The sequence below is a fragment of the Protopterus annectens genome, chromosome 7.part0 (assembly GCF_019279795.1).
Source record: "Protopterus annectens isolate FY-2018-M chromosome 7.part0, PAN1.0, whole genome shotgun sequence".
In the NCBI taxonomy this organism is placed as follows: domain Eukaryota; kingdom Metazoa; phylum Chordata; order Ceratodontiformes; family Protopteridae; genus Protopterus; species Protopterus annectens.
This window is the reverse complement of record NC_056739.1, coordinates 343527488-343671666: the sequence shown is the minus strand read 5'-3', so window position 1 is coordinate 343671666 and position 144179 is coordinate 343527488. Positions and strand designations below refer to the sequence as shown.

At 42.6% G+C, this 144179-nt stretch overlaps 1 protein-coding gene across 1 annotated transcript; it reads right to left on the bottom strand.

Annotated features, from left to right (window-relative positions):
* Positions 1-56930: 56930 nt before the first annotated feature.
* LOC122806455 (endonuclease domain-containing 1 protein-like) lies at positions 56931-143456 on the bottom strand. The gene is made up of 2 exons (XM_044076914.1): positions 143095-143456; positions 56931-57721 (listed from the first exon to the last, which is right to left on the bottom strand). Exons 1-2 carry the CDS (start codon positions 143392-143394, stop codon positions 57206-57208), a joined length of 816 nt encoding a protein of 271 aa, XP_043932849.1. The 5' UTR covers positions 143395-143456; the 3' UTR covers positions 56931-57205.
* Positions 143457-144179: the final 723 nt, after the last annotated feature.

Sequence of the window (144179 nt, the reverse complement as noted above, 5' to 3'; positions counted from 1 at the left end):
TGGCTGTGTGCTACCCATCCTCTTTGAGGCCCTCGGCCCACACATGCGCCACTGTGTCATGTTAGCCTTACTATGGGCTATGTCCCCAATGGATGCCATATGGCATCTGTGGTCCCACTATGCCAGGGTAGTGCTCCTATGGACTGTCAACAGCCACACCCTATACGCTTGACAAGTGTTGTCTGCAAAGCTGTGTGGAGGTCCATACAGGTGGTCATGGTTACAGATAGCGGTGTACAGCCAATACCGGAACATACCCACAACTACATAGTCAAGGGCGGATCCTGCCTCCCGAACCTGCTCGTCCAGTCTGGAGTGTTCACCAAGGCCATTGATGGGGATATGTGGGTTTGCACACAGTACCATGACCTGGTGGGAGCGCTCAGAGCACACTACACATGGGACCCATGTAAAGGCTCGCCAGCATACATGTGGGGACATATGTCACCCGATGCTTCTCACACAGGTTGGAGGTCACACCACACAGGGTTGGTGCTGAAGGTGCTTTGTCACACTCATATCTGGACCCAGTGGAGGCCCACAGGGCTCACTCCTGTGCACCCTGCCATATGGCATCCGACCTTCCAATGTGCATGCAATCATAGGGGATTGTAGCAGACAAGGTATGCAGATGACTACGCACCGCCGACATACCCAGCACCCCATGTTACACGAACATCCACCTAGGGCGCCATAGACATGGCTGACTGGTGCCAGAGCCATGGCCTGCTACCAAATGCCAGAGAAGGTGCAGCCCTACCCAGTGTGAAGAACATGTTCGTCCCAATGTCACATGTAGGTGGTACGCCATTAAAGATGGTGGACATGTTCAGGGTAATGGCTACCACACCTGTTGGCAACCTCTGTCAACACACACAATGGCAATGTGGGTGTGAAGACATTCCATTGTGGCCTCCTGGTCTGGATGGAATGGCAACCACATCAGGGGTGTTCATTGTACCCCTGTACACATCACACACCAGTGCAATGACTGCGCATAATGGCACATGTGGCCTGTAGCTAACCTGACGCCTGCAGCACTCGGAAGGACCGCAAACGTTCCACAAGACGGGGATGACGGTGCTAGGACATGTGTCACAAGGTGCACGGCCAAGGGGACACCGGCTGTGGATCTGCACAGCACAGCTGCTCCATGGTGATCTGTGCCTGACATACACGGCCATGTCTGACCTGGGTGACATGGGCACATTCCACCTCCCAGGCCCCATGCGAACACGGGCACAGAAGCGACTGTCAGACACCTCAACCCAAAGATGAGTGGGACGTGCTGGGGGAACAGGGTAACGGCCAGACACACACTACAACACGGGGAGGAGTGCCAGGCCATGTGAAGGAAAGGCCCTGACTGCCTTTGTCCAGGACTGCTACTGACGTGTGGATGTGTGACTATAGTTATGCGCCAGTCAACCTCTGTGTGTCACTGCTAGACCAGGGACTGGGGACTGATGGATATGGCATCCCCATCCTGAGGGTGTTAGATGCCACACACAGTCATGCTAGGTCCACACATGTCGTAGGGCACATATCCTGTCACGCTCATGTGTGCCTGTGTACCTATGTAGGGTCCATGCCAGATGTGGGTAACTGTGCTATGCTGATTTTGCCAGACATGCCTGTGGGTACCCCACCACTACACGTGGGGAACTAATTACAGTGCTCCCAGTAGGCACGCAAGTACACCATCAGTATCATACGGGTTAACTGCACCGACATGGTGCTACACATGTAACCACCACACATACTGTGTACACATATCAATGAATGCTGCACCTGTCCTGCATGGTATGTCTGCTGCATGATGTCCGCACAACACACATCACATACACACCTGTCACCAGCCAAACAGACACAGCACAACCTACACAGCACGCACTATGCGGACACAGGTATCACATACACCTCTCACTATCGTGTCCACCCTGTGCATAATAAAATGTCAGCTTAACCGCATTGATGGTGTGGCTCACAGTTATGCGGCAGAGACTTAATCATTTGCACAGGGTGATATAAAAGCACAGGCATGGGCTGTACCAATGGATGACATCATGTGTGTGTGTAAGGGCCAGTGCATTGCGTGGGCATGACTATGTAGATTGCATGTGGGTGTGGTGGAGCCCTACAGTTGTGTCTGCTGTGTGTGGGTGTGTGTGTACACAGTTCAGTCATCTGTGATGCCTACACGGGTATGCTTGGCAGCCCCTGACTGTACAGTGCAGGTGTTACGGCTCACTGTGTCTGCCGGCGGCGGCGACCCGCGCCTGCCTGGGGTCGCACGGGCACGACCGGGTGGAGGTACAGATTGTCCACTCTCCGATGTCACATGTCCGCTGGAAACGTGCCCACGACGGGGCCGTCCAGGGCCACGCCCACGTGGCCTGCTCTGTCCTGGTGTGGATGGTGTGGTAGCAGCTGCAGTGCTACTGCTACCATCACCGTCTGTGTGGGCATGGAGGTGGCACGCACACGCTGACCTGCAGCAGGTGGTGTTGCTGGCACACGCCCACGTGCCCTATGCCTCACCCCTACCTGGTGTTCCTGCACGGACTGCGCACGCCAAGGATGGCCAAGCCTCGTCGATGAGACCAGCCATATCGCCTAATCTCCTATCCAGAACATCGGCAAGATGCTGTTGTGCATTCGCCAATGCCTGGATGCTGTCATTTAGGGTACGGATTGCGGACCTCTGCAGCCTCTGCCCTCCTGGTTCTGCCGCTCGCACGTGCCTGCGCCGCCATTACAGTCTGGAACATGCGCCTGGTTATACCAGCTGCTGCACCCTGGACGGCAGGTGTATGTCTAGCGGTGCTCCCCACGGGCAGCACCTGCCACATGCCTGCGTGGCACTGCACCAGTCCTTACACTGGCAACATCGTGTACCCACACCTTCTGCAGCCACCACACATTCCTGCTCGGGACAACAGACGCTGACTGACCGTCATCTATGGGCAACGGTGTTGGGGTATGTGTCGCATCTGAACCGTGTGCAGGGATGAAAGGGACGATGTGTGATGTTCTCCAGTGGCACAGTCTCTGCCTGTGACGACCCTGCCTGTGCCTCATGCACATGCTCATCACCACTAGTATCTGTGGGGACACTAGCATCAGATTGACCGCAGGAGGGGAACGCACCTACAGCACCTGTCAATACAAAGACATACCATCGGTTACAATACAGACACACACACACACACACACACACACACACACACACACACACACACACACACACACACACACACACACACACACACACACACACACACACACACACACACACACACACAGCATGCATGTGATTATGCAGGTGGCATGCAGCATTCACACAACACAGACCAGTGAATGCAGACCAGACATTCATAGTGGCAGTATGTACACTGCCCTGGTGGGGACAGTACAACAGGCAGGTGTCATTTAGTAGGCATGCAGTACACACATTCATGGTAGTTTGCATGCATCAGCGTGATACACCGTGTGGCCGCGGGCAAGTTGGGAGTACACATGGCTGCCAACAGTATGTAATGTACACCGCAAACATGTGCGGTATCATGTGGACGGCACTGAAGATGGTGTCCCACCGCATGCACCACATCATGATGGCTGTCATGGTGCAGTGTTATGTGTACAGTGTACAGATACAATGTATGTGTAACAGTGATGTCTGTGTAGGTACGTTTGCTGTGAGCTGTGTGCATAGCTGTACGGTGTGTGGTGCGGGCTCTGTGCCACTGCACAGTAGCAGGACACAGCTATGTGTCTGTGCGATGCGTGACCTGGACGCATTACATTGCCATGTCTGTAAGCCAGTTCAGCTGCTCAGCAGCACATATATGGTGGACATTGGAGGCACCTGTAGTAGCTGTGGAGAGGAATTTCATGTCACTGGTGTACTACATCAGATGTCCAGGGGGTCCACTACATTGATGAACCCACTATGTGTGTACAGGGTGCAATGGTGAGTACCCACTGTGGATGTGCTGTGTGGCAACATGCCTGTAGGTATCAACCATGGCCTTGTCTGTCTGACTCATTGACAATTGTGTGTGGTAGACATTGTGCACACGGCCCTGTGGTGGCCCATGTGACATACACCCATACTAGTGTGACGGTCACATTCTCACGGATATGCTGACAGTGTGTATGTCTGCTATGTTGTGCACAGGTCATATCATGGTGTGACAATGCTGCAGCCAGACATCCACGGCATGGGACATGGCATGCGCCATGTCACAACGCAGCACCCGATGCAGGGCATGGGTCACATTGGTAACACCTGTGCTCTGGCCAGATCACAGCTCACTCTGTGGTACTGTGTCCATACTGCACTGGCATACCAATGCATACTACACATGCAGCCATTGTGTAACACCTACACCATTGTATGCATAGCTGAATGCACGTAACACACCAATTGGTTGTGTGGTGTCATACCACTCACGGTAACGGGTGTATCTACTGTACATGGGTGGTGTGTATGTCGGGTGGTGCGAGCTGTATACCGTGACGGGGCACACACAGGTGAGCATGTCATGCCTAGACACATGGGGAATATCAATACAGCAGAACATGCGCTTGACTGGCAACAGACTTACCTGCAACAGACCCTTGTCCTGCGACACGCCAGACGCACCTGTAAAGGCATTACACAAAGGTATACACATTAGCCATTACTATCTCCACGGTCAGCACTGTGCATGACACATCATGCATGTGTGTGGTTGCATGTGCTATGCACATGTCTGCTAACACAACATAGCATACAATGGTTTGCATCTTGTGTGGCCATATACCTGGCATGTATTGCTATATCATGTGTTGTACTATGACACCCACACCCACGACGCCTATCATACAAACATGCAACACTGACTTACCATGCAGCTCCAGGCTCATAGCTCGGGAGACACCCACCTCCACGATGGACGCAAGTGGTTCTGCGTGTTGTTCCGCGGGTGTCCCCAGACTGGCCAGGAGCTCCTCCGTAGCTGTGAGTGGGGCTGTGTTGGTGGCCCACCACCCGTCCCACGCTGTTGCCTGGCGATTGCAGCGCACGCTGTCTTGCATGCCGGATCAGGTCTGTGCAGTGCCTGCGGATTTGTTGGTAGCTGCGGTTGGTTCCGCCCACGCTGTTCACCCTCCTGCACAACTCCTCCCACATCTCCTGCCGTTCTTGTGCCTGCTGTGGCACATGGCTAAACAGGGCGCTGTAGTTACCTGGAGGTATGGTATGATGACCTCCTCCTCCTGTCGGCTAAATGGTGGAAGCCATGAACGTGGCATTATCTGGAAGACATAATGATGGTGGCAGGTCACATTCACACTGCTGTGCTGGCATACTGTTGGAAATACATTGCTATGACATGTACGACATCTGCACAGTGATCTGTGAAGGGCATCGTGGCGGTGACACAGCCGATGTTGTGGCTTCACACCATTGAGCACTGGGTGTCACATCATATCTGTGTGCCACCCCATCACACTGTGCACGCACCATGTAGATGTTAGCCTGCCATGGACATGTGTACCTGGCTGCACCTATGTCCATATCAGTTGGCATATGTCCCCATGTGACGCCTGTGCTACTGTTCACGTGTACGCTGTGTATATGTCAGTACACATCACGGCTGTGGCCGTTGTGAACCACAGCAGCGGCACTGTACACATACACATGGACACCTGCACATGCATGTGTTGTGCCATGTACTTCCACACAGCACTGTACCGGTGCTGGACAACTTGCCCCAGCTCACCTGTGTTACGTATGTGATAGACATGGAGCAATGTGTAACCATGACACATTGGCAGGAAAGGCCATGCATAGCATGTACACGCACACATTGTGCAGAGCATCACACAGCACCTGTAACATGACAGGGTGCATCGCCACCACATTACTACTGTGTATGGTTGATAGTGAGAGTGCCTTTTGTCCATTGCACCATGTGGGACTGTGATAGCTCATGCAGCCTTGCTGGTCATCTCTGCATGATATGGCAGGGTATGCCACATACATGGCAATGGGTGTGACCCACTCAGGGGCTGACGGTATTGGCAGGGTGGCTGTCCATTGCTTTTGTCATAGCTGTGTGAATATGGACATTCCACATGTTTATCACCATGGTGTGGACACTGTCCTCCAGCGAGGTATGCTGGACGCTGCTTGTTGAGGGTGTGTGTGGTGCATGCAGGTATCACACATCCATGCATACACTGTAGCCCTGGCAGGTGCTATGTGCTGGGATGTTGATCGACACAGTGCTGTATGTGTACACACACCGCTATCCCATGCACATGGATATCTGCCTGAACTGATGTGGGTAACACATATGTGTACATACATTGCCCGCTGCCACCCACATGTCTGCTGCTGCACTACACACCGCCATCCCTCCCTGTGTGAATGTGGTGTTGGCCTCAGCAGAGGTATCCATGTATGGGGACATGGATGTTCACATAGCAGGCCCACTGATGGTATCGTCGATCTGACCATACACATATGATGCACCCCTCACACATACGACCCATTCATATTGTTGTTCACAATGGTGACACGGCTATATTGCTATGCCGGAGCCATTCACAGACATACATACACAGAGGCATGCACGCCCATCTGTGTCATTGGTCGGACTATTGGTGTGGTTTGGCACCTAACGTGTTTGACTGCAGGTGGCGCAGACCTACTGTGCACATGTCTACATGGTAGGCCTGTTCTACGGTAGGCATCTGTGATGTGCTGTGCACATCTCATACCTGCACATTTGCTTGTTGTCCATCGGTCCACAGGCCAGTGGTGGGACATACAGGGATGTTGCTGAACATATGTACATGCGACCCTGTACAACTGTGACGCTAGCCTCTCAGATGCTCATGTGTCGTGGACGTGAACACCGCACACACACATGTGGTTGTGGGCCGCCGTCCATACCCATCTCCACCTGTGGGTTGCTATCATCCCACACACTCCTTGTACTGTATGTTCAGGCTATGCAGCTATGTGGGGCTTGTGTGCATACAATACGATACTATGTGCCTTTGCACCCATCACAGACATTGTCACACAGGTACAGCCGCAGCCATACACATCGCAGATTGTTGTCAGCATGTCACATGTGGTACACACCTAACACATCTCCTGGTGGACATGGTAATCTGTATGGGCATGTCCAGTAGTGACATACCACGGCTACCCCTACATGACGGCTATGCAGGACATGTCTGTGTACATCTACTGTGACATATACACAAGCAATGCCCCTACCTACATCACATGGTACTACCTGTGGAGTATGTGTGTCTGCATCCATGCTATGGCCATAGATGACAATTGTACATCTATATGTGCAACATACCTCAGTGGGGGTTGTCATGAGCACATGTTCCATGTGTCAATGCATTGTTTGTGTCTGTTGGGCAGTCATTGTTGTGCATGGTTTACATGGCTGACATAGTGTACTGTGTCTGATTCCAGGTACTTCATTGGGCTACCAGCATTGTACATTTCTACAGCACATCCCAGCCATCATGTAGCCAGCTTAGATGACAGTGGGAGGTGTTCCGCCATGTGCACATATGTCACACGGCACAAGGGTGACTGACACACATTGTCGGGACTGGGTTCTGACTGCTGTGGATGTGTGTACCGGTGTTGACAACCATGACTGCACCAGATGGTGTCTTCTGGATGTGTGACATTCACAACAAACACCCACATTCACATAGCAGCACATCGTCCACGACAATTGACATTCCTGCCTGAACACTGTGTACGGTATGTTTGTATGACCACTGCATATATCACTGGTGGCCACCAGCATGGCTGCCTACAACAGCAGTGTGTATCCTGTGCAAACATGCGCTACACCAGTCACACCACACCTGTGCCAGCTGGCCCTGTAGTGGGTGACAGTGCAGTTCCATTCATCATGTAACAGTATACATCGCCACCAGTATGTTGCAGACATGTGAACGGCTGTGCTACTCAACATATGCACACATGAGACATCACCTGGTACACCGTGTCTGCCTTGCCACCTGCTATTGTGACCACCCTGTGATGACATTGTACGGCCCACATGGACGTGGACATGTGATGGCTCAATGGTGAATTAACCGCCCAGGTGTGTGTCTAGCCAGGTGTCCAGTAGCCACTGGTCTGCATGCAGGGATAGTCTACATTGGCCTACTCTGTCACTGGGACTGTTGACTATGGTCATACTGTTGTTATGCAGGCATGTGCTGTTTGTCCAGTCTGATAGTCGTGTTGAACCACACTACCGCGGCACACATGACGGTGGACATCTGGCTAAGGTGTGCAGCCCACATGTACATCTTCTCATGCTATGCTGCCTGTGCAGCGGTGTCACATGTCTGCCTCTGGCAGGGCTGTCACAGGTAGGCACAGCATGCAGTGATGTGTGACAATGCTTACACCCTCCACTGTGTTGTACACTAGCACTGCACACACAGTACAGCACACATGTCATTTATCTACGGTGCCTGGGACCTGCCTCCATGCCCTACACGGCACACCTGCCAGTCCAGATTGTACACAGATCATACCTCCCAGTCACATACCTGACTGCAACACACACAGGTGGGTGGTTCCCACACCACACCGTGATTTACACACATACTGTATTTTCCCATGACACATTGCATCATAGGTAGTCCATGTTCAGATACCCATGTTTGTGGCCACTACACACATTGTGACACGCGACAGTGCAGACACTGTACACCACAGGTTACATGCCAGTCGGGTTGGCATGCTGTACATTGCACCTGGGACAGTTGCTACTGCTATGTATTGCCAGCAACACGACCTTCCCTAGTATGGACCCCCACGCACACACATGCTTGGCCATGCAGCACGATAGCTGGGTGACACATTACACGACACATACCATACCTACACTACCCTCAGCATGCACCAAACCTCCATGTGTCTGTATGCTAGGCCTACACACCTCCCTCTGTTTGCTGAACATCCATGCTTACCATCCCTGCTAGCCACACCCTAAGCACACAACCATAGCAGCATGCATGGTACATACACACTACAGCCGGTATTACTGACATCCACTGACAGAGGTAGTTGAGGGCATGGCACCCCGTCCGATGGACAGTCTATGTGCCTATGCCAACAGTGATCACAGTGCACTTCTGCTACATTTACACACTGGTAGGGACCATGCTATTCCACACTGAGACATGGTGGTGCTGGCATTTTCACAGACGCCACAGTGGTATTCCTGTTCCATGCACACGTGCTGTATGGGCACATGTGCAGGCTGTTGCACGGTAGTTTTGTTCACCTGTGTGTTGTGTGTCACTTGACAGTCATGGTGTGTCCTGCTGGTGCATGACATACTCCACAGCTAGCTACCTACACATGACTGCCAGACATTGCAGTGTGGGCCCTCACGCAGTGTGGTGGTATGTCTCTGCTGTTTGACTACATCCACATTCAATGCAGCATACCACGGTCATGCAGGCATTGACGACACAGATGTTGCTGGCATCCTGCCTGCCAATGGGGTACCTACCAACAATACACACTCTCACTCACTACAGGGTTCCAATCCTGGCTGACCTTGTTTTAACCCTGTGGACACATACCTAGTACTGGCATGCACATGTTATGTCTGGGAACACAGTCCCAATGTCACCTCCAACCGCCGAAGTTGTTGTATCCCGCCAACCTGGCTGTTACATGTCTCTGCAGCAGCACACGCCAGTGACTGCTAGCCCATTCATGTACGCCGTGCACCCTGACCACCACACTACCACATCTATCACACTACACATGGATGGTACTGCATTGCACGTATGGGGCTGCATCTCTACACCCATGACTGGGCCATTCAGTATGGCACTGGGCCACATCTTGACATACATGCTTCACACACTCAATGACTACCTGCATGCCTTTCCTGGCACCCTTGTTGGGCTTCTGTGCGCCACAGCACACCACATCCCATGCTGGCCACCTGTCATATTATTGCATGGGTGGTTGGGGTGGTACAGAGGGTATCACATCAGACATGATCCGCCTTTGCCCTTCAGCACCATTCCACTTTATGCTATTGACAGTGTACACATCCAGCATCACATCGCACTTATGTATCGGCATGTTACGCCATGTGCCTTCTGTACAGTTCACACAGTGGTGCAGGCATATCATGCTGACTACAACATTTCAGGGACGTGTGGCATTGCACGCTCCTCAGACATGTGGCCCCTCCTGCTCAGTATTTGCATACGCACACTACCTGCTGTCACACAGTACTGTACATGCCTACATGTACCACTTCTACATACCTGGCAGCATTCTAGCTCATCCTGTTTATGTTGCTGACACCCATACAGGTGTCAGTGTGGCAGATATATCATGTAGATATCATTGCATCAGTTACATCACACATAGTGCATACACATCACCTTTGCATACTGACAGTCATGCGGTGTGTATCACATGGATACTGTCCCTATACAGGCATATCACGTTGTACATGGTTGATGTACACACACATGGCCCACATGGTGCTGTGGTTGCCATATTACACCATAGCGTGGGTACACATGTGCAGGACTACACATTTCTGGACCGTATGTCTAGCTGATACCTTGGGTGCCCTTGTACCTGTGCCATACACACATGTACACGCAGGCCGTGTTACAATGACACGTGTGGTGTACCTTACACAATGGATACAACGTTACATGTCTCAGTATAGTCATGCTGTGCTCTCTACCCAGCTCAGACAGTTGACATATGCAAATGACAGTCATGTAACACATCTGTGCTCACCTGCATGCCACTAACACAGGGGTGTAATGTACTCTGCCATGGGCCATGTTCTCCACAGTACTGATGCATGTAGTACTCCTACATGGCGCTTGCTGTGGGCAGGGGAGGAGCAGTCCTGCATGTGTGCACACATGCCACATTGCTCAGCCCGGCGCCTGTGTGACATCCACAGACTGACACACACCATGCTGTGGGACATAGGTCCTGTGCACATCCCACAGGGGCACACTGTGTCACTAGTCGTGATAGCTGCCTTGCTGGTGGGTGACACACACCCATGGTACCACCACAGCAGACGATTGTATAGACATGACAGTTGACATCCAGTTCTGCCGTTCAGTGGACACTACCATGGGGGGGGTGTCAGTACTGTGTACATTGCACATGTGTTTACACACGGCCCTGCTGGACATCATTGTGGCACACATTGCACCTGCTATGGAACGCTTTGGACATGGTCACTTGCTGTTACCTCCATTTCGGGTACCTATTCTGCTACTACATTGTCCCATATGTTCAGGCCATACATATCTTGTGTATGTATATAACATTAGCCCATCGCCCATCATGCATGCTATGCCTGTGATACTGTCTATGATTTGTGAACATATCCATCATGCCAGCTTTGCATTACACATAATTGACATAGTCGCCTACCGCGTGATAGGTGCACGTCGTGCGCACATTCCGTATGACATCGACGGTATATGCCCATGCACATGTGTGCTGTGACACTATACATAAATGTCCTATCCCCTGCTGTGGCACTTCAGTGTTGGATATCCACCGCCAGCATCGGCGTGGGTGGTGGCATTGTTCTGTGTTTGCAACCCCTATGGCAGACCTGGGGTAGGGTTACCACCTGTGCCTCTTTGCAAGGGACAGTCCTTGGGCAGTTGTGTCCTGACAAATGTATCACAAATGGCAAATGTCCTGAGATTGTGGGACATCACTATATCCCATTCTTATGTAAGAGTTGCATAACATACTTATTTATGTATGTACATTCCTAACTGTTACAAGACACACAATAAGCAACTGAACTGCTACAAGACTACACATTTCTTTATGCAAAAGAGTGGAGTTCTAACCTTTGTACTGACCATGGGTATGTGTCCACCTGTAACATCTGAAGTGTGTCCCGACGATTTCCACTTTGGCCTTTTGAAAGGGTGGCGTCGCCCCTGGGGTTATCGCTGGTGTTTACATGTTGTCCCACTGCTGTGCACACGCTGTCCACAGTTGTTGGTATGCTGCGCTTTAGCATTACATATCCAACCTTCGCCTCTCTGCCTGATGGACAGGTATCTTTACCTACACACACCGCTCACATACTGTACAGATTCGCTATACGATCGTGCGTTACACACCAGTACATGTCGGGTTCGACATACCTTTCCGCCTTTTGTTTTGAGTTCGCCTCATTCCCTTTTTCTCTACTTTGTCTGCGCTCGTATGAACATACGGTTTGAATATCCAGGAGTCTTCCTTATATTCGCCGCCGCCTGATGCATGTGGGTTAATCAGGCCAATAGCTGTTCCTCGGTGTGTACTTATGCGCATATCAGCGGTGATCCCCTTCCTTCGCTCGTTCGCTGGCCGGCACTAGGCCATGGTTCTTTCCTCGTGGCCGCTGGTTATTTGCAATACCTTCGTGAGGATGGTATGTATTGTATCATGTTTGTGTGACTGCATCCGCTATGTGTGTTGTCGGGCACATTTCGCTGTGGTGTTAGCCGTGGATTGTGTGTGTTGGGTATGGTATTGTGTTCGACATGTGGGTCCCCGTGTCCTGGCGGCGTCTGTCGATGGCGTTGTGCATTCAAATGTGTTACATGGCTGTTATTTTCCTGTACATAGCGAATGCATGGATGCATGAGCCGCTGCTAGTGTTTCCCAGGAGCTTGTTGTGGGTATGCCGCTGTCATTCACTGCCTGTATGTGTTTGCTACGGTTTTAGCTGTTATCCCTTTGATATGTGCAATGGGGTATATCTGCGGATGTGGGTGACGGGTACGGGTGTGAGTCTTGCATTTATACATACCAGATATGCTTGTGTGTGTGCTCCATCCGTGCTTGGGGAGCCGCGGTTACCTGTGTGTTGTTCCGGGAATGTTTGTTTTGTTGATGTCGCCTGCTGTCGGTATCGCCTGCATGTGTGCTTCCTGCACGTATTCCTCCTTCACATCGGGTTATATATCTGCGGATGTTCGTCCGCGCTCACCATCCATTGGCATTTTGTCGCTGATAGTTACGGTGATTGTGGTCCTATACTTGGGGCTGACTGTATGCTACCGGTAGCCTCCTATTCGTGTGCCGCTTGTTTACGCCACGGTCGTGGAACACACCGCCGTATTTACCGGACCGTGAGTGTTCACGATCGTGCCGGATGGCACATTCGTATTTTCGCCGCATATGCCTGATGCTGTGTAACGCTGTCGACGGACCGTGGAGTGTACGCTATGGTCACCATACCTACGGTCGTGGTTTGTACATGCGCCCTTTGCATCTCCTGTTTGCTATGGCCCTGTGGTACACTTTGGGACATTTGCGCTTTGCATCATTTTACGTCGCCACGTGCATAGCCACTGAGGAGATGTCGGTACTACTTTGTGGGTACTGCTGTACATACGCCTATGGTTCCTGTACTGTATGCCTACGCCTGTTATTACACCGCTGTGACATGTCACCTTCATACACAGTTTACACTGGCACACACATTACACACACACAGCGGAACACACGACAACCTCACCTCACACATACACATATTGCCGCCATGGCTGTCAACCTTCTATTTCCGGAGTGGGGAACACACACAGTAGTAATGTGAAACACATGGGCATAATGTGGAACACATAGTAATGGCATAGTGACAACTTCAGCTAAGTAGGTCATAGGTTGATTATGATATGCTGATTTACTTACAGTGAAGAACCTTACTAACTTACTATGTGTACATTCTATTTACCAGGATGTCATTTATATACATTCCTAACAATGGTTGTTTGAGAGACATTTTCAATGTGGAACTTGGAGGAACCGCGAGGAACATGCACTGTTTTACACCCCAGATGAGGTATCGTTCTCATAATGTCGTACACTTCACTGGTATGCTTTCCGCCGCACCGACGGTTGAACACAATACCTACGTTATCGCCGGTGGCGGCATGTATCTCCGCACTCATGTCCTATGGATATGACATGCACATATGTAGGGCTGCCACCTTTTCAAATGGCCAAGGTGGGACATTTTTAGTAGGTACGCTAGGTTTTGCATGCCAACACATACCCATGGCCAGTACAAAGGACAGCGATTCACTTTTTGACGGAATACAAATCTGTAGCATTACAGTTGCTTATTCTGTTTATTATCATATTTAGATGTTTCTTCTACAAAATAACTGTTTTCTGCAACTAATAAAGTAATTATGGGAAATGGTTTTGTCCTACAATCTCAGGACATTTGCCATTTTGTCATTGTTTTTGCAGGACACAACTGCTCCAAAGGTGGACTGTCCTCACAACGTGGGACAGGTGGCACCCTACACATATCCCGCTACTGTACCGTGGACCGGTGACCATCCCGACACGCTGATATGTATTGCTGCAGGTCAACGTTTCCATGGCTGGCGCTACCTGCCCTCCCCACCCTCCAGGCTTACCGGGTTGTCGGTCACTATGTTTAATATGTGGTGATTTCGCCCTACTTATCTGTGACCTTGCATCCCTGGGTTCCATATTACCCTGTTGTCCTTTCTATCTGTGTATGCGCATATATTTCTACATGTGTACTGATATGTATTTCCAGATTCGTGTATGCACATGCGTACATGTGTGGTCGACTTGCGGCGATAGTGGCAGCATATGGCTACGCCTGTGCTGTTGAACCGGGCGGCGCTGAGGTGTTGGCGTTCCATGCTCTGCTGACTATTGGGTGTGCAGTGTTTGGCCGGTGCTCTTTGTTGGAGTCACACATACGCCCGCACATACGGTACACACACGGGCGGACATGTTTGTGTGGCGCCCATTTTACTGTGTGTGCAGGTCAGGAGGTGTCAGTCCATGGGGCCTACATGAAATACAATTATTAACTTTTTCTGACATCGGACTGGAGCAAGAAAAAAGTTTCCCCAATGGGGTACTTAGCTTTGAAAAGAAGAAGGTCTTCGGATTGAAGCACCAAAAATAACAGAGACAGCAGACCGGCACTTGCGAACTGCTTTCACCGCACGGCAAGAAAGACTGGAGAACATGGCGTCAGCTGGGAGCTTTATACCCCTGTCACTCTGAGGTTGGGGAGGATGAGTTCACAGCCGACGCCGCACCCAGACTTTGGTATTCTGGACGACCGAGGGCTGCCTGCCGGCAGAAAGAACCCTACAGTGATGACTGCAACAGTGAAACACGATGAACATCTGAACAGTCTCTAGGTAGACATATATATATATATATATATATATATATATATATATATATATATATATATATATATATATATATATATACATTTATATATATATATATATATATATATATATATATATATATAAACACAACTATGATATCGATAACAGAAATCTGAATAATTCCTTTTGTAAGCACAAATTGTTTTGTACAGACTGCAAAAAGTTCATATTTGAAGTGTTGGAAAAGTTTAACTGGAACCCTGGAATGGACCTTGGGAATTGGTAATTGAATTTAAAGAATTAATTTGGCAAGTACCCTTAAGTTTCATGCTATGAAATTATAAGAATTTTATATTAATGTATTTGTGACTTAGAAATTAAATCTTTATATTTTTAATTATGTGTTACACACACACACACACACACACACACACACACACACACACATATATATTTATATGGATCTACCTGATAATATCAAAAGCCAACATCCTCAAAGATGGATTCATTGAGATGACATCTACAAAAATCCACTTCATCGACAGACCAGATGAACAAATTCCTTCCCAAGGTAAGTACTTAATCACCCAAACACACACAAAACCAACACCAGAACACTCAAAACCCACTCAGGTTGGGGGCTGTAACCCCACTCCTTCCCAATTAAATATACTAACTCTGAGATTGCATTACAGTTTGGGAAAGTGCAAAGTTCACCTTCAAGGCCAATAGTTTACTTACTCTGGGAAGGATGTTGTTCATCCGGTGTTGATAAAGTGGGTTTTCGTGGATGTCGTCTCGATGAATCCATCTTTGACTATGTCAGCTTTCCATATTATCAGGTAGACCCATATATAGATAGATGGATAGATAGTCAGATAGATATTTATTACAAATGTATATTTCATTTCGATACATTTTTAAGGGTGTATTTATATAATGAAAATTTTAATGAATTGCTACTGAATGCAGCATAAGATGGAAACTGGTGAACTGTAGCTTTAATAATTTTAATTGATTAAGTGTACCATTCTAGCTGGAGATTTAAATAATGTGGGCAGTTTTAATGTTATTAGTTTCTGATGAAGAACATTTACATTTACAAGGATGAAAGAGCTCAACCTTTTGAATAAAGTTTATGGATTTATAGTTGCACATCCTGTGATATTTAGGGACAACTTACTTGCTATTTTATATCATTTTTACTGTGTTATATGTGAGTGTGTGTGTGTGTGTGTGTGTGTATACACATATATGTTTTTTTTTTTTGATCAGGCAACTATGACTTTTAATGGTTTATTTCATCTAGTAAATTAAATACAATTTCACTGTTTCTGTTTAAAGGGGGTTGTTTTACTGAAGTGTTAGCACTCTTTTGCTCCTGTGAAAATAATTAACTGAGGAAGGCAAATAAAAGATGGTCGCATAATGAAATTTTAGGCATCAAATGACAAAATGCATGATTTCATTTAATTTATGGAAAGGGTTATTGATAAGGTTATGTTAAGACTGTATTACAACAAATGGATATCATCCATATAAAATGCACCCTAATATGAATTTATGTTTATCGTTTCTGTACATATACTATAAATTTTATATGTATATACTTGAAGAAAACTTTTAGATTTTCTGCAATATCAACTTTTATTTATTTATTTTAGAAGTAGGAAAGCATATGTAAACATGATATGGTAGTCAATTTATCTGCCAGCTTTCATTCTCTGCCATTTGTCTGGTTAGGAAATTGTGAGATGTGTATCTACATAGACTATAGAGAATACTTGTCTGTTGGGAACAGTTCAGCAGCTTCCAGATCTTGCTCTTGAAATAATGCCATAATAAATGGAGCTTGCTGATTGTCCTTGAAATCCAGACAAAAATAATCTTGCTATATTATGTTTTTCATGAATTGAAAATTAGAAAAAAAGTTTATTATAGTGATGTTCTTACTTATGAACTCCACTGTCATAAGTTAGCAAAGCTCATTGAAGTAATTGTAGAATTGTATGAGAAAGATGCTAACGGTTTTAAAAGCTACAAGTTTCAAGTGACTTATAGCAGTGAACTGCATCTCACAAAATCAATAGCATTAAAGGTAGTTTGTACTTCATCTCTCAATTGTTTGCCATATTTCCCTTAAAATTTTGCTTTGTCCATTTTAGAGCAGATAATTTTATAACAAATTCATGTATCATTGAGTACTATCATATATTTTAATTGTGGTCTTCTTTTTCTTTTGAAATTCTTATTAATAAAGAGCCTCTGAAATATACAAGCTAAGTGGATACTCACCTCTGTGATGCAGAAGGATATAACCCTGACTGTGACCCAGGTGACCATCCAGTACTTACTCAGGCCTGAGGATGGCAACCAGGGAGGTAGGCTCATCCAGTACTTACTCAGGCCTGAGGATGGCAACCAGGGAGGTGGGCTTTAGTGTCATATGTCATCCTTCTAGCTATACATTTAGAGCTGCTAGACTTGTTTTCTTTAAGCTAATGATATATCAGAGCTGTTATAACTCAGCATGAGTTACATCAAGTCATGATAAGATCTTTTATCTTAAGCATTTGTTAATGCCTCAAAATGAAGACAAAAAAATCACTTCTGAAGATTTGCTCTGAAAGAGAATTTCTTGAATCCATATCCTGAACATATAATGAGTTTAGTTATATTTAGACACTCAATAATAATCCCATGAGTAACAACCAGTTTCATCTTTCACATCAGTTGATTCCACTTGCCCTGAGTCCCTTGAGCCTGCTCTAATAAAAAATAACTTTTTTGAGCAAAAATTTAAATGCTGTAGTTTTTATTGTTTTTCTTAGTTGAAGAAATGTATAATACAAGGGATAGCATGTTTATGTTAAATGTCTATATAACTGATATCACCCTTTTCAAATGAAAATCATTGTAATATGGTGGGAAACATTTCACAAAGTTAGGGTTTCAGATATGTGACTAGAAACTTCCTAATTCCAGAGTAAAAGGAGATTAGTTGTAATGTATTCCCTGTTTACAGCTTTCAAATATTAATAACCACAAAAACCCATGGTACTCAACAAAATGACAAATTCAGCTCCGACAACACGTAACTTTAATGAAAATTCATAACATAAAACATACGTTACACACTTTCATTCCACTTCACATTAGCTTAGAGCTGCGAGAACTTCATTGGAACAACATCCTACTCAATCCAACACAATATATATCTTGGATTAAGTCATATGGCCTTTTAATTCAAAAGGTTATGTCATTAATTAACCATGCAAAATCACCAAATACTTAAAATAAAAAAAAAAAACAGTACTGTTAAAATTATTATAAATCTGTTGTAGCAGTGAATATGCTGCTTAATCAGACATTGTTAAAACAAAGCTGTTATGTGCACTGCTTGTTAAAACACAATTTTTTAAGCATAATAGTATTTAAGTTTTAAAATTGAATTAATTGATCACTTTTCATTAACACTTGGGGTACATTAGGCATTTCATCTTAATTGTCATGCCAACTCTCTTCTATAAAAATGTTCCTTCATGAACATTCCCCCTAGGATCTTTCACTTTTTCAAAGACAAGAAAAGTAAATTTATGACTATTATTGCTTAATATGTGTTTATTTAATGCATTGGTCAATTTCCTTTTCCTAATACCAAGCAAGTGCTCATATACTCCTCATTTCAATTTCCTCAAAGTTTTTCCAACATAGAAGGCTTGGCGAGATTCAAAACTACCATTACAATTCACAACCTATTAATTCAAACTGTCATGTTATTAATTAACCACGTAACATCACCAAATACTTAAAATTATACAAAACAATGCTGTTAAAATCATTATAAATCTGTTGTAGCAATGAATATTCTGCTTAACCAAACATTTTTAAAAACAAAGCGGTTGCTAGCACTGCTTGGTATCCAGGAGACTTTTTGTTAAAAATAAAAGATAAAGTATGGAATAAAAGAAATATGGAGAATATGCCCGACTTTTAAAGAATGAAGATGCCACCTTGTCCAATACTCCCAAATATTCATTAATACATGTTGATAATAATAATAAATTATTTGTAATTACTTATAATTTGGATAGTAGAGCCTTGGTGAGTAGTGCATGTAAAACTGGAATTTATTCAGGGTACATGGAAGCATTGTAGAAAAAGTGGGTGAAAAATCCCATTTTGTGTGCAAAAAGGATAGGTCATTTAAAAACCGATTAGAATTCAATAAGAGTTACTTAAAACGTTTGTGGCCGACTAATAGTATTTTAAGTTACAACAGACCAGGAATGTTTAAATGTGGGAATTATGCACAATGCCCCAATTTAAGCAGAACAGAATAGTTTGTTGTAAAAGGGACAGATTATCCAATAAATGGGCATTTCACATGCTACTCAAAGCAAATGGTTTATTTGGCAAGTTGTGAATCTTGCCAAGCCTTCTATGTTAGAAAAACTTTGAGAAAGTTGAAAGAAAGAGTATATGAGCACTGGCTTGATAACAGGAAAGGGAAATTGACTAATGCATCAAGTAAACACATATTAAGCAATAATAGTCATAATAGAAGAATATAGCCGCACCCAACAGAACAAATGCTTCCTGACTGAAAAAGTTCAATATATAATGAATTCCTATAATCGTAACCAGGAAGCAACCATGTAACCACAATTTTTCCAGCTTCAGAAAGATAGTAAGCAGCAGAAACGTACTCGGATATTTTGTATGAAATCCGACAGTTTATTTCATAGACAACAGGTAAGCACTTTCAGTATAGCTTCTTCAGACCGTTAAAGTTTAAAATCTTTCATTACATTTATATACTAGTCACATGCTAAAAAATCAATTAACTCATTTGGCATCTTAAAGCTAAACATTCAGTTTGTTGCAAAGCATTTCCACAGATCTAGGAACAATTCCTAATCTACCATTCTATTTAATTATTTCTCTTAATGTCTTGTGCCTGAATCATTATTACTAATGCTACTTTTAAAATAAGTGCTGCACATACTTTCTGTTGCTAATCGTTTTTGTATATACACCAGTCTGTATATATTGTTACAGCCATAACAGTTTCCTAATAACGGATAGCTCTTATACGTAACTAAATTCGTTTTCTAAACATTTTTACTTACCTATATTCTCATTAATAGATACTTGTCTATACTTTACCATTTAATATCATTGTTTAAGAATACAAATAAAAAAAAAATATATATATATATATATATATATATATATATATATATGTATTATATATATAAAAAAGTGTGTATATGATTAAATTCATGTTCCTTCCCTTATCGTACTTTAAAAAAATTTTTGAACACGTTTATAGTACAAATTGCATACATTTCTGGCCATAAGTTATATCAAAGCTTAATACTTTTTTCTATTAATCTCTTAAAATAGATTCCTCCACAGGCTAAGAAACATAATAAAACAGGCTTTGTAGAAATTCATGGATGCAGTATGTAATAAAATGTCATGTTCTTGGTACTTTTTACTTGGCTATCAAACGCCTAGATCTCAGTACTGGTCTTAATGAGGCTCTCTCGTTTAAGCCTCTGCCTCGATCTGCTCTCATCTTCATGATCCAGTTAAGTTCCCTTCTCTCAGTGCTGTTCCTTATATCACCTTCCCTCATCATGGGTATGATACTATCAATAACCCTAAAACTAAAATATGTTCCTCTCCTCTTGCCATAATATGTTTGGCTAGAGCATTCGTATTGTGTCCTATTCTGATTGCATAAATGTGCTCTCTAATTCTGGTCCGAAAAGTCCTGTTGGTTTTCCCGACATAGAATGAGAGGCATTTTTGACAGACTGCCGGATATACTACATGAATACTACTACAGTGTGCGTTCACATGAAACTTATAGGTCTGACCTGTATCTGGATGTATAAATTCATTGTCTTCTTCAATATATGTACAGAAATTACATTTTTCACATCGACTGGTGCCTGCATATTCATTTTGGCCTGTATTACGATTAGCAATGGAAAGTATGTACAGCACTTATTTTAAAAGTTGCATCAGTAATAATGATTCAGGCACTAGACATTAAGAGAAATAACTAAACAGAATGGTAGATTAGGAATTGTTCCTAGATCTGTGGAAATGCCTTGCAACAAACTGAATGATTAGCTTTAAGATGCCAAATTAGTTAATTGTTTTTTAGCCTGTGACTAGTATATAAATGTAATGAAAGATTTTAAACTTTAACAGTGTGAAGAAGCTATAGTGAAAGCGCTTACCTGGTGCCTATGAAATAAACTGTCAGATTTTATACAAAATATCAAGAGTACATTTCTGCTGCTTGCTAACTTTCTGAAGCTGAAAAAATTGTGGTTACATGGTTGCTTCCTGGTTACGATTATAGGAATTCATGATATATTTAACTTTTTCAGTCAGGAAGCATTTGTTCTGTTGGGTGCAGCTATATTCTTCTATTACACAAGTACTTTTACATTCGCATTCCACGGAGACATGGCTGAAGGTACAGAGAATATTGAACTAGATTATAGACCAGTCGGGTCTACTAGACTGTAAGAATTGGTTTCCATTGGCGTTGGTATCAGCGGTCCAAATGGACAAGAACAAGGTATGGAAACAACTGAAAAAAGATTGAGTACTGTGTATAAAAGTGGCGAAGGCCTGAAGAATAAGTTTGCAATGTGTATAAGAAATGATGATAATCCACTATTGCTATACGAAACTGGTAGCAGTGGGGTTAGTAATTCAATGACGATGGAGGTGTTAGAATCAATGCGAACAGCTGTAGATAAACTAGAAATATATTTTCTCAAGCTGAAATGTTTATCTACCCAGCGGCAACACTTCGAAGTATATCTCAGGTGGGGCATAATACCTAGAGGGTTACAGGTACTGAAAATGCCTACATATGGCAAGCAATACCTGGAATTGCTCACGAAGTGGCAGAAGATTAATATCGAGGTGAGCATGAATTATTTACAGCTATTATTAGAATTCTTTAGGACAATAGAAGAAGAACTAATTGAAGCTGTAACAGATCAACAAGAGACACTGTATTCTAATTACCCTAGTGAGTTCATTGACAATGCCCTGTCCAATATGCTAGATGGAATCTTAGCTTATGAGAGACGCTTGTTACAGCAAAAATGTAACAAGATAGATAGAGATACACAAGATTTCCATCTAGGTCATGTCTTCACTTGGCCGAGGCCAAATCAGACCTCAGGCCAAATGTCACCTGTTGCAAGAAGTGCAACAGCAGCTCGTGTGTCATCTAATGATGAAATAATTACAACTAGCACCAACAGAAATAGTAACAGAAAGAATCGTAAAGATAATGATACCAGCAATAATCCAGCTGCAAGTATTGAACCCAATGTCAGCAGAATCAATATACCTGAAGTTAACAAAATACAAAAAGAAAAAGAAAAGACAGTATTTAATGAGAACGTACAGGTGGAACCCTCTACTAGTAACTTAGAAAATACTCCACATTTACCAGTGGTACGTCCTAAGAACAATTCCACAGGGGTAACAAATACAGCCAACAATAAACAAAACAACGCTATGGTTTTTCAACAATTCCCCCTTCCCACAGCCAAAGAGAAGGGGGCCAGGAGAGATTGTTCTATGAGTCGAGGGCGACAAAAGCGCAAACTCTCCAGGGACAGAGAGCCCAATCAAACATTAAAAAGGATGTGGAATCAAACGAAGACTGTTTAGTATGGAACATTTCGGAGAGGGTATTAGACCAAGATGAAATCAATGTATTAAACAAGGGCCTGAACTTTATTCCTACCACTTATAATCAACTCATAGATGTATTGACTGTTATTAAAGTTTTCAACAGAAATGTAATGTTAAGATACCAATTTGGAAATGGTGAAAATGAATATAAGCAAGTCTTCAAAAAAACCTAGTGAATTCACACCACCCAACCATCCTTTGGTAGAAGCGTTTTACAACTTGGTGGAAGAAGATGTATATAGATTATATGGAGATCTAAATACCAAAAATAATCACAGAAAAAATAATAAAGGTAATTTGAACATTCGAGAAAGGAAAGCTTTACAGAGGTTAAAACAGGATAATACAGTGGTATTTAGGCCAGCAGATAAGGGAGGGCCCTTAGTAGTAATGGATACGACAAAATATCATGAGACCATGAAAAATATGTTAAGTAATGAAGCAATATGTGCTATTATAGATAGAACAGATGTAGAAAAGATCAATCTAAACATAATTAATACCATAATTGATTTAGTAAGTAGTAATATTATCAATGCAGAATTAGCAAGCTTCCTGGAAGTGGAACATCCAATGATCCCAGCCATACAGGGTATACCTAAGATCCACAAGGATGGAATTAACCCCCCTATGAGACCAATTGTTTCTGGCAGAGGATGGTGTACGGAGCCCTTTTCGCTGTATGTAGAAAGCCAATTATAGATAAAAATAGGAATATACTTAAGGATACTAAGCAATTCCTGTTGGACTTATATGGATTTTTTAAAGATAAAGATATGAAGCCTGATATGATCTTGGTAACCGTAGATGTGCAGTCCCTGTTCACCATCATTCCTAATGCTATGGGCATCAATTATATTAAAAAATACTTACTTAAACATAGTGAATATACAGAACAGAAGATAGATTTATTGTGCATGTTCTTGGAAATTATATTGGAAAATAATGTTTTTGTGTATGGTGATGATATGTATATCCAACGTGAAGGCGTAGCTATGGGCACGTCTTGTGCCAATAGCTACGCCAACATGTTTTTGGCTATGTGGGAAGAAGAAGCTTTGTTCCCTAATGCTAGGTATCAAAAGAGCATTCCCTTCTATCGACGTTTTGTCAATGACATTTTTTTCCTTTGAGAGGGTGACTTATTGGATTTACAGAGATATCTGGAATATATTAATACAATGACAACATATCTCAGGTTTACATCTGACTACTCAGACACTAGGATTGAATTTCTAGATGTATATGTTGAGAGAATTATGGACAAACATGTCAACAGAGGAGTATACAGGAAGAAATGTTATAGAAATACCCTTTTACATCGACAAAGTATGCAGCCACCATACATATTTAATAACATCATTAAGGGTCAAAGTATTAGGATATCTCAGCTTAATGCTACAGAAGAGGGATATCAGCAGGAGATGGAAACGTTTAAGAGTAGACTACTCAAACGTGGATACAGAGAGTCAGAGGTGAAAGTAGGAAAGAAGGACATGCAGTTGGTAAGACAAAGTACAGGTGCCCCTTACTATTCAGCACAAGAATATATTCCTGCACAATGCAAGGGCACTGCACCTTATGTAAAAATACCAATGTACTATACCAGTGATAATATAAACATCAGGAATCTGATAGAAAATCACTGGTGCATCCTGACGGTGGACCCACAACAAAGAGATATAGTAGGGGATATACCCAGACATCAGTATAAGAACAAGTTTAACATTAAGAGACTATTATGTCATCCAGTCATTAATACAGGCCAAAATGAAAATACAGGCACCAGTCAATGTGGACAATATAATTTCTGTACATATATTGAAGAAGGCAATGAATTTATACATCCAGATACAGGTCAGACCTATAAGTTTCATGTGAATGCAGACTGTAGTAGTATTCATGTAGTATATCTGGTAGTCTGTCAAAAATACCTCTCATTCTATGTCGGGAAAACCAACAGGACTTTCCGGACCAGAATTAGAGAGCACCTTTATGTGATCAGAATAGGACACAATACGAATGCTCTAGCCAAACATATTATGGCAAGAGGAGAGGAACATATTTTTAGTTTTAGGGTTATTGATAGTATCACACCCATAATGAGGGAAGGTGATATAAGGAACAGCACTGAGAGAAGGGAAATTAACTGAATCATGAAGATGAGAGCAGATCGAGGCAGAGGCTTAAACGAGAGAGCCTCATTAAGACCAGTACTGAGATCTAGGCATTTGATAGCCAAGTAAAAAGTACCAAGAACATGACATTTTATTACATACTGCATCCATGAATTTGTACAGAGCCTGTTTTATTATGTATCTTAGCCTGTGGAGGAATCTATTTTAAGAGATTAATAGAAAAAGTATTAAGCTTTGATATAACTTATGGCCAGAAATGTATGCAATTTGTTCTATAAATGTGTTCAAAAAATTTTTTTTAAGTACGATAAGGGAAGGAACATTAATTTGTTCATATACACACTTTATATATATATATATATATATATATATATATATATATATATATATATATATATATATACATATATATATATATATTTATATGTATTCTTAAACAATGATATTAAATGGTAAAGTATAGACAAGTATCTATTAATGAGAATATAGGCAAGTAAAAATGTTTAGAAAATGAATTTAGTTATGTATAAGAGCTATCCGTTATTAGGAAACTGTTATGGCTGTAAAAATGTATACAGACTGGAGTATATACAAACCGATTAGCAACAGAAAGTATGTACAGCACTTATTTTAAAAGTAGCATCAGTAATAAAGATTCACGCACAAGACGTTAAGAGAAATAACTAAATAAAATGGCAGATTAGGAATTGTTCCTAGATCTGTGGAAATGCTTTGCAACAAACTGAATGGTTAGCTTTAAGATGTCAAATTAGTTAATTGTTTTTTAGCATGTGACTAGTATATAAATGTAATGAAAGATTTTAAACTTTAACGGTCTGAAGAAGCTATAGTAAAAGCGCTTACCTGGTGCCTATGAAATAAACTGTCGGATTTTATACAAAATATCAGAGTACGTTTCTGCTGCTTACTAACTTTCTGATGCTGGAAAAATTGTGGTTACATGGTTGCTTCCTGGTTACAATTATAGGAATTCATTATATAATAATAGTCATAAATTTACCTTTGTGGTCATTGACCAAGTAGTGAAAGATCCTAGGGGACTATTCATGAAGGAACAGTTGGATAGAAGAGAGTTGGCATGGCAATTAAGATTAAACACATTATGTACCACAGGTCTTAATGAAACTTGTTCAATTAATTTATTTTTAAAACTTAAACACGCCCCGGGATTCATAAAGCTCGGTGCAAGGCCGGCATAAGGCTTGTGCCAGCCATGCGGCGTAGATATGGAGTAGTCGTACCATATGCATAGTAATGAAGGAGCGCATCTGCCACAGCCACATGCATAGGAAACGTGTGCGAGTGCATGGGGCATATCAAAGTTGCGCAGGGAGGCGTGTCAATGTCAGCTGTCGATGAGCAACCTAAACTGCTGAATATTATATTCCACCTGCAATACTAATCGCACCTATCAGTGTCCGTGGAGACTGAAACGTATACAAAGCATGCAAGATAGTCCCTGCGAACAGAAAACGAAGAAGCAAATACAAATGCACGGTAGGGAATAATGCGTCCCTACCCTTGAACAAATGACATGAAAAATGTGTGCCTGTAGTCCAATGTAGTGTTGATAGCTAAACCATGTGGAAGTAAAACGTATCATATGTTAGGGCGCCGCCAGGAGTTACATCCAGCCCAATGTAGAGGGTCACCAGCTGACCCATAATGTGAGGGAGGGTACATAGCTGTGCAGATGTGTCCATAACAAAATACATGAGGAGAAATGTAGATATATGTAGTGACCATATGTCCGAATCAATCCCACAAGGGATGTAATAGTCACATACAAAAGGTATGTCCGTATTCCACATACCAAATGTGATAGGAAATAGAATACGCATGTAAACGAAACAGAAGGAGCATAGAAACAGCTACAACAATAAGGACACATATAGGCTGAAAGGAACAGTATGATCCATACCGTCGACTAAGAATACCACCTGTCCCACTTTGTGAGTGACAGTCCCTCTGTGGGCAGATGTGTCCTGACACAAACTTGTAAACATGGCAAATGTCCATAGATTATAGGACATAATTATCCCTCAGATGTCATGTAATAGTTGCATTAAACAGTTTCTCTCTTTACGTATATTACATAAATGTCATAAGAAACAGAATAAGCCACCGAAATGCTACAAGACTAAGCTGAGATATAGGCAAGAATTCTAAGTTCTATCTGACGAACTGACTGTGGGTATGTGTCGGCCTGTAAAATGTGCTGTGTTCACCGCAAATGTCACACTGTGGCCAAATTAAAAGGTGGAAACACTACTGTGGACTGTGGGGAGGCATTGTCCACATCAGTCGGATATGTGGAAGGAATGGTATGGACATAGGAAAAGGTGCCATCCTACCAATGAGTACAACAGGTTTGCAAAACCCGGAAGTCAGCGGTAGAAGCCGAACTTGTATGTGACACAGTCGAACGGGTATTACCCGGGTATACCAACCAAGTAATGAAAGTGAATTATGGGCATGTACGTACGTGCAGGAGATATAGCATGTGGAAAACAAACATGGCAGGGTAGTCCACACAACCATAAATGTAGCTGACACGTGTAGGGTAGTCAATGTGCTACTCTGGCCGTATCATGGGCCAACAACCAAAGTAGTGATCTATCGGGTGTGATGAATTTGCGTGCGAGGGTGGATGGGTAATGGTAAAATCCGCAAAGGCGATACTGTGTCATATGCAGAAAAGGTGAACCGGAGGTGTACAAGGGGGCAGCGGGTGAAGTGGACAGAAACACAAACACATGGAGAAACAGCTGTAGGACAGGCAGACAGGCCATAGTGTAGAACACAAACACACAAACATATGAATATGGAAGTGTGCGATACAAATGTATAGATATGTCACCGTCACATACCCACAGAGTGGTCCTGATGGAACTGGCCATAACAAATGCAACACACCTGGATGCATAATGGCCTACCTAGCATACCATCCACATCACAGAACCCACCCCCGTTCCAGAACATCCACCAAATCCAGCCGTACTTGGCCTATTGGTTTGTTGCAGACACAGCTACACATATTGACCCCTACGCATATGTAGTAGGTATTGTCACCCTAGGCAGCTTCAGGATTGCAAACCATGTATCCCCTGCATGTAAAATCCCCTGCACATTTTCATAAACCCAAAGGAATCTTCAATATTGGTCTCGTTTTGGTCTTGTCCAATTTTTGGGATGTCCCTCACGGGATAACTAACCTGTGTAAATAGTAGAATGGGTATGATGACATGATGTCCAAACCTGTAGATATCTGGACACATGTTAGAACATGAAGTAGAGGTCCATGACACTGTCCAGACCTAAGTGGTCATGCATAACCTACTACCCAGGATAAAACACCTTCCCGTGATGCACGTGTTCCGACATGAATAGGTGGGAGAATATATTGCACACATTCGCATAGTGGCAAATGGTATAAGGGTGAGGAAGACACTGACGCTAACAGGATAACCCTGATCAAGTGTGAGGGATACTGACTGTGTGCAGGCATGACTGGCCATACCTGTCAATCTGTGTGAGCTAGATATCTGGACAGAGCCGTGAATACAAGTGAGACAAAGGTCCAAAAGCAGATAGAATTTGCAAAGATAGCTCTTAGAATTCATTCATTTATTCTCAGTTTGAGTACCCGGGAAGTCCACTGGGCCAAGAAGTGCCCATTTTCAGTGGAAACCCGGGGAGAAAAGCTCCATAAGCAATACAAGGAAATAAAGGTTACATAATGTTAAAGGTAAAATACAACAGTCAGGAAATACACATACATAAAATGTGCATAATAAGACAGTGCAAATTCAGATTTTTCTAGTGGTAATACAGATATTTACAATATTCACATACTTGGAGTCAAGTGAGTGTCAGCTAAGTCTGGTTAAGCTTGAGGGTAGAGAGGAGCAGGAGTATGGAGAGCTCAGAGGAGAGAGATCCTTAGAATTTATATCAGGTGAAAGCAGGAACCTATCCATTTTGATGGATAAACATAAAAATATTATAGAATAACAGTTTGCACAATGGCATTAATGTCCAGAGTATGAAGTCTGAAACTCAACTGTCTGCCAGCATGTTCCGACTTCTGTCTTTAATGCTGAGCTACTGCTGTACCAGAACACAACAGCGTATTACAAAGGTCCATACCATACCACACAACTGTCCAGATATTTGCAGAATGACCAGAGTGTTGCCTCATATTGTTGTTGTGTGCCTCTGACAATCTGCATCTGTCTGGTAAATAGCTGAGGATTGACGTCATTAAATAATGATAATTATTTTGAGTTTAAGACTCCACATCCTGCAGAAAAGTCATGCAAATGCAAAACCTAGTATTCTATCAATGTTCTACATATTTACAGTAAAAACCCTTCACATTTGTGTAATGTACAACTGCATACCTGTAGTCACAGTATGTCCAAGATAATCCCTGTATGAAAGAATACAGGTAATAGTCAAATGTGAATGGGAAAACCCCTCACTGTGGAGTATGGACTGTAACAACCCCACCCATAATATGTATTGCCAACAGAATACACTACTGACAGGTGCCCAAACACCTGTGTCTATAAATACAGGTAAAAAGTTCATAATAGGGAGAAACTCCCTGTCCATATACTTCGTCTGACATTTGAACTTGGCCAGAGAAGTTCCGTTCACCAGGTGGACAAGCCTAAACCCAGATCACTACAAGAACACCCTGACAATCAAAGACCTTTATGTGCCATGACTATATGCCTTGGTGTTCTGCATATCCTTGGAGTGATTAACAATGCAGCTGGGGTCCACAGCAGTAGGCAATAGGGAATGTGTAATATGTAGTACCATGTTTTTCCCAGCAGGAGAATGGATGCCTGTGTTGTAAGTGAAGCGGTGAGGCGTATGTTGATGTAACTAAGTACTATGGGTATGCATATCAATGAGGTAGAACAGCAACAGAATAGTGTTTCCGGCATCCGGCCAACGTGAATGCAGTCCCGGTTGATCTACGACCACTGCACATATAACTTTAAAGTGTAATGAATGCGTTTGTGCTGTACACACATTTAAATATGTAAAGGTGAACGTGTGTTTCGCATCAGTCTGTAAACCGGACTACAGATATGTAAGTGTTAAGATCAGAGGTATTAAAGGCCACATAAGCACAAATATCTATTAAACATATGTAATCCACAATATGGGTATGCAAGTGCGCCTGCGCGTGTGTAATCCGCTCACAGCATAGCAAATGAATGCTGTTTCCTCCACGTTATATATACATGGCTCAAACCTGTTAACCCCATAAAGTATGAAACTGGACAAAGCCATGCAAACTACTGGTACAAATAGGGACATTCCCCATATATGTGCCAGAACAAACATAGAAAGTGGATAGAATAACAGGTGTGTCAGTAGCATGGATTCTCTGAAAGGTATGAAGTCGTAACCTGAACTGCTTGTCATTATTTTCCAACGTCAGTCTTTAATGAAATGCCACTAAATTGCCAGATAGACACAAGGTTTTGAAAAACAGACCGAAGATAACAGGCAAACAGCTGTACATTCTGTGACAATCTGTAAAGTTGAAAGGTATGATATGGATATAGATATATGTGTATACACATAATCCACAGACGTAAACCAAAGCAAATTATGAAATGAGGAATGTACATGTATATATGTATACACAACAAACATATGTCCCTGTAGATATAACACATGTACATAAATAGGCCATGGTATAGCTATAATGGATAGACAGACAGACATGCATGAAAGGGGAATAAACCACTGCTTTCATAACCATTGTCCAGAAAGTACCAGTGTGACAGGCCTCCAAGTTCTACACTTTAAACATGAATATAGGTGTCCATTGCAGGACCCCAAAAATTGATCCCATATGAAGCGCAAACCATCACTGATGCAAAGGAAGTCACAGCAGCAACTATGATATAGCTGTACATGCAACAGTAGCAGGTGCAAGGGTAATAACACATGTGTCGATAGAATGTATGACGTACGACCCGATATCCGGAGAGTGGGGAGTGCTGAGAAGCATCTTCACACTTCATTATCGCTCACATTAAACATGTCTAATGGGTATTGTGGAGGGGTGTCAGGTATGGGAATCATGGGTATGCAGAAATGGGCCTAGGTGTTGGTTGGCACAGATTTATTAGGTCCGCCCCATGGGAGTGATAAATATACCTATGTGGGTATAGCACACGCCTATATTCTCCAAAAAGGTTCAACCCATCTACTGGATATTGTGTAAACCATTGGGGGAAGATGTAGGGACCTATATCAGTGTCATGTAGGCAATTATCATGGAAGGACATGCGTACGACCAAGATGCTAACCATACTTGCCAAACTGTCAGAATAAGACAGCTGGACTAAGGCATAGTACATGAAATACAAATAGGGACTATATTAAATATACCCTAGACAAAGTCAGAACGTTGATAGAATAATGGCATAGTCAGGAATATGAATGTTATGAGGGTTAGTAATCATGAAATAGAAATGTCAGTCATTATTATCTAACTGCACAGTCCGTAATGCCTAGTTAGTAATTTACCAGAAAGACACATTATTATGACAAGTGTAACAAGATCATAGGTCAAACATCGGGGCGTTTACCCATAGTGTGTACAGGTGAGAGGTATGAAGGTAACCTGTCCTAAATAAATGTACAGAACTAGTGATACTAGGTGTACAGGTGAGAAGACGGACGTCAGGACAAATGACAAAACATGTACAAGTCAAAAGCATGTACTTCGACAAATATGAATGACAACGTATGCCCTGTGAAAGTCAATGTGGAAGGTTAATAGACTCAAAAGAAATGTGTCCCTCAGGGTGTCAGGCAGTGTCACCGATACAGTGTCCAGTCCCCCATACTCATACGTGTGCTCAGCCACTGACGGATACCGCAAATACCGGCATACACATAAAGTACATGATAGAATAATTAGTGTGGATAAGCACCTGTTGGCCTTTGTGAGGAATACAACCCTCTGGGTGGGTGTGTCCTGCAATAGAAATGTAATGGCATCTGGCCTGTGATGCCGCCATACATTGTGTGTATTGGTGTAAAAAATGGATAACCTGTATCAAAAACATACCTCACAACTGTACAGATTTACGCAGAATGTGCAGAGTTCTGCCTCATATGTTTGGTGTGTTCCTCTTAAAATCTGTACCTTTCTGGCAAATACCTGAGAACTGAAGTCATTAAATAATGACAAACATTTGGATTTAAGACTCCAAATCCTTCAGAAAAGTCATACTAATGCAAAACCTATTATTCTATCAACTATCAGCGTTTGTAAGAGCAATATGTAAAATCTGCCCCTGATTGTCCCCCCATCATGTTAGGCATTGTCCAGATTTTTGTACTAGGAGGTTGAGAAGTATGATCAGAAACAGATACATGTCTGCAGAAACAGCATTATCGACTGCAACATAACTTGGAAGGTATGAAATGCGCTGCAGTAGGAAGTTCAGTATTGGGCGCAGGGATGTGCCGACATGTCAAATGACACAGCAGTCTACATGAAGTACCTATAGGGCTGTCACCTGTACAAATGACAGCAGCGGGGCATACCCACAGCCATGCACACACCACAAATAGACATAGCACACAGCAAAGCCTAGGCCATCATACACAAAGCCTCCAGAGTGTACGAGTAGAGTGAAAGTACAGCAAGAAAAGATGTCTGCAAAGCTTTTCAGCAAACTCCTGTAGGGGCGTGTAAGACTGCCCGTAACACGAACGTTGCACGGACAATGTTGGTATTTGCAACATACCGTATTTGTATGCGAAAGCTATGCGAATATGTGATACATGAAACAGTCATCTGTCCGTGCAAGAGCACAGTTATGTGTAGAAATGTACCCGGATGTTAGGTGACTAACATTCTGCACATTGCTAAACGGAGCAGTGACAGTTGCACATATGGTATGAATACAGTCGAAGAAGCATGCCAATGTCCAAATCTAAGGCCAGTGAATATCAATAAAACTGTAGGTGTCCTCCCCCGATCTCCGGTGTGGAAGTGTAGCGCAGCGACACAACAACGCCCTGCACCTCATAACAAGTCAAATATGTATAATATACATAGAAAATGTAGGTTTAGTTAGATGTTAGTACGCCATGCAGATGAATGGCAAGCTGGAGACAACATGGCTACTGCGTACTGGTTGTCATGTGTGGAAGCGCTCTGTCAGAGATGTAACGAAGCATTTGTAGGCAATCTGATGCAAGTGAGGCTGAGGATAGTGAATCACAACATGTCATGCCATATGGGCCAAGCCTCTACAGTGTAGTGTGGGATAAGGGGACTAGTAGAGTATAAGATGGGTGACAACATGAGTGTGTATGTATAAAACAGTAATCATACCGGAGCAGTGTCACAAGTGTGCTGTCAGTACTCAGTGGAAGAGGCATGTCATGAGCTATCCTAGGAAAGTCAGGTGACAGACGGTGTACGCCATAGATACCAGCGATGTTACCCGCAAACCTGCCCACAGTGTGTCCACGCCTGTGGGTGCCAGTAAGCTCGAGTAAGCATGCATGCACGCGTGTCAGCCCGTGTGCGTGTGTTGAAGAATGAGTAAGCTAGTGTACAAATGGTGAAGCCCGTGTAATGTTGTGTATGCCAGTGTATGTGCTTGTAAGCATGTATACATGTGTACTACACACATCACACACGTACTGCACACTCAGACACACATGCTGCCAATACTACACACACCACTGAAATGGCACATGGATGGAGAATACATCGTCAGAATTTACTGTGCTGTAAACCATGCTACATTGATGGTCACAGCTGCAATGCATCAAGCCTGCCGATATACACCTGGAAGTATCACAGTTTGCGTGAACAGCAGTCTGCGCATCAGCACCAGGTTAGTCCAAACCTGCATCAATGTTACACATCACAGGTGGTGGCACAGGTGACATCATATGCACAGGGTGTGGTGTTACATTTCCAGAGCTGTCATTGAGCCATCCAATGTACATGTAGGTGTCTGTGTGTGTGTGTGTGTGTGTGTGTGTGTGTGTGTGTGTGTGTGTGTGTGTGTGTGTGTGAGATGGTCAACAGTTATTGCATGGCCCAATGGTGAAGCAATGGGTTTGTGCATGTGATAGCCCTAGCTGTTGGTGGTACGTGTGTGTGTCTGCATATACACAAGTACAGCAGGTGTCAGCCATATACAGGAGGTTGTGGGACAGTCACAGACTGTACCTGCCAGGCTGTAGAGATCACCATTATTGGCCATGGACACCCCTCCATGCATCCAACACTAACCCAGTTCTGCACCTGTCACTGTATACACATACAGTCCTGGAAACTGTACCACAACCTGTGGATAAACGTGAGTCAGTAATGTTAACCTGAGTTGCATAGAATTGTCAGTTATGACATATGGATATGAGCCATACTCCCCCTGCAAAGTGATAACCACGATGTGCATAGACCATGCAAAGGTGCTGTACTAACATTGTTTCCAATGCCCCTTGCAATACCCAGCAACACACTAACCGGTCACTATACAAGTATAACCCACCATCACTACAGCACACAGTATGTGCACTATCACAGAGCCACAGCAGATGTACATACATCCAAGGTGATCATGTACAGATAATGCAGCACATTCAAGAGTGATAATGTCAACATATATATCTATTTTATATATATATATATATATATATATATATATATATATATATATATATATATATCTATATATATATATATATATATATATATATATATATATATATATATATAGATAGATAGATGCAGACAGATACAGACATACACACAAACAACACATGTGGCAGGGTTGGGAGCAAAACACAAACGTAGCCATTGTACCACACAACAGCATTACTCAGTTACAGAATGTACAACCGTGATTAGTAGATCACAACATTCACACAGGCATACGTCTAGCCTGCAGACAGCAGCATCAAAGGCAAAGACGCCGCACGGATGTTATGGTGAGTGAATACTGTAAAAGCAATATACTGTTGTCATGCAGCTGGAAACACACAACACTTGGCAGGGCTGGGAGTTGAACATACACTTAACTACCCTATCACACTACAACATAACGCATTTACAGAACGCGCTACCAAGATTACTAAACACAGCAGTCCTAGAGCCATTCTTCTAGGTGCGTGTCATCATCCGCAAAGGCAAAGACATCAGCAGGACATATCTGTGATGTGAGGCATCTAAAACCATGACTTGAGTCCCCAGGCAGACGGGAGCATGCACACACACACTTGGCAGAGCTGGGGGTCAAACATACACCTACCTACCCTATCACACTACAGCATAACGCATTTACAGAATGCGTTACTGAGATTACTAAACACAGCAGTTCCAGAGCCATTCTTCTAGGTGCGTGTCATCATCCGCAAAGGCAAAGACATCAGCAGGACATATCTGTGGTGTGAGGCATCTAAAAGCATGACTTGAGTCCCCAGGTGGATGGCAGCATGCACACATGCACAAACACACACACACACACTTGGCAGGGCTGGGAGACGAACATACACCTAACTACCCTATCACACTACAGCATGACACATTTACAGAATGCACTACAGAGATTACTAAACACTGCAGTCCCAGAGGCATACTCCTAGGCGCGTGTCATCATCTGCAAAGGCAAAGATGTGGGTAGGAATTATCTGTGGTGTGAGGTGTCTAAACGCGTGACTGAGTCCCCAGGCAGAAGGGAGCATGCGCACACACACACACACACACACACACACACACACACACACACACACACACACACACACACACACACACACTTGGCAGGGCTGGGAGTCGAACATACACATAACTACTCTATCACACTACAGCATGACACATTTACGGAATGCACTACCGAGATTACTAAACACTGCAGTCCCAGAGGCATACTTCTAGGCACGTGTCATCATCCACAAAGGCAAAGACGTCGGTAGAAATTATCTGTGGTGTGAGGCGTCTAAAAGCATGACTGTGTCCCCAGGTGGACAGGAGCATGTGCACACACACACACACACACACACACACACACACACACACACACACACACACACACACACACACACACACTTGACAGGGCTGGAAGTCGAACATACACCTAACTACCCTATCACACTACAGAATGACGCATTTACAGAACGCGCTACCGAGATTACTAAACAAAGCAGTCCCAGAGGCATAATTCTAGGCATGTGTCATCATCCGCAAAGCCAAGGATGCTGACAGGGATTGTGTAGAGAGTGATCAGTCTGAAAGCATACAGACATATTACTGTCCCACGGTCGACATAGACAAGCACACGGCAGTGGTGTGATTGGGGCAACTAAAGATTTACGGAGCACTACAACAACAATACATAGATATGGGAGGTGCCACAGACAGTACACCCTTCAAGATAGTCGACCAGTGTGTACCCGGTAGGCATCCATCATGACGTTGAAAATGGACATCTGTTGCCTGGATGACCACCATGGCTATACAGGATGTCAACAGCCATGCCCATGCACAGAGGGACATCGACAAAAAGTGTCACTGGCCATGGCCACATGCCTAGTATTACACGTCTGTTTGGACTGTACTGTGTGTCTATCTACACAAACCGCATACTGGGCATGCTCACACACTTAGCAGTTGCAAAGGGCCGTCTTGCATGCAGACGGAGTCTCAACACACAAGGGCTCAGTTTGGACTGTCCTATGTGTTCATCTACACAACAGCGTACTGGGCATGCTCACACACTTAGCAGTTGCAAAGGGCCTTCTTGCATGCAGACGGAGTCTCAACATGCAAGGGCTCAGTTTGGACTGTCCTGTGTGTCCATCTACACAACAGTGTACTAGGCATGCTCACACACTTAGCAGTTGCAAAGGGCCGTCTTACATGCAGACAGAGTCTCAACATGCAAGGGCTCAGTTTGGACTGTCCTGTGTGTCCATCTACACAACAGCGTATTGAGCATTCTCACACACTTAGCAGTTGCAAATGGCCGTCTTGCATGCAGATGAAGTCTAGACATGAAAGGGCACAGTAAGGTATAACTGTCACCACGCACAGGGTGGTCACACACAGGCAGTGACCAGTACACACGTCTTGCATGCAGATGGAGTCTAAACGCAGAAGGGCACAGTAAGGTATAACTGTCCCCACACACAGGGTGGTCACACACATGCAGTGACCAGTACACACTCAACTGCCATCACAGCTGTCACAGGTGCAGATCACAGATGTACACACCACAGTCTACACTGTAGCCCTCAAGACATCACCATGTTGTTGGTGCAGCAATACACAGCCATACATTACCACAACACCGTGTGACACATGACCAGTGGGCTGTATAGAGGTCTACACCAACTGTGCAGAGTACACATGTACCAACAGGGTTCCAACAAGTGTTATGCATTGCAATGATCCCACTATACATGACCAGGTCAGCTCAAGACATGCCATGGGCCCCGGGTCTTACACAGCTGTGACAGATGAGTGTTGCTGTACACCATTGAACACATGTCTGGATATGTCATACTTGTGATTGCAGTGGATGTGTGCATGGACCGCACACACAACACATATGTACATAGCATAGCCTTTGCTGTACCCCGTGCAGAACAGTGGCCTAAGAAATTATATGCACGCAAATGGAAGGTGGGTCCATGTCTGTTGAATACTCACAGTACAGGAGGTAGCAATGTTGACCGTGGACACATACCCTTGTAATGGACGCCCATGACACCCGTGATATCATACCACAGTCCATGTGTTATGTATGTTAACACACATGTCCACCAATAGCAATGCATACAAACATGGCTACAGGAGACACATGTACAATCTGTACTGTACATGCAGCAAATATGCATGTGCAGTGGCCGATGTCTGTAACACAGCTGTGCCTAACTACAACATGCAGTCGCAATGCAGCCCCATCATTGACACCTGTATATGGTGACATACAGACAGTATGGTTGGTTGTACAGCACGTATGGAGGGATGTGTGTACATAAAGTGGTGATCCACCTGTGTAGATGTATGTGTGCTTGGGATGGCTCACAAGTGTTTCACACGCCATCCTACCATGCCATGTGCAAACAGTGCGCTATGTCACTGTTACTTGACGGTGATGACATAACGCATACACAGCGGTCAGGTGTTACCAACTGTATGTCACATGACACCTGTAACAACTATAGCCTCCCATGTGCATATAGCAGCACAATTGCCAGACATAGCATTGGTACACATAATACGGACAATACCGCTGCATGTCTATCAAATGTCTCATCATTTTGCAGGTGTATCATTCCCAGCACTGCCTTGTGTGTCCGATTGTGTGACCACATATGCCACATATCGTGGGTATACGTCCCAGTTGTTACACATCCCTGTACACCGTTGTAGAGATCTGTACATACTGCAGTGTGGAAAGCATGACATCAGCAGGTGTGGTGCATCACACACATCGGCTATCCATATACACATTTCTGGTCACCACAGTGTGTGTGTGTCTGTATGTATGTATGCATGGCTGTCTGGTGCTTGGTGTGAGGGTGTATGCTACCATACAGTGAGCACAAGATCACTAACCCCTCATGGTGACTAACCCCTCATGGTGATGCAGTCTACTACCCTACCCTGTTGATGCCATCGATCCCAGATGTACTGGCTACCTGTCCGTGTTCTTTCTCTGAGTCACGTCGTGTGGGTGCAAAGTACTGCGAGAGTGATGACCACATAGGCAAGGGTCCTCACCTCAACACTATGGGGTGTGCGTTATAGTGGTGTACACCCCGTGAATGTGGCCATGTTCCTGTAATGTGACAGGCTATTACTGCTACACAGTGTGGCCTCATGCTATCAAATGGTGTCTAACGTCATCATTGGCCAGACCACTGTGTCCAACCCCTGCACCATGTCAACATACCTGTAATGTTTCCTAGTATGTATGTCACATCTCTGTCCACTGCAGCCTGTTCAACTGACCACAGGCTGCAGTTGCAGTATATGTGCGGACATCTGTGTCAAGTTAGACTTTCCAACAGTCAGGTTGAGGGTACGTTTAGAATGCTGATATTGCCATACGTGCCTGTGAGTACTCCACAGTTACACATGGGGGACTGCAAAAACCGCTACCTGTAGGCAGATGCCAGTACACCATAGGAGGGAACCAGGGCAGCATTACCAACATGCTGTTACTGTTGTAACCGAGACACATACTGTGAACATATCGCAATGCATGCTGCACCAGGACTACATGGTATGACTGGTGCATGTCGACAGTACACAACCGATGTCACATACACATCTCTTAGTATTCACACACAACCACTGCAACATGCACATCCCTCACTATGCATACACAAGTAATGTGAGATACACCTCACACTATTCTGTTCACCTTGTGCATCAGACCATTTGAGCACATCCCTGCACCGATGGTGTGGATGACAAGGATGCGGCACAGGCTTCATCATATGCACATGGTGATACTGTTTGCCAGGGGCATAGGCTGCACCAATGGATGACATCATGTGTGTGGGTAAGGGCCGGTGATTTGATTGGACATTTCTGTTCCGTATGCATGTGGGTGTTGTGGAGCCCTACAGTTGTGTTTGCTGTGTGCGTGTATGTGTGCACACAGTTCTGTCATTTGTGAGACCTACACAAGGGTATTATCGACAGCTCCAGGTTGTACAGACCAGGTTGTACAGCTCACTGTGACCGGCCACGGCCACACGTCATGTGTCTGCCTGGGGTTCCATGGGTACTACCAGGCAGAAGTACAGAATGGCTACTGTCTTACGACACATGGCCACTGGAACCGTGTCCCCTCCGGGAACGTCCAGGGCCACGGCCATGTGGCCTGCTGTGTCCTGGTGTGGACAGCGCAGCACCAGCTGCACTGCTACTGCTACCAGCACTATGGGAGTGGCCATGTGAGGTGGCACGCTCACGTTGACCTGCACTAGGTGGTGTAGCTGGCCTACGTCCATGTGGCCTACGCCTCACCCCTACCAGATGTTTCAGCACAGACAGCTCACGCTCATGGATTGCCATGCCACAGTCAAGGATTCTGACCATGTCACCCAATCGCCTGTACAAAACATCAGCAAACTGCTGTTGAGCACCTGCCATTGCCTGGATGTTGTTGTTTAGGGTATAGATAAGCAGCCCTCTGTAGCCTCTGCCCTTCTCTGTTTTGCCATTTGGCATGTGCCTGTGCCGCCATTACAGTCTGGAACATGCGTCTGGTGATTCCAGCTGCTGCGCTTTGTCCTGTAGGTGCATGTCTGCCAGAGGTCCTCCTACGAGCAGCACCAGCCACATGCCTGTGTGGCACATCTGCAGTCAGTAGACTGCCACCATGGTGTGGAGACACACCTTCTGTAGCCACCACACGTTCCTGTTCAATGCTAACAGACGCTGACTGTCCTTCCTCTATGGTCACTGGTGATGCGGTATGTGTTGGCAGCTGAACTGTGTGCAGGGAAGAGGGGGACATAGCTGGGATGGCAACTGTTGGCACAGATTCAGCCCCTGACATTCCTGCCTGTACCTCATGCATAAGTTCATCACTGCTAGCATCTGTGGGGACACTATCAGATGGACCGCAGGAGTGTAATGCACCTACATCACCTGTAAATACAAAGAAAGACTCTAAATTACAATAGACATACACACACACACACACACACACACACACACACACACACACACGCACACACTGACACACCATGAATGTAATATGTCAGATGGCATGCAGCATGCATGTGATACAGCTGACAGCATGCAGCCCAGACATCAATAGTGTTTGTAAGCATACCCCCTGGAATGCACACCACAGCAGGCAGGTGTCATATCATTATCCATGCAATCCACAAGTTCATGGTAGTATGCATGCATCCCCGTGATACACCATGTTGACCAGATCAGGATAACAGTACACATGGCTGACGTCACCTTGACATGTAATCTGCTGACGTGTGCATTAACATGCATGCATGCCTGACACAATGGTGTCCTGACACATGTACAGTGTCGTACTGGGTATCACATTGCGGTGTTGCCCATATGCCCTACAGATAGATTGCATGTTGAGCAAATGTGCATGGGCATAGTAGGGGACCATGAGCCATCTACATTGCTGTACAGTGTGAAGTACAGACACTGTGCCATTGCATGGCATCTTGAGGCGTCTATATTGCTAAACAGTGCATATGTGCACATTGCATATCCAGAACTGCATGCATACCCATGACATACCTGTGGATTGTGACCCATGATGCTGAGGTGTATACACAGCAAACCATGCTGTGTCATGTGATAGGTTAGTGGAGGACATACAGATGACACCCCTGCACGATGACTACAGAGTGTTAGCTGCCTGACAACCATGTCCACACATAGCAGACCTGTCACGTCACCATCACACATAATATTGATGTACCACCCACATAAGGTGCACAGCTAACAGTGATGTCCTACGGCAGCAAGGGAAACGTACAGTATCTGTGGCCTGGTGTCACTGTCGGTGGAATCTGTAAAGTTGACTACTACCATGCTATGACACAGACATCATGTTCAACATATCTTATGAGGTAGACGTCACTGACACCTCCACTAGCTGTGCACAGGAATTTAAGTTGTGCAGTGTACCACATCACCTGTACAATCCGTCTAGTATGGCTGTAATTGGACCATGTGTGAACAAAGTGGAACAGCGTGTACCCTCATCCCATCTACTGTGTGACTACGTGTCTCCGGCCATCCCCCATGGCCATGTGTGCACATGTGTAGGTCATGTATGTGATGGCTGTCTATCATACATGTCTGTGTTTTCCCATATGACATACACCCATAAATGTTGGATATATCACCATCCACATGGCTATGGAGACAACAGGTGTATGTGTGGTATGGGTTATGGGAAAGCGTGACAATATTGCAACCAAAACGCTACGTGTCTGAGACATGTCGGATGGAACATCACAATGTGTGAACCCATTGCAGGGGCATATAACACAATGGAGACGCCTGTGGTCTGCCCATATCACTGCTCACTGTGCGGTACTGTTTTGTGTACCACCCATTTTGTTCAATGTATAGTACATATGCCTCCATTGTAGAATACCTCCACTGTTGCATGCACAGCTGGACACACATGTAGCAATGACAAATACTGTAGTTTCATGTCTGTGTGTCATTTCATTTGTATATATTGCACATGGGTGGCCTGTGTGGATGATGGGTGATGCAACCTGTATATCCATCTATTAACTGGCCACATGGTGAATAGATCTATGCTTTGACATGCCTGATACCGATGACAGTCTCACCTGTAAAGGACTCTTATGTGTGCGGCATGCCAGAGGTACCTGTATAGGGTGACAGCAGTATGAACATTATCCATGACTGTATGACAGCCACAAAGTGCACAGTGCAAGTTAACACATTCGCCTGTACAATAGCATATAGTAAGCACATGTGTGCATACCATACCTCTAAACCTCATAGAACAAGAAATGTGGGCCAAGCCTATTATGATGGGGGACAAATAGGGACAACTGTGACATATTGCTCTTACAAACTTAGAAATTTGCTAGACTAATATGTTTGCATGCACATGGTTTTACACGGAATGTGCAGTCATAAACACAAATGTATGTCATCATTTAATGACTCCATTCCTCGGCTATTTGCCAGAAAGGGACAGATATTAAGGGGAACACACCGACAATATGAGGCACACATCTGGACATCCTGCAACTATGTGTACAGTTCAGAGGTATGGTGCATACACAGAGTAGAATAATGTAGCATGCAGCATGTGTGTCCACATACCTTGCATATGTTGTTACATTGCATGCTGTACACTGACACATGCACGTACATGGGATATACTGGCCATATGTTCAGTACTGACTTACCAGGCAACTCCAGGCTCATTGGTTGGGAGACACCTACCTCCATGATGTCAGCTAGTGTGTGTGGGAGCTGTTCCGAGGGTGTCCCCAGACTGGCCAGTAGCTCTTCTGTGTGTGTGAGTGGAGGCTGGGTTGGTGGCCCATCACCTGTTCCACCTTGTTCCCTGGTGATTGCAGTGGCACACTGTTTTGCATGATGTACCAAGTCTGTGCAGTGTCTGCGCACCTGCTGGTAAGTGCAGTTGTGGCCACCCACTTCGTTGACCTTCCTGCGAAGATCCTGCCACAGGTCATCCTGCCGCTGTGCGTGCTGTGGCACATGGCTAAATAACACCTATAAGTTCTCATGGAGGTACGGGATTAGGACATCATCCTCCTGTCAGCTGTATGCTGGTAGGCGTGTACAAGGTATTATCTGTAAGACATGATGAGGGCGACAGGTCACATCTACAGACATATACAGTGATATTGCTGCACATACATTTCTAGTACATCTGCACAGTTATCTTTGCAAATCAACATGACAGTAACATGACTGGCATGTATGTGTCACACACATGTAACACCCATTATGCACTGGATATCGTCTCCATATATGTGTGGCACCTCATTAGTGTTCCTACTGCATGTGACATCTGTCTTCATGTGGGCATGTCTGTTTGCCTGCACTGGTGTTCGTATCTATCTGCACATGCCTGGATGTATCCACGGTAATGCTGTCGACCTTGATGCTGTGTATATGTCACATATCAACACAGACACAGCCTTAATGGACTTGGGCAGTGACAATGCACCAAGTACGCATGGAAACCTGTACATGCATCTGTTTTGCCATAGACATCTACACTGCACTGTACAGCTGTTCAACATCCTTCCACGGATTGCCTGTGTTGCACATGTGATAGACATGGGACAATGGCTAGTCGGACGTCATTTGCAGGTAAGGTTATCGGCTATAGCATGTACGGGCTGGGTTTACTAGCTGTATCTGACACCCATTATGCCACTGCGAGGGGCATCAGTGACACATTACTGATCCAGATAGTTGATACTACATCTACCATACGGCCATCACACCATGTATGACAGGGATGGTGTGTGCAGCTATGTGGACAGGGCTGCATGGTATGGTGGGAGTATGTCACAGATATGGCACAGGGATCTGTCCAGCATGTGGCCATCCTAGTCGTAGGATGGTGGCTGTCCATGATGTATGTCTTTCAGATCAGGCTATGGACATGTAGCATGTCCAACAGCATAGTGTGGCATATGTCTGTATGCAAGGTGGATAGCATGCTGCATACTGGAGGTGAGTATTGTGGAGGCTGGTATTGGCCATCCACGCATGGGCCCTACCCCTGGAGGGTGATATGTGTTCCAATATTGGTCACACGGGTGCTGTGTATGCCTGTCCAATGATCTCCGTGCTCATGGATACCACTCTGTCATGTCATGGGTACCTCGGATGACTACCTAAAGGGCCAGTGTGACATCTCCAGCTCAGGGAGGTGTACTGCACAACACCATCCCTAACACAGTGTCCATAATGTTGACCACAGCCTAGGTGTTACTTAATGGGTACAGGGGTATTCCCCTAGTGGTGTCATTGCTGATATCATCCACCAGAATGTGCACATATGTCACACACCTCACACTCACAGCCCATTCTGTATGTTGTTCACAACACTGTGACAACTATTGGCCATAGGTCATGGCCCTTCACATCCTCACATACACAGATGGCTGACATTTGTCTGTGTGGTATGGGCTACAATATGGGTGGGGTACAACACATTCACTCTGGTTTACTGTAGTTGACACCGTGCGATATGCACATATCACTGTAGCACCTTTAGTAGTTGTGAGTCTGTCAACAGGCCACTAGGAGAACACTCCTGTGACATGCAAAGGCATATGTAGTCAAACATCCATACTGTCTTGTACATCTGTTCTGCTAACATCTACATTGATAACGGTTTGTGGACTTGGAGACAATACCTGGTGGTGTTCTGATGCGGTGCAGCATTCATGACTGTCGTTAGCACTTGTGGTTTGATATTATCCAACACCCTATCTGTATTGTATGGGCATGCTCGGCACTTGTTCAGAGCTTCTTGGCACGTTATGAGCTACTGCTTAGTTTAGCACCTATTTAACACCAGTCCTCACAGGTACACTGTCTGTCCATACATTTCCAGCTTGCTTACAGTACAACAGCTGTCATACACACATCACTCACATATCTCATGAGACATAGTGGTTTATACGGCGTGTCCACCTGGCACATACCACTTATATACAGGCATGTCCAACTGGCACGTACCAGTGCTATTGCCTGTCACTATGATGACTATGCTGTACATGTGGCAATAGAGCTATTCTCATGTACACAGTCAATGCACACCTCCCAACATACAACAGTACAGCCTGTGGGGGTGCACATATGCCGCCCTGCTGGGGGTTATACTGTCACCAACCCTGACTGCACCTGACAGTCATGTGGGGATGTGCAACATTCGCAACACAACCCACTCACATAGTTCCACACGATCCCCACCAAAGGCCTCACATATGGAGGCACCTTGTACAGTACCCCTCCATACTCTGTGTGGGCACCAACAGCAGCCCACATCGCCAAACACAACCACAACAACCTATAGCCCACAGACAAGTGTGCCCATCACATATGGCCAATAGGGTGTCGTAACATACATAACACACATGCAATAGCCCACCAGTGCTGTAGCCCTGATGGTGTGGTCCGAGCCCTGGGGAGCATTTTGTGGTCATCCGGACCTGTTACCACTGTACAATGAGCGACTGTGTCACTCCCAATAGTTGTCCATGCATCTGCCGTCATTCCACAGATGTCTGGTATACGTCCACTTTGACAGACCTGCTCAAACAACATGATGCTGTGGCACAGTTGACCTGCACCTGTCAGCCGTGGGAGTATGGATAACATGTTGGACTCTTGCTGCTTTTACACTGCCTGTCTTGCACAATGTCCAATAACAGTCACCACCAGAATGGGAACTGGCTAGCAAAACATGTGGTCATGTAACACAATGCTTGACATCATCCTCTGTGACGCACGCAGGCAAGGCACACCTGATACTGCACCAAGTCAATACCTCTGCAGTGACTGGGACCTGCCTCTTTATTCCACTATGTTGTACACACATCCCGGCTGGTTACTTACCACAATGCATCACAGGTGCTCCATGTGCAAATAACTGTGTCCGGAACTGCTATGCACAGTATTACCAGCTGTGGATTCAACATACCCCACGGTTACCAGACCTCATTTCATGGTGTACTGGACAGTTGGGCTCATACTACTGCTACTGATGTGAGACTGACAGTAACCCACACTTAACTGTGATAGCTGCACATGTGCTGACACATTAGGCATACTCTGTCCGTGAGTCATAACGTCTGCTTGGCTGGTTCAACCCATACACACCATCTCCAAGACCAACAGTATCCTTGACATGGACACTACCAACATGTGACTGCTGTTCCACACCTGGGGTTATCCTCTCATTGGTGGAATCTGAACATATGCTACTCACCCTTGTTAACCACATACCAGCACCACACACTTCATGGCATACACAGTAGATGAGTACTACAACACCTACTACAGATGTTTGACAGTGGTAGTTGATGTCATGACACATGTGCAGGTTGTCAATGCACATACAAATGCTGAGACATACACCAATGCACTTCATTAGCACGTACACGAAAATATGGATCACACTATTCCACACAGAGCCATGATGGTACACACCAGATAACAGGCGCCACTCTAGGGGTGCGGTTCCATGGACATACTTTACAACAACAGGCGGGGGCTGTTGCACAGTGGTGTACATTCCCATGGGTGGGGTACCTCACTGGTCAGCCTCGGTAGAGCCACGGGATCCCTCATCACATACTCCATAACTAGCAACGTACACATTACTGTGACACATTCGAGATGTACCACCAGGCATTATGGTGGTATGTCAGTAGTCGTATGCAATACCCACATCTGCTCAAACATACAACTGTCACTTTGGAACATGACAGTAACAGGTGATGTTGACCATATTCAGTAATAGCCTTGTACCAGACATTGTGGCCCCTGACTGGCACACAGCGAGTGTTACACTCCACACAGCTGGTGCCACAATGCACGACTGGGACTATTGCCTACACACCTCACTGGACTGTTCTGCATGGCTATAGGGCACATCATCATGGACATCATTTGCTGAGCCTTTGTTGTGCTCCAGTCCTTTGATGCCAGCTGGGTTGGTCTTGTTGGGGCCACAGCATGCCCCTACACCTGTTGAACACCTTTCATACAGTCGCCAGAGTAGTTGATGATGACACAGGGGTCCACACAGCCTACATTGTCCTCTCACTGCCTTTCAGCACCATTCTCCATTCTGGTATTGACAACATACACATCCACCTGCACATCAACACATATGTCTCAGGATGTTATGCAAAGTGGCTAATGGACGGGACACACACACTGAGGGTGGCATACCATATCACATACTGCATTCCAGTTACACTTGGCATACCACAGTCCTCAGTCATAGGGCCCTCATATCTGGTATATGCTTCCCTGAGGTACAGGCTACCAGTGAGGGAACATCCCTGCCTAGCTTTACAGACCACTGCATACCAAGTGTCGTTGTTAATCCACCAGCTGATACAGATCCCATCCATATGGGCGTCACTGTGATGGATACCCGATATGAGCATCATGGCCTCAACCTGCATGACATTTGGTATGATTACCTTTCCAGTACACCATCCACCCACTGGTTATCACATAAGTGTTAGTCCCCTACATACATGTCGCATTGTACGTGATCGTAGTACACATGTATGTCGCACACACTCCTGTGATTACCACATTGCCACTGTGGCGTGGATATTCTTCTACATGTCCACACTTGTCTGTACTGGGTGTGTAGCTGGTACATAGGCACCCATTGTACCTCTGAACACCAGACTTATACACACATCCATGGGTACAACACCCCACTTAGGGTGTACCTTACACAACAGCTACAGCTTTACATAACTCAACATTACAACGCCATGACGTTTATTGAGCTACGACGGTTACAGTTCACGGCTGCTGTTCAGACACCACGTCTGTACACATTTGCGGGCTACATAATCAGGGGTGACCTCTGCTGCAAACACAGGGCCCATGTCTGCAAATATGTTAATGGATATACTCCGCATACGCGACATAAACAATAGCCACTGTGAGCAGGATGCTCACGGATATGTGCACCCATGCGACAGTGTGTGGGATGTGCTTGGGGGTTGCATTCCCAGACCGGACACTCACCATGCTTTGGGAGAAGATTCCTATGTACATCACGCATGGACAGTCAGTAGCAGTGCTCATGTGATACCTCACTTGGTGGATGGTGGACACATGTACGCCAGGGATCACTGCAGTGGCTGTACTGTGCAGAGATGCAGGCTATACATGGCTCTTCTGTTCACAGGACACTACCCTAGATAGGTGCCACTGGTGTGCACACTGTGGTTGTTGTTACACATACACTTGCCAGACTGCATGGTACCCCACTATGAACCTGTGGAGCTGTTACATGCCCTTTGTGCATGGTTACTGGAATAGCCCTTCCATTTAGATTAGCTGTCATGCTATTACAATGTCCCGTGACTACAGGCCATATGTATCCTGTTATTGTACACACCAATCATGTTCTTGTTTGTCTGTCACATCTCTTCTGCTATTCTAGTATGGGAGTAATGTTTGCGTCCTTTACAAATACACAGAGTGGATTACATTCTTTCTTTCATCATAACTGTTTATGCCTAAATTAATTACATACTACTCACATCACTATACGATACCTTTGGTATGCATCATATGCCTGTTCTCCTGTGTAGCATATCTGACATATCAATCTACTATTCTATACATTACACATATGTTACATGGTATCCCATAATTCAAAGCATACTTGCACAGCAGGACCACCTTAGACATGTCATTGACGTTATATGCCCATACACATGCGGACTGTTACAGTATATGCACATATACTATCCCCTGCTATGGCCCGTACTTGTTGGACATACCCTGCCACTGCCGGCAGGTTGTATGACAGTGTTCTGTTTAAAGCCGTCATGTTGCATCCCTTGTGGTGTCTATGCTGTTTACCTTGTGGTCCACTGCTGGACGCACAACTTCTACAAGCATTAGTACGATCAGCAAGACATCACTACATAAATACCATTTCCCACTTTACGCATAGCGGACACTTTTAATTACTGCAAACCAGGCTATGCATACACTGACATAACTTAATACAGAACATACTATACATACAAGTAGTGTTGTACATACCTTGATATCGTTACGGTATTTCATCTTTATCTCTCTGTTCTGTATCACTCTTTGAACTTTTTTCGTATGAGCATACATTTGCATATCTGGCAAGTCATCCTTATATACGTCGATACCTGCAACATGTGGTTTACTGCCGCCAATTATTGTTCCGTTGTGACTAATTATGTGCACTTCAGCTGTGCAGCTACTTCATTCTCCAATTACGCGGCAACAGTGGGGTATAATTGAATTCTCCACTTGGGTGTTGGCCATTTGCCCTGCCTTCGGGGAGACGGCCTGTATTGTGTTTTGTTGTGTGAAATTGCAACTGCTATGTGTAGAGCCAAGTGTATTTCGGAGTCATGTCCCCCGTGGATTGTGTGTGATGGCTTGAGTATGTGGTTCTACCTGTGACTGTACCTGTCATCCCACCGGTCTGATAACGGACTATTGCAAACACCTGTAACATCGACGTTTGTTCCGTTATACGACGGATACAATTTTGCATGGCGCCTTTAAATGTGTCTCTCACAAGGTATGTTAACAGTTCAGCAGATGTAATTGACTAACTGGATGTTTGTGCTGTGATTACGGTCTGTATTGCTATTGTTTCCAGTGTAGGGGATGTAGGCGGGTGTACTTAGCATATATGGTTTGTGGGGCTTGCATTTCTATGTAGTCCATATATATGTGTGTAGGCCCCTTCCCTAATTACAGTGCTATCACTTACTAGACTTCTGTTACGGGAATTTACTTTGGGCCATTGTTAATTGGTTTCTATATGGTATGTAGATGAAGTTGATACTTCCATACCTCCGGATATAAGGCGATATGTGCAGGGAGATTTCTAAATGACTGCTATCCTGTGTATGTGTGTCCCAGATATTTGCAGTCATTGCAGTGGTGTTGGTGTCAGACCCTCTGTGGCATGGCTTGCCACCTTTTCATATGGCCACAGTTGGACACTTTCGGGTCACACAGTGTTTACAGGCTGACATATAGCCACGGTCAGTACACAGGATAGCACATGATTTTATCCTCATTACATACCAATTGTTCTTGGACCTTGCCTACTTATCAGTTTGCATGTAACATTTCTGTTGCTTACATACAGGCATGAGTATTTCCTGTGACTATTGCATAATATTTGGGACATACTAATGTCCTCAACTCTCAGACAATTGCCCTTTGTAATGTTTCATGTCAGGACACACATGCCCAGGGAGGGGGTGTCCCTCCCAATGTGGGACAGGTGTTTACCACATGCCTACGACTAGCTATACCCGCACCTACCGTTATCATCTACCTACAAGTTGCCACCTACAGACACACAATGCGGACACACACACACACATTACAGTCACACGGAAACACACATGGCACCCTCAACACACACACATACACAGGCTACATCACTCACAACCACAGTTGTACACGGTACCTACGTGGTCCGCACCGCCAGCAGCAGTGACTACATGTCCGTATTATCGTCATATTGCTCGCAGTTCTACTGTTCCAGTACTGTGCTCTTTCTGTCTTTCAGCCTCCTGGTTATGCGTGTCTGTGTGTGACACATTCCATAGGTGGCAGTATCCTATTTATTTGTACCTCAAAGGTGTTCTGAATGTCGTTGACCTATCTATATATTTGCAGATGTCAGTGACTCCTTATATATCGCCATATATCACACTATCGCCCTTTCTATCGGTTTTATATATTTGTAGATATATATATATATATATATATATATATATATACACATGCATATCTCAGACAGGGGTGGGGACAGGCACACTACGCCTTTCATTGTGTGATTGTCAGTGTATACTGTGTTTCCTGGGATCCGCACGTTTGTGTCTGTACCTGTCACATTACACACCTGCCATGGGTTAAGATTATCTCCTGTCCCACTTTGCGAGGGACAGTCCCTCTTTGTGCAGATGGGTCCTGCGACATATTTGTGAACATAGCAACTGTCCTGTGTCTGTGGGACAAACATATTCCCTATAGTTTATGTAATGTTTACATAAAACACTTATTCTGTATTTGACCCACCTACATGTTACAGGACACGGAACACGTACCTGTGACCATTACTAGAATTAGCTTGTTATCAATGCAAAACACAAACATTCTGGTTTTCGTACTGGCCGGGTGTATGCGTCGACCTGCAAACATCTGGCGTATGTCCCACATGGTCATTTGCAATGTGGCAACTCTGCCATATGTACATCTTGGCTAGCAATAGTGTTGGGTGATTGTATACATGCTTGCCTGTTCCACTCCTGGCAGTGGTCGTTTTACCCTTCAGAGCAGGTGCTATTTGTTCAGGGGTGACTAATGCTGGTTTCACCTGTTCTGTACATCATTGACCATGATCTGTGCAGTGGTAGGTGAAGCTTAGCCCTGTTTCGAGCATATCCGTATAGTCTTAATTAAACATCGCTTACCAGCTGTGAGAAACTCTTATTCCCGCTAACGTGTGCTACATATATTCTGATGACCTGCATCTGGAATGCATTACTCGTGCCATTGGGATTACGTTACATCCCTTGTGGGATGTGGGACCGGGAACATGCACGAAAGTCACTGCATGTACCACTTGGACATCTGGGGGTTGTACATGTATTATGTCATTTTGTATGTGAAGTACACTACAGCAGTTACTCCACACTACACTCACATGGATTACTCCAATAGTTTACACATTTATGGGTCCAGTTAATGGTATGTCCATGTGATGTTTACTGAATGTACTCTGGCATTGGGTATGTATATCACAATTAGCTATACCCCCTACTGTGCTACACCTTCATATGTCCATGGATACAGCATGCTGGGTTGACAAATGCCTGTCATGGGTACATCCCCTGCCTTGACACAACATCCCTGATTACATTTTGTGGAGCCCCTCGGTAATGCAGCGGGGAATCCATGCTGAGTGTGTGTAGGACAGTGCTTACACACATGTGATCCTGCATTTGCCTCTACTCCAATAAGCGACAGTTGCTTACTCGATGTTGTGGCGACGGGAGTCACTGTTTGCCCCGTTTGGTGTTTTGCCTCTGACAATCGGGCATGTACTTGCCGATGTACCTGGGAACCTATACACACAGCACCAACAGATGCTGATAAGCGCATCTACTGTTCAGGTGTTGACATTTCCGTGTTCCAATGGCGGCTGCGTGTACAATGTTTGAGGGCTGCCTATGTAGGATTCCACAGTGGGCCACCTATACTTCACAATTTACAGGTGGTCATGTTTGTGTGCCATCCATTGTACTGTGTGTGCAGGTGGAGAGGGGTGTCAGTCCATGGGAGCCTACACTGTCAAGGTATGTGCTGTGCATTCCCTCTTTGCCAAGGTGTAGGCATATTGAGCACACCTCCGTCTGCCTACTGGGGCTGGCACAGTGTGTCTGTGGTCTGGATCCCTCTGTGCCTGTGTTGGCCTCAGCAATTGCAGTGGGCTGTGAGGCCCTCCCCCATTTTGACCCTGCTGCAGCTGTTTCCGCAGGATCATATTATGTAGCATGGCACATACTATGAAGATGTGGGCACACGTGCCTGGAGAGTATTGCAAGGCTCCACCAAATGTGTCCAAGCACCAGAACCGTGATTTCAGCATCCCAAATACATGCTCTATGATGATTTTGGTTTGTACGTGTGCCTCATTATGGCGTTCTTGCATTGGTGTGTGTGCATTTCTGATGGGGGTCATCATCCACAGCTCCAGTGCATAGCCAGCATCCCCTACAAGGTGGCCTCGTGGGATGTCCCCCCTGACAAATACCTGATACAGCTGTAAGGCATGCCAGATATGGGAGTCGTAGTAGCTTCCAGGGCTGCCAGCATACACATCCATGATAATGCCCTGGGTATTGCACATGACATGGCAGTTGATGGAGTGGAATCCCTTGTGGATTATGTAGCATCTACCATACTCACCGGGTGGTGACTTGATTTGTATGTGCATGCAGTCTATCACACCCAGTACCTCCGGGTAGTTTGCCACATGGTGGAAGCAACGCATATTGCTGGCTAACTCCTCCTGAGTTCGGGGGAAGTATATATGCTCATTGGCATGTGGTAACATGGAATCCAGGAACTGGTGTAGTACCCTGGATGCCGATGCCTGTGAGATCCCCATTATATCTCCAGTTGGCCTTTGAAATGTACCTGTGGCTAGTATTTGCAAGCTTACACATACCTTCATGTCCACTGGGATGGGCTCCCCTCTGTTGTTTCTGGTTCTCAGGCGTGGCCGGCACAGGTCTACTATTTGCTGTAGAATGTCCCTGTCCACCCTGTAACGCTCTACTATCTCCAGATCATGTAGCCCCTGGTAGGTTACCCTTGGTCTGAACACTCTTCTCCTCCTCCGAGGCCTACGGTGGTTGTCTGCATCATCCTCCACAACACCGCCAGTCTGTAACACATGCTGATGAATCACAGCTATGGCAGCTCCCAACATGTACATTTTAAAAGTTCCCCATCTGTTTACACCTATGGTGCAGTATTTGGGAATACACAGGTGTGTGTTGGGTGCTTTCACACTTTATACTGTTTTGCTGTGAACACTGATGATGTCATAGGGTGTGTATGTACGATCGTGGCTACAGGGTATCTTCTGTGTTTTATTACCGGAACCACTATTGTGCTGCCTTTGGTGTTGCATTACATTTGGCTGCCGTGAATTACCTCCTGCCCTTCCGTTTACATTTGTGTACGTTACACCTACCATTTGCTGGCATGCATCCAGTAGCCTGCTTTCATTTGTACTTTCCTAGACCTGGCTTATCTTGCGTAATGTGTTCTATTGCCGGTCTACTGTGGGTTTGTTTTGCTCTGCTATGACAGTTCTCCTGTCTTTGCATTCCAAGTCCTCCCCTCTTTTCTTTGCAGTCCTCTGCCTCCCCTATCCTATTTTGCAGGTTTCTGCATGCAGGCTTGTCTTCTGGCGTCGATTGTCCGCCGTAAGTTGATTGGTGTTAAGTGCTCATTAGTACGCCAATTACCCTGCTTCCGCATTTCCTTCTTTTCTTCCCCTGACCTTCCTGTTTATGCTATTGTTCGCGGCGCATGCATCTGCTTGCCGGGTTTCGGGCACGTTTTCATCCCCGTACACATGCGCTTTCGAGCACCATGTGTGCTCTCAGCTAAACAGTTCTATACCTTCCTCCCCACCCCTGTCCTGCAGCTTTGCTTAGCAATGGTCAGGCCAGATTTGCATAGCTCAAATGTGCTTACTGATACGGTGGCACACCCCTCTGCTGATGTCATGTATCACCGCTGATACACTCCTCGGTGTTATAGCGCTGTGCCGTCTGGTACATCCTTACTCCGGTGGGACATTTGCGATTCAGTATTACCTGCCTCATTTGCATGGCATTGACTACTAATTCATAGTTACAGCACCGAACACTGTCACGGGACCTTGGCAACCCTTGCGCCTTGCTTGTGGTGTACCACACCTACCATTGCTAATTATGTTGAAATCCTGATTTGTCTCACATTGCGATTTTCTGCCATTTGTATATATGTCCTTTGTATTCCTGTTGGCGTACACATGCCCTGCGGTTGTACTGTGCGTTACTGTGGACATTACATTAAATGTTGTTTTTTAGGTGTTGTGCATCTTTTCTTGTGCCATTGGCTGTGTATTTGGTCATTGGCATATGTTAACTTTGTAATGCATGCGTCTGGTCCACTTCCATAACTCCGATGTTCTGTTTGGGAAAATGTAAACCGTGTTTTTTGGTTTACATTTCCATGGGCTTGCGCTACACCTGCACCACTTTGTGAACCGCTGTATGCCTTCATTAGCATGGTGTGACACTCCGCATGGGATGATTTGCATACCTATGCCGAGGGCTGCGTAGTTCTGGCGTACGTCGGCAGTGCACATGGAATTGGTTCTTACATGAATCGCTCGGCAGACATATTTGGCATTATACCGCCTACGCTATGTCTGCGCCTGGTGTAAGCTTCATGAATCCAGGGGACTATTATGCTTAAAAATTGTGTGTTTTAACAAGCAGTGCAAAGAACAGCTTTGTTTTTAACAATGTTTTGCTAAGAAGAATAGTCATTGCTACAACAGATTTATAATGATTTTAACATTTTTTTTTATAACTTTAAGTATTTTGTGATTCTGCATGGTTAATTAATCACATGACATTTTGAACTAATAGGTCATATGACTTAATCCAAGATGTATATTGTGTGGGATTGAGTAGGATGTTGTTCTGATAAAGTTGCAGCAGTTCTAAGCTATGTTAAGTGGAACAAAAGTACTTAATGTATGTTTTGTGTTATGAATTTTCATTGAAGTTACGTTTTATTGGAGCTGAATTGATTGTTTTGTTGAGTACCATGGGTTTTTGTGGTTGTTTGTTTTGTTATTCCTGTTGGAGCTTCAGATTTCCGAGTGATCTTTCAACTATTACCCAGAATTACATAAATGCAGACAGTGCACAGCATGCAGCTATGGTGTTTGTGTGTGTGTGTGTGTGTGTGTGTGTGTGGGAGTACAGGTTTTGCACTGTGTACAAACTTCCTTTTATTATTATTATTGAAAATGGGAATAAATACCATTATTGTTTATATTTTTCTAAAGTACTTTAGTCAATAATGAGTCTTCTTACCAATTCCATGACTATTTCTTGCTGTTTCTTTCACATATTTATTCAGTTTATAGGTAATCTGATCGCTTAGTCTATTTGTGACTTTTTTCAGGTACTCTTGTTATATCAGAATTTTTTCCACTCCTTCTTCTAATAGTGCATGGTATTAATACTCAAAATGTAACAGCACTCAACTTTTATGGGTCTCTATTACCTTACCGAAAAGCCGTAATATCAAACGGCTTTTCATCGAACCGGAAAAGTTGAAAGTTGAAAATAGCAAAAATGTGAATGAGCAAATTCTTTCCCTGGGAAAGAAACCACTTGGCCATCCTTGTGAGTCTGCCCTTTTCCCCACTGTAGTGTGATCACGGACTTGGTATATTTAGTTAGGGGGTGGGGGGGGTGAAGTCCCCAACTTTATGTTTAGATTAGTGTGTAGGTGGTTGTAGAGCTATCAATTTCTTTTCCAGGGAAAGAATTTGCTCATTTACGTTTTCGCTGTTTTCAGATTTAAACTTTTCTAGTTGTACGAAAAGCCATTCGATAATAAGGTAATTTGAGCCACTTTTATTACAAAAACACTGTCTGCAATTTGCTTTGTAACCTCTTACACTCCTTGACAAGAAAATCTGCACTATCTACACATAACATATATACTTCCATATTACTTAATTATCACGGTGAAATTACAGTTACAGAAGACAATGCAGTTATGACCATTTCAGTTTAGGGCTACAGAGTTGCTAAATTTGTTTCTGCTGCCAGTATCTGTTTGTGAGTCGTTCATTCAAAAGCCAAAAACATTGGATACAAGAAGAATAAATCATGCTGTTTTTATTTAGGTATTTCTTCATCATTTGCCTGTTATATAATGTCCACTTAGCTTCAGTGATGTTTTGCATAATTGTCAGAATAAGAAACAAAAAGTACACTATTCTTGCTTTAAAAGCATTGCACTTATTCCATTGCCATTTCATTTCTCCTTACACATTTCAAGCAATTCAGAATACATTTGAAAATTATGTAAATATCTAAGAATACACCTCAAAGCATTTCATAATTAGCAATGGTAATTTATTTTCTTCCTATGTTCAACACTTAGCTGGGAAAAGTTTTACACCTCTTCCAGTGTAAGATTTTATTCTATTTTCAAGGTCAGAAACAGAAATGTCATTAACTTGATTTGCATTATTTGCAGCGATCACTGCCCAACTTCTTGTGCGTGTCTTTTCTACACAGCAGATTGCACTCCAGATGTCAGATGGCACATTCACTCTGTTGTTAATGTTTGAATTTCCTGGGATTACTCCTACAACGACATATACTTTTGTGCAGGAAGTCGTTTTTCCTGTCAGTCCTTCTTCATACTCTCTCCATTTACCCTGGTTCAGAGTGTTTAATTGTGGCACAATGTTGGTCAGGGTGAATGTCGCAGTCTTGCTGTCCTGATTGGAATGATGACTGCATGGGTTAAGATGCCCTCTGTCATACATTGCAGAAGTGGGAACATAATCCCCATTAACAGCTTGACTTTCCTGAAGCTTTATTTTGTCAATAGTTGATGACCTCTCTTCTTCCATGCTTTTGGAAATCTTTGGATCTACAAGCTATAGAAAGTAATTGTTAACTGTAATTAGTTGAATAATAATCTAAGGATGTACTTAAAATATTAGTTTGACTATGTAATATAATTCTGAAGTCAGACTAATTTAAATTCAAGCTTCTAATTTGCTTCTGGTTAACATACTACTTCACAGAAAATAAAATAAGGCATATCAGTTTTGTTGTTTTTTTGCTTTGGTTCAGGACAGTCCTCCTTTCTCTATCAGGTACACATATACCAAACAAATATAACAGTAAAATAGCAAACTTGAAAACAAAAATAAGAAAATAAATAGACAATCTCAGTACTTAAAAAAAAAAATAAACCGCATATATATCAAGCGTAAAATTTAAAATAAAAGAAACGTGTATGCTTAGCTTGGATCAATAGTTTTCATATAAAGGTAACAACAACCAGCATAATATAGCAGAAAAGTATATACTCAGTACCCTAAAGAATGGGTCCCCTTCAAAACATCTAAAACCCATAACATCTAATTTCATAACATTGAGACCAGAACATCTAAACCCCAAAACATCTAAAACCCATAACATCGAATTACATAACATCTAACAGTACAAATCACATGAAAATAACATCCCCTCCACATATAATGACATATAATGACACCAAACTACCAAACATAATGTTTACTACATTTCTGCAGGGGGGCTTGATACAGTGGGGTTAGGAAATTAACTTTTTCCCACTGTAGTTCGATGTTGAAGTTGGTATATTTAATTTACTGGGGGGGTGAGGGGGGATCCCCCACATGGGGGGGTGCAGGGGTGCTTGACTCCCTGATGAAACGTAGTAGAAAGCGTGTTTGGTAGTTTGGTGTTGTTATATGTGGATGGGGATGTTATTTTCCTGTGATTTGTAGTGTTAGATGTTATGAAATTCGATGTTATGGGTTTTAGATGTTCTGTTCTCAATGTTATGAAATTAGATGTTATGGGTTTTAGATGTTTCAAAGTTGATACACACACACACACACACATATATATATATATATATATATATATATATATATATATATATATATATATATATACATAAATATATATATATATATATATATATATATATATATATTTTTTTTTTCTTCAGTTGTTAACACTGCTCTGGAGTTATTAGCATTCCCCTAGTTTGTGGAGCTGAGGTGCAATTTTGTCAGGAAAAATAATGAATGTTTGCAGCAAACTTAGTTCTTGATGTGCATGATATTTATATATGGCATATCAGATATTAAGTGATCCCGCTGTAAACCGACAGCTAATAAAGTTCTTGCAATAGCTGTGGAACAAGAACAGATTTTAAAAGTGCAACTTAGGAGCATATGGGACAGCTGGTGGGGGTACAGTCAAAGCATACTTCTAAAGACCTTGTCTGGATTCAGAGTTAAACCAAGTGTGTTTACAACTCAATAGGCATTTCAAAATGCTGCAAAAGAAACAAACAGATGAAATAATGGAAGAAAAAGAAGCTAAAACTTGATGCAGATGTGTTTATTTTTCAGGAGGCAACCTACAGTACATCCGGAGTGGAAATATTATTTGCCAGGGAAACTCTATAGAGCCAGCAAAATTTTTTATAGTCATTGTCTCAGAAAACAATGGCATGAAGGATAATAGAAAAGCATAAGGAGCCGTATAGTCTTTCTGAAGATAATGACTATAATACCTGCGGCAGCTACCTTACTGAGATAGCAGAAACACTTTCAGGTGGTTGAACTGAGCTAATTTTTAAAATTGCTTAAAGGAAAAAAAATCAGATACCCAAGGAATACTCAGCAGGCATTAAATAACACAGAGCAAGAAGGAGAACTGAACAACATTTGCCAGATATGTTTTAGTTTGCAAACGTTCTTTCTAGACCAAATATAACATTTTGAAAACTGCTTAATCTGTTAGGGTTAAAAATTAAATGTGTGGAAGACCTTTCATAAATATTAATATTTTTACCAGAAAGATTACATCCCCATTAGTAATCATAAAAAAATCTCTCCCATCTCACCATGATAATAGCAGTTTGGCAAAGGGTAGAGCTTCAGAATTCATTTCCTGGTTCAAAATGAGAATTTAGCAAACAGCTGGCTGGAGGACAATGCAGGCCTAGTGTAAAAAAAACAAAAAAAAAAAACAAAAAAAAGATAGAGCACCAAACAAAATACCAACGTGAGGAAGGCATGTCAAGAACAGAAAAAAAAAAGAATTTCAATTCAGATTTGGAGCAGGAGAACTGGAGTTATATAAGGGAATTACGGAACGTTCCTATTAGTTTAGTAAAGGTTTGAAATGTCGAATGCCGCTTTATCGACAGCTGATTGTCGAAAAGGCCAAATCCTGAAGACACAGAACAGAGATTTTTTTCCTAGGGAAAAAAGCACTGGGCCATTTTTGGGACCTTGCCGTTTCCTCCACTGTGGTGCGATCTCGGAGTTGGTAAATTTAAGTAGGGTTTTTTTTTTTTGTGGACCAGCGATTTTTTTCCCTAGGAAAAAATATGCTGGTCCATTTGTTTGGGATTTGGGTGTTTCAACATTTAGGTGTTGATAAAGGGGCATTCGAATTTTTGAACGTTCATTTATTTAATAGGGAAGCGTACAGAAGAGGATGCAATATGGTTTAGTAGAAATACAATAAGGAATTTTCTCTTTAGAAAAACAAACAACACAGAAAGAATAGACAGCTTTGAGAAGAGGTACTGACACAATAGACAAAGAGGTCAGGATTAAGAGCACCCCACCAGCTAGGCATTGAATGAGATTTTCTCAGATTTGTCTCATGATGTGTGTCTATGGCTATGCAGTGTCTTAGGATGGCATAGCAAGGAACATCAAGATTCGGCAACATTTTAGTCAAACTGATAACTTTTACTATGTACAAAATGGTGGTTCAACAGAAACACTGTTAGCACCTTTACTTGTATTGTGTATAAATTGCTGTTAATACTTCAGTTATCTTAAGTTCAAACTTCCTCAAAGGCTTGCATATAGATCATTATGAAACACATCCAGTTTTAAAATTTCAATCCTGTCCAATAGTGTCAAAGTGACAATTGACATCTCTATGGATGGAGGTGTATTATACAATCAACACTTTGGAATGATCCTGTCCCTACATATTATTACATCTGCAGTTTTGATCAATGTGATTGTTTCTGAAGCATTTTTAATAAAGCATTGTTAGCAAAATATATCACTGTGAAAGTTGTATGGCTACTTATCTGTCCCTTTCTGTACAGACTCAAGTTTAATATTGATTCAGATGTCGAATTTGTCTTTCACTTCAGGAAACACATTGCACATAAACTAGGACCAGAAAGAAAACTAGTACCTGGTGAAAGAAAACTAGTAAACATACTATTGCATTGTATTCATAGTCACACCACAAGTGTATACTGGGCATGCAGTTCTGTGAAAAACTTCCTTCTGTGTCCGAGAGTTAGAAAATTGTACAGACCTTTAATGGCAGATGAGTACACAAAGAAACTTAAATGAGAAATGTGGACAAAAAATGTGTCTCAGCAATGCAGCTGAGGTTTTCTATATGATTTTTGTGATTTAGAGTCTCATGTTTGCTATGCAAGAGCATGTCATGCACGTTTGTTATATAAAGTGAATTTGTGCCTTTTTCTGAGAATTTGCAATCTGCAGATTCTCAGTTTTGCTGCTTGTGTTACAGTAGCCCGCTTTGAGCTGCTAGTTTCTCTTATGCCTTAATCCAGTCCACTGAATGGTGTTTGCCAGTCTTAGAGGAGCATATGCAGACAAAGAATAACTCATTTATCTTTGCAGAGCAGATATGCACACCAATCACCAAAATACAAAAGAACAATAAAAACAGCTTAGCCACAGGAACCACAGGGACCACAGGATCTATACAACATTTGCTTTATTCTGGTACCTTGGCCTTTCGCCTTCTGGGAATAGATTACTTAGTAACATCCAGTCCAATTTATACACCGAGTGCTTCATCAATTAACCAATTACATACAATTAATCAAACAATTAAATGATTTAATATAAAATTACAATAAACTTTATTTTAACATATTAAAAAAACTTTTTAACACAACATTCTACAAAACGTTCATGAATAATTATTTATAAATTATTATAAGGTTAAGTTACTATCCAAATTCATTCCCTTTGGAAATAATGTCCTATCATTTATAATCATCCTACATTCTAACCTGTTACATTCTCTTTTGAAACTACCTCCACTACTTAAAACTGGCTGTGCTAAAAAGGGTCTATATTAGAACATCGAAGTTTCAAAACTTCGAATGTTCTAATATTGAACCCTATTTAGCGAAAGTTGAAAATATCAAAGCAGCAGAAAACAAAGTTTTTTTCCTAGGGAAAGAATTTGGTTGTTCGTTTCTGTTGCTTCGGTATTTTCAGCGCTGTGGTGGAAAATTACGGGTCAGGTTCAGATAAGTGTGCGATTGAGTGTGGGTTAGGGTAGTTAGGGTTAGGGTGTGGGTTAGGTATGTGTGCGATTGTGTGGACGTGAGGGTTAGGGCAGGTTAGGTGAGTTAGGGTTAGGGCGCGGGTTAGGTATGTGTGCAATTGTGTGGACATGATGGTTAGGGCTGGTTAGATGAGTTAGGTTTAGGGCGCGGGTCTGGTAAGTGTGCGAGTGTGTGGATTTGAGGGTTAGGGCGGGGTAGGTGAGTTAGGGTTAGGGCATGGGTGAGGTGAGTGTGCGATAGTGACGGACCTTAGGGTTAGGGTTAGGGTTAAGGTAAGTGGATAGTTAGTGGTGTGTGTATAGTTTTGTGTAGGGTTAGGTGTAAGATTTTAGGTATGTATGTGGATTGCTGTTTGTTTGGTGTGCTTGTGTTGTGAGTATGTGTTTTGGAACAGCAAATTTTTTCCCTAGGAAAAAATTTGCTGTTCTGTATGTTCGATGTTTTTAGCTTTTGCTGAATAGGGTTCGATATTAGAACATCGAAGCTTTGAAACTTCGATGTTCTAATATAGACCCTGCTAAAATACTAAAAAATAAACTACTTGCCAATCCCCTATGTGCAGAGATAAAATGACTAGTTACTGGACTATTCATATTTTGTCTTCTAATATCCCCCAAATGCACCATTATCATGACTTTAACCTTCCTCTTTGTTCAATATACCAGCTCATTTTAGCACAACGACATCCAATAATGTATACAACTCTGAAGGAATTGCAATTAAAGGGTTCCCTGGCTCTGTAGTTTCTACCATTGATTTTGTCACCATCCAAATTCTTAACCCTACTACATGGTGAGCAATTTCCGCAAGCTTGTGTCTCTACTCTGTCACAAAGTCCAATTTTTATGCTATCCCCTCTCAACAGTTCTTTCAAATTGTTATACCTACCATATCAGAAAATGAATTGTTTAGGAAATAAATTAACATATTATCACATACCACATACCAACATTCTCTAATTATTCTTTTCAAAATGCTAAAAAGAGGAAAAAATCTAGTCACAAAAAACAATTTACCTTCCTCATCTTTACACCTTACTCTTTTTGCTTATTTTATATCAAACAATCCCTCTGATCTCCTATTCTGTCTAAAACTTTACTTCTCACACAGCCAGTTTATTCTGAACCTCATCCAAATAAGCATCACTCAACATGATATCTGATGTATTTTGATAAATCGTCATAAATTCCCCAAAAGGCAAAGATTTAATTAAATGTGGGGGTGTATACTATTTGCATGGTTCCTGTGGCTAAGCTGTGGCTAAGCTGTTTTTTATTGTTCTTTCTAGAGCAGATTCAGATGGACAGGGAGATCATGAGGGTTTTGGTGAAGTCATACAGCCCACAGATGGCATGGCCTTACTTTTCTTATGGATACTGAAGCATACGTAGCTCTCACTGTATTTACAACTGGGATATTTTAAAGGCAGAATGAGGACACTTTGGGTATCTCACAGGCTTCTGCATGGAGGATACTGCAGCATATCCTCAATATACTCATAGTCATGTTGATGAAAATATCAATTTCCAAATGTCTCCACAGGACCAAGCCAGTGCCATGTTTATACTATGTTTATCTTCTATGTAATGACATGCTTTCCTGAGGGGTTTGGTGTGATGTATGGCACCCACATGGCTATTATGTCCCATCTGGATCAGTGTGTGAGATGAACCAAACTAGGAAGGATTCCCATTCTACCAGCTGGCAGGTAGTGTTTAATGCACATGACTTTATCACTGATATATCAGCACAGCATCCTGAGTGCAGTCATGATTTTTACACATGGCACAAAAGTTCACTGTAACTCCCTCTTCCTGTGTGGTACTATTCCTCATGATCCCTAGCTGGTAAGAACATAGTAAATATGTTTGTCCCTTATAACTGCATGAGTTTATAGTGACATGGGATGTGAGGAATATAACTAAGATGTAAGGAAGAACCATCCTATTCTCATATGACTCACTCTTTTATGTTTCAAGGTGATGCAGGACACCCACTTAAATGTTGGCTAATAATGCAAATATATAATCCTCAGAGAGCTGTATAGGAACACTTTAACACTACTCTCTCCCAAGCATGAATAGTCATTGAGTGAGAGTTTGGCCTGCTCAGAACACATTTTCATTGCCTGAATGAGCTGGGGGGGGGGGGCTTCAGTATGACTCTGCTACTGCATGCAGAGTGTTCACAGTTTGCTGTATTCTCTGTAACATAATATTGTGACAGTCTAGTGCACAACTGCCATAACCAGTGACTTATGGTAGCACAACAACTCCCTCTGTGACTTATTTTAGCACAGCAGCTGCCTCTGTGACTTAATGATAATGCAGTAGCTCCATTACTATAGGCCATAACATCCTCTATGTGATGGTGTGAAGTTACAATGGCAATACTTGGTGAATGTAGTGTTATCTGGTGGCTGTGCTGAATAGTCCATGCTCAGCTTCCACTGTTTATCAGACATTTCACCCCATGTCATACATAAATATATTATTCATGCTGTCAAAGCAATCATCATTTACTCTGTGTTTAGTGGTCAGTGGGACAAGTATTACCTAAACCAGCAGGGTGGAGTGGAAAACAGCAGCATGGGATATGAAGTACTTGTACTGATACATGCTAAAGAACTGAGTTGTGATAATCAAAATACATCCACTTGGTAATGCACATTTCAGTGCTACTGCTGTCACATTTTTTTCTTATATAGTAACAGTCATTTCATTTATTTTTTTTAATTGTTGGGAGTTTTTCCAGCCTACAGTTAAATGCAATTGTTGTCACTTCCAATATAGTTCAGCTGGGTGCATACTTTACTTCCTTCTGCCATATCTTTTTGTTACTGGTTGAGGCATGTATTACAGTAATTGTCAAATATGAAATGTGTCATAAATAGTCTCCCCTAGTGATAGTGTTGGTGATGGTTTGACAGATGGTGAGCATGTGGCAGCATGTAAGTTTGAGGTGGAAAAGCTAAAATAATGAGATCTAGATGGAGGGGAAGCTCTTATCATTGCTCAAACAGTTCTGTGGTACCCAGACCTTGACTTCGATGTCCTAACCTGTGATGTGGAAGTGCAATGAGAATTATATGTCTTCTTCTTTGAGGAATCCTCATGAAAGTCTGCAATACTTTCTTGTTACACACATGGTATCTGGCGTACTTGTTTAACAAACATGCGGACACTCCCTCTGCTACATCTAGCACTTTCAACAATGTGTGTCTGGTAAGTCTTAACTGATGTGTTGATGAAGGTTGACATGGAAGCCATGTCAGAAAACATGCTCTGCATGATGATCATCATGGCTTTGTCCCACCATTCCCATGTATTTTTCAATTTCCTCATGTAAATCCTGTAGCAGTCTATCCCTCTCTGTATGACTCTCAGTGGCATTAGCCTGGACCTGAACTATGTCACAGCACATTTGTTACTGTGCAGACAAGGCATTGTATGTCTCTAGAGTCAGCTGTGTGCATTATGAAGCATAGCAAGGTGCATGTATCCACATTCCTTGAAAGGACCAGATGCCCTCATTTTCTGCACCATAGTCATTCTATCATAGGAACAGCAGGTATACCTAATTAAGTGTAAAGATTTAGACAGTGGAAGGCCCACTACCCAAGATACTTCATGGAATAGCATTCTGCCAAGCCTTGTACCTACTGTGAAACACCATATCCTTAACTGTCTTTCTGAACTGTTCTAAGGAATGACTCCTTTCTCCTACAGCATTTATGTCTGCCAGAACTTAATTCCACACCTTAGCTCATTCTGCCTTTCTTGGACTCCCATTTTCAAGGAGATATTTTCCATATATTTTAATAGCATCCATAAGGATATGTTTTTCAGCAGTGAAATTATCTCTCTTGCCACTTGATCCCTTAGGTTGTAACCTCATTTCCTTAGAAACAGCAAGTTTGGGAAGTACAGCTGAAACCCTTCCCTTACTGGTTAGAAGCATACTGGTCAATGTCCTGTAATCTATACTATGATATCAAGCAATGCAGGAAGCTAATGATGCAGCTGGTAGTGGCCATGTTTCACCATTTCCTAGGTGTGTCAATTGTTATTTTTTAAAGAATGTCTTGGCCTTGGAGAGACATAAGAAAGTATATGATTGCACTGCAGGTCTGTAAAAGTGTGTGGTAGAGGAGGAGGAATGTCTGTCTCAGTTGATTATTGATGGTTTAGTTGATAAAATGTAATACAAATGTATGTAGCATTGTACTGAGCATTGCCATTGTTAGGTACCAGAGGCTTTATTATATAACTGCATTGTTTTGAAAGTATAGTGTATTCAAAATGGGTATTTTACCCAGTAATGCCAGTTCAGTAGCTGCATTAGTGTACTGAGTACACTACATTATAGAGTACAACACCCCTTTTGGAATGTACCTCACAAGACATCTGCAGCAGCTGGAAAGGCCACAGAAGTACCTCACAAAGAGGATTACTGGCCTCAAACAAATGCCCTACACTGACCATCTCAAAAAACACCAGCTTTACTCCATAGCATATCGCCTACTCCGAGGTGATCTCTGCCTAACATATAAAGCTATGTCAAACCCAATGCTGTTGGACATGCTACACCTAAAGAAATCCCAATCCCTCCAAGCTACATACTCTAGGGACCTAAACCTTATCACCACAATAAACAGGACTTGCTGGAGGGATAGATTCATGTCCCAGAGACTTCCTATACTCTGAAACAGGCTACCCATCCATGTCAAGCAAAGTTCTTCATTAACACTCTTCAAGAAAAATCTTGATGAGTGGGTGGGAAATAGAAAATACACCCCGGGGATCACTTCTGTGTCTCTGATCGACAGTGGCATAGGAAAATAACTTTCTTGGGTGGTGTAAGCCAGGGAACCTTGTTGGCTAGGCTTATGTAAGCCCTTGGGCCGATAGCCTAGTACCTACCTATGAACCTATGAGTAAATCTGTGTCTCCTTGTGTAGGGACTGTCTTGGATTAAGTAGTGACTGAGCTAAGTGAGAATTAGACTAACTGCTGTAGGTCCAGGCAGTGATGTGACAAAGTAATAATGTGCCCTGTTATGTCTCCCCTTCTGGTACCTCTCAATAAAAACATAAAAGTTCTTTCTTACTTTTAAACTGTAGCAAACTGCTTGCTGTATTTGTAGTAAGCAGTTGCTACATTTTAGATCACACACTGCTACAGTCCTTACTTTTGACTGTAGGGAAGAGTGATCAGGACCGCCTGATTGAGCCCCTTAATACTTTGCACCTGACATGGCCCTCCATTGTCCCACTCTATCTATGGCAGTGTGTCTTGGGTATCTTTGAACATTTGAAATTCAGATTTCACTTGTGCTCCATTGGTTCTATTGTTTTCTTGTTTAATTCTTAGTGCACAGAGCTATGTTAAATGCAGCACTGTGGTAGTTGTACTTCATAGCTCATAGTGCACACAAGTAAATTCTCTCTCCTTCATACTACTGAAGGTATACCTTCTTCATCTCCTGTGATTTAATACACTACTTCTGGTCTGGCTAAACAGTTTGTGCTGACTTGTGCTGAAAGGCCTTATTTTCTTCTTAGCTGTGTGGACAAAAACAGACCATGTAGCAGTTTTACTATTCTTACCAGCCCTGCAATGAATACATTATCCTATACAACAAACATCACCTGATGTAGTACTTCCCCCAGTCCCTCTTTAAATCTTCATAGACTGTATGACACAACAGCACTGGCCATCATATATTGATAACAACCCTGACCTCTTACTAATTCCAGACATACAGCCCGTGGAATCCTAAGGCAGTGTAAGAACAGCCCCATGCTCAATAAATCCAATCTAAACTGGAGGATTTCCTCTCCTGGTCAGGTGCAAGCACTGAGCAAAACACTGCCTTACCCCCACCCCAAACTATGCAATATTCACAGAATGGCAGCACAAAACTATCTTCTTGCAATGTCTTGATCCCTCCATAGTTACACATACAAATGCTCCAGTCCCCTTGTTGAGCAAAGACAGAGGGCCGGATTCACAAAACCTCCGTGTAAGACTTAATATGTCTTACTCGGATGCTGCAGTTGAACGGGATGTCGTCAGCGTGCCATGAATATTCATGAGGGCACACTGACTCATCCATAACTCTTACACGGACTGAGTAGGCAAGCAGGGGGCGTGTCTGACTGCCAAGCAGTCTAAAAGTCCACGCCCCTGCAAGGTTTTAAAAAGCATAATGTCAACAGACAAGAGCGAGTCCGCTGAAATGTACTTGCACTCAACACCACACTCCCTGACACTGTAAACCCCCATCAGAGTTATAAAACGGAAAATATTATTTTTTTTTAAATCCACGATATAGCTGCCCGTATTTGCGCTTGTTTGCGTGGGTGTGCCCATTGCTTAACCACAGTTAGCAATTGTGACATTGAAGAGCATATAAGAACAACTTATGCAAATTAATCCAAATAGCGTAATGGTACAGCGTATGTACAAAGAGAAGGCATTCATTGCTCGAGTCCCACCACTCCCCTTCTTATTTACATTTTAAATCAGTATTTGAAATAATATCAGACAAATATGATTAAAAGTTTATTAAAAGCAGTGACATGGCCAATGTATCAGCGAACAAAATATATATTTTGAAAAGACCCAGATATATAACAGCCTGCCGTTAAGCAACGTTTTACACAGCTAAACAGAGTTGCCCATAGTTTAATAGCGCTTCACCCAGCTAAACAGAGTTGCCCATAGTGTAATAGCGCTTTACCCAGCGCAATAAAGTTGCCCAACGTTTAAAAGCGCTTTACCCAGCGCAATGTGTTTGCGCGGACATGCGCGCAGTGCCAACCAGGGCACCGTAGGGCACAGGGGAGCAACGTAGAGCTAAGTTGCTTAAAAGCAGCCACACCCCCTAGCCTGTCTAGACAGTATTAAAATAATAGAATGACAAGGTTTGAACCCAGGACCCTTTGCATCATAATCAAAGTACAGAACCACTAAGCCATGACAACATAGGCGAAACAGCCACTATTAACATTCATAAACTTGGGAATGGTAGTTTAACCATTACTAAGCAGGTCTGCAGTCAGCCGAGAATTTTACAAAATGGCCAATCACAAAAAAGTGCGGGAAATGCAGCATATTTAAGCCCCACAGGTGGGAATACACGCCATAACTGATTGTAGCTCTCATTTGTGGTCAGAATGTCTGGTGTTGGACAGGGAGCATGCTTCCGAGTGCAGAGATGGGGCACCAAGGAGTCCAAATACATGGTTTGGCTCCTAGTCCACCATCACGAGGCAAGACTCCTGTAGGGCCAGTTGCAAGGGATGGAGTACAAGGCAGAGGCTTGGAACCAGTTAGCTTGTGACCTCACCAGTGCCACAGGCGTTCCCCAGACTTGTGAGCAGGTACGTCACCACCATGCGGACCTGAAGAACGAAAGGAGGACTGCCTGAACCAGTGGATACAGGAGCCCCATGGGATGTGGGATGCCCCACAACTGAGTATGTAGCCATGGAATGCAGTATGTAAGGATTTAAAATAGAGTATGTATAACAGATAGGAATGTCTCAATATCCCTTCATTTACTTTACAGCTGCAGGTGACCGTGTTACGAATCAGCAGGCCTATGCTGATAGGCTGCTAAGGCTGCACCGCCAGGCAGGTTAGTAATTATTCTGCATGTATTGTTATATAAAATATGAGAGAGAGCATGAAAGAAAGTGTTGTAGTCCAATAATACAGCCATAAAATGAACTGAATAAGTCCTCTGCATGTACTGTCAGATAAAAACGTTAGAGAGGCAGAAAAAGAGTGTAGTAACCCATTAAGAAAGGTAACAAATGTGTGGAATAATATCTCTGCAGGCACTGTCATATAAAATAATATGTGAATGAAAAAAGAGTGTGCTAACCTATTAATAAAGGTATAATATGTCATGAACATGTCTGCCATATATACCGTTAAAACAAATAAAGGAGTGAGCCTGTGGAAAAGTGTGTAATGTCATTAATAAAGGTCTAAAACCCAGAGTGTGTCTATTTCACTTAGTATGAAATGTTGTTGTACCCTTGCATTATACAAATAGTAATGTGTTAGAAAGTGCTGGCAACCCAGAGTTGTGCAGTCCCATCTAAAGTGGGTGATGGAAGTGCTAGTAGCTGTGAAGTAAATATACAGTCCTCAACAGTCAGTTACTGGCTGGCATGCATACGTAATTCTGGCACATGAGTAGCATGCTAATATGTTCCCCAGACATGTAAGTGTGCTTCAATAAATGCAGGGTTCTGTACAATTAGAAGTAAAAATGTCATGTGAAAACATCCAGATATGTTGATAAAGAAATATAAATGCAACCATGAAATATGTAGCAGTAACATATGCATCCTGGACAGTTAGTATGTGAGATATAGGTCAAGTATAGATTGAACTAGCCAAACCCACTACACAACCTAATGCATGGTGGCAAGTGTAATAATACATGTAGGAAATATACACCTGCAGTCACTAGGAATGTAGTGTAGAGTAAAAGTGTTTATAATATGTTAATGGAGTTTTTTCTACACCCTACTGTTTGTGCATAAACCATGCAACTCTGCACCTCAATGGGTATGTGTAATCTTAAATATTTGTTGGGATATATGTCCTATTGTTCCATAAATATTTGCACTCATGTTGATGCATGTGCCCTGTTCAAACACCACGTTCATGGTGGCCTGTTGCTACCAATCATTCCTGCATGCGGTTGGAATAACCACTGTTGTTCAATATATGCATGTGTTATATTTGCTGTTCAACTGTTGGAACTGTTATGTGTTGGGTTAATGGGGATATTACTGCATGCTGTTACAACTAATCTGGAATGCTGTTGTTTATGTTGTAATGAAACACACCGAATCACAGAACGTATGGGAAGGCCGGTCCCAGCAGACCCACCTGTCCCTCCTCAATTGGCAAGTGCACCTGGAACCAGTGGCTCTGGTGCCCAGCCCGGACTCCCCTCCTCCATTGATCCTGTGCCACCTTTGGGTGGAAGTGCTGCAGGGGATGGGGCTCGTCCCCCCCCCGTGCAAGCGTGGGCGGGGAAGGGCCACCCATCACCCTTTGAAGGGTCCAGGCTGTGGTGCATAGGGAGATCCAGCGTTCAGTCGCTGATCCCCCATGCCAGCTTGAGGTGAGAATGGCACATCTCACGGGTGAGCCTACCCGTCCTACTCAGCCCCCGGCACAGCCACCCCCAGAGCTGTGAAGGTGCAGTGGTGACTGCCTATGGGTAGGGATCTCAGTTCCACTGTTACCATCTGTGGGCTCATGGGCTTGCAATTTCCAAACAACCTTCCCCGTCAATTGTGTTCACCCACCCCATGTGTCAAATTCCGCCCCTGTATGCGTCTTGTTTGTCTTGTCTGTTTACCTCCCTAACCTACCTCCCCAAATATACCTATTTCCCCTACCTCACTTACCACTCTCACCTGAAAAAAAAGGGGGGGGCAATCTGTACCCGAAAAAAATTATGCCCCATACATAGCTTCCCATTTTGCACACATGTCCATAGGACATGTACACTGATAATTCTAATTGGCAGTGCAACAAACTATGTTGTCCTCACCCCTCTCTCAGGGGTGGAAGGTCTCAAAACTCACTCCATATTTTCAACATATGCACAGCTGTTACTGTTAAAGAAATGGGCAGCTATGGACCTTCCCTACACCCTTCCTGCATATCCCGAGCTTGTTTTCCTACTGTCTGTCCCTCTCTGTGCCCCCTTTTTCACCACTTTCCTATCTCCCCATTTTATTTTCTTTAAAAGAAATTAGCGCGGGGGCGAGAGTAAGCACTTTTAAGCAGTAGTTAGCGAGGGTGCGTGAGTTTGAGCTTGTGTGCACTTAGCTAAGCATCGCTAAGCATCACGCAAACCCACGCAAACCCACTTACAACTGCTTAAAAGTGCCTTAGTCACTCTGTATGACAAGGCCCTTGTACTGCTCAGCAGCAAAATAAAATATCCTTGTCAGTCTCTAACCCGGGACCTTGGACTCACCAGTCTGCATGAAGTACCACTAGACCACAGCAGCTATACAGTACCTTAGTGCTGAAAGCAATTTATCATGCATTACCATGAGTGAATGTAAAGGGAAAATAGGAATGGCATAACACAAATCTTCTTCTGTGGGCCTTAACCAGCAGGTGTTGTTGAATTGCATGACATGACTGTAAAAAGAGAATCAGCCATGCTAGTAGGGAATAAGGTTACAGTAGCAGCTTACAAACCCCACACACTAACAGTAGGCAGAAAGGTGTTGAATCTCACTTAATAACAAATGTCAATAAGTGAGTGTAGACACTGCTTGCACGTCAAAAAAAGTGTAGTAATAGAAATGCTCTGACTCACCCAAAGTCTGAACTGCAAAATGTCTGAACTATATGACAGGTGTATCCCAGTTATATGTACCTTTACCTCAGGCTGTTCAAATATATACGTAAGGGTATCTGAGGCCTGGAAGAGTCAGAAACACACAGGCGTATCAGCTTGTCTGCTGTTACACACTCTGCAAATAGCTGTAGAATAAATCCCACAAGTATGCCCTTATGTAGCAGTACAACACAGAAATAGCAAAGGATGTAGCCATGAACTGCTAGCAACCACCTGTGACAATGCCATTGTTCAGGTGCTGAAAAGACTGCTGTGGTGCACAGTCAAAGAATACTAGGCTAACCTCTGTCTACAATCTGGATATGTCCACAGGTGGGAGCTACTCAGACAGACTACAAGCCTTCATAGACTTACAAGTACACAGCAACTCTGCATGTTCAGTAAGATAAACATCACACGATAATAAATAATGCACACTGCAGTTCTGCACCCCTACCCAAAGGCACTATATACCCGTGTAGTCAGGCACAACCAAGGATGTAGGTAGGCATACACAGTACAGAAATATGTCCAGTCGTCCTTAGCAGACTGTCAAAACAAACCACAAACTGTTCAGATGTGAGTAATGTACTAATGACAGTATAGCAGTTCACAAACAGTGCATGTGCCTGATATTCACAATTGGTAGTACAACATACTTAGATGTCCTCACCCCTCCCTCAGGGGTGGAAGGTTTCAAATATCCCTCCTAATGTATTGCATATGCACAGCTGTTGCTGGTAAAGAAATGAGCAGCTATGGACCTTCTCCACACCCATCGTGTACATCCCAAGCTAGTTTCCCTACTGTCTTCCCCTCTTTGAGCACCCTTTATCACCACATTCCTATCACCCCATTTACTTTTCTGTCAAAGACATGAGTGCGGGGGTTAGCAGGAGTGAGCACTTGTAAACAGTAGTAAGCGGGTTTGCACTAGTGTGCGCATGTGTGCGCCTAGCTTAGCATTGCTAAGATATGATAAGCTACGCCAAGCTTAGCTTACTCTTGCTAACATAAAATGAGCTAAGCTAAGCTTAGCTTAGTATTGCTAAAATACAATAAGCTCAGCTAAGCGTAGCTAAGCATCGCTAAGCGCCGAGCAAACACACGCCAACCCGCTTACAACTGCTTAAAAGAGCCTTAGGCACTCTGTATGACAAGGCCCTTGTATTGCTCAGCAGCAAAATAAATTACCCTTGTCAGTCTCAAACCCCATACCTTGGGCTCACCAGTCTGCATGATGTACCACTACACCACAGCAGATATACAATAACTTGGTGCTGAAAGAAATATAACATGCATTACAAGGTGTGAATGTAAAGGGAAAATAGGAAAGCCATAGGAATACATTGCAATAACTACTGTTGCATGCCAGTTAATTCCCTAATTCCAAATGAAAGTACATACTCACATGTATCCAGTGTTAGCATTAGGAGGTGTGAGTAAACTTACACATTGAGAAGAGTGTACTGGAAGAAGCAACAGTCAGGTTTCAGTACAACATGCATTTCACTGGCTACAACCCAGCTTCAGATATGAGACATATACCAACCTTCTGACTGACACAACAGTGTCCACAGCAAACAAGCATGGTCCCCACCTTGCAAAACTGAAAGGCCTACACCTACCTAACCTATCATTTTATAGCAGTGTCCTGAAATCACAGTGAGAACTGCAATTACCACACAGCAGGCTGCATGCAATTACTAAATGGTGGGCACCAATTGGTGCAGAGGCCATCACATGCACATGTGCAGATACCAACAAAAGAGGCCTGTACTTGCTGTCCACACATGCAATAATATCATTGCAGCAACTGGAGAGAGCGAGCAAGAGAGAGAGACAGACAGACAGACAGACAAACAAACAGAGGCAGTTGGAGACACCAACCCAATAAATAACAACAAACAGAGGCAGTTGGAGACACCAACCAACCAAAAAAAAAAAAAAAAAAAAAAAAAAAAACAGAGGCAGTGGAAGACACCAACCTAAAAAAAATAAATAAAACATCAACAGGTACAACAGACTGAGGTGAGAAATACAAAGGTAAGGTATGTAACACTGATGTATTTGCTGGCATCCGAATGATGTGTCTGAAGGGTACTCTACATATTGTGAACACTCCTTATGTGGTAGCAGTCCATATCTATATGTATATGCAGATGTGCATAGGGCAAGGGACATACTGCAACTGTTAGTGAAGGCTGGACATATATATGCATTTGAAAGTTGTTATGTGCACATATCTATGTAGGTTGTAGTGTGTGGCATTGAAAACAGCAAGCAGTGCAGGTATATGTCATGTGGTGGTTAAATGCTGTGGGACTGAGTTACAACCAGTGAGGTCTGCTATGGCTATACGGCCTGAGGACAGCGAAATGCATTCTGCACAATACTGTGCAATATTATTACATAATTGTATGTCTCACAACTGTTCCATAATTGATATTCCCACCATGAAAGGTGGGCAGTATATGTGCATATATGTGCATGTATATGTACAGCAGTGGATGGTTACAAGTATGTGTGTGTGTATATATATATATATATATATATATATATATATATATATATATATATATATATATATATATATATATATATATATATATATATATATATATATATATATATATACACACACACATATATATATATATATATATATATAGATCTATATATATATATATATATATATAGATATATATATATGTATATATATATATAGATATATATATATATATATATAGATATATGTATATATTTAGATATATACATATATAGATATATATAGATATATAGATATGTAGATATATATATGTATACATATATAGATATATACATATATAGATATATATAGAGTGATATATAAATATATTTGCATATATATATATATATATATATATATATATATATATATATGTGTGTGTGTGTGTGTATATAGATAGTGAGAGAGGGAGACACAGGGTCAGACGTATTGCAACAGGTGCCTGGTGACCAAAGCAAGGACTGAATACCAGTGTTGATACTGCAGTGCCATACCCCATTCCAAAATACTTTACCCACTAACTGCCAGATAGGTGGTTGCCTGACTAACACTGAAGGTGTCAGAAGGGAACATGGGACAAAGGTGGACAGTAGCCTCCCCTTTGATATTCACAGTGCCACACTAGTCTTGTAATCTGTCTACGTGGTACGTGTCATCACAAATGATTTGTCATGTACGGAAATATAGGTCTGTGTTCCCCTGTACTCATCACAATGCCCCATGTGGTATGTACCTCACATGACAACTACAGCAAGTGGAAAGGCCACAGACATACCTCACAAAGGGTAATACTGCCTTGAAACACATACCCTATGCAGACTGACTCACATAACCACAGCTACAGTGCGTTGCATACCGGCCACCCAGAGATTACCTCTGCCGAACATACAGAGGTATGCCACACCCATAGCAGTCAGACAACCACCATATCAACACATCACAATCCCACCAGACTACATGGCCTAGGTCCCTAATCCCCACAACCTCACTAAACAGCACATGCTGGAGGGATAGGCACCTATTGGCAAATATGCCATACTCTGGAGTAAACCACCCAGCATGAACAAACAAGGCTTCTCAGTAGCAGATGTCATACATACCCCTGATGATTGTCTGGGGGATAGGTAACACGCCCTGGGAATCACCTCTGTGTATCCGGTTGACAGGAGGAAGTGAAATCTGATTACATGTGTGTCAAAGGCCAGGGTAGCGTATGGCTAGCCTGCTGTAGGCCCCAGGGCCAATAGCGTATTACTTATGACACAATGCACACAGACATGTACACAGTGCAATACCTGCTATATGAGGTTGAATGAGTGTGACAGTGAATGTGTGCAAGGTCTGTAAGTGTGTGATAGCTTAGTGTGAGGTTGTTTCTGTCCTGGTCGTTTGTGTCCTAGGTGTGAGGCCAGTGTAAGATGTGTCAGTTATTGGGATGCAGACATAGTAAGATGGTATATGTTGTGATGTAGTTCCTTGTGTACGACTGTGGTGTCCCATCATAGGCTGAAGCAATACATGTATGCTCAGTAAGTGGTACTGCTGGTGAATCCAGCCGACATTTGAACCGTTGTACCACCTGAAGCTGTATGACTAAACAGCACAGTATGGTGTATGTTCACATTCCCTGGTAACACTGTCTTGTGTGTTTCCTGTTGTCTGCACAGATTACATACCTCAGGCATAGGTATCTGTAAGTAGGGGCACACAGTACTGTAAGGTACACAGGAAATGCTCATCTGTGTCAGCATACATTTGTGTGTTGTATGAATGTCTGATGTGTGTGTAATGTTGCCTGTACCATGTCCGCAATCACATGTGTGATGCAGGGTTTGCGTGTGTACCTAGCAACATGTATACTCTGTTACAACAGTATGCCAGCTATATTAACAACCGTGCACATATGTTAGGTAGGAGTATGGCATCAACGACTAGGGTGGGTTACTGGTTATACTGTAACTGTACTTCACATTCATTGCAATGGATGACATATTTCTGCATGCATTAGCTTGGTATGTACCCCCCTGGCAAGGCTGTGCATTGGATCCCAAATAGTGTATCGTGTACTGGTGTATACTGGTGTGTTATATGGAGTGTGGCAGGCACTGTCAGCCAGTTGTGGGCTGAGCACTGAATGTGTGTATTCTCTGACAGATGAACAGATGCTATATATGGCAGTTAACTGATATCTGTACTGTATAATGTTAAGTGTGCCACATGACTTGCTCACACATATCGTTTACTTGTCTTCCAGGCTTATGGCTCATCACAGGAACCCCTCCTACACAGCCACGGAGGAACAGGAAATCCACCACAGCCTGGTTCAGCACTATACCCTGCTGTTTTCCAGGGCCAGCCAGCACCAGCAGGAGCATACTGCACTGTGGCAAGAACTTGTTCATCGGGTAAATGACATAGGCATGCATAACCGGACATATGAGCAGGTACGCCATCACTGCAGTGATTTAATTAGACATGTCCAGCGGGGTGCGTCTGATATCCACAGACAACAGCTTGCCACAGGTGGTGGGGGTGGCCATACATCCGCCCCTCACCAGAGAGGAGGAACTGCTGCTAAGTGTGGTGGCTCCTGGCCTACAGCAGGAACAACATCACACATGTGTCATCATGGAGGCCAGAGCCACCCAGCATGGTGACATGGAGAATGCAGGTAACATGCCCTAGCTGTAGACTACTGTTACCTGTATTGTTAGATTATGCATATGTGAGATGTGTACTGTGTTTAGCAGTTGTGCTGCCTATTGTGTGCAATACTGATAATTTGAATAGTAGCTGTACACCTATACCTGTTGTTCTACTGTAGTTTAGCATACTCACACACTCACAGTAGCAATGTCACAGTTGTAACCACTGACAAACTGTCATATTCTTGCAGGTCCCTCTGGTGTGACAGCAGGGCAGACGATACATGCTGGTGAGTGTGTTAACACTTTAAACTTGGTATTGAACTGTGCATGTCATAGGTGAGGTGTAGGCCATGTACACATAACACACCTATGCATAATGCATGCTGTGCATGTTTGCTGTGAGACGTGAAACATCAGTAAAGTCAGTAGCTGCCTCAATCACATGCAATACACAGAGCATCAGATACAAATGTGGCAATACTGTACTGCACAATGGAAAGGCATAGTTGACACACATGTACACAACATAACATGTTTGTCATACGCAGTACACCTCAACATGCTACACATAGTGTAACTGGACACCCACTGCCAAGTCACACTTCAGTATCCCACATGTCATCCACACACCACACATGATATACCTGAGGGGTAGGGGCCTAGCATGGGGCTGTGCAACACTCTTCAACACATAACACAGTCATGTTAGGCAATGCTCCCTACTGGGCACCTCACACACCCTTGTGCAATGTGGCTGTGTAATTGTGAACTTAGCCACAGCACTGCAGTTCAGGTGCAGCATGCTAGGTGGTGGTCTAGCACACTTTAGTGGCCTTGAGTGACAACATGATGCATGATGATGATGGCTAATGGTACTACACCCCATACTGTTACAATGGCCATGTCCAGGCTTGGTATCCCATCACGTATACATGCACTACTCATCCCGTGTGTGTACACAGCATGCATGTGCTACACCTGTGTCCACAATTATCTGCTACAGACGCAGACACTGCAATCAGACATGGAAATCCATGTGACACACAGATAACACATGTAGCCATGGTATGCATACCTTTGTGTGATGGTGCACAGGACATTGCAGAGCTTATAATACTTGCACAGAAATGTCGTGTCCTTGTACATATTGTGTTCCAGGGTGTAGGCAATCACTGAACATGTACACACATGCACCACAGCCATGTACACTGTCATTAACTATGGCTGTCTACACTCACACTGCATGGACTTGATCAACACTTATTCTGCATGCTGACACTTGTGCGTGACTGTTTGCCTTGTGAAACTGTCACCCACCTTCAACCCGTATTGAGTATGATTTGGATTCCTGTTGTGTGTGTGTATCTGCTGTAGTGAGGAGTGCGCATGTGGTTCCTGTGTTCCTGTGTGCATGTGTTCCTGTGTTCCTGTGTGCCTGTGTTCATGTGTGCATGTGTGCATGTGTGCATGTGCAGACCGTAACGTGTGTTTCCTGTCTTCCTCTCACAGGTGCTGAGGTAGGGCTTGGCGAAAGCAGCAGGCGACCTGAAGCCTCTGCCATGGATAGTGGTGATGATGACACATGTATTTTGGCACAGGGAGATTTGACAGGGTATGTCGTTGGTCCGCCAATCAACAGTAAACAGTGTTCAACCCCATCTATGCGCACACTCATACTGCCATTACATCCCTCACCACCGATGGCCATAGGGGAGGGACAGCATACAGTTGGCATTGACCAGGAGAGTGTGGTACCCATGGCACTTGCATCCCCTCACAGCGGCCATAGCCGTAGACCCGGAATGGTACCACATAGGCTGAGGTCCAGGGGTTCTCCGGGGAGCACCACTGGACGTATTGCCCCTGGCAGGCATGCCCTCACAGGTCTTACAATGTCCACTATGTTCCGGGCTGTAATGCAGGCTCAGGCACGTATGGAATGGTACACCAGGCAGGGACTTAGGGCGCAGAGGGCACATAACACCGCTGTCAATAACAGCATCCTTGACCTTGCCGGTGCCATCCGGACATACACCAAGGTCATTGATAGACGTTGGGGGGAGACAATAGATGCCCTCCACAACAAGTCTTCCTCGAGCCAGGACCATGCGGGACAGTTGCGACGTCGACGCGGACGCATGCCAGCAACAGCTGGCAGTGGTCTCAGATGGCCCACAGCTCACAGACACTCCCATAGTGGCAGTACCAGCCCCAGCATTGCTGGGGCTGGCCTGTCCATTGTCTGTCCCAGTAGACCATGTGCACGTGGCTCTGGCCAGTCCCAGCAGGGACACGGGTCCAGTCGCCATACCTCTGCCTCTGATGACAGTACCCAGTCAAGGTTGGTACCCAATACTGTCCGTAGCACCCCTGCCAGGCACAGGTACTGTGTCCGTGGCCGGAGACAATGATCTGTACAGCCAAGCAGGTACAGTCTGTGGCTGTCCCACAAACCACCTTATATAGCAGCCATATGGTGGAGCTGTGTGCATGCAGACACACAAACATTACGCAAACAACTAGGGCTCACACATACATAAACACATTACATCAACATTGGCCCATGCTGTACTGTTGTCCCACACACACACACACACACACACACACACACACACACACACACACACAGACACGTTGATTGGATGGGTCAATGTCAGGCTCTGGCAAACAACAAAACGCCCTGTGCATATGATGATACCTGTGCCACCTCCTGTCATCTGCATTATCGATGGAGGGACAGGCTAACATGGTGCTGATGCACAGGGTGACACTATAGCAGTGTAGCAATAATAGCAAGTTGTCAACAAGGAAGTGTAACTACATCCTTGTAGGTATATCTGAGCAGACATTATGCATCAAAGCTCTGATTGTCAATGTAGCATTGTTTACACCACTGTTAGGTCTGAGTATGTATTATCCACCCATGTGCCACTTGGCTGATATGTGATGTGTTGCCAGCACATGTTAGTGAGTGGACAGTACGTGTGTGATGTGTGCAGTACAGATTAGCAAGTGTACATCTGTGAACATGGTGGGTGTGCACTGTCTGGATGTACATGCATAGTGGACACATGGGACGTGTGGCATACCCTGTTGTACACATTATTAACATCTCAATGCATCTTTCAATGGCCAGTATGCATTCTACTATAGTTATGTACTAACATGGGTAGACATGTGTATGACATTGGTTGACACTATGCTGTGGGTGATACCATTAATATCAGTCAATGATTTGCAGTCTGGTAGTATACACAACCTCAACTGCATGACTATAAGCAATCACTGGATGATGTCCTGACAAATGACACACAGTAGTAGGGAACCCAGTATCAATTGGCTCCTCCCAGTGCTACACTATAACACTAACCAGTGGTGATGACCGCCACCCATTACTGTGACCACACCTGTGTGTCATATAGCCCCCTTAGGTACATGCAGACACACTAGGGATGTGTCCATCCAAATCTGGGAACGCATGAATTGGCCTACAATGCATTCCCTGGATGGGACACATATCCTACACAAGGGTATCATACAGACAGATACCTGTTGTGTGATGCATGCTGTATAGCAGTAAGCCGACTATGGCATAGTCATCCTCATGTACTAAACATATGATCCCATCAGTATCACACCGGTGGTAGCCCTCAACATGTATGTCGGGTACCATTGTGTACATACAGACCCATATTATGTCATGTGTCCCTTGGTATCCACATATCCATAGGTATTGTGGAGTCCCAAGGTATATCACAGACATTAGAGGTCTGAATGCATATCCACAAGGCAGTCATACACCTATAAAGACTATCCATTCTTGGCAGACTTTGTTGTGTATGACCATGTCTGACATATACCCCAGGCATATACCCTCACTCACACTACTCTTAAGTAACTGTCATGGGTGTGTGTGCCACAGATGACCTTGGCCACAGCACACGACAGTGGATGGCCGTGTCATATACATACATATGTGACCTACGATCTGAATAGCAGTGGCACAACCTGTCAATGGAAACAAATGTATTCATGTAGTATGCAGGCTTCACACCTGTGTACTGATTGAGGGGACATGTATACATATATATTTGCCACGCAGATACCTGATGTCTGCAATGCACTTACTGTTGTCATCATACTATGTCATACCATAGTAAACGCAAAACCCACACTGTGTTGACCAACAGTGACACACACACACAGTCAGCATTTGCAGGATGCAAACCCCTACCTAACTATGTTATGATACTAGGGAGAGACACATTAACACGGCGCGCTATTTGCTGTACTGGCTGGTTCCCCTTCTCCTGCAATATTTGTAGGATGGTGACATCATCAGATATTCGAAAGAGGAATGTACCTCTTTTAGTGTGTTTTCACAGTCTCCAAAAAGTACACTCCTTTAAAAGACAATTGCACACAACCCCCCCACACACACTCACACTCACTGTTTGTATGATTCAAACCCCTACCTAGCTATGTTATGATACTAGAGAGTGATGCATTAACACGGCGTGCTATTTGCTTTACTGGCTGGTTTCCCTTCTCCTGCAGTATTTGTAGGATGGTGACATCATCAGACTTTCCAAAGAGGAATGTACTGCTTTTAGTGTGTTTTCACAGTCTCCAAAAAGGGCACTCCTTTCAAAGACAATTGCACACATACATACTCACACACACACACACACTGTTTGCAGGATTCAAACCCCTACCTAACTATGTTATGATACTGGAAAGAGACGCATTAACATGGCATGCTATTTGCTTTACTGGCTGGTTTCCCTTCTCCTGCTGTATTTATAGGATGGTGACATCAGACTGGACATGGTGATGTGTGTACACTTTGTTTTATGCCATTTGATTAAACCATATTGGAATAAAATAAATTATTTTCTGAAAATGGTATTCAATGATAAATTCCAGATTTCCAAATCTATTATTTTGTTTAATGCACCTGTATCCGACTGTGTGCCAAGAACAAAGTATGTAATCTTATGGACTCTCCTAGCTATTGCAAGGAAGAACATTACATCAAACTGGAAATCCAAAGCTTCTCCAACTTTTAAGCAATTCATGAATATGGTGTCAGCAGTATCACAATTGGAAATGAACACTATTAAAGAAAGAACTGAAAGAACTACATCATTATACGTAGCATGGCAAAAAGTAACTGAAATACTGGAGAATAATGACTGCAGCAGATTATAATCAGGAAACAATTGTATAGAAAGTCAATTATATGTCAACAATAGACACCCTTGTAAATACTTTATTTTGGTTTTAATGTTTGATATCTGTTTAGAGGTTTTAGCCTACCTTTTTAAATAATTTGTAAATACTTCATTGTCATAAATAACTTGCATTCATGTTTTCTTGTTTTTGGAAATGAATAAAAATATAAAAAAAAAAAAGACTTGGAACAGACAACACAACTAGGGGGGGTATCCTTATACATCACAGATACACACACCTCCGGGTTAGTGGCACTGCACAAAGCATCACAGACCATACATATACAGCTACCATTGTGCAATACTGCCTTTCAGTTTGTTGCCTGCTACAGAACACACTCCCCAAACTCAGGAACCACACTCAGCTTTCGTGGGAACTATGGAGAATATGAAGGTCTCCACAAACACCATTATATTGTGTGACTTCATATACACAAATATTGACTGGGGATACTACTCAAGCCTTGACAACCTCACCCAACAGTCACTACAATTTGCGTACTCATATGCTTTGGTACAACCAGTCAGCACAGCCACAAGGGGGAATACATATTGGACCTGCTCATCACCAACATGGGGACTCTATGTTCCACACCAGTGATATACCCCTCATTGGTAAGGTCAGAACATACATGTATCTCACAGGACATACATATACCCTCCACACACTCATCCTGGGTAATCTTGGTGAACTTCTCATGAGCCAACATCTCACTTCACCAAAACAGGGTGGTATCCTTCAGGGATCCTGAGACAGTGGCATATGCGGCTCACACTGCTGCATCCTTTACATACACATTCTATGGACATCTAGTGGACTGCATGGATTGTGCTATCCCAAATAACAACAGCACCCACTACTACAATGCCAGGGGACCTGTCTGGTAGACCCCAGCCATAAATAAGCTGTACAACGTCAGGAGGATGCTACTACATGATAGAGCACAATCTCAGACTGGGAAGGCATCTGTGATCTGTACTAGCAGACAGCTAAAATCACTCATGGACTTTTCTAAGGCCCGCTTCTACCAGACAATTGCAACTGACATGTAGGACTATCACACAGCCTTTTTCAGTTATGTCAGGAACCTGGGTGGACACTCACTGATATGCTCTGGGTTACTGCCTACTGACTAAACCTACCCTGAACCCACTGGCATTGCCTACATCCTGGCAAACAGGTTCAGTGCAGATATCTCCCACCCATCCCCCCTAAGGAGCAACTATCCATCCCAACAGAGTATAACCTCCCTGACATCACACAGTAACAGGTGAGTGCTTCCCTCCCCACAGCATACATCACAGTATCAATGTGACCAGATGGTGTCCCAGCCTGCATCATACACGAGCATCATGACAAACGCAACCCTCACATTACATCACTGTTCAATATCGGAGTTACCGCAGGATATGTACCCAAGGAATGGCATACTGCGACAGTGGTCCCGCTCCACAGAGTTAGTGCCACAATGGACCACAGACAATATTGCCCTATAAGCCTATGTAGACTGTTCTGCAAAGCTATGGAGCATATTGTCATAGGACTCCTACACATAGACATCGGGAACCTACAGACACTGTGTCCTACACATTTCAGCATTGTTGTGGGCAGATCTTGCCTCTTGAACCTGTTTGTATTCTTTGAATGGCTAACAGGTCCATCAACATAGGGACGGCTGTCCATGCAGCCTACCTGAACCTTGCAAAAACCTTCATCACATTAACCCAGTGGGACATTATGCATAGGCTCACCAGCGTCAATATGGACACATGTCTCACACAATGGATTGATACCTAGATCAGGGATAGCACCCACATGTTCAGAATTGCAGGTGCCATGTCTGACTATACACCAGTTACACATGGTATCCCACACGGCTTGGTCCTGGGATCTCTCTTGTTCAGTATATATTTGTTTTACGTACAGGCTACCACAGGGGGAATATTGCTGAACATGTTTGCACTTGACTGCAAACTGGGTGCCATGATCAACTCTCCAGCTGCCACATGCATACTCAAATCAGGGTCTCACAGAGATGGATGACTGGTGCCTGAGCCATGGCCTACAGCTAAATGCCATTAGTTGCATAGTCATCCCCTTTGGGAGTAACAACATGCCCACACATTACCAAATAGGTAGTACTCCATTACATACGGTAGGAGTTTAGGAGTTTGGGGACATGACTTGTTCATACTGTTGCCTTTAATATTCACGTTGCCAAGGTGGTTGGACACTCCTTCTATGTGGGCCACCTTATCCCATATGGTTTCACATCTAGATCGAGTGAGGTCATTGTGCCCCTATACTCATCACATCCATGCTTGGTTACAATGTCACATTTGGCGTGTACCTTACCTGACACCTGCAGCAACTGTACTGGCCACGGAAGGTCCTCACCAAGCAGATCTAGGGACTCACACAGATGCCCTGCATAGTTCAGATGCAGTAACTCCAGCTCTACTCAGTCGCTTACCACCTACTCAGATATGATGTGTGCCTGTTGTTTACAGATATACCCAAACCAGACTTACTGAACATGCTCCACCTCAGGATATCCAACTCTATTGGAGCTACACACTCCAGGGACGTATACCTCAGCACAGATGTTAATAGGACATTGTGGAGGGACAGATTCTTATCCCAGAGGCTCCACTCACTACAGAATGTAATCCCAGTTTCACATAGGCAGAGCCACCCACTGACCACCTACTGGAGACATCTTGACGACTGTATTGGTGATTGTATATTTACCCCTGGAATATCTTCTGTGTCCCTGCTAGACAGAAGCACACTAGCCTAAACGTACATGGGCTATCTTGTGTGACCTACTATTCACACACACAGTGTAGTAAACTGACAGGGTTGCGGATGTCAAACACACTCTGGCTAGGCTTGTACATGCCCTAGGGCAGATAGCCTAGTATCGACCTCTGAACCTATGCTAATGTTCATGATGCACAATGTTTATTGTTGTTACTGTTTGTAGGTCTTTATCACCTTTGGTTTACCAGTTTCCATGAACAACTTTGGTATCTGCAGAACATATCTGATTATGACAGGGTTCCACTATATTATAGATGTGTCTGTTGTCATATAACTGTGTGCACAGGGCGGATTGCTGTATAGTGACAGGTTTCTGGGTTAACACATGCAACTGCCAGATATTAGTGGACCACTGCTGTACTCAGACATAGCCTAAGTGTGTGAGCATGCCCAGTTCTGCCATTCCATGTTTTGTTGCCTGACATTTGTCTCATTTATTCAAGTGTGTGAGCATGCCCAGTGTGACCCTTCAGTATGTTGCTATCTGAGGTCCACTACATTTGCTGATGTGTGCGAACATGACCAATATTAACATTTATACTGTGTGTGTCGGAAGTCAGGTTCTGTTCTGACTGCAGGACTCACCTTTGTGCCATAACTCAACAAGGATTATGCTGTGCCTGCAGGGTTTCTATGGAATACTTTGCTTAGACTTATCAACATTCTGTCATACAGGTGGACCACTGCAATACTGTCATGGTTTAGTGGTTCAGTACTTTGGCTGTAGTGCACAGTATCCTGGGTTCGAGGCCCATCACTGCTTTATATTTTCATACTGAGCAGACCAGACTGCTTAAGGGCCTGTTAAGCAAATATGAGCATGTTGGCTTTTGTTCAGCTATACCCTACTTAGACCAGGCTTGTCTGACATTGCTCAGTATTCACCAACGTTGCTGGACATTGGCCAATATTACTGAACATTGACCACAGTTGTGCTAGTTGGTGTGTGCAATTTTTTTCGCATATACTACATGGTGGTAATTGCTGTTTAGCACTGCTTTATATTGCTTAACACATGGCATTCATGCCTTAGGTGGTGCTGCAGGGCTGCATATGTCAGATGCACATACTACACTCCCTGCACATGTTTGGTAGCAGGTAGTGTCAACTTAGACATCCCTTTTACTTTATGTGCGAGTCAGAGAGAGGTATCATTTCCAGAGTTCCTACTGAGCCAGTGTATGTGCTAAGGGTTGCCTCTTTGCCAAGGCCAAAGCATGCTGGGCATGCCTCCTTCTGCCTACTGGGGCAGGCTCAGGTTGTTCCTCCGAGTCACGCTCTGCCTGTGATGGCCTTGGCAATGGTGGGGGGCTGTTTGGCCCAGGCCTATGCTGTTCCTGCTGCAGCTGTTTTCGCAGGATCATGTTAAGTAGCATAGCACATACCATGATAATTTGGGTACATGTAGTTGGTGAGTACTGCAAGGCTCCACCAGATGTGTCCAGACACCAGAACCATGACTTGAGCAGCCCAAACACACGCTCTATTACATTACGTGTTTGTACGTGTGCCTCATTATGGCATTCCTGTTCAGGTGTGTGTGCATTTCTGATGGGTTTCATCAGCCATGGCTCCAATGCGTAGCCAGCATCCTCCACTAGGTGACCATGTGGGATGTCTCCATTGGCAAATGTCTGGTACAGCTGCATCAGATGCCAGATATGGGAATCATGGTGGCTTCCAGGGCAGCCTGCACACATTCAGTATTATGCCCTGGGCATCACACATGACCCGGCAGTTGATGGAGGGGAAGCCCTTGTGGTTGAAGTAGACCCTACTCCGCTCGCCAGCTGGTGCTTTGATGCATATGTGCGTGCAGTCTATTGCACCCACTACGTCAGGTTATTCTGCTATTTGCTGGAAGAGACGCATATTGCTGGCCAATACCTCACGGGAATTATGGAAATATACATGATCACCGACATGTGCTGACATGGCATCCAGGAACTGGTGTAGTACACTGGATGCTGATGCCTGTGATATCCCCATCATATCACCAGTTGGTCTCTGGGAGGTACCTGTTGCTAATATTCTTAGTCCAACACATACCTTGGTTTCCACTGGGGTGGGTTCCCCTCTGTTGGTTCTGTGTGCAAGGCGTGGCCTGCACAGCTCAACAATTTGCTGCAGGAGGTCTCTGTCCACTCTATAGCGCTCCACTATCTCCAGCTCATGTAGCCCCTGGTAGGTTACCCTGAGCCTATATACTCTTCTCCGTCTCCTCACTGTGGGTTGTCCAGCAGCATTCCCATTGTCACCACCCTCAGCATGTTGCATATGTCGCCTTATAACAGCAATGGCAGCCGCTAACATTTGTTTGTCTCAGTAAAGTTTTTCAGTTTTCACTTCTGTTAGCTTACTGCAGTGTCTGTTGTGAGAAAGATAATGGACTGTTGTTGGCAGAGTTTTAAGTGCTAGGCTGGGCTAGTGTACTGCCTGTGTAATTGCCTGATTCTGATTGTTTTCACCTGCTAGCTCTGCTAGTACTCCCTGGTAGCTTCCTACTATCTGATGTGCTTCCTTTTTCCTTTCTGTTTCCTGAGGGGGGAGTGCCGCGCACTCAAGCGCAAACACGTGCACAGCAGCTCACACGCACGCATACATGCTTACACGGACTAAAACTTGCTTATTCGGGTTAAAACGTGCACACACCAGCGCAAACGCACTTACAACTCTTTAAACAGCCTTATACATGCTTACTCTGGCTTAAACACGCGCACTCACGCTTACACACGCGCACTCTGTCTTACTCGGGTTTACAGGTGCGCACACGCGCGCATGCATGCTCAGCAAGAAACTTTGGTGTTATCCACAGCATACACCTTCCATTTCTTGGCTTTCCCTAGCCTACCTGTTGACACACCTCTTTCCATGATGTCTAAATGACAGCGGACACATGCCACTCTGCTCCAATGAGCTTCACTTCTTTCATACATACCCCCCCCATTATGTCACCTATCTTCTACTCTGTTACTCCCCATATCCTACTCCTACACTCCACTGACTGTACTCATTTGCTATGTAAACTAGCGATTCACTTACATAGAATTGCCTACTAATGCTTGGTTACATGTCTTAAACTGAGCTTCCTCCCTTAGCAACCTCTACTCGGTGGCCATGTTGTCTTCAGCCTGCCATTCCCTTGCATTGTACATTAACAATTTCAATAAAATACACATTTGTGGGTTTTAATTTTTAGTATTCTGGGTTTTATTTGCGTGGCGCTGCGCTACGCTTAAACATCGGAAATCGGCGAAAAAAAAATTATTTTTATTTTAATTTTGCATCAGGGAACATTTCCAATGGCCGTATATTTGGCCATTGGCATGCTTCCTGCACTGGATGTGACCTTTATTTGGAGTTGTTATGGCTCCATTTTGCTATTTGCAGAACGGTACTCAGTTGTCAACTGAGTACATTTCTGCAAATAACACTGCTCTTACTCAGACAGGTTCGGGTTTCCTGAATCGCAAATCTACCTCATTTGCATGCCTTTCACCTGCAATTGAGGTGATTTGCATATCCCGGCCCTGTCCGTGTAAGAGCCATTTTAGGAGCTCTCTTACACGCCCCTACAGACTGTTCCCAGATCGCTCGTTGGACATGATGGCTGCATGGAGTCTTACTCTACTCTTAGACTCCGTGCAAGCCATCGTGAATCTGACCCAGAGTGACAGTTAGCTGCCTGTTAGGAGACAAGATCCACAATGTCACTATGATCTCACAAGTTCCTTCACCCCAAGTATACATACAATCTGGTCATTGTGTCCATGGATGTGAGTGACTTGAGACCAGTCTCCTTGGATCATAGGAAGAAGGACATGATGGAGCTCTCTGAATATGTATCTGAAATTGGTACGAAACTAGTCTTGAGTAGTATCCAGTCATCACCAAAAACGATGCATCAATGCAAACCAAAGATAGTCAACTTTAACTACTGGCTTAGCTACTGGTGCATTTGAGGTGGATTCAATATATATCAGTCTGGGGGAAGATTTCTGACAATCTCATCTACTTCACTAGAGATGGTCTACATCTCTCCCTTCATGAATTCTGTATATTGGCAAAATCCCTTTCTTACCTCATAGTGCCATTTTTAAGTAAGTTCATTCTCCCAGCAAACCATAATCAAAATCATATGAAGGTAGCATTGCTTAATGCTACAAGCCTTAACAAAAAGTTGCACTGATTACAAACATTTCTAACCCTTGCAAATATAAAGACATGCATATTTACTAAAAATATGGTTTCAAGGCAGTAAACATACCACCACAGTGACGTTTTTTCTGAACCTACCACTTTTTTAGACCCCCCCCCCATGAATTTGGCAATGTGGCTGGATGGGGTTTGTCTGTGCTCCTAAAAAACATTACACCTCCTGACTCTTAATGCAGAATAGTAGCCTTGAACACTTTTAAATAATTCTCATGTTAAAAAAAAAAAAAAAAAAAAAAAGCAATACCACATTGTAGGCAACTTAACCTACTCCCTACATGACAATGACAGTTTATGAGGCAACATACTCATAGCCCTCCATATTGAAACCAGAACTATCATCTTGGGAGACTAACTATGCTACTATTAAATGGGAAACCAACACCACCACAAGTAAGTATACTCAAAGACTCATGGACTTCATTAATGCCATCTCCTTTGAAGATCCAGTCGGAATCCCAATGATGGACTCAAAGCACTGAACCTGTTCTCATCAGTATACCTCCATATGCTCAACAGACATAGCTACCAAATCACTGATCAAATAAGACCCCATTTGCAGTAACTCTTACTTTAGTGTCCGACCTGAGATACCAAGGTTAGAGACTACTCCAAGGCAAAACCACTCCGGCTAATCAATGACCTGATAAAATTCAAACATCCTCCTCACTTTGAAGACCTCACCTCACAGTGTACCATATCCAACGACTATGTACACCTCAAAGCTTGCATTGAGGCTTTGATCTCCCACTTCTCACAAATACAGTGCCAAAGTCAAAAAGAAATGTATTTGGTGGAACCATATTTTAAATAAACTGAGCAATATTAGAAATGTTCTCATAGCCCATAGAAGGAAATTTACCAATTCATCAGCAGGAGAGGAACTCAAAAAGATCAACAAAGAATGTAAACAAAATCAAATCCTCCAAAAGCAACAAAAATGGAAATTGCCATCCATACTAAAGCCTTCTTTAGCAGTGTTGAGAGCCTTATAAGTAATTTTCAGCAATGGTTTGACAATACAAAATAACACTACCTACTACTTACTCATCCTCTGAAGACATAGCCAACATATTTGTGGACAAATTCAGCTCAGATGATACTACCTAACTCCACCGAACTTTCCAAAGCACATTAGCATACTTATGCCACCTTCCACCATCTTCTCTGAGCAATCTGAACAAGTCCCGACAGTTCACTTCACCGCTAAGAACACTGGATCCATAGGACTGAATAATATTTCAGTCTGCCCTCTTGTGAGTAGCAAACATTGCTTGGCATACCAATTACTAATTTTATTCTATCTTAGCCTCTTTACTTAGTTCATGCCAGAGGTATTGAGAGCTTCCATTTCACAAAGGGAACACACTACTGATCAAGAGAACTGTAGACTCATAATATTAACCAGTTTTAAGTATAAGACAATGGAGTGTATCATTATGGAAATTATTAACAAGGACATAGACAGTCTTCAAATCCTGGCTCTAAATCAGTTTGGGTTTGTTATAGGCAGCTTCTACCTACTAAATGCATGTACTTTATTGAACAAGCCACTGAGGCATTAGACTTAGATGAATCAGTCTTCAGTCTATATCTGGACTTGGTCAAGACTTTTGATACTATTCCACATGGTATCTGCCATTATTAGTAAGCTAACTCAATTAAAAGTAAAGCCATATGTTATCCACTGGTTAGCAAACTGGTTCACTGACAGAATCCAGTATATTAGTGATGGAGGCATAGTCTCATCAAAAAGAGTAGTTACCAGTGATGAATTCCAGGGATTGGTCCTGGAACCACTCCTTTTTGGTACCTTGGTATGTACTTCTCTGATGTTAAGGCTGATAGTAAAGGCCAGTGGCTGATGAAGTTTGCCAACGATTGCAAAACTGAACGTGTCATAAATTCCCCAAGTGATCTCCAAATTGTCCAGGAAGGCTTAATACACCACAAATAAACAGACACACACACACACACACACACACACACACACACACACACACACACACACACACACACACACAGGGCTTAATGCACAACACAACACACACAATAAAAAGTGACGCTTGGACCACTGATAAAGGAACCAGAAAGCAGCTCAACATCATGTGAGCTTTCAAAGGCAGCAGGAAGAAGGCCGTGCTAAGGGACTGTCCTTTACATCTTTGGAAGGCAACTTTACATCTACAGACTGGGAAGAAGAAGAGGCTTTTTCTAATCTTCCTGCAGCGCAAAACCCAGAACAATTACAATGGACTTTTCATTCAGGTGAGGGGAGAACCAACAATTATAAAAAACAGCAAAGAAATGACTTTTATAATGGTCAGAGGGGGGAAGCCAGCGTTAAACACAATAAACGGGGAAAATGGTACTGATAGTGTTGCTGCTGTCTCTGGTTTTACTACTGAATATGTAATACATTTATCTGGTTATGAACTGACAGTGGCAGAAAAGGAAGTGTTAAACTGTGGTATTAAATTTGTTCCTACAGTACTGCCACGTTTGTATTTGCTGAAAGGAGATGTGTTTAGATTAGCTAGAAAAATGTACTTACAATTATATTTTTCTAAAAAATGTTTCTACTAATAATTCTGAGAGTGTAGAAATAGATGAAGATGTTAAGTAATGAAAGTTTTTATTTATGCGCATTGGATTTAGCTGCTAATGCATATTGTTTATTTAATACTTCATGCACAGAATATAAAAGTGATTTCATTCCACCTTTTAATAAGGTAGTACAACAATTTGTATTTATGTTGAAGTATGGTATTGAAAGGGGAATATATTCAATTCTTTAAGAATGCACATGAAATTGACTATAATTTAACAAAGAACAAATGGCAAGCATTGGTGTCACTGAGTAATAGATGTGATATAGTCTTTAAGCCTTCAGATAAGGGCAATAAACTTGTGATAATGAACATCAGTATTTGAAAATGTGTTATCAGCACTTAGATGATTCACAAGTTTACATGAATGTTGATATTAGTAAGCACCTGTGTGCTATGAGGGAGTTTGATGAATTGGTACAGAAGGGCTTTAGACTAGGTTATTTTTCAAAAGAAGATAGAGATAGGAAATTTCATATTAGTTCTTGTGACATGGCTTACTTCTATTGTCTCCCTGAAATTCATAAGAATATAGAAAATCCCCCGGGATGGCCCATAATATCAGCTTGTAATTATTGTACACACAATGTGGGGGTCTTTTTACATAGCTATCTGGTCACTTATGTGACTAAACTGGAGTCCTATGTGAGAGACACTTTTCATTTTTTAGATAGAATTTCAAATATTACATGGATAAAAAGTATGTACTGGATCACAGTAGATGTAGTAAGTTTGTATAGGAATATACAACATAAATTTGGCTTAGAAGCCCTTGCATACTTCTTGGGCTATAGTCCAGGTTCAGTATATATTATAGATTTAATTTATTTCTGCTTGACCAATAATTATTTTGAATTTAATGGTAAATTATATCAGCAGTTATTAGGTATGGCAATGTGAGCTCCTTTCCCCCCCCCTCTATGTCAATTTAGTTATGGTTTACGTTGAGCTTCAACGTATTTATATTTCTGATTTTTTTAGAAAACATGTAGTTGGATATTTACGATTTATTGGTGATTTCTTTTTTTTTATGTCAATGAGGTTATGACCATGTGGGAGAATTTATTAATTATTTACAGCAAAATAGGTTGAATTTATGATTTCATGATCTAAAAGTAGGACACAAAGTAACCTTTTTAGATGTTATGCTGGAAGTCTTGGAAGGACATCCAATACATACCAGAGTACATAGGAAATTTATGGATGCCAACAAATATTTAAATGGCCATAGTTGCCATTCGAGTCATACTATTGCAGCTTTGCCATATGGGGTATTCCTAAGAATGAGAAGATTGTGTAATGTAAAATCTGAATTCATTCAAGAGATGGAAAACAGTAAGATATACTGGAGAAAAAAAGGGAATCTATTCCAACCAAAAAAAAAAAAAGAATACCTATCCTGTACCACCTGCTCTCTTTCACTTTTCTTCCATCTTCCCAATGTTTCCCATTGTCTTACTTATAAAAACCCAAACATGTTGTCCATAACAGGACACCTTCACAGTAAATTAAACAATGTAGAGGTTGCTCTGTGCCACTAGGCAGTGGTGCTGAGCCACAGTTTGTGAAGGTTCAGACTGTGGATTCCTATGATAGTAATGAATCATGGAGCTCACTGCCAACAGCTGAAAACAAACAAAGTCATTCAGGAAATTATGAACATGTGCAACAGTCCAACACGTGTATATTTTCAATATTCTTGTACCACTCTCTGCTAAATTTACAGACTTTCAGCTTTGCACAGTTTATGTGTCAATTCTCTGCAGGCTTCAGAAGTTTGCTAATTTTTATTTAGTGCATTGCATGTCATTATATTTGTAGATTTCTTACATTCTTTTCTCCAATGTGTTCAGAGTAGGACTAGGAATACCACAATAAATAGATAAAACAACATGACCATTTTCAAGAGTAGTCTCACTTGATTGTTTTGGCTCAACAGCACATGGTCTGTCACCATGGATGACAGGATTCAAATGCCCACCCTTGTCTCAATTATTCAGCTGAGGTATCATTTTCAAAGATACTAGAGCAGTTCCTCCAGACAGTAACCTGGTTATTCTTCACTCAAACTCACATCATTGTTTTTTGGAACATTGCTTTGAGATTGAAACTCATCAGGAACAAATTGTCTAGGCCTCTGATTCATCTATCTGTGTTACCATCATCAGTTTGCACGTTGTAGGAACTCATTTCCTTGCCTTTTGTGCAGCAACACCTGATGTGTTCCCCCTTTTCTGCCTGTCTTGTCTTTCTTTTTAATTACCATGGATGGATGACTTCCCAAAGGATACTATTATGCATTTCTTGGCATTTAGTTTTAGTCCATGGCTCTGACACATTGTTTGTCTGTGTCAGTCCTTCCCGGAGAACATTTGTGTCAGTGTGAGATTCAATGACAACTCCTAATTTGCAATCATCTGCAAATTTAGTCAGCCAGATACCACAACACTGTCCTTGACTTTTGAGAAGTAAATGCCAAAAAGGAGCATTCCAAGGACTGATCCCTGAGGGAGTCCATTTGTGATTGGCCTCTTTGTAGAGGTGGACTCCCCAATTCTAACTTCTTGGGTCCTGTCTGTGAGCAAGTTGGCTATCCACCTGGTGACATATGGGTTTGTACATAACCTTTTGAGTTTGTCAAAAATGCCCTAGTGGAGTATTGTGTCAAATGCCTTGGCTAGGTCAAGATAGGCATTGTGAATGATTTTGCCCTCATCCATTGCTTTGGTGACCTACTCAAAGAAGTCCACCAGGTGGATTAGGCATGATCTGCCCTTGACGGAACCAGACTGGGTTGTATCCAGTGTCTGGAGGTTAACTATTTCTCTATTGATCATCTCCATGATAATTCTCTATATGGCTTTGCATATAAGACCAGTGAGATTTATGGGTCTGTAGATGGCCCACCTTTGTGCAGAGGGATGACTGTTGCCTTTCTCCATTCATAAGACATGAAGCCTGTTTAGAGGCTACAGTTAAATAGTAATTCCACATGCCCTAATAGGTCATGTTTCATGCTATTTAGAAGGCATCCTGGGATATTGTCTGGGCCCATTGATGCAATGTCCTTGGTCTTAGAAAGAGCATTAAGGATCTGTTCCCTAGTGATAGAAGGGGAAGTTATATTTAATGATATTTCCTGAGAGAAGGTTGAGCTAGAGAAAGGAGTAAAGTTGTAGCTGAATTTATCGGCCAGAAGGTTTGCTATATCTTCTAACTCAGTATAGGTGGCTCCATTTACAATGAGCTCTGCACACAGTTGTGTATAGTCTTTGAGGTTGTGGACATAGCTAAAGAATGCTTCTTGGTTGTCCATGGCCTGGGAGGCCAAACTTACCTCAAATTTTGCTTTGGTAGACTTTATTTGTCCTCTGAGTTGTTTGTTTAGTTTGATGAGAGTGCTTTTATCCTGATTGGTGCTGCACCTCCTAATTTTTGCCATGATTTTCTTTCTCCTGTTATACATCCAATTGATTTTGTGATTCCACCACGGTGGCTTGTTTTTTGAGTTAGTTCTGTACTTATTCCTGGTGGATACAGCTGCTTCTATGCAGTTATTAACATGCTTGTACAGGGTTTCTGTGAATAGTTCTGCATAGGCAGAAGTGTTCTCAGGGTTTATGGGGCTTAAAATTTTGCCAGGTTTTCACTTAATAGCAGGAGGTTAGCTGTAGAAAAGTTCCTGAATATTCCCAGTTTAGCTGAAGGTCCAGGTTTTATTTTTACTTCAAAGTTGCCTATTTTGTACTCTGACATTACCAGGGAAGGCATTACAGTAGGGGGTGTGCAACAGTCTCCCATATTAGTGAGGACCAGATTCAGTATGGTTGCACCCCTGATTGGTGTATTGACTATCTGGTCCAGAGAGTTTGTGTTTACAAAATCGAGGAATCTCTATGCATGCAAGTTTGGTGTCATATAGGATTCCCAGTTTGCAGATTTAACTGAGATAAGCTAATCATTTACAGCTTATTATAGTGAAGTGTTTTTCTCCTTTACTGGGGGAAGGGTATTGGTTCATAGCACTGGCCCAGGCCACTAATTAAATCAGCTACACTTTTGCAGGAGACATCATAGTGACATCAGTTCCACTGTCAACCTTTTGAATCTCAATCGTCTTAGTTTTATTTTCAGATGCAACATCCTTAATTATCCTTATTTTACAAATGAAAACAAAGTGGCCCTGTCTTTTATTTTTCTTATACCTGCTCCTATATAGAGTGCACTTCTCTGATTCAGGACGGTAATTGTCACACACTATGCATTTGTTAGGCTTGTACTCAATCTGCTTATGTTGCATTTGCTTGCTTTGAGTAGACTTACACCTCTTTTTAAACTTGCCACACTCTGTGCATTTTACCTGACACCCATAGTTTGCCTATTTAAATTAGAATTTTGATTTTAACCAATTCCACCACTCAGGAGATGTGTATCTATTTTCTAAAGTTACATTCTCTTCAGATAGTACCTTGTGTGACACTTCTACACTGGCCATTTCAATTATAATTATATGTATAATTTGCAAGGTGTTATGACATTAAACCTAAGAGTTTCAAGTTAGTACAATTGCCTCACAAAAGCTTCAATGCACTCACCCTTACCTTGAGCATATCTATACAGGCATATCTTTTCATGTTTTACATTTCATTTTAGCACAAACTGTTCACTGAGACTACCAGTTTCTGACTCATATTCAACGATACTCTGGTCCTTTGTGAATGAAACAGAACTGTGCATGGCCACCACTTCATGACCCAGTGCATATAATAAAGTATTTAATAAAGTATTTACCTCAATCTCATCTTATTCTTTGTCTAATTTGGCTGCCACTCTGAATACTGTAAACCCCTGTCAGCCAAGAACAAGGATTTTGATAAGTCAGATGGCTCTGGTGGATTAACATTAGTCATTTTGCTTTGAATAATTAATTTCTTCCAAATAAAGAATTACATTTTGTTTAAATGACTACTTTGCAAAATGAAACAGCTTAGAGTTGTTACAGCAAATGACTCTGAAGTTGACATATTAATTCTGCTTATATGGCATTATTTTTGCAAGTGATAATAGCATTTTTCAGTCCTTTGAGAGAATACAGGCACTGTCACTATGTCATGATGTTTTGCTGTAGTCATACAATAGTTCACAAAGATAGAGCAAGGAACATCAAGATATAGAAGGGTTTTAGTCAAACAGGTAACGTTTATTATGTACAACGTGGCAGCTCAACAAAAGCACTGTTAACACTTCAGTCAACTAGAATTTACACTTTTGCAAAGGCTTACAGCAATGAATTATGGGATACATGCACTCTAGACCATCAAGATGCATAACAAAGTTCAATTGTTCTTCTATCAGGTAACCATATGAAAATGAGTCCTGCAACTAAATTATCTCACAGTGTCACTATCAGTGAATCTCTCAAGAATAGTAAATGCTACAAATGTCAAACTCTGAATGCTACTTCCTTGGGTGATATGCAACAAGATACACTAAAATCTTCAAAGGATGGTAGATTAAAGAAAGAAAGAACCAAAATGACCCTAATACATAGTTGAGAAAATGGTTACTAGTTAGCTAGTAAAATTAGTTATATGAATCTCTTCTGCACTTTAAGAGGTGCTGGTAGTCACTCTACTAAGTTTTAGATTAGTAGCATAGTAAAAATACAGGCTAGGCACTGTGGGAGGGGAAGCCCCAAGATTACTATGCAGGTGCTTAAGAGGGGAAAGTTGGACTTTTAGTGACAAACTATTAGGGAGTAAAATGTAGTAGGGTTACTAATGGTATCTTTCTTTAAGGTCTTTATTTATTTTTATGTTTACCTAGAACAACATATCCTTCTTTGTTTCATAACAGTAACTCACCTTTGACCCCTCCACAAAAGAACATTTTCTAGTGTGTATTTCATAGGTTGCTTTCCCTCATTTCAGCTACCTCACCGTTTTCTCTCTTTTTTTTCCTTTTTCTGTTTTTGTTTTAATTGGCAAGTGTTTGCATGATGCATCACTTAGTGCAAACATGGGAAATGGAGAAAAATGAATGACAGGTTTGGCTGTACTTATCTGGCTGGAATGAAGCACAGCAGTGCACAAACTGGCTCACCCAGTAAGCAGACAGGACCCAGACAGCCAAAAATAGAAACTGGATGCATTCAGTTACTACTGTTGGGCATTGCGCAAACCTGGTAAGTTACGTTGCTCTGTGGTTAACAGCAAGGCCTCAAGAATGATTAGTAAAATAGGGAATGTCATGTAGCTAATCCTGTGGCAGTAGGTGTAAGTGTAGGCTGGAGTGTAGATGGTCCTGGGTTCTAGTACAGAGTGTGCAACCTTTGTTTTACTGATGTGGCATTGCATTTTATAGCAGTGAACTGCAACATAGACAAGTGTTTTCTCAACCTTCTTTTGGCAACAGGTATAAGTATAGGACTGTGATAGACATGGTCCTGGATTTGAATGCAGCATATTTTATACACTTTTACTGTTGTTTCACTTCCCATTATAGTCACTCTTACTTATTACACTTGACATAGTGGAGCTGATATTACTTATATGTATGAAGGCTGAGGTACTAGGGTTTTGTTAGTTGTGTCAATTATGTATTTATTTATCTATGTACTGGCACATTCATTAGCAAATGTATGACTGTGGGTATACTTTATACTGTATCCCTGTATGTATATTTCTACTATCTAGACTGCCATGGCCTTCACATTTGTCTAACACACATACACCACTGTCTGTACATCTATTAACCTTGAAATTGCTTTGCTTGCCACTGCTGCTCTCTGTTTAACATTGCACAAATGAGGTGTTCAGGGGTGCACACTGCTGAGCACCATATTTTTATGATGATAAGCATAGCACAACATTTTGAAACAGTGTGAGCACTCCCAGTAAATACGATGACTGGAACTGGTGATACACCATGAATCTCCATTGCTCTTGATCTATGATGGACATGGCAGGTGTTTGTATAGAGGGAGTCAGATTTAGGGCACAAAAATGGGGTGTCCAGCCATCCAAAATTTTTATTGGACTCCTAGTTAAAGACCACAGTGGTAGGCTATTGCAAGGGGACTATTCTGGCTCCCAGTATAAGTCGAAAGCTTGGGATAATTTGGCCCAGGCTCTATCCAGTAGCACCGGTATCCTGCACACTGGTGACCAATGTAGGCATCACTATAATGACCTATGGCTGAGGAAGAGGGATACCCTTGATGCTTGGATGGACGAATTTCATACTGTGGAAATCCCACACACGTGCAAAGTACAGAGAGCACTTATAAGACTTAAAAGCTGAATATAGGCAAGACTGGTATTCATAATGGTATACTGTTCTGTTTTTCCACATCTGCCATGGAGAGGGATGTCAATGTTAGAACCCAGAGGGCAAGATTGTTGAGGATGAGGGGAGCATGTGGTATGTAGCATAGTGTTATTGTAGTACTAAAAGTTAAAGATAGCTTTTTTGGTATTTTATAGAGTTGTATCAAATTGAACATGCATATCTCAACTGTGAAAGTGAATATGCATGCATTTGTCTGTAGCACAAACCAAGAGTACAATATTAAACTTTAATAAGAGCTTGTGGGTTTAAACACCACACATCCTAACTATAAAATACTGTTAATTCTTCAATGATGTGTGCTTAAAGGTTTAAAGTAAAAGCTCTATACCAGTGGCACACATGCCCTGCTGTAAACTGTAATCTGTATAATTAGAACACTCGTATGTGCAATATATGCACTTGTCAAGGAGTACTTGTTGCAATCTGTAGTGTACTGTGAATCTGTTAGAAGCTGGTAGCTTTAAAAGTAAAAGTTAGAAGCTGGTAGCTTTAAAAGTAAAAGTTATCTGTTAGGTGGTGGTAGTCTTAAGAGTAAAGGTTAAGATAACAGAGTCAAATAATTGCATTAAAGCACTGAATATGACACATATGAATCGGATGTCTTTTTTTTCTCTCAGTCCAACCCTTATCCATCTTTTTATTTTATTTTTATTTTTTTTTATTTTTTGTTTTATTTTATTACATGTTGTCAAAATGTGTCTATGTCATCCATGTGTACCACATCACAAAGTGCTCACAGTACAGCAGGGTAGGCCTGCCCCACAGGATCTGGCTGCCCCCACTCCACTGGCTCTGGCACCATTACCTAGCATATCTGGGAGCCAACCTGGTAGCACCACCTCTACTGCCCCTGAACTACCTCTCCCTTCAGGTAGTCCTGCCCTGGAGGGTAGTCTAGTAGTTACATCTGGGAGCAGTGGCAGAGGTGGTGAGTTTATCACCCACACCAGGTTGCCAGGGATGGTGCATAGGGTTGTGGACTACACTGTTGGTACACACCTACACCAGCTGGAGAGGCTGCTCTCCTTCATTTTACATAGTACCAGGAAGTGGAGAAGGAGACATCAAGTGCTCCAGCCAGTGGTAAAGTGAGATGACAGTGATGACAATCCGTGGGTAAGGACTTGATTCTCACTGTCACACAGCTTGATAGCCATGGGTTCTGGATGCTCCAACCTTCTCCCCAACTATGGTGTCCACCAACCTCTTATGTCCATCACCATCCCCATGTTTTGTCTTGTTTGTCTTATCTGCCTGCAATTACTTCCTCACCTACCCAACTTAACAGACACAGACATACCTACCATCCCTTCCCCAACATTCATCTCTCTCTCTCTTTCTCTCTCTCAAATAAAAAATAAAAAATGGGCACCTGTACCACAAAAAAATCATCCCATATATACCTCTCCATTTTGCACGTGTCTTCTTAACACACTTGATTTTGTCCAATTGGCTATACAACATGATTGTTTTGTGGTTAACCCTCTCTCTTGAGGTGACAATCCAAATCCAGTTAATATTCTGCAAATATCAGTTTTTACTGTTCAAGAAATGGATAGTTATGGTTATTTGCTACCTCTCCTGTGAATTCCTGTTTTGCTTTTCATTTGTTCTCCCTCCTGCTTGCTTCTCATTTCAAAACTGTCCTATCTTTCCGTTTCTTTTCATTAATGCATTATTGCGTGATGGCGCCAGTGTGCAGCAATAGTAATATGAAAGTAGTTGACGGCATTAGATGCAGTTGTATTCCAACCCATTACCATCTGGCCCCAACAAGGAATGGATCACTACATTAACACATGCTGCCACAGATTCAGTAAAGTAGAAGATGTATTTCAGAAACTCAGTACTGTCTGACTTCAGCAATGCTGCTTGCATTTGCACACTCATGAAATTCCATGTGGGAACAGTGTGCAAACATGTGTATCTTGCATGCATATTTTTGGTAACCCTGCCAAGCCCACTGCTCGCTGCACTATGGAAATGTATATATTATGCAGTATTACTGCTGTTTGCTGTCCATTTCCTTTATATGACATGAAATTACTTGTGGAAACTAAATACCCTATCTAATTATATGGAACATATTTAAAATACATCCATGTATTGGCACCCCCCCCAAGCGCTACATCCCTGGGGTCTCAGTACTTTTTCCACACCTATATCAACCACAGTAAAAAATGTAATTTAAAATGTATGCTATGTAATGTGCATAAATCTGGTAACATGCAGAACTAGTATTACTGACCCATATGCCTAAAAAGCCTTATCTACAAGGTTAGTGCAGAAATCAGTATGGACCATAGCCATAGGGACACAGGTAACCTTCAATACACTTGACCCTACCCATTTTAGTTTTTTTCAAGGGTAGATCTTGCTTATTGACCCTTATGGACTTCTTGGATATTGATCCCAAAGACCTGACTGAGGTATAACAGGACATACCACCTATGTTGAGTTATCCAAGGCCTTTGACACTATCTCCTATTAATGTCTCGTAGTGAAGATTTCCCATCTGGGAATTAGGCCATACAGTACTAGATGGATAGCTGACTGGCTCAACAATAGAACACACACTCTCAAAGTTGGGGACTGCACCTTCACCACTAGCTCACTCACCAGTGGAATACCACAAGGATCTGTGCTGGGACTTTAACTGTTTGGAAAACACTTCCATGAAGCACAGGCAACAATAGATGGCCTGTAGTTTACCAAGATTGCAGATGACTATTAACTGGATGCACTCATATAGAGTCCCCAATGATGGTAACATATTACAGTAGGGACTGGCACAGACTAATGATTGGTACCAAACTCACCGACTGAACCTTAAAGCATACAATGACTCATTTTCCCCTTTGTCAGTGAAGTATCCCTGCTAATTATGATATACATAGCACCCCCTAAGCTCAAACATAGTGCTGAGAGACTTGAGAATGCATGTTGATAGCAATCTACACTTTCATCACTATGTGCACGTAGTGGTGACACACACAATCTGCATTGTGCACATCATACATATGGACATCACATCCAAGACCAGGGTTGTCATACCTCTGCTGTACTCCACGCTTATCACACCAATAATGGAATGCAATGCTCACATCTGTCTGTATCTCACTAGAGACCTGCAGCAACTGGAGAGAACACAGGGTTGTGCTTGTAAGAATCCCAGGCCTCTAAACATGACATACATGGAAAGACTGACATACCTGTCACTGTACTTGGTATCATGCAGGCTGCTGAGAAGTGACCTATGGCTGCCCTGCACAGCAGTCTCAGACCCTGCTCTCCTAGAAATGATGGATATCTGCAATTCAAATGGGACAAGAATAATTTTCCCCAAGGTTGTCAACCTAGCCGGTGACATAAACAGAACATGACGGGGAGACACGTGTATTCCACAATGATTCACACTCCTCTGTAATATGCTGCCACTGCACGTGATGCACTGCTCCTGCTCAATGACCCTGTTCAAGCACAGCCTTGACTACTGGTTGGATGACTATAAAGTCACATCTGGGCTGGCACCTATGTCCCTCATGGACAGGGCTAGTTGGTGCTGCTCACAAACTCACTCTGCTAAAAACAACCATCCAAATATGCTCAATAAAGGTACTTGTGTTTTTTCACAGCTAAGCTTCTGAACACCCTAGTGCTATTAGGCTAATAGACTCATATGAACTTATGAAACTATGTGCCTGTGCAGGCCTTTCCACCTGTTGTTCCCCACATGGCCTACTGATGTCATATACACTCTTGTATAAATCAGACTTGTGCCACGGTGCTTGCATAATGTACTGTGTTCTGTTGTCGGTGGACATAGGTAGGGGTTCTGTTCTCACTGCAGTCGAGTGTGTGTGTGTGTGTGTGTGTGTGTGTGTGTGTGTGTGTGTGTGTGTGTGTGTGTGTGTGTATAGACAGCAGAGCAGACTTCTGCATACTACAGTTACTTCTCCATTGCCATGAATTGCCAGTATTTTGATACTTGCTCATGCTTACACATCCATTTCATTCAGGCCTCCCAACCTCTTGTCTCCCATGTGGCCTGCTAATGTCATCTACTATAAGTTCACCTGTACTCCTGTATAAACCAAACTGTGCCATGGCACTTGCATTAAGTACCGAGTTCTGTTGTGTGTACTTAGATAGATAGGAGTTATATTCTCACTGCAGCCAACTGGGGTGTGTGTGTGTGTTTGTGTGTGTGAGCTGTTGCTTGACATTACAGAGATCATTTTATACCAGCATGTGGGACACAGTTATCTTTCCCTCACAGACACTGCTAGTGTTATCCGCTATATCACAAATGCAGTTCAAACAGTGAAGGGCCAAGCACAGATCCCTGGGATTTGCAAAAGGTGATAGCCCTATTGGTACAGGGTGATTCACCATTTTTTTACATGATGTGTTCTGTCAGTCAGCCAGTTGATTACCCATCAACTGACATAAGGTTTAACCCCCACCTTGGGAGTTTTCTCAATGATAACTGCAAGTGTAATTGTGTCAAAACCCTAAGCCAGATCACAATAGGCAGTATGCACTGTCTTACCTTCATCCAGGCCTATCACATGGAATCATTGGGCTGTAACAATATCATAGATCACCTATGGCATGAATCAGCACAAAAACCTTCCTAATACAGTTGAATACACAGTTTGACACAGCCTCTACATGGCCTATATTCCAATACAAGGGAGTACATCACTATGCATCCACATGAGTTGAGGGGACAGCACCTGATGCATGTATAGAGACATACTGACTCTCCTCAACTGTGAGCTAGACCAACATGTCATTATGGACCTCTTTTACATGTACACTAGTAATATTCCAGGTGTGTGCAACAGACCTGTGTGAGTTGTTAATGCTACAGCAGGTGCATTAAAGCTGATAGATATCCTCAAGGAGGTCATTGAGTGCATGTATGATGACAATAGTATCATCTTGTGAAACTTGCACAGGTGAAGGCATTCAGCACAAATCCACACTGAGGTATTCAATCAACACTGTCATATGTGGCCATAAACAGCTATACAACCAAATAGGTAGAACAGTGTATGACATATGTGGCATCTCACTATGTTGAAATGTATGACCTGACATATATCTCAGGTCCAGTGATCAGGTCAGTACATCATGTGTGTCTGCTAGGCCATTTCCTGACCATTAGTTAAGTGATGGACATCATAGATGACATAAACATGCTGTGTCCAAACAACTACCTGAAGGACTACAGCTTGTGGGCAGTCATTGACTCCAATTGTCATATTTACAGACAGTATCAACACATACCAGAGACTACTGCCACAGCCAATGCCAATAGCTGCATTGACGAGATACATGGGATTTCCTGAATCAGGAAACAGACACACCACACAAGTATACTGTGGACATCATACCCTATAATCAGACCAATAGGTATGTGACCTGTTTCCTGGGATAGATTGTAAGTGGTACATACATCAGCATGTGGTCACAGTGCTTACTACTCCCTTAATGGTAACACAAGTACTGGGTATGTGAAGGATATGCACATCAGAGGCCATAACAACTTCTTGGTTCCCAGCCTTCATCATGCCAATAACTGTGTACAATGCACCCTTCTTCATGCACCTCCCTACACATCTTCCAGTGATATGTAACTGAACTGTAACACCTTTGTCACAGTGACCTGTCACACAGCTTATTGTCCATACCTAGGTATTCTTCCTGTGGAATATACATGTCTGTCTGATGGTGCGCGACACCAATGAAGTTGTTACACCAGATGCATGTGTGCTACCTGTTTTACTTATGTACATACATAGCTGTTTGACAGCATTAATGGCATGTATATCACTTGTGATAGTATGGATTGTGCTCTCTCTCTCTCTCTCTCTTTATATATATATATATATATATATATATATATATATATATATATATATATACACCATGCACACAAGGCAGCTAACCTGTATTGCTAATTCACGTGCAGGTATAGTACAGCAGTTTCCCTCCTAACACCTCTTGCAGACATTACAGTGCCAGGACAATGTGCATGCTTGCCTTCATAGAGTGTGGATGCATCATAATAGTTGTCAAGTGTGAGTGCGCAGATTTATCTCTTATCACTCCACATCACATATGTTATGTCAGAGGCATGATATTATTGGTGATATTATTCTAATACTGTCCATGATTGTGGTTGGTTCTTATCATGTTTATCATGATACTTTACCTGTGGCAACCTTGCAGAAGACCTCTGATGAGAGTACAATTCATATTTAGGAATATCAGTTTGTACAGCTTCCCACTATGCACCCTACCCCAATTGTATGTCAGATCAATGACCGATATCCTCTGCATTATTCATGCCAAGATGCTTATCTCGCACACATATCCTGCCCATTGTTATGCCACCTTGTGCGACAGCCACAAATAGCATTTTCACTTCACAGTCTGTACTGTAACATATAGATATGTACTTGGTGTTGCTACAACCATCTTCCATTGACATGCCTTCCTCTGCTGTACATGAGTGAGATTCACCTGTACTGTTTCATTCCTACAATTCATCTGTGTGTCCCTAATCAATACACACACTTCCACTGAGTGATCATTTTACATAGCAGTCCCATGTCCTGTAACAGGTCATTAACACAGCTTCAGTGCAGAATGCCAACAATGGAATATCACAGTACTCTGCACTGTAGGTACATTGTCCTGTACCATGTTTGGACCATATACTTCACATTCATACCTCTCAGCTGTCCAGATATTCCCAGGATGTCCAGATGTTTTTCTTATCAAAAATGTGGCTTTCTGTCATATCACTGGTGTGCTCTCTGGACTGATGTGACTCAATAGTACATACATTTGAGTGCATACTTCTCAACTGTCCTGATCTGTGCAGAATGTCCAATTTTGGTCACATATTTGTGATCTTTTCCTCATAACATTTTTTCTTGTCAAATCATTGGCATATCATTGCAAAATACAGTCAGAAACTGATATTAACATTTGAGTTTCAAACTTTATGCTCTTCAGAAAGTTCATGCCAATGTACAACCTATTTATGCTATCAACTTCCTAAGTTTGGAAGTGCAGTATTACATTTTTTCCCCTTTTTCTGGACCATTATTCCCCCATTTTTATGGCTTTATGCACATTTCTCGCTCTAAGAGGTTGAGAGTGTTACATTCTAACTAGGGCTGTACCGTTTAGTCAAGTCATGAGGTAAACTAAGCACTAAACAAAATAGTTAAATAGCAAGTCAAGTTTTGCAAACTGTTCTGTGCTGTGTTCTGCTGTCTGTGTACTATGATGAGGGCTAAATGTACGAAATTGTTATTGTACTTACATTTAACTCACCACAAAACCAAAAAACAAACATAAACTAAAAAAACACAATGCAGCCATGACCAAATAGCGGTCAAAGCTTTTTACTGATGTTACCAAATAGCAGTAACACTTTTTACTGATGTACATTTAACTCAGGAATACTGCATTAGCTCTCAAAAACACCAATCATTCCATGTTGTCAGCATTAAGACAGTTTCTTGTTTCACTGAAGTTATCACCAGCCATACTAAAAAGACGTTCACTTGGCATGCTTGTAGGTGGTGCATAAAGGTAGCACTTAGCCATATGACACAATGTTGGAAATCTGGATGTGTTCATTTTCTACCATTTCAGTGGGTCAGCATCTCTCAGAACACAGGACTCTGTCAGAGAATTGCTCAGTTATGTTTCTATGGAGACAGACTTATCACTGTTCAGAGCCCGAACTGGCTGCAACTGACCTCAAGATTACCAAAAGTCTTCTGCTGCTGTTTTTGTCTTTTTTGTTGGTGGTTGTTCATTCACTTCAGTCACTTCAGAAAAAACTTTGGATGGCTGATTTGCAGGCTGAACTGATGTTGGCTGACACAGTAACACTGCAATGACAATGTCTGTTTTGGCTTTTACCTGCTGCACAGGTGTCAAGAAATGCAGCCTGAAGCTTGGATCCAAGCCGGCCAAAACTGCGTAAATGCCATTTTTATACAAGTCGGAAAATCTCCTTGTTAAGGATGTTATCAGATCACTGACTGTCTTTTTGATTCATTATTAGCTACATCTTTCTGCAGATACAAGACAGCCTGAACAGCTGGAAGGATCATTGAAAAACAGGAACTGTTGCAGCTTATTTCATGCATTAGTTGTTCAAATGGCTGAAGAATTGCAACAATTCTTGCTGTTAAAGCACACTGGTTTGTCATCAGGGACAGTGCCTTGCTGTATTTGTCATCACATTCAGCAATGTACATAGACACAGCTCTCTTCTGCTCCAACAACTGATCCAACATCTAATACGTTGAATTCCACCTGGTGACAACGTCCTGATGAAGCTGATATTTTGGTACGCCAAGTTCTTCTTGGATGGTGTGAATGTGTGAGGTAGCACTTGAAGAGTTTTGAAAATGTCCCACAATTTTTCATGACAGTGTTATAAAGTCAGCAACAGATGAGTGTGTCAGAATTGCATCATTCAGGGCCAGCTGCAGAGTGTGGGCAAAACAACTGACACTGGGCAAATTCACATCCTGTAACACTTTGACCACATTGGCACCTCCATCACGTAAGACCAAGTGGATGAATTCTTTCTCAATATTCCTGCAATTCATCATGTCAAGTAGAGCATCAGCTAGTCAAGACCCAGTGTGCAGTCCATCAAATTTTTGACAATGAAGGATGGCAGATCTGCATGCAAATGTGTCATCACTCCAATGTCCAGTTAAGCTCATGAAATATTCTGTTTTTGTCTGTGCCATCCATGTGTCTGTGGTTAGGTAGAGAAATCATGCTTCTCTGATAGCAGTCTGAACATGGCCCCACACTGTGTTGTACATTTCTGGTATGATTTTTTTCATTGAATTATTTGTGGCTTGGCAGTATGTATCTAGGCTCAAGTACACCAATCAATTCGTTAAAGTCTCTATCATCATCAATCGAGTATGGCTGGATGTCAGTGGCAATTATTTTTGTGATGGCACGATGTATTTTGTTCACCTCAGGAATATGAACGGACCATGTTTTTTTTCATGCCAATCATGTCACTCATTGTTTGCTGAACCTTGACAGCCAGCTGAGCGTCAGGTGTCCCACTTGCTGTTGCTGCTTTCTTCTTGTTAATAGCTTCTTTCTATTCCTCAGGGTGCTTTTACGGCAAATGATTATTTAGTGGAGATGTAAATGACTTTGCTGATCCACCTCTGTGAAAGATGAATGCTTTGCACAACTGGCACATGGCTTTTGTTTTGTCATCACATATCTTGCAATAATTCCAAATTGAACTTCGCTCATCCATCACTGAACTACACAAATGTAATCTTCACTTAAGTTACAGCTATGATATGATCACACAAAAATAGGCTACAAAGTAACACAATGTCAATAATATGCTGATGACTGTCCTGTACATCATTAAGCTCACTGGCACAACCACAGCCTAGCATGCACAGCCATAAGAGATCTAACATGATGCCAGCCACCTCCCTTCAATGCATTCCACCACAGCTTTTTTTTTTCACAGCATCCCATTGATTCCATGTTAAGGTAGGTAAAATCTTACCACTGCAACTATGTTACGTATGGCCCACAAGTTGACATGGACCATGCTGCCACTACAGCTACAGGCTGGTTGCACCAATGAGCTTACTCATGTACAGGACTGTAGATACGGAGATATGGACAATTGACCACTATTTGTATTCGGTCTGAGCATACTATTCAGCCATATACGAATAGACTATTCGGCCTGCTATTCGGAACCAAAGCAAATATGAAGCGAATATTCAATACAGCCCTAATTCTAAAATATTCCTACGTGACACCTACTATGTCAAATATGTCACTATTACTGGTTATTTGCTCCCTCATTAAGTTGGTCTTTGTGGAGATGTGTTGCACTAACAGAGTGCCACCTATCTGTGAAGCCCTGGTGATCATTATGGCATTCTGTGAAAATCCGCAGACCATGGGTGCTCTCCTTTACATGGAACTAATATCTGCATTCGATTACAAGGTTTTGCAGCTAGTAACACTGTTGTGAGTCATTCAGCCTAGCTTAGGTGCACCGTACCTCATTAATATGCATTGTGCACTACTGTGTGCTGCGCACTTTTGCGCTAACATGTAAAATCCCTGTAGGCTCTGTGCGAAGACTACACAGAGTTTACTGAATCCAGGAGAGAGACAGTGAATATGTGGCCAGGATGTGTTTGCCTATCAAAGGGAAATAAGATCCAGTGCTGAATGAGGATAAAGGACAGTAATTGTTGGAAAATGTAAGTTAAATGTTAGAAAAGAAGCCTTAGAGGCCAGGCTTGCCATTAATCAATTAAACACACTGTCAATCAATCAATTTATTTATTTATTTTAAAGTGCAACTGTCAAAGTTTCAGTCATAGCTAGTGATTGTCGGAGTGAAGAACATGAACATGATAGGCAGTTGATTTTTACTTCATGAGTAAAAAAAGCCAATCAGCAGATGATACATAATTACTTCCTCTGATACTACTAAAATAAAAAAAAAGGAGTTACATATGTATGCATTTAACTCAGTATCTACATAGATAAACTACACCAAACTAAGGGACCTGCAAAGATGAACTTATATTTTCTGCCTTCTAATGAAATTGTGATGACCACTGGAGAAGTTGCGGTTCATTCTAGATTATGCATTCTGCTTAGGAGCGGATTTGTCCACCATCTGTTTGTGCAGATTGCAAACCATGCAAAACAAGCTGAGATTTAGCCTGATCTGCATTCCGCCTTCCCAGGGATCCTATTGTCTTACCCTTGCACAATGAGTACTGGTTCAGATACTTACTGCCTGATCCAAACTGGTTGATTTTATTCTCTTCTTGCATAGGTTTCTGTGTAGCAAGGGAGGTGAGTGTTTCTGTAAGACTGCTATGCACTGTTTTGGGGACTGTCTAATTTCTCTGACTGCTGTGCAGCTATGAAGTTGAGGTAGATAGATAGATAGATAGATAGATAGATAGATAGATAGATAGATAGATAGATAGATAGATAGATAGATGGTGATTGTTTAATTCAGGTGTGGGTGGTGCCAACTTTATTGACATTCCAGTGGGGCTGTCATTTAAGTGTGGCTGAGGCATTTTTAAATGGTAGTCTAATTCTGTGAACAGTAAAAAGTTTAAGATGGTTAATTAGTGAAAGACTTTCCATTGGGCGTAGGTTTATATATATATACATATATATATATATATATATATATATATATATATATATATATATATATATATAGATATATATATATATATACATGGGTCTACCTTCATTAATAAAAAGTACACCTCTTCAATTTGAAACAGTCGACCTTACTTCCTTACTTAAGGGAAACTGCAGTTTAATGAAACCGCACTTTTGTGACTTACACATAACAGAATACCTGTTGGCTGAGCCGGGATCTTTTAAGGAAACAACCAAAAGTAAAAAAAAAAAAAATCACCAAAACAAATAGTAACAATTCACTTTTGCCGGAGGCAAGCCCCCCAGCACTCCCCACCCCCCGCAAATTATATATATACTAACTCTGAGATTGCACTACAATGGGGAAGAGTGTACATTTCCTTATCCTCACTGTACAAGATCCCAGCTCGGCCAACAGGTATTCGGTTATGTGCAATTTGCGAAAGTGCAGTTTCATTAAACTGCAGTTTCATTTAACTAAGTTCAGCTTTTTCAGTTTTTTCAGTTTTGAAAAGGTATAGTTTTGATTAACAAAAGTAGATCCATATATATATATATATATATATATATATATATATATATATATATATATATATATATATATATATATATATATATATATATATATATATATATATATATATATATATATATATATATATATACAGCGAGAGAGACATGGGCCATACAACCACTTTATATAATGCACATAATCCACATGGTAAAACAGTCTAAAGTGTATCCAGAGTCATAACTAGGGCAGTTAGAAAAAGGTGGCTGCCCTAGGGGAACAAGGTTTTAAGGGGCATGATTGTCACTTGCCGTTGTGGTGTGAGCATGTGACTGGCATTCTTTAAGAACATGTAGATGATTCTGCAGCTTCTTAAGTGAATGCATTTAATAGCTTAATTTCTTAGCAACTGTATCAAGAAGCTTTTTGTTACTGGTAAGAATTTTTGAGTTTTTTTTTTCTTTTTTCTTTCTTCTTCAATTTTTGCAAGATTTTTTTTGGTTCTTAACTTTGAAATATTTCTTTTTGGTCTTCAACTTTGGGTGAGGGGCACCAGTCTGATGACTGCCCAGTGTGTCAGATGCTGCAGCTATGTCTCTGATTGTATCTGTTTACACTTATGTTCATGATAAGGATATAAATAAGCAGATATTTATATGTGTGTTTGCACGCACGTGTGTGTGTGTGTGTGTGTGTGTGTGTGTGTGTGTGTGTGTGTGTGTGTGTGTGTGTGTGTGTGTGTGTGTGTGTGTGTGTGTGTTTGTGTGTGTGTGTGTGTGTGTGATGTTATTTATTTATGTATTTATTTTTGATTTATTGATATATTCATTCATTCATTCATTCATTTAGTTAACTTGTTAACTGGACATGTGGTCTTACTGATACTGAACCCATTTCAAGCACTACCTGTACTCCTTGGCAGAGAATTAGCAATTATAATGGAAGAAAAACTGTAGGAAGCCGATTATATCACCATAATAAAGTTACAATTCCTATATAGTTAATCAATATAAATAGGGAACAGAATGTAATACTATTGCAATATTGTCAAGTTGCACAGTCAGCTGCTCAAGTCATAATGAAGAGAACAGTTCTGAATCTGTAAACCTGTGACACATGCTGTCAAACAAAACTGGCAATGCTACTCAGCATCTGAAACAGGCTTACTGTCTTTTTTAAATAAGGTGGTTATGATGCCCCACCACTGGACCAGTAATCAAGGACCCTCAATCCCCACCACTGGCAAATGTACACTGAGATGATGACAGGTAGACACAATGCTCCGGATTTACGATGGCTTGCACGAGTAGAGTAAGACTCCATGAAGCCATCATGTCTGACGAGCGATCCAGGAACAGCCTCTAGGGGCATGTAAAAGAGCTCCTTAAATGTCTCCTACACGGAGAGGGTTGAGATATGCAAATTACCTCACTTGCAGCTGAAAGGCATGCAAATGAGGTAAATTTGCAATCCAGGAAGCACAAACCTGTCCGAGTAGGAGACGTGTTAGCTGCAGAAATGTACTCAGTTGACAACCGAGTACCATTCTGCAAATAGCAGAATGGAGCCTTGTCAGCTCCAAATAAAGGTTGCATATGGTTGAGGAAGCATGCCGATGGCCAAACATACGGCCACTGGAAAGTTTCCCAGATGCAAAATTAAAATAAAAATATTTTTTTTCGGCGATTTCCAATGTTTAAGCGTAGCGCAGTGCAAACGGGGTGCGCTATAAAAATCATAAAAATAAGACAATAAAAGTCACAAACGTGGAATTTATGAAAATTGTTAAATGACAATGTAAGTGAATAGCAGGCTGAAGACAACATGGCCACCGAGTAGGGGTTGCTAAGGGGAGAAGCCCAGTCTAAGACATGTAACCAAGCATTAGTAGGCACTCCTATGTAAATGAGTGTTAGGATAGTGAATCGCATTTTTACATAGCAAATGAGCACAGAGTGTAGGAGTAGAATATGGGGAGGAGCAGAGTAGGAGATAGGTGACATAACAAGGGGAGTATTATGAAAGTTGTGAAGCTCATTGGAGCACAGTGGCATGTGTTAGCTGTCAGGTAGACATCATGGAAAGAGGTGTGTCAACAGGTAGGCCAGGGAAAGCCAAGAAATGGAAGGTGTATACTGTGGATAACACCAAAGTTTCTTGCTGAGCGGTTATGCATGTGTGCGTGCCTGTAAACTAGAGTAAGACAGAGTGCGCACGTGGAAATGTGAGTGCGCGTGTTTAAGCTGGAGTAAGCATGTTTAAGGCTGTTGGAAGACCTGTAAGCATGCTTGTGTTGGTGTGCACGCGTTTTAACCCGAATAAGCAAGTTTTAGTCCGTCTAAGCATGTGTGCGCGCGTGTAAACTGCTTTGAGCGTGTTTCTGCTTGTATGAGCGTCGCTCCCCCGAGGAAACAGAAAGGAAAAAGGAAGCACAACAAATAGTAGGAAGCTACCAGGGAATACTAGTAGAGCTGGCATGTGCAAACAATCAGAATCAGGCAATTACACAGGCAGAACACTAGCCCAGCCCAGCACTTAAAACTCTGCAAACAACAGTGCAGTTTGTTTCTCTCAAGAGACACTGCAACACTGGAGTAAGCTACTAAAAGTGAAAACTGAAAAAGCTACACTCAGACAAAAAATGCCAGGGACTGCCATTGCTGTTATAAGGCAACATATGCAACATGCTGAGGGTGGTGACAATGCAAATGCTGCCTGACAACCCACAGTGAGGACACGGAGAAGAGTGTACAGGCCCAGGGTCACCTACCAGGGGTTACATGAGCTGAAGATAGTGGAGCACTATAGAGTGGACAGAGACCTCCTGCAGCAAATTGTTGAGCTGTGCAGGCCATGCCTCACACACAGAACCAACAGAGGGGAACCCATCCCAGTGGAAACCAAGGTATGTGTTGGCCTAAGAATACTAGTAACAGGTACCTTTCAGAGACCAACTGGTGATATGATGGGACATCACAGGCATCAGCATCCAGGGTACTACACCAGTTCCTGGTTGCCATGTCAGCACATGTTGGTGATCATGTATATTTCCCCAATTCCCGTGAGGTATTGGCCAGCAATATGCATCTCTTCCAGCAAATAGCAGAATATCCTGAGGTAGTGGGTGCAATAGACTGCACGCATATATGCATCAAAGCACCAGCCGGTGAGCGGGGTAGGACCTACATTAACCGCAAGGGCTTCCCCTCCATCAACTGCCAGGTCATGTGTGATGCCCAGGGCATAATAATGAATGCATGTGCTGGCTGCCCTGGAAGCTAACATGATTCCCATATCTGGCATCTGACGCAGCTGTTCCAGACACTTGCCAATGGGGACATCTCGCATGGTCACTTAGTGGGGGATGTTGGTTATGCACTGGAGCCATGGCTGATGACACCCATCAGAAACGCACACACACCTGAACAGGAATGCCATAATGAGGCACACGCACAAACACGAAATGTAATTGAGCATGTGTTTGGGTTGCTCAAGTCACAGTTCCAGTGCCTGGACACATCTGGTGGAGTCTTGCAATACTCACCAACTACATGTACCCAAACTGTCATAATATTTGCTACGCTACATAATATGATTCTGCGAAAACAGCTGCAGCAGGACCAGCATAGGCCTGGGCCAAACAGCCCCCCACCAGTGCCAACGCCATCACAGGCAGAGCGTGACTTGGAGGAGGAACAACCTGAGCCTGCCCCAGTAGGCAGAAGGAGGCGTGCCCAGTATGCCTTGGCCTTGGCAAAGAGGCAACACATAGCACATACACTGGCTCAGTAGGAACCCTGGAAATGATACCTCTCTCTGACTTGCACATATAGTAAAAGGGATGCCTAACCTGACACTACCTGTTTCCAAACATGTATAGGGAGTGCAGTATGTGCATCTGACATAGGCAGCCCTGCAGCACCACCTGAGGCATGATTGTCATGTGTTAAGCAATGTAAGGTAGTGCTAAACAGCATTTACTACCATGTAGTATATGCAAACTTGATGACCTTGAGTATCATCCTACCCTCACCAAACATGAGGCCACAATATGAAGACAAGAGGATCAATTACAACAATTGGCTTAAGTATTGGTGTCAGTGAAAAGGGATACAATGCCTGTCAGTCTGGAATGACATGCTTGACAAGACATGATGCTTCACTAGGGATGGATTTCACCTATCACCTGTGGCCTTTTGGATATTGCCAAAGGCTCTTGTCACCCCCATAGTGCCTTTTTAGGTAAGGCTCAAAACACAAACCCACCTCCATAGGTATCACAAGGGATAAGAAACTATAAGTAATGCTACTCAATGCCATAAATCTAAACTGCAAGATGCACGTATTCCAAACTCTCTTCAGCATGGAGAATGTTGATATCTGTGCAGTAACAGAAACCTGGTTTAAGGCTCCAAAGAGCACCCTAGCATTAACAGGTTACACCTCATGCCATGCTTTACAGCCGCAAAACATGGAACAAACTACAAAAGGAGGGTGAGTATCAATATTTTTCAAAGATACCCACAATCCTGGGTTGGTGGCACAGTATGAAGTGTCAGAGACTATCCATGTGCAACTAACAGTGGCTAAAACCACCTTCCAGTTCATAGCCTGCTACAGACCACCCTCCTAAACCCAGGAACCACACTTGGCTGACTGGAGAACACATGAAAATATGAAGGTCTCCTCAAACACCATTATATTGGGTGACTTCAACTACCCAAACATAGACTGGGAGCATTACCCTAGCCCCAACACCCTAGCCCAAAGGTTCCCAGAATTTATAAACCAAAATGCTATGGAACAACTTGCTACCACTCCCACAACAGGGGAAAACATACTGGACCTGATCATCACCAACATGGGGACTCTATGCCCAAGACCAGAAGTGTATCCCTCACTGGTAAGATCAGACCAGGGAGTAATCTCACTGGATATTCACATCCCGACCCCAGCCCATGGCCAGAAAAACACAGTGAAAATTTCTCACTAAAGCAAATGTCACACTCCTCAAAACTGAGGTGGAATCCTTCACAGCCCCTGTGCCTGTGGAAAATATGGCCCAGTCCTCATAACCCTTTATAAACGCATTCTATGAACACCTTCAGGAATGCATGTATCATGCAATCCCAAATAAAACCAAGACCCAATCCTCCAAAGCCAGGCATCCTGTCTGGTGGACCCTAGCCATAAACAAACCATACAATACAAGGAGGAAGCTACTATATGATAGATCAAAATCCCAAAAAGGGAAGGCATCTCTTATCAATATTAATGAAAAACTACGGCCACACATAAGCTCGTCTAAGGCCATCTTTGAGATAAAAATTGTACAGGACACCAAGGATAATCACAAGGCATTCTTTACTTATGGGAGAAACCTGTGTGGGAATCCCCAGATATGCTCAGAAGTAGTCCAAAATGACAAACAATACACCAAACCCACAGACATTGCCAACATCTGAGCTGACGGGTTCAGTGCAAACTTCTCCCCCCCTCCCCACCAAAAGGGCAAATATCTATCCCAGCAGAGTGCTGGCCCCCTGACATCACAGATTCTCAGGTAACAGCCAGCCTCTCCAAAGCAAAACACACAGCATCAATGGGACCAGACGGTGTCCTGGGCTGTGTCCAACATAAACCCCAGGAAAAATTGAACACAAACATAAAACCACTGTTCAATCTCAGCCTTACCACAGGATATGTACCCAAAGAGCAGTGTACAGCAACAGTGGTCTCTCTCCACAAAGGTGGTGCCTCAATGGATACTGCAAACTATCGCCCCAGAAGACTGATTAGCTTGGTCTGCAAAGCTATGGAAAGGATCATCATGGACCTCAGAAATAAACATATTGGGGACCTACAAACACTGGATCTTACCCAGTTTGGCTTTGTTAAGGGCAGAGCCTGCCTCTTAAACCTGGTTGAGTCATTTGAAACAGTCACCAAGGCCATTGACGAGGGGAAGGTGGTCCACACAGCCTACCTGGACCTCACAAAAGCCTTCCATACAGTACCCCACTTGGTCATCATAGATAAGATCACCAGCTTCAATATAAACCCCTATGTCACTAGATGGGTTGCAAACTGGCTCAAGGACAGAACCCACATGGTCAGAAATGCTGGAGCTATGTCAGACCCCAAACCAGCTACAAGTGGCATCCCACAAGGCTCAGTCCTGGGACCTCCCTTGTTTGGTATATATTTCTCAGAGGTACAGGCCAACACAGAAGGACTGTTGGTGAACAAGTTTGCAGATGAATGCAAACTGGGCACCATAATCGACCCTCCAGCTGACACACGCATCCTACAAATGGGCCTCATAGAAACAGACAACTGGTGCCAGAGCCATGTCCTCAAGCTAAACGCAAAACAATGTATAGTCCTCCCCTTTGTCAAAAACTAAGTGCCCACAAATTACCACATAGGTGGTAACCCATTAAGTATGGAAGAAGTGATAAGGGACCTGGGGACCCAAGTTGATAGCAATCTCTCATTCGATAACCACGTGGCCAAAGTGTTTAGAAAAACATTTCATATAGCCCACATAATCATGAAGGTATTCACATCTACATCAGGGGAGGTCATCGTGCCTTTTAATTCATCCCTCATCAGGCCCATAATTGAATACAATGCCCCTTGTGGGATGTAGCTTATCAGACACCTGTAGCAGCTGGAAAGACCACAAAAGTACCTCACCAGGAGGATCAAAGGGCTCAAACACATGCCATTCGCTGCCCGGTTAAAGAAACTGCAGCTCCACTCAGTGGCATACCACCTGCCCAGAGGCAATCTGTGCCTGATGTATAAAGCCATGTCTAACCTGGAATCAATGGACATGCTACACCTCGGAAAATCAGAATCCCATCAAGCTACGCGCTCAAGAGACCTGAACCTCAGGACTGAAATAAATAGGACATGCTGGAGTGACAGATTCATAACCCAGATGCTCCCCCCACTCTTGAGTAAACCCCCACTCCAGGTTAGCCAGATTCCCTCATTGACTCTCTTCAAGAGGAATCTTGATGAGTGGATGGGAGATTGTAGGTTTACCCTGGGTATTACTTCTATGTCACTGTTAGACAGAGGCACAGTATACTAACCTTGAAAAATGTCATGGCAAATTCCACTTAAAGTGTGTGTTGAAAGCCAAACACACTGTGACTAGGATTATAAATGCCCTAGGGCAGATAGCCTAGTATGAACCTATGAACAGAATCACACACATCAACTAGTACAACTGTGGTCAATGTGGAGTAATGTTTGGCAATGTCCACCCAAGTTGGTGAATACACAGCAATGTCGGACAAGCCTGGTTTAAGTAGGCCATAGCTGAATGAAATGCAACATGCTCATAGTTGCCCAACTGTCCCTTAACCAGTCTGGTCTGCTCAGTATGAACATTTAAAGCAGTGATGGGACTCAAACTCATTATAATGTGCACCATAGTGAAAGTACTGAACCACTAGACCATGGCAGTATTGCAGTGTTCAGCCACTATGAGAGAATGTTGCCAAGTCTTTGCAAACTATCACATGGAAACCCTGCAGGCACAGCATAATCCCTGTTGAGTTATGACAAAAAGGAGTCTGGCAGTAAGAACACAACATGAATTCCAACACACACAGTATAAATGTCAATATTGGTCATGTTCACACACAGCCACAAATGTAGTGGACTTCAAATCACAACATATGGAAAGGTCACACTGGGCATGCTCACACACTTGGATAAATGAGACATATGTCAGGCAACAAACCATGGAAAGCCTGAACTGGGCATGCTCACACACTTAGGCCATGTCTGAGTATAGCAGTCAGTCACACATAGTATAGCAGTCAGTCATACATATCTGGCAGTTGTATGTGTTAAGCCAGGAACCTCCCACGATCCAGCAATCCGCCCTGTGCACACAGTTAAATGACAACAGACACATATATTAATATACTGGAACCCTGTCATGATCAAACATGTTATGCAGATACACAAGTTGTTCATAGAAACTGGGAAAGCTATGGCAATAAAGACCTGCAAACAGTAGCAGCAACAAATATTGTACATCCCGAACATAAACATAGGTGCAGAGGTCAATACTAAGCTGTCTGCCCAAGGGAATTCATAAGCCTAGGCAGAGTGTATTTGGCGTCCACCTCCCCAGTAGAGTAGCCTACTGTGCCTCTGTAAAGTAGGTTACAGAAGGCACCCTTTAAGGCTAGTTTGCTGTGCCTCTGTCAAGCAGGGACACAGTGGAGATCCCAGGGGTGAATTTGCAATTTCCCATCCATGCGGCTGTATTTCGCTGGAAGAGGGTTGGCGAGGGGCTATGTCTAACTTTAATTGGGATTCAATTCCAGAGTGAGGGGAGCCTCTGGGTAATGAATCTGTCCCTGCAGCATGTCCTATTTATTTTTGTGCTGAGGTTTAAGTCCCTGGAGTGTGTAGCTCTAAGGGTCTTGGATGTTATGAGGTGGAGCATGTCTATTACTTCTGGGTTTGAAATGGCTGTGTACGTCAGGCATAGATCACCTCTGAGTAGGCATTAAGCAAATTAGTAGAGCTGGAGATCCTTTAGTTGAGCTGCATAGGACATCTGTGTGTAGCCCATGATCCTCTTGGGGAGGTACTGTTGTGTTCACTGTAGTTGTCGCAGGTGTTGGGTAAGGTACACCCCAAAAAGGGCATTGTAGTCAAACATGGGCCTAATGAGTGACTAGTAGAGGGCCACAATGACCTCCCATGATCTACATGCAAACATCTATGTGATAAGGAGGGCTATATAATGGTCTTTGCAATGACTCTGTCAATGTGATTAGCAAAGGAGAGGTTATGATCTATGTGGGTCTGTGGGATATTGCTCTGTTATGTAGTAGCTTCCTCCTTCTGTTGTACAGCTTATATATGGCTGGGGTCAACCAGACAGGTCTCCTGTTTTGGAGGAGTCATGGTTTTATTTGGGATAGCATGATCAATGCATACCTGCAGGTGCTCATACAATGCGTTTGTAAAGGATTCTGCAGATTGGGCTGTATTATCCTCCAGCACGGGGCCTTTGAAGTATTCCACCCCAGTCTTCACAAGTGCAAAGTCTACTTCTGAGAAATTCTTTACAGTGATTTCCTTGGTTGGGGATGGGGACGGGATATGGATGTCCAGGAAATGTTGTTTATGGTCTGATCTTAACAATGACTGTTCTACCTCTGGTGTGGAACATAGAGACCCCATGTTGGTGATGATCAGGTCCAATATGTATTCCCCCTTGTGGGTGTGGTGACTGGTTGTGCCATAGCACATGGACTCACAAATTGTAGTGGCTGTAGGGTGATGTTGTTGAGGGTCTGAGTAGTATCCCCAGTCAATATTTGTGTACCTGAAGTCAACCACTATAATGGTGTGTGTGAAGACCTGCATATCCTACACTGTTCCCAGGAAAGCCGAGTGTGGTTACTGGGTATGGGGGGATTTTCTGAACTACACACCAAACCAAAAGGCAGTTTTGCACAATGCTAGTTGTATATGTATGGCCTATCATGCTTAGTGCAGTGGTACCAACCCAGAGGTGTGTGTATCTGTGATGTATATGGATACACCCCCTACTTGTGTTGTGTGTTACAAGTCCTGTGGTCATGAAGCATGGTATAGAACATAACCTGGCAGTGCCAGTGTGCATATGTGACCCTGAACTAGGCATCTGTTAATGCTCAGATATTTTTATCCCCCATACTGAGGGATAGTTAAAGATGTATATTCTTCTTTGGAAAGACTGATGATGTCAGCACCCTATAAATACAGCAGGAGAAGGAAAATCATCTAGTAATGCGAATAGCGTGCTCTGCTTACGCGTCTCTCTCTCAAGTATCATAACATAGTTAGGTAGGGGTTTGAATCCTGCAAATACTGTGTGTGTGGGGGGGCAGGGGTGTGTGTATGTATGCAATTCTCTGTGAAAGGAATGGCCTTTTTGAAGACTGGGATAACACACTAAAAGATGTACATTCCTCTTTGGAAAGATTGATGATGTCAGCACCCTATAAATACAGCAGGAGAAGGGAAATCATTCAGTAATGCGAATAGCGCGCTGCGCTAATGCGTCTCTCTCAAGTATCGTAACATAGTTCAGGAGGGGTTTGAGTCCTACAAATGCCATGTGTGCGTTTGTCAATGTGTTGTGTGTTTTGCTTTTATTATTGTATGACATATTATTATAACAGTAATTTCAATGCACACATCAGGTATGTGTGTGCCGCATACAGATATGTACCTGTGACCTTTAATAGTTCCTATGTGTGAAGCCTGCCCCATATGAATACATTTACCTTTGCCAGCATGTGCCGCAGCTTACAAGACCTTAGGCCATACATATATGTTGGTGACAATACAGGCTACTGCAGTGATCTGTGTCCTAGGCCAACTATGTGCACACACCCATGAAAGCTTTGATAGATTAATGTGGGTGAGGGCTCATGTCTGGAGTATATGTCAGACATGTTAAAACACAGCAAAGTCCGTGAGTGATGGACACCCAGTGTAGGTGCATGGCAACTGTTGCCGATATGCATACAGACACCTTCTTGCTTAGGTGATACACCGAGGGACTGCAGAATACCTTTGGAAATGTGAATATCACAGGATAGACAAGATAACACTTGTCCACATGTACACACCATTACCCGTTCTACATGATGGGTGCTACCACCTACATGGTACTGTTGAAATACTATGTTAACTACATGCTGATGACAATGCCACAGTTGCAGTACAGCAATACAGCATGGCTTGGACAACAGGTATCTGTCCGTATGATACCCTTGTGATGGTTATGTGTGTCATGTGTAGAATGCATTGTAGGCCACTGTATGTACTTGCAGTCGTAGATGGACATATCCGTAATGTGTTGGCATGTACGTGAGACTGCTATATGCCAAACAGTATTGTTCCCAGGGATGTGTGGGGCTCAGTAAGAATGGCTACGGTATAGTGTAGTACTGCAGGGCTATCACTGACACCAGGGTCCTACATCTGCGTATCAGTTGAGGAGACACCATGTAATGATCACTGAATGTCAGGCTATGTAAGCTGTGTATACTACCAGAATGCAGACCATTGACATTTGGAAACCGTATCACCCACAGCATACTGTCAAACCATGTCATGTTCCATGCTAACCATGTTCACAAATGTACACCTGCAACTCAGTGCTGCAAACATCACACATATACTGTCCACACCCCAACACATGCAGGCACAGGTACACACAACAGCCATGTGGCACATGTGCAGACAGTACACTTTGGGAATTAACACTGGTGTATACAAAACTGCAATGACAAACATAAGTAATGCATCATGCATGCTCGAATATACCCACAACAATATCATTACACTGTACTGTTAACAACATGATAATATTACTACAGTGCTATGTGTCACCCTGTGCATCAGCACCATGCTATCCTGTTCCTGCATCAGTGTTACAGATGGCAGGAGGTGGCACAGTTTCATCATATGCACAGGGTGTGTACTTGGTTTGTCAGAGTCTGCCATTGACACATCCAATTGACATGTATGTGTGTGTGTGTGTGTGTGTGTGTGTGTGTGTGTGTGTGTGTGTGTGTGTGTGTGTGTTAGTGAGGGACAACAGTACAACATGGGGCAATGTTGCTGCAATGTGTGTGTGTATTTGTTAGCCCTAGGTGTTAGCATTATGTGTGTGTGTATGCATGCACACAGTTCCACCACGTGGCTGCCATATACGGGTGTTTGTGGACAGCCACAGACTGTAACTGCCAGGTCATACAGATCGCTGTCTCTGGCCATGGACACAGTACCTGTGCCTGGCAGGGGTGCTACGGACAGTATCAGCTACTAAGCCAGACTGGGTACTGTCATCAGAAGCAGTGGGTTGTTAACTGGACACATGTCCCTGTTGGGACTGTACAGAGCCACATGCACATGGTCTTCTCGGACGGTCTAATGACAGCACAGACCCAGCATTGCTGGGGCTGGTACTGGCACTATGGGAGCAGCTGCGGGTTTGTTGTCATCCGTGATGACTGCCAGCTGATAATGTTGCTGGCATATATCCACGTCGACACCTCAGCCATCCTGCACTGTCCTGGCTCCTGGACATGTAGTTGTGGAAGAGATCTAATGTGTCCCCCCAACGTCTATCAATGACCTCGCTGATGTTACGGATGGCAGACACAACGTCACGCATAGTGTCATTCATAGCAGTGCGATGTGCTCTAAGCTCCCTCAGACCCTGTCTGGTGTATCGTTCCATATGTGCCTGTGCCTGCATTACAGCCCGGAACATAGCTGAGATTGAAAGATCTCTGTGGGCATGTCTGACAGGGGCAGTAAACCACGGATGCTCCCACGAGAACCCCTGGACATCTGCCTGTGTGGTACCATGTCAGGAATATGGCCATGGCTGCTGTGAGGGGATGCATGTGCCAGTGATACCACACTACCCTGGTCAATGCCCACTGTATGCTGTCCCTCAGCTAAGGACATTGGTGACAATGGATGTATCGGCAGGATGACTGTACGCATTGATGGGGTTGACTGCTGTGTAGTGTCAATTGGCTGACCAACGACAGACCCTGTCACACCTCCCTGTGCCATTACACATGTATCATCATAATCTCTATCCCCAGCAGTGGCTTCAGGTTCCCTGCTGCACTCCACCAGAGCAACACCAGAACCTGTGAGCACACATGCACACAGGTGCACAGGCACACATGCACACATCCACACAGGCGCACAGGCACACATGCACACAGGCGCACATGCACACAGGTGCGCATGCACACATACACACCTGCACACAGGCGCACATGCACACATGCACACAGGCGCACATGCACACAGGTGCACACCTCAGAACAGCAGATACAAACACAGACACACCTGCAATCCAACACATACACAATACTGTTTTAGGGTGGGTGACAGTATCACAAGGAAAAACATCACTGCACACGTGTCAGCATGCAGATTATGTGATGCACAGGAACATGCAGTGCAAGTGTAGACAGCCCTTGTTAATAACAGTATACATGTACTTGATGCTTGTGTGTAGTTGTTCAGTGATTGCCTCCACCCTGGGACACAATGTGTACAAGGACATAATAATGTTGTGCAAGTGTTACAAGCTGTGGGTGCATATATTTTCACATGCACACACACACAACACATGACGATGCTACGCAATGACTGCTATGTGTACTTTTGTGGTCAGTGGAACTGGATGTGGTGTAGTAACATGAGCCATGATCAACATGCTTCTTGTGGTCAGTCAACAATAATAATGTGTGCCAAACAGGCAGCTAGCATGCTGTACCTGACGTGCAGTAACATGACTACATCCACAATTACACAGCCACTTGTTACATGGGTTTGTAAGGTGGCCAATAGTGAGCATTGCCTAACATGAATGTATTATTTGTTCAAGACTGTTGCACAAAGACATGATAGGCCTCTACCCCTCAGGTATATTATGTGTTCTGCGTAGATGATAAGTGGGATACTGAAGGGTGGACATACAGCAGTTGTCATAATTGGACATGTGTAGCAGGCTAAGGTGTAGTGTGTATGCCAAACATGTGTGTGTTGTGTACAGGTGTAACAGGTATGCATATACAATGTCCAGTACTGTGTGTTCACACGTGTGTCATACTCTGTGTATTGCATGTGAGTGAGGCAGCTACTGAGAATAATGGGATATGCATAGTCTCACAGCAAACATGCACAGCATGCATTATGTGTAGGTGTGTTACATGTGCACACACTACACCTCCATATGACATGCACATGTCATTAACAATAGTATTGTTATTACACTCTCACCAGCATGGATTGGCTGCCTTGCTGTCACACCAGAGGCACCTGAAAAAATATGAGAGTGATTGCCAGTGGCCACAACTGTGCCCTTGATACTGTGAGTATGATAAAGTACAGTAGTACAACAGGTGGCTTTCACAGGTGCACAGATTATGCTCAGAATATCAATCTTGCAGATTATGCTCAGAATATCAATCTTGCAGAAGAATAGGCAGGTTAACAGCTACACAAACAGTACACATCTCACACATGCATAAACTACCAGTACAGAGAACAGTCAACTACAGATATGGCATGTTACCTGCACACTCCATTTCAACATGCTGGGTGGCTCTGGCCTCCATGATGACACATGTTTGTGGATGCTGCTGTTGTTGGCCTGGAGCCACAACACTTAGGAGGTGCTCCTTCACACTGGTGAGGGGGGGTGGATAGGTACCTCACCGCCTGTGGCAAGCTGTTGTCTGTGGATATCTGACGCACGCTGCTGGACATGTCTAATTAAATCACTGCAGTGATGGCGTACCTGCTCATATGTATGGTTATGCATGCCTATGTCATTTACCCGACGGAAAAGATCTTGCCACAGTGCAGACCTCTCGTGCTAGTTCTGGCTGGTCCTAGAAAACAGCACACAGTAATACTGCACCAGGCTCTGGGGGATCTCCTGATCCTCTGCTGCTGTATAAAGTGGGTTTCGCTGATGCACCATCACCCTGGAAAGAAAAGAAAAATATGTGAGCAAGTCATGTGGCACACTTAATATTCTAATGTACTGATATCACTTAACTGCCATATATAGCATCTGTCTGTCTATCAGGGGATACACATGTTCAAAACCCCATATCAGTGCTCTGCCCACAACTGTCTGACAGTGCCTGCCACACTCCATACAACAAACTAGTATACACAAGCACTCGACACACTGTTTGGGATACAATGCACAACCTCACACTGGGGGTATGTATCAAGCTAATGGATGAAGAATATTGTCATCCCGTGCAATGAATGCAATGCACATTTACAGTTTCAATGGTAATCCACCCTAGTCTTTGATGCCATACCCCTACCTGACATATGTGCACAGTTGTTACTATAGCCAGCATACTGCTGTCACAGAATATACATGCTGCCAGGTACACACACATACCTGTAACACACATGTAATTGCGGCCATGGTACAGGCATCATTACACACACATTACAAATACATACAACACACAAATGTATGACGACACAGATGAGCATTAACTGTGTACCTTATAGTACTGGGTGACCCTACTTACAGATACCTACGCATGAGGTATGTAATCTGTGCAGACTGCTGGAAACACACCAGACAGTGTTACCAGGGAATGTGAACATACACCATACTGTAGTATTTAGGCCTACAACATCAGGTAGTACAACAGTTCATATGTGAGCTGGATTCAACAGCAGTACCACTTACTGAGCATACATGTATTGCTTCTGCCTATGATGGGACACCGCAGTCATACATAGGAATCGGCACAACATATGCCAATCTACTATGTTTGCATCCCGATAACTGACACATCTTTCTCTGGCCTCACACCAAGGACACCAACTACCATGACAGACACAAACACACACTAAGACACAAACTCACACTAAGCTATCACACCTTTACAGACCTTGCACACAGTCAGTGTCACACTCATTCAACGTCACATAGCTGGTATTGCAATGAGTACATGTGTGTGTGCATTGTGTCATAGGTAGGTACTATGATATTGGCCCTGGGCCTAGGACAGCCTAGCCGTATGCTACCCTGCCCTTTGGGACACATGTAATGTGATTTTACTTGCTCCTGTGAAATGGTTACACAGAGGTGACTCAAAGGGCATATTACTTATCTCCATAAGATTCATCAGGGGTATGTATGACATCTACTAATAAGGAGCTTTGTTTGTTAATGATGGGTGGTTTACTCCAGGGTACCGTGTACAGAGATTACAAGACTAGTGTGCCACTGTGGATATCAAAGGGGAGGCTATTGTACACCTGTGTCCCATGTTCCCTTCTGACACCTCCAGTGGTAGGCGGGCAACCACCTATGTGGTAGTTAGTGGGTAACATGTTTTGGAATGGGGTGTGGTACTGCAGTATCAACACTGGAGTTCAGTCCATGCCTTGGTAACCAGGCAACTGTTGCAGCAGGCCTCACTGGCTTAGTCCCACAGAAGTTCACCACCACATGACATGTTCCTGCACTGCATGCTGTTTTCAATGCCACACACTACAACCTACATTGATATGTGCACATAGCAACCTTCAACTACATATGTATGTCCAGCCTTCACTAACAGTTGCAGTATGTCCCTTGCTTTATGCACATCTGCATATACATATAGATACAGACTGCCAACACATATGGAGGGTTCACAGTATGTAGATTATTAGACTATGTAGTTTACATTACCTTTGTCTCTGACAGCTTTTTTCTTCTGGCTTGCTGGCTTGCTATCTTGCTGGCTTGTTGCTGCCTTGCTTTCTGGCTTGCTTGCTGGCTTGCTTGCTGCCTTGCTTGCTGCCTTGCTGGCTTGCTTGCTTGCTGCCTTGCTGGCTTGCTTTTTTTTATTTTTTGGTCTCTGTCTCTGTCTCTGTCTCTGTCTCTCTCTCTCTCTCTCTCTCTCTCTCTCTCCCTCCAGTTGCTGCAATGATATTATTGCATGTGTGGACTGGCAGTACAGGCTGCTTTTGTAGGTATCTGCACATGTGCATGTGATGGCCTCTGCACCAATTGGTGGCCAGCATTTAGTAATTGCATGCAGCCTGCTGTGTGGTAATTGCAGTTCTCACTGTGATTTCAGGACACTGCTATAAAATGATAGGTTAGGTAGGCATAGGCTTTTCAGTTTTGCAAGGTGGGGACCACGCTGGTTTGCTGTGGACACTGTTGTGTGAGTCAGAAGGTTGGTATATCTCTCATATCTAATGCTGTGTTGTAGCCACTGAAATGCATGTTGTACTGAAACCTGACTGTTGCTTCTTCCAGTTTACTCTTCTCAGTGTGTATGTTAACTCACACCTGCTAATGCTAACACTGTTTACATGGGAGTATGTACTTACCTGTGGGATTTGAGGATTAACTGGCATACAACAGTAGTTCTTGCAATATGTTGCTATGGCTTTTCTATTTTCCCTTTACATTTATTCCTTGAATGCCTGATGTTTGTCTTTACTGGAATGTGTTGCTATGGCTTTCCTATTTTCCATTTACATTCACTCCTTGTAATGCATGATATATTTCTTTCAGCACTAAGTTCTTATATGTTTGCTGTGGCTTGGTGGCACTTCATGCAGTCTGGTGAGCGCAAGGTCTGGCGTTTGACACTTACAGGGGTATTTTATTTTGCTGCTGAGCAGTATTGGGGCCTTGTCATACAGAATGAATAAGGTGCTTTTAAACAGTTGTAAGCAGGAAGCAGGAAGTCAGTGGGGACACTACCTAGGGATGTGCAGGCTGAATGTAGGGAAGGTCCATAGCTGCACATTTCTTTAACTGCAATAGCTGTACATATGTTTGACATTTGCTGTGACATTTGAAACCTTCCACCCCTGAGAGAGGGGTGAGGACAACTAAGTATATTGTACTAACAATTATGAATATCAGGCACATGTAGTGCTTGTGAACTGCTATACTGTCATTAGTGTGTTAGATGCCTACATCCTTTGATATTTCTGTGTTGTACACCTACATAAGGGCATGCTTGTGGAAGTAATTCTACAGCTATTCGCAGAGTATGTAACAGCAGACAGGCTGATATGCCTGTGTGTTTCTGACACTTGCAGGCCTCAGATACTCTCAGGTATATATTTGACCAGCCTCAGGGAAAGGTACATATCAGTGGGATACACCCGTGATATATTTCAGATATTCTGCAGTTGTGACTGTGGGGTATTTTGAGCATATGTATTACTACACCATTTCTGACCTGCAAGTAGTGTCTACTTTAACTTATTGACAGTTACCATTACGTGGGATTCCCCACCGTTCTGCCTACTGTTAGTACATTTCACAGGGAGTCAGTGAGGCACAGGTAACATTTGTTTGCAAATCAGGGAAATCTCTGTAAATCAGTCACAGTTGGGAGGTCTGGCCTCTTACCTATTCAAATATGGTGGTGTTTATCCTGCTCTGATACTGTGTGGGGTTTGTAAGGTGCTACTGTAAAATTATTACATACTAGCATGGCTGTTTCTCTTCTCACACTAATGCAATGCAATTCCACAAGAATTGCCAGTAAAGATACACAGAACAAGCTTTGTGTAATGGCCTTCCTATTTTCCCTTTACATTCACTCCTTGTATTTCATGATATATTTCTTTCAGCACCAAGTTCTTGTATATCTGCTGTGGCTCAGTGGTAATTCATGCAGACTAGTGTTTCCAAGGTCCGGGGTTCGAGACTGACAGGGGTATTTTATTTTGCTGATGTGCAGACTACAGACCTTGTCATACAGAGTGACTAAGGCACTTTTAAGCAGTTGTAAGCGGGTTTGCGTGAGTTTGCACGACACTTAGCTATGCTTATCTACGCTTAGCTAAGTGCATACAAGCGCACACACGCTGATTACTGCCTAAAAGTGCTTACTCCCGCTAACACCCGCACTAATTTCTTTTAAAGAAAAGAAAATGGGGAAATAGGAAAGTGGTGAAAAAGGAGGCACAAAGAGGGAAAGACAGTAGGGAAACCAGCTCGGGATGTGCAGGATGGGTGTAGGGAAGGTCCATAGCTGCCCATTTCTTTATCAGCAACAGCTGTGCATATGTTTGAAATTTGGTGTGAAATTTGAAACCTTCCATCCCTGAGACAGGGGTGAGGACAACAAAATATGTTGCGCTGCCAATTAGAATTATCAGTTTACATGTCCAGCAGACATGTTTGTGAATTGGGCAGCTATGTATAGGGCATAATTTTTTGTGGGAACAGAGTGCCTTTTTTATTTTTTTTTCAGGTGAGAGTGGAATGTGAGGTACAGGAAGTAGGTATATTTGGGAAGGTAGGTTGGGGAGGTTAACGGACAAGACAAACAAGACGCATACAGGGGCGGAGTATGACACATGTGGGGGGTAAACACGAATGACAGGGATGGATGTTTGGATATCGCAAGCCCATGAGCCCACCGATGGCAACAGTGGAACTGAGATCCCCACCTATAGGCAGTTACCACTGCACCTTCACAGCCCAGGCTGGGAGTTGCGCCACCCTTGCCTCAAGCTGGCGTAGAGGATCAGTCAAGGAACGCCTGATCTCACTACGCACCACAGACCGGACCCTATGGAGGGTGAGTGGAGGTTCTCCTCCGGCCACTCTTGCAAAGGGGGGATGAGCCCCATCTCCTGCAGTGCTTCCACCGGAAGGTAGCACAGGGCCACCGGAGGAGGAGGAGGTCCCGACGTGGGCACTGGTGCCAGGTGCACTCGCCAGCTGAGGTGGGAGAGATGGGTCCGCTGGAACCTGCCTTCCCTGTTGTCCTATGTTTAGCAGTATTTTATGGCATTCTGGGTTAGTAACAAACACCATTCAAAATTAGTTGTAACAGCATGCATCAGTATTCCCATTAACCAAACACCCATGAATTCCGAACATTGAGCAGCAAGCATAACACATGCATATTTAGAACAACAGTGCACATTCCAACAGCATGCAGGGTTGATTGGTGGCAACAGGCCATCAGGTTTGGATATGTGAAGAGGGCACATGCATCAATGTACATGCAGATATGTATGAACCAACAGGACAAATGTCCATGGGAATTAATTGTGAATACACATACCCAGTTTGGTGTGGAATGGCATAATTTGTGAAAATAGGGTAGGGTGGAGAAACAATACATTAACAACTTACACTACCTATACATATACTGTACATTCCTAGTAGATGCAGATATATATTCCCTACATGTATTAGTACAGTTTCCTGTATGTAACCTTAGGAATGTCGGTGATGGGGATGTTACTGCTACATTAATATACATTCTATTTTTATTCATATATGTTCATATCTGGCTGTGTTCAGGTACAGCATCCTGCTACATTTGATTTATATGGGTCTAGACAACTGTGGATGTTCAGCATTTCATATAACCATGCTATCTCCATAATGCAAGGGTACAGCAACATATCCAAATTGTGGGATGGACACAGTTCAGGTTCTGTACTTTATTTAAAACAGTACACTCTTTGGTTGTGGCTGTCTCATTCATTTCATTATGTAGTGACTGCAGTATACCTTTATTCCAGACTTATTACAGCTTTCTTGGTAGCTTCAAACTGTCTTTCTCACACTCTCTCACTTATTTTATATTTACATTTCAGAATGGTACAACCAAAACCAGGAACCAAAAAAACAATAATAACCACAAGGAGAACGAGATCCAAGAAAGACAATTGGTTTAATGCAAACAACACCAACAGTAAAATCGATTGACCTAGGTTTCGTCCACAAAATTCGGACTTCTTCAGAATACTGAACATACCTCAAACCACACCTTAAATAACAAAATAAATTCACACCATGACACTTAAAATTAAAAACACTTAATTAATTAACCCAATCAATTAACTTTAAAAAATCCTTTGTTAAAATAAAATCATAAACATATTTAATGATATATCTAATAAAGCACATTACAATAATATTCAATGTAATAATATTTAAAATTAATTATGTATGTATGTGTCTATATATATCTTTTAAAATTGCACATATAATAAATATATATATATATATATATATATATATATATATATATATATATATATATATATATATATATATATATATATATATATATATATATATATATATATGTCACACATATATACATATATTTACATTATATATAATTATTACATTTAATATTATTGTAATGTGCTTTATTAGATATATCATTAAATATGTTTATGATTTTATTTTATATGATAAGTCATTTAACAAAGGATTTTTTAAAGTTAATTAATTGGGTTAATTAATTAATTGTTTTTAATTTTAAGTGCCATGGTGTGAATTTATTTTGTTATTTAAGGTGTGGTTAGAGGTATGTTCAGTATTCTGAAGAAGTCCAAATTTTGTGGACGAAACCTAGGTCAGTCCATTTTACTGTTGGTGTTGTTTGCATTAAACCAATTGTCTTTCTTGAATCTAGTTCTCCTTGTGGTTATTATTTCAGAATGGTACTTAATTCTAGGCTTATTAACATTTATTACTGGGTTACAACAATCCTTTCTATCTGACTCACTTATTTCATATGGCAGAATTTACAAGGATGTATTCGACACTTGTCTATCCTTTGTTGATTGATTACCACTCATTTTCAGGCTGAAGCAGTTATCTGATATTACAATGCAGGTGGAAACTCTATTTGAGACTTGTTTAATCTTTATTACTGGATTGCAATACACTCTTTTCCAGGCTGCATCACTTATCTAATCTTGCAATACTAGCAGAATCTTTATTCTAGGCTTATTTCACCTTTATTACTGGGTTACAACACTGAACTCTTTTACAATCTGTCTCACTTATATTCTATAACAATACCAGCTAAATAATTACTAACCTGCCTGGTGGTGCAACCTCAGCAGCCTATCAGCATAGGCTGACCGATTCGTGGAATGAACACCTGCAGCTGTAATATAAATGAAGTAATATTGGAACATACCTCTCTATACTCTAGGTTAGGATAGCATTTCTTACGTAATTACATGGATACTTACTCAGTAGTGGGGCATTGAGCATTTGGCGGGCCTCCTGGATCCAATGGTTCAGTTGGTCCTCCTTTTGTCGCTTCAGGTCCGCATGGTGGTGACGGACCTGTTCACCAGTCCATGGAATGCCTGTGACACTGGTGAGATCATGTGCCAACCAGTTCCGTGCCTCTGCCTTATACGCTCCCCATTGAACCTGGCCCTGCATGAGTTGTGAGCCAAACCATATATTTTGACTCTTTAACACCCCACCATTGTGCTCTAAAGTGATTTCCCTCTCCTGCACCTGCCATCCTGACTGCAAATGGGTACCACAATCAGTTATGGTGTGTATTCCCGCCTATGGGGCTTATATATGCTGGTTTTCCCGCACTTATCTGTGATTGGCCATTTTGGAGATTTATCAGCTTAAAGCAAACCTGCTTTGTCATGGTTCTATTTTCATTCATTCCTATATATATGCTAATACTGTATTTCTCAGTACAACTGTCATGGCTTAGTGGTTCAGTACTTTGACTATGGTGCACAGTATCCCGGGTTCGACCCTTGGCATTGCTTTTTTTATTTTACGACTGTCTAGACAGGCTAGGAAGTGTGTCTGTGTAAAGGCAGCTTTGATATAGCTTGCCCAATGTTGCCCGCTGGTAAGCTGGTTGGCGCGCTGCACAGCTCCGCGCAAATGGCTTACGCTGGGTAACGAGTTATTTAGCTATGAGCACTCATATTACGCTAGGTGAAGTGCTGCTGAGCTACAGGCACTCATATTAAGCTTGTTAAAGCGCTGCTCACCTCCGGGCACTCATATTAAGCTTTATAAAGTGCTGCTCACCTCCGGGCACTCATATTAAGCTTGTTAAAGCACTGCTCACCTACAGGCAATCATATTAAGCTTGTTAGAGCGCTGCTCACCTATGGGCACTCATATTCAGCTTGCTAAAGCGCTGCTCAGCTATGGGCAATTATGATCCTTTTTTTATAAATTATTCTGTCGGATTTCTTCACAAATACATAGCCCATTTCATTACATTTTACTTAAATTATAGTTTTATATATATATATATATATATATATATATATTTATGTCAGGGGATTGTTTCATACTTATTTAAATAAAAATGGTGAATGATGTTGTGGGGGCTCGAACCGTGACTACCTCCTCTTTGGCCAACGTCTCTACTGCTACGCTATTGCTACTTGGCTTAATTTGCATATGTAGATCTTATATGCTTTTCAATGTCTGCTAACTGTGGCTGAGCGAAGGGCATACCTGTGCAAATGAGCGCAAATGCAGGCAAACATTTTTGAAATCATAAAAAAAGAAAATGAAACTGCTATTTTTACATTTTACACATTTTCAGTAGGGTTTAGTCTGTAGCGATGTGTGGTGTTGTATTCCTTGACATTTCTAAGGACTCGCTTGTGGGTTTTTACTTTCAGGCCTCTGACTCTTCTGGGGGCATGTCCCTTTGCAGTACTGGGCATTCAGACATGCCCCCTACTTTCCTACATGGACCGTGTTAGCCTAGGGTATGATTCAGCATGCCCTCATGAATATGCATGGAATGCTGACGTCATACCGTTCAACTGCAGCCTCCGAGTAAGACATATTAAGTCTTACATGGAGATTTCGTGAATCCGGCCCACTGTATTTCCAGATGCAGCTCCTGCATCAAGTGCAATTTCCATTAAGAGCACACAGCGACCACAGTCAGTCCATGGCTGGTTTCTCCCTCTTCCTCCAGATCCCCAATAAGACTCCCCACCGGCATAGCTACAGCTGAGTCGCCAAGACTAGAACTCCAGCACCCCCTCTGTCCAACCAGTGCTTTGTATCCCTGCAAAGTACCTGATACACACACACACACACACACACACACACACACACACACACACACACACACACACACACACACACCTCAGGAAAAGGCTGGCACAGATTTACTAGCTATGTGTCTTTTGCCCAGACCATAAGATAATTATCACTGCCACCAGCCGCTCATTATCAGCTACTTTAAGGCCCTTAACAAAGGCTGTCCAATCTTACTGTGTAATGTTACTATCAATACAAATGGTAGTTTGACCAAGAGCAAGGCTATTAAGAATGGCCCACAGTGTCAATAAATAAATATGCAAGCACTCTCATAACTTAAATATGTCTAGACAACAACATTGCAGGACAGTCTAAAATAAATGAAGAAAAACATATAAACTATGCTTCACTACATTCCTGACTAAATCTAATAGAGTTATACTGTAACCTAAAAACTTACTTAGTACAGAGCAAGGCAGACGTGGTGAGTGGATCTTGATGATGTCAGGTCAAAGAATACAGAATGCTGTTTCTCTCTCTCAGAGACCTCTCAAATTAATATCTTAGATATTACTGCTGGGGTAACTTGCAGAATGATATCATTGCTTGTCATCTGACTCCTAGTTCCCAAGCCCAAAATAACCATTGATGGCAGCTGGTAGCATTTAACATCTACCTGTGAAAATACATAGACCTCAGGTCTTATGCAGATGGTGGAAATCATAAAACAATTGCATCCCTTCACATTTCAAAACTAGTAATTATTTCACCTTAAAGACAATAGTGAAAGGTCCCTAGTATAGACATGGTGTCTGTTGCTGCACTGAAACTGAAATATAACATATTTTTATGGCCTGGTCATAAAGTAATTTAATTTCAGTTATTTACTGAAGTTAACCTCCTGTATTCTAGTTTCCACAGTTAAAATATACATCTAAACAGTTACAATAGTGCATGTACATTTCTGCTCTTTTCCAGTAGGGTACACCATGGATATATTTCAAGCAGAGGCACTCTACAAAATATCTCTTCCGCACACGTCTGTACAAACCATCTTATATGACATACTGTTCTAATATATCTGTAATACAAACATTTTACATGAAGCATGTTGACATTCACAAATGACACATAACCATTTATAAAGTTCCAGACAGCTGGCAGTATCTCTCTTTGTCACACTTCTGTATAATTCTTGCTGATATTCACAAATGACATATAATTATTTACAAAATTCCAGCTAGATGGGCTCACAGTAGCTCCTGTTGTGGCAGTGGTTTTTGTACTTTTTTATGTTTATTGCTCTTGTAGGTTGGTGACAGTTTGAAAAAGGGATTTGCAAATAATTAAAAAGAATGAGGTTCTGCTTAATTGGTTAGTGCCATTGTATTGGAGTGAATAGGAAAAATTACTTAATTTATTTGTGAAAGATGGTCAGAAACTGCCTTTAAGTAGTATAAAAGTAAACATATTAAGCAAGAAGCTTGTGCTAGCAGAAAGATATAGCCATTTTGACTGCATTACTCAATTTATTTGTGAAAGATGGTCAGAAACTGCCTTTAAGTAGTATAAAAGTAAACATATTAAGCAAGAAGCTTGTGCTAGCAGAAAGATATAGCCATTTTGACTGATAACTAGAGGTACAGAAGTGTTCAGTGGTAAATGAGATATTGATTACTCTTAAAATTTTGATTTATGTGGCTTGGAGTACTGTTGTCTTGCATTCTGAAAGAGAATCAATAACTGACAAAGCCTTCTCAGTTCTGGTTATGACAACATTTATGGCAGTCACATGGCTATTATCAGGAATAGGTTTTGTTTACAGCTCATGTTACTAGCATATCATGCCTGTTCTATGTAGCATTTACTGGCTTCTGATCTAGTATAGAATTGTTTTTAAAATCCTAGTGTTAGTATATTTATACATAGGTGCATAGTTTCATAGGTGATTAGTAGGCTAATGGCAGAAATAGGTTCATATTTTCATAGGTGATTAGTAGGCTAATGGCAAAAAAGCCTTTACAAGCCTAGCCAATATAACCAGGATATGACAATAATATAACTTAATTCCCACGGTATGGAATGGGGTAGTATCAGTGTAGAGGGCCTTTGGGTGTTGGAGCCCTGAGTCATTTTACAGACTGCCTCTGTCCATAAGGGACATGGACAATACCCTGGGATTGAATTTAAGGTTCCCCATTCATTTATCCAAATTGTTTTTGAAGAGAGTGAAGGACGAGCTTTGTTTACAAAGATGGGAAGTTTATTCAATAGACGAGGTAGCCTTTGAGATCTGAATATGTCTCTCCAGGAAGTTCTATTACAGTCATAAATAAAGTTCAAGTCCATGGAATATGTAACCCTTGTAGAATCTTTCTTGGAAATATGTAACATTTTCATCATGGCTGGATCAGTGAATACCTTATAGGTCAGGCATGAGTCACCCCTCAATAAACGATATGAGACAGAGTAAAGGAATAAGGCCTTTAGTTGGTCTGCATAAGACATGTGTCTTATGCTTTGTATTTTTTTTAGTGAGAAACTACTGGGGCCACTACATTTGGTGTAAGTGCTTGGTTAGGTACATGCAGAAGGGAGCATTGAACTTGATTATGGGGCCTGACAAGGGCTGAGTCCAATGTCAGTATGACTTCCTTTGAACCTGATGCCATACCTTTACTTATAAGTTGTCACACAGGATTTTCTCACTACTATAACTACCCTGACGTCAATGTTTTTCATGATCTTAGGAGATCATCAAACGCTGTTGCCAGGAGCAGGTTCTGCGGTCTTCCTCGAGGAATTGCTAGCAGTTACAGGGGTGGACTTAGAAACTTCTGTTTTTCATTTATTCTTCTATCATGCCCTCTAGCTGAGGAATTTTCATCGCTAACTTGGTGTCTAAGGGACTACCCCACACAGGCTGGTTTCAAGAAGGCATTGAAAGCTTACCTATTTGGTTTGACTCATAATAATGATGCTAATGTTTTCTGACTTTATTGATGTCATTGTTTATTGTTGTATTTTTCTTTTTACATTGTAATGGTGCTTTGGCTGTAAAGCACCTTACTAAACTTGAACTGAAATGTATTCATCATGACTTCTAGAAAGTGTGTCATCCAGTAAGATCCCCACGTACCGCTACTGCTTAATAAAAGAGAGTGCAGCATTTAGTGGATCAACAATTTTTCAATGTCTATGTCAATAACCAATATGTTTACCAGTGAATGAGCTGACTTTGTTCTTGTTACCTTGCTATTCAAACTATTTGAATCTAACCCCATCTCCTGGTTGTCAGCTAAGTATAACTTAAAATAGCTATCTACAATCTAAATGTCAATTCCACAATTGCCCACTGCTGCAAAGCTACTTCAAGCACCCATGAGGCATCTAAGTACCACCAACCATAGTTTTGCTGCCCTTGATCCTTCTTCTTTGTCTTTTCCCGGTTAGGGGTTGCCACAGCGGAACTCCGGTCCACTAATGCTTGGCTGTAGATTTTTTATGGTGCCGAGTTGCCAGCCTGATGCCCAACCTTCAGCAAAGGCACGCCCATTCACGCATGTTTTTCGGAGGCCACTTGACTGTGGGGAGTACGTGTAGACTCCACATAGAAAGCACTCCAGCCATGAATCGAACAGGAGAACCTCTTGCTGTGAGGCAACAATGCTACCGCTGAACCACCACAGCTTCTAGTTGATGCTTTTATGTGGGAACAAAGAGTGGCATATTTTGTTGTGTTTTTCTAAGATTTGAAGGGAGTAATTTCTAGAGTTTAGGATCAAGGGTGGTTTCACTGCCCTTGATCCTAAACTCTAGAAATGACTCCCTCCATATCTCAGAAAAACACAACAAAATATGCCACTCTTCATTCCCACATAAAAGCATCAGCACATCTAAATGTAAGTGCCTTCATTCCAGACACATAAGCCGACTTTCCCCAAGGGATCTACCATCACCCCAGAACTATATTATCCTCATTCTGTTAACATTTATCTGCAGATCTCATGGTACCTCCCTGTTATCAAACTCAGTTTAACATATTCCATTCACTCCTATTTACTACATCAGCTTCTTACCACTAAACAATGTTACTCCAGTTACCAAATTAAATAAATAAATGAATGAATGAATGAATGAATGAATGAATGAATGAATGAATGAGTGAATGAATGAATTAATTAATAAAATATAAATATTTTCTGAGATTTGTTATGTTTCTAGCTTGAACTCTTCAATACACTGCTGTATTTTGCTTTATCTACCTTAACCCTCTTCACTCACCCCTGTCTTGACCCTCATCTACTTTTTTTAAATTACATATTGTAAGTAATTATATTCCTGTACAATCCAGGGGCATACAACTACAGAACTGCATACTTTAACTAGGATATTTTTACTGTAGATGAATTATTTTTTTCTGTATATTTATAATTTTTGTATGATTTCTGTTTTTCATATCTGCATGTTTCTTTTTTTTATGTGTAGTATGTCTACATGCCTCGACTGAGAATGAAAATGGTCAGTGCTGCATTTTGCTCTACTCCAGTTAAGTGCAATAAATAAATAAATAAATAAATAATATATATATATATATATATATATATATATATATATATATATATATATATATATATATATATATATTGTACACAAAACATGTTACTGAGACATATCTAAAATGTACAAAGTAGAATGTCTACATGTACAATCCTGCATGCCTCATTGCACTGTGTTTGCTCATTTATAATATGTTTAGATTTTGATATTGTGATACTGATGCTAAACTGAATTGTTATACATCACTTTGCCATCAGCTGATGGGTTTTTATCAGTTATGAGCATTATAACAGCATCTTTATGGAATACTCATATTTTTGCATAACATTATTACTTTGGTTGTTAATGCCTATATCAATTATATGAGAAATCTATCAGAATACCGGTGAACTTACTACTTACCCTACAATGTGACTCATATTTGTGAAATGCATGCACACATGCACAGTTCTGAAATTTGTGATGTAGTGTCATGCACAAAAGTGACATATTAATAAGCATTGCCATTAGATTGTAGATGATCAATTACTTTCAGAAACCTTGTGCACTCTAGGCTTTTGATTACTGGCAACAACATTGTCTACCCTCATGGTGACTTTTTTAGGAAATATCAACCTTATAATCCTATCAGCATAAAACTAGCAACGGAAAATATGAAGGTGTTACTGATCAATGGTAGGAGCCTAAGCAAGAAACTTCACTCCCTACAAGCCCTAGTTACCTTAGAGGTTGTTGACATCTGCACAGTGACTGAGACATGGTTTAAAACAGCAGACACCACTCTGGCTCTGCAGAATTATAATGCCCTCCTCATATTTAGACCAGCTACTGTGTAGAAGCAGAAAATGGTGCAGATGTCTGATGTCTGGTGGCTGTCAAAAAAGTAGCTACTAGAAAATAGAAATCAAGATCTAAATCAACTATACTGGCAGTAGTGAATATAGTAATGGAGATAAAACAACTGGAATTGAGATCTTTAGAAAAGGGTAGGAACAAACTACTAAAAATGGGAACTGTGGGAACAATACATACAAGGGAGGAATGAGTTCTAAAAGGAGGCAGTGCTTAAATGAGCTATGCAATGTTTGATTGAGAAAGATTGAGTAGATTATAAGAGATGTATAATGTTTGCAACGGGGAGTGTATCAGTATGGTTTGTGATATAAAATGCTTGTGACTAGGATTGTGTCAAGTGTGGTTTGTTTTCATTTATATAAATAGATGATTGCCTATGTAGTAAGTGATGGTTTAATAAAGATGTTTCTTGTTTAAAAAAAATCACAGCTGGTATAGCTTCTGTTTGTATGCTAGCGTTAAGTCACTCTGCATGGTCTTTTCTTTTTTTCAACAGAGTTGCAACTATGGATTAGTATATTTCAGAAAGGTTAGCAATGTTTTGAGAAACTTAAAGTTCGGCTTTTTTTCTTCAGACAGCTGAACCTTCAGTTGTTAAATCTCAGGAGGATATAGAAAGCAACCAGTCAAATTCATGGCATCAGACTATTTCTGGAGAGGAACCTTGGCTGTAGATGATTGTCACTCGTGAAGGGACACCCTGACCCCATGTGCGAAAAATCGGAAAAGGAGTTGTGGATGGATGGATTCCAGCAAAACTCCTTCATTAGTTCATTTTATAAGGATTCCATCTTAGAACCAAGTAGAATTGTAATCACTTTTTCAGATTACCAGAGGTCAAACCACAATTGCTTTAACATTCTAGTTCAAGTTAGCATTTGCTTTTGGTTCATTGCTCACTTCTTAGAAGTGCAATATTTTAAATACTCATAGGTTCATAGGTAGGTACTAGGCTATCTGCGCGATGGCATTTATAAGCCTAGCAAGAGTGTGTTGGCTTTCGCTGCCCCATTGATTAATTAACTGATTCTCTGTCAAGCAGAGCTAATTAAGTGATCCCAGGGGTGTATTTTCTGTTACCCATCCACTCCTCAGGGTTTCTCTTGAAGAGTGTTAGTGAGGGGCTCTGCCTGATGTAATTTGGAATTTTGTTCTAAAGCATGGGAAGTCTCTGTGACAGGAATCTATCCCTCCAGCATGTTCTATTTATTGTTGTGGGGAAGTTTAGCTCACTAGAATGCGTGGCTTGCAGTGACTTGGATTTCTTTAGGTGGAGAATATCCATCAGTTCTGAGTTGGACATGGCTTTGTAAGTCAGGCAGAGATCACATTACTTACTTACATTAGTAAATTGTTCGTAGTTAACAGACAGTGCACTTCAGAGAACAGGGGAGGCAAGAGTGACATTGTAAATAATCAATCTTTTCCTGAGGAGAATCTAACTTTAAGTATGTGTAATAAGGTAAGGGGGCAAAGACACAAAAACACTTTTTGCCATACATAGAGTTATAAGGACAAGCACAAGCACTGTAAGTGTGAGTACTTGATCTGGCATTTATAACCATCATTATTGTGATGGAAGTTAAGCAAACTGATTATACATAAAGGATTCATTTGAACATCATCATGAACAGACTGATTAGGTGGCTTTAGATGTTGTGACCAAGGTATTGCTTCTGAGCTTGCCTGAAATAACTGTTGTTAAGTGGGTAATCTTTAAGACTATTTTACTTTCATTGTTTAGTTAACATCTGCCATGAAAATAGCACTCAAGGTTTAAAAGGCTTTTATTGTTATTGCAGTGTTGAGTACTCATAGTCAATATAACAACTTCCTAATATGCATTATGCTTGAATCAGTTATCTATTTGCATGTACAGCTATTTAGAAATGTCCTTTGGGTTCCTATTTGCATGTACAGCCATTTAGTCATTCCAAGAAATGTCATGAGAGTCCTTATTTGCATGTGCACCCACTTACTCATATGAGGAAATGCCATCTCAGTCCTTATTTGCACTTGCATTCATTTAATCATTCTATGAAATATCATGTTTCACTTCCTTTGCATGTACTGTCATTTCATCATATCAGGAGGTGTGGTGTGGTCCTGCTATCTGATGTAGATAACATTGTCAACAAACTCTATGGACTCACCTCAAATATAGTTAGTGCTATTAATTACTCCATTTAAATGAAACATTTACAGTTAAAAAGTGCATTTGATTGCTGAAGAAACCTAAGCTCAGAAAATGATCTTACCAGAATTACTGTTACCTTGGCTTTATCCACGCACACGTTTAAAGTCTCAGTACCCTCCCAGCTCCTGTGAAAACATACTAGTGGAATGACAGCATACACACACACACACACACACACACACACACACACACACACACACACACACACACACACACACACACACACACACACACACACACACACACACACACACACACACACCACATGCAATCTATGCATACATTTATTTCAGCAAAATAATTTCAAACTGAATTTCCTTACCTGGGGCTCTATAAGCCATTCGTCACTTCTGCAGCCACCATCATTTTTCTCAAACATATAAGCAGAATACAGAGGAATGCGCAGATCTCGGTCATACATTGTAGCAAAATGATACTTGTTGTTGTAGTGCTGGCAAATTCTTGCTGCTTTTGGAGGCACAATGCCTGAAGGCTCCATTTCTTTAAAGAAAAACTGTTTACATTTTATAAAACTTGTTACAGTCATTACTTCTCCTTTTCCATTAGTAAAAAAGAAGAAGCACGCCCACCACACTGGTAAAACAGGTTCCACAAAATGCATGCTCTACTGTAGAGTATAAGCTTTCAGTTTTTCTCCTATCTTGGAAGAACAAAAAGTAAAGGATTCTTTATGACTTTAAAGGCCTGACGGTATGGGAGTGTTTTGCTTGTAGCCAATCACACTACAGTGCTGAACATGTAGGGTGCCTCAATGAGGAATGCTGTTTGGTTCTATTCTGATATTGGTCGAGCTGAAGCACAATCACTGATGGGAATTGTCTATAGCATGCTAGTAATTTGTCACATGTTTACATACCCTGTACTCAAATAAACCAAATTATGCATGATGAAATATCTGATGATAGTTTCTCAGACATCACTTATTTGCATGCATAACTCATAGTACAGGAATAAGTCATTCCAATAACGACTGAAAAAAATTAAAGTATGCAAGCATGCTGCTTGTCGTTCTAATTTTTCCCATTGTTTTGTTCTTCTTTCCTTAAAATTTAAATTCCTACAGGCGTCTTGCTAAAACAGCAAAGATAGACAACTGCCTAAAACAACAACAACAGAAAAACTCATATTGTTAACTGTGCCGTAGCAGTCCACTTACTTTATGCTACTCTGCATACTCATTTATCAGTCTCCCCGGAAATTTAATGCAGTGTCAGTGTGACAAGAGTTTAAAGGACCACTACGGGTAAATGATGAAAAAACAAATATTTTTTATCTAGTCATGATTTTCTGCACCTCCCAAATCTGCTTTAATCCAAAAAAGTAGTCATTCTTAATTTTATTTTTTTTTTGTTCTCCTATCTGCCCTCATGGGGGCAGACATCCTGA

Coding starts and splice junctions, on each gene's coding strand:
- LOC122806455 (XM_044076914.1), bottom strand. CDS start 143,394: ATGCATTTTGTGGAACCTGTTTTACCAGTGTGGTGGGCGTGCTTCTTC. Junction 57,722..143,094: donor AATGGCTTATAGAGCCCCAG/GTAAGGAAATTC, acceptor TACTTTCTATAG/CTTGTAGATCCAAAGATTTC.